Raw genomic sequence first — 103,473 nt, forward strand, 5'->3', positions numbered from 1 at the left:
AGATATTGACCATTATATTGTATACTACATATATGGTAATTTTCTTGTTTTCTTTGTTTTAGATAAGGCAAAGTTTAATCTTAAGATAGAGAAGACTGATTTAAAATTTGCGTAAATGAGAGTGAGGAATAGCTCAAGTGGTTAGAGTTTCTCTCCCGATTTCAAGAGATTTTGAGATCGATTCTTACCCCATCCTTTGTGACTCTCTAAACAAAAAAAAAAAAAAAAAAAAAAAAAAAAAAAAAAAAAAAATGCATTGAAGAACATGGACCGGGTGAACTTATTGAAGAGCTATGGTCCATGCAATTAGTGACAAAGAAGACGCAAATTTCAATTGTTACGTGCATGCATGGAGGGGATCGGAATTTCCTTTTTTATTTATGAGCCACGATTGGTCCACGATGAAGGCTATATTTGTCATTCTATTTTTCCTATTTTATCCATCTCAAAATTAGAGAGTTATATAATTCATATTACATTCAACTGTTTTTTCTTATGAGTAAACATGTTATTAATGTACCATTAAGACATAAAATATCTACATAAGAAAACATTCTTTTTAGATTGGATAAAATTGAAAGACTTTGCTTCTAAGGCTATTAGATGGATTCTCAAAGGAGACGTACATGACTAAGACTCCCTGAAAATGAATCGATCCTAAAACCATCACCAAACGCGGTTAATTTAATAGTCATAATTAATCAACTAAACTAACTGACCACAAATTTTAAACTTTGTTGACAATTATTTTGACTAGTAATGTGAAATCTATACATGTCGATGAAATACGGACTATTTTGCAATTATTAGGCGACTAAAATAACAAGTATTAATGTAAAAATCAAATTTCCAAAGATATTTTGTTAAGAACCATAGATATTGTACGGAGTAGTAAACAGTTTCAAATTATAGCTATTCTAGCTTTCATCATATGATGAAATTGTTAGCCATTCAATTTAGTTATTACTTACTTGTTTCAATTTCAAAAGTAGCAGGTACATACATGAAAAACGTAGACTAAATACGAGTAATTAAAGTTCAAAAATAAGAACTAGGGTGGTGGCTAAGCTTTGATTAATTTTAAAGAGGGTTATAATAGTAATTTTAACTAACATAGAGAAGAGTAGTGCTGGTATAGACAAGCCAATAAGAAGGCCCCACGTAGTGAGTTAAATTAGCAAATAAAAAAAAATAGAGAAACGAGTGAAAGGAGTGTCTTGTGGTTGTGTATATAAATAGTAATCCATAGTTGTTGGTAGGACTCCAAGGAGGCAGGCAGCCAAATCATTTTTGTAGGAACAAGCAAACAAATTAAATTATACACTGAAAGAAACAATAAGAAAGATAATATTATTACTAGTAATAATAAACATAATTATTACTAGTATGGGAAGATCACCTTGCTGTGATGAACTTGGTCTGAAGAAAGGTCCATGGACTCCTGAGGAAGATCAGAAGCTTGTCAATTACATCCAAAAACACGGCCATGGTAGTTGGAGAGCTCTTCCTAAACTTGCAGGTAGCTATCCCTTAATATCGTCGTGTTCGTGTTAAATAAGTTAATCCGTTAAAAATATGCTAACTTTCTTTAGCTAGGACCATAAAAGACGTAGTATACGTACTATTTTCAAAGTGTGCAGGTAACAATATCCAAAAATGTGTTCATATTGTGAAGTTTGGTTTTGTTTCAGGTTTGAACAGATGTGGAAAAAGTTGTAGGTTAAGATGGACAAATTATCTAAGGCCGGATATTAAGAGAGGCAAATTCACACCCGAGGAAGAACAAACCATACTAAATCTCCATGCTATCCTCGGTAACAAGTAAGTCTTTTAATTACTCATAATTTCAATTTTCTCTAGCTTTCTTGATTTTCTATTCAAGCAGTTTGATGATCAAACTTTCAAAGTATTTAAAATGAGAATTCTCTTATTTGAAAAAAAAAATATCTAAATTCCATTTTCATATTTTTTGTTAAATGCGTTACAGTTAATTAGTTCTTTTAAATTTAAATTTGATGATCCTTCATTTTATAATGTGGATACTATACCTTTTTTTTTTTTGGGTGAAAATCTGCGTACAACCTCCTTTTTTCTAAGAGCATAGCTCGGAAATTAAAATTACAAACTTTTTTCGGGGATAAGGATCATCAAATGATATACGACATATTAGTGGATTTTAAATAGTAAAGCTTAATTGGTTAAAATTCTAGGATGGTACACAAAATTTGGGATCAAATCTTATCTATATAATTATTGTCTTTGTGGCTCTCTTTATACCCAAAAAATGTTTAAAATTACATACTTTCCCTAATATTTAATTCTCATGTTTAGGTGGTCAGCAATTGCAAACCATCTACCAGGACGTACAGACAATGAAATCAAGAATTTCTGGAACACACACTTGAAGAAGAAGCTGATTCAAATGGGATTCGACCCGATGACCCACCGCCCTCGGACCGACATATTCTCAAGCTTGCCTCACCTGATAGCCCTAGCAAACCTTAAGGAGCTAGTAGAGAACAACTCTTGGGAAGAACAAGCTGTAAGACTACAAACTGAGGTGGCTAAACTTCAGTACTTGCAATACCTTTTTCAGCCACCTACTAATTATCCCATGCCTAACCTAGACATGGACACACTTAACCTTTTAAACTCTCTACCCTCAGCATTTTCTACCAAGGATAATAACAATAATAATTTTAACCATAACCTAAATCCGGTTTTGAATACCGCGAATTTGGATAGTCCAAACCCTTTTGATGCTATCCATGATCATTTGCCAAGTCTAAAAACCCTGGAAACACCAACTAACTTTATCAACAAAGACAATAATAATGTTATTAGTTTGGTTAATGATCAAGATCAAGTTGTTTTTCATCATCAGCCTTGTGAGTTTACAGTCTTAAGCAAAGGGGAGAATTCTCCGACTTCTCCTTGGCTTCCTTCTTCGCCTTCTCCGCCTCCGGTAACCACGACCGCCACCTCGGCCCCACTTATAGATGGTTGCAATACTACTTCTGCTACTAGTTTCTGGCCTGATCATCTCCTCCTTGAAGACTCCTTGTTTAATGATATTCCTTAGTATAGTATATTAGTATTTAAATTAATATAGTACTCCGTAATTTTTACATAGCATATTTTGGATTATTTTCATATACTGAGTCCTGTGAAAAGTTAAAGGTCTGTACTATATTTGCACCCTTAATTAGCCTATTCCTGTTACGGTGTATAATATAATCTAGTACAAATATACCCCTTTGAACTTCATTGATCATCATATTATGGTGATTATATGATATATATAGATCAGATAGCACATACTGTTGGTATGAATTATGGGTTACTTTTTTTTTGGAAAGAATGAATTATGGATCACTAATTAACTAAAGTAAACATGATTTGTGTATACAGAGATTAATCAATATATACCTCTTTTTATACTAAATCAATATAATTAATTATTAAGATTACATTCGTTTTTTATTTTAATTTTTTTTTTTACATGAATATGTAAATATGTAATTATGTATGCTAGGGTCTGGGTGTATGACCGAGTTGCTTTTAACCCACCTAGCTCGTGTATACACAGATGCCTATGAAAATACATCCATGAATCACTCCCTTTGCCCTAGAGAGATTAATTGCAACTAAAAGCACGGCTGCAATACACCATAGATTTGGGGGGGCGTTTGGTTCAAACAATGGTATGAGTTTGGAATGAGGAATGAAACCTGGGTGGTATGAGGTTGGAACTTGATACTTGATTTCATATGTTTGGTTTTTATCTAGGAATGACAATTTTCTTTTTAATTTTAAATCTAAAGATATGGCTATGAGCCATACCCACCTCCCCCCTTGGGTTTCAAAAACCCATATCTTAGGAGTTTGAGGTATGAGTTTGAAAAATGAAATTTCTAGAAACACAAGATATGGGTGTTAGTCATTCCAAACCCATACCTTATACCTAATATGCTTGAACCAAACACCCTAAAGAGGATTTTTTTTCTGAAGAACTACCTTATACAATTTAGTTTTTTGTAAAATACTACCTTATAAACACTAAATGTTGTAAGAAACTACCTAATAAAATACTTAATGTTGTAAGAAGCTATTTTTTGCCGGATTATTGCATTGAATAAGGGACGTTTAAAGACCCAATCAATCAATTTTTCTCCTTTTCCTACTCAATTTCTCCATAGCCCCCCTTGTAACCCCTAATTCCCCTTCTCTTTCATTGTAAAATCAAACACATGATAGTAACTTACCGCATTTGGTTTTTATAAGATTGTTTTTCACAAATATGATGTATATAAGGTAGTTTTTTTTTTTTTAAAAAAATAATAATAAAAAAAAATATTCTAGATTTAATTAATAAAAGGCGGAAGTGTTAACACCTCGGCCAACTATGATTCTATATACTCAGTATGTCTTAAATTACCTTAACATAGTGTCGTATACTTAATACATAATACGAATGACCAATTTTACTCATTTTAATTATTGTAAATTGCTGTTTGTCAAAATAAGAAAATTATTAATTGTTGGGATACCATTCACACTAGTAATATCTTTAGGTGCAAATTCGATCACTTAATTAGTGATTTGGTAGCAAACCACTTTTTACTTTATCTTAATAAAAGTGATTAGTCTTCCAGTCCAGCTATATGCCGAGAGTAGTCTACATCATATCACACAGATTTGAGGTGTTAATTAATTCGAGTACCACTTATAAAAATGGAAATATGTGGTAGACTAAAAAAAGTTCATTATAGGTGAGAAGACATTATGAAACTTCAAGCTTGGGCAACATGTATGAGCAAACAAATATAGCACGGCTAAATAGTATACTTCGCATTAAGCTACTTTGTATAATAATAATTTCGTATAATCAGGTTTTCCACTGCTCAACAGCTACAAAGTTCATCTAATTAAGTGGCTGAATGCATGAGGCATTAAGGCCGGATAACAAGCGTACGTATTCATATTTAAAATATATTGCATCTACTAAAAAATCATGTTTTGATACTAAATAAAATTAGCAATAATATTATATTATCATATGTTGTTAATATGGTCTAGATCATCAACAATCAACATTATAAGGAGTTCAATTTATATTCATCTTAGATCTTCTATAAGATAAGATAGAAACTAATGTAGTAGTATAACCTGTTTTTTTAATAGTCCGTAATTAAGAATTATTCTCCATTCAGGGACGTTGGGATAGATATATAGTTTAAGAAACTTTGAGTGAGATCATTTAATACATTTGTTTAATGTTAAAAGGTGATTCCTTTTGATTTTTTTATGTGGTCGAAATTGTTTTCCAAAAATCAATTGGTCATGAAAGAGTGGAGAGGAGGAAAATAGTTTTAAATTAGTGGTCAAATGTATGCAATATTTAGTAACGTGTCAATCATTTTAGGACGGACAAAAATGGGAATTGTATCACTAATTTTAAGTGAAAAATTAAGTTAGGTGTATACGTTATTGTTAGGCATATATATAACTCAATTCCTCATACATCCAATTTCATTATATATACTCAATTTGTGTGTGTGTGTGTTTTTTTTTTGAAGTAATATATATTTTGATCAAACTCGCATGTATATGTCGAGACACGTACAAATTTGACTACTAATTTATTTATCTAATTATATTGATAGATAGAGTATAAAAATGGATTCCACTCATTTACTCCGAACCTTACTTTTAAGTGGAATATTTCACGTTGGGTGGTCACACCACCGTGATACGAGTATCTTAAGTAAAGTTTTGGACTTTTGTTTATGTTATAATCATATAATGTTAATACTAGTAGGCCAGGTAGTGTTACCACGTATAGAATAAATTTCCTGAATAGCTTCCCAAATTAGTCACCAACCACCATATGTTTCTTCAGTTGCTGGTAAAACGGAAAAGGCCGCAAAGATGCATCATTTTTTCATTGATGAAGAATGATGTCTCGGATCGGTGTACTCATTTACACCTTTATTTTACATTAAATAGATGGATTTTTTTAACCCTAATCTAGAAGACCCTATTTTAACCATACAAAATTAATACGTAGATAATACAGATGATAATTTATAGAAACTTAAGCGATAAACAAGGTCAAAAGCCAACTAATCTGCTAGCTTAGTAGAACTGTAGAAGCTACTTTAAGCTCGCAATTAATTCATCAGAGTTTTCATCACCAGTGAAACACAAACCCATGTATATATTTCTAATTTTCTATGGCTTTACTCCATCTCTTCTCCCTACTAGCTACTGTCATCGTATCAAAGAGAGAAAGTTGACTCTTACGTTAAAGTCAAAAAGGTGACGTTCAAGGATCCACTAATGATATGAAACAAGGCCCAAAGTAGTTAGGAACATACAATTTGACAACATAAAATATACGGTGTGATAAATTACCTTGACTTGTGTACTATTTACATTCCTACCTAATGAAATGAGATCTTGGCTTATCTTAGTATTTTATAAAGTCTTTACTTCTCATTCTGATGATTTAAGTTTGCTATAAATTTGATGTATAAGGATATATGAAGTAGAAAAAAGAGACTTATTCCATAATAATGTAAAATCAGGCTGTTAAATTTGTCTTGATACATCTTAAAAAATGATTTATGATTCAAAATTTTTGCTGAATGTAGGGTAATAACTTTTATCTATAAACCTTAAATAACTTTTATTTATATCAGGATAACTTATATTGGGTAACTTTATTTTTTATTTATTATAGTGTAATTTTTGACCGCTTTAAGTTAACTTTGAATGTATTTCTTTACTATTAAGGTTTGCTATAAAATCTCCAAATGAGGAGAGTCAACTCTATACCAGCTAGCCAAAAATGAAGACCACAATTTGGAAGCCTATAATATGTATGATAATATTATATGATAATATTATATGATAAATTAATATCTTGTTAATATGCGTTACGTTGTAGAGGCCACTATCTATGATTTTAAAACTTTAACTCGTACGGACTAAATGATTTTAAATCAAATTTAACAGCAATAATTTGCAACAATCAACAATTTTGGATCTTTTTTGTGTTTGACTTTTGTCACCTAAGCAAAGTCAAATTAAATTAACTGCACCACCACTGAACAACTAGAATAACCATACACTTATTATGAGTATTTTGAAGTAGTTATTTACATTAAAGAAAAGCCCTATTGGATCCAAAAGCACTTTTAAATGCTCTTAAACGTGACTTTTTCTTTTCTATAGTTCTTAGGTGTCAAGTCTATTATGTGGCCTAGCAAATTTGCAAATAACTTCGTATAACAATATCGTAATAATGATACTCCCTCCGTTTCATAATGTTAGTCTCATATACTATTTTGGGCGTTTTAAAAAGATATACCCATATTGAATATGTTCTATTTTTAAATTATTTTTTTTTGAAATTAATTGGTTGTGAATTGATGACTTAACTCTAAATAAGGAAATCTCAACCTTGAATTTTGCAATTATGACTCATGTTTTCTAAAAAAAAAAAAAAAAAAAAACTTAAATAAGGTAATGTAATTATGAATTATTATGTTTTTATTTTATGTGATTGATTCCATATGGGACTAACATTATGAAACGGAGAGAGTAACATTTAAAAGCTCGGTCATTACATTCTAAAACAAGTAAAGAGTCACAAAAGACGTGGAAACGTAGACATAGTACACTAGTATTTGATTCCGTAATATATGTTGAACAGTGATAATATAACTATATTTTCGCATTATTATTCATTGCATGGTAACCTTTAATTTATGAGTGTTGTTGAATAAAAATGTGACTCATTACTTTATTTAATGGAGAAAAATAAGTCATATATGATTCTTTTCTTGTCTTTAATAAAGGCAATTAATCTGATCTCCATTATTGTTTATTTTTTGTTGTACGTCGTTACACTTAATCCCCCTCCTCAATTTTTATCAGTGTACTTGAGTTGATTTATATATATATGCAACCTCAGATGTACCAGTTGAGCATAAAATTATGTTTGTTTGGAATCTCATCCCCAAAAGTCCATTTGTTGATTTTGTGTTAAGTCAAGCTTAACACAAAAGTCCATTATGTTTCAAAAAAAAAAAAAAAAAAAAAAGAAAAAAAGAAAAAAAAACCGATGAATGGGATTAATACCTTGACCACACACACTAATCTCGTAGTTATTTATTCAACGACATGTTTAGCATACTTTTATCCTAGTTTTTAAAGTATGTACATTACTACGAAATATTCATTTAATTTTCAGTGCGTTTCCGGTGCGGCACTAGTAACCCCTCCAACCAAGTAACCCCTGACCGGACCAAGTAACCCCTCAAGTAACCCATCTAGTAACCTCTCAAGTAACCCCTTAATTAACCCCTCCGACTTAGTAACCCCTGACCGGACCAAGTAACCCCTCCGACTTTGTAACCCCTCCAGTAATCTCTCAAGTAACCTCACTTAAATAACCTCCTAAGTAACCCCCCAAGTAACCCCTAGTAATCCCACTTAAGTAACCTATTTAGTAACCCCTTAAGTAACCCCCGACCTACCTATCTAGTAACCCCCGACCTAGTAACCCTTGACCCACCACCACCCCCAAAACGCCACTAGCCCCACCCCCAATACGCCATGCCACCACCACCACCATACACCAAACCCACAAACAAACACAGATCCAACCGAACCCACAACCAAATCGTTAAAAAAAAATTAAATCGAACAAATACCTTTAAAATTAACAATGGCTTCGAATTTCACTTCATATATGGCTAAAAAGACCAAATTCGACCATGAAAACTCTAGATCTAGTGTTTTTATGCCCGAATTTGGCCTTAAAAACCTTTAAGTTGTTTTCCGACGACGGAGTACGAGGAGCTCACGGAGTACGATGACGGGTTGGTGGAGGACATGTGTTCTTCCTTTGTAATTGCAGGTGGTTTGTTTTGCAAGTATGCTGCCCTTTTTTGGAGAAAGGAGGAGAGAGAAAGAGGAGATAGCTTGGTGAAGGGGGTAATATGGGTGGCTAACTGGAGAAGAAGAAATTAAAAGAGGAGAGAGAAAGAGGAGATAGAGAATAGAGAGAAGAAGAATTAAATAATAATAATAATAATAATAATAACAATTATATTGTGGCTGGCCGTACGGTGCGGCTAGCCACATATGAAACTTTGTGTTTAATTTTATTTTGTATGTACTTTGTAACAAGAAAAATTCAAGTTACTAATCACATCTCTTTTGTCTATATGGAATCACATAATCTCTAGTTTATAATGATAGTACACCATAAACCCACAAGGCCTCAAATATAGTTGAACATAAAGTAGTTACCAACGCAATGTTGATCAAGGTACTATTAATGCAAAGAAGTCCTCTGTAATAAGCTTGGTGATGTTCCTAGCTTCTTTTGTGAGACTCATAACAGATTAAAAAGGACAGAGAGAGTAGTACATACACATGTAAATGTGGCCGTCGTGCCATCATAAATGTGTTCAAAAGTCATTATATATTTGAATTGGATGAGTGTCGAGAGGGAAGCATCAATATGTGGTTGACTAGCTATTTTAATTTCAGCAATAGGCGCAACTAGAGTTTTTTTCGTCCTTATTTATTCTGACAAGAAATTGACTCCAAATAAATTAGTTATGAAAAACCAGCAAATATGACACTACTATATATCTCATTTCCAAATTTAGTATCTTTCTCCGAAAGAGAAGTCAAAAGACTACATAATGCCGTGGCATACTTGATCAATTAATCTACGTACGAGTATAATTTATGAGTAAATAAACTGCTCTTGGAGCAAGTGATCTGATTAAGTTGTTATGAATAATTATGTACTGCATATTTGAATGTAAGTAAGCCAAGCCTGCATTTATATAAAGTTCATTTTTTGAATGGAAATTCACATTTCGTGCATGCAGGGAAATATCACCTTTGAATCTTTATTTTGACTATCCGGTCAAAAATAATTTTATACCGAGTATCCCGTACAAGTGAAATCAATATCATTAGAGCTTGATCCCTAAATATCCTATCTTACTTTTTTGGGCAAGTGAGGGTGAAGGATACCTCAAGTGTTTAGAGCTTTCTATTCGGTTCTAGGGGATTCTAGAATCAATTCTCGTCATTTGTCCTTGTTAGTTGTGACTCTCTAATTTCTACACACCAAAATAAAACCTTATTTTGGTAAGCAATAATGAATTAGGTTTGGCTCAATATCCTACTATTTAGTATATTCGTATACCCCGAGCATCTCCACTGCACACTACACAAGGTAACTAGCAGGATTCAAACTCTTAACTTCAAGATGACTAGAAAGCCTTACCACTTACGTTGTTAAATTTTGAGGCCTCTTGGTCAATTACTTCACCATCAACATAAAACTTACCACTAAATCAAATAACCAAATGTTATTATCCCAATTGCCAAAAATTCCCCTACGTAGTTTTTGAAACATTGTCCTTAATTTGGGGTTTGGAGTGTTTGACAAACTTATACATCCTTTCTACTCTATAATGTGACAGGCTTTACTACTTCTATCCATATGTGTTTGCCTCATATGACATTTTGAGTCACCTTTAAAAGTTGTCCCATTTATCCCAATCGCAAACTCATAAAAGTGAAAAAAGCAAAAATACTTTCATCCACTTAAAAAAGGTTGTTACAACGCTTACTAATAAAGTACGGAGGGAATATCCATAAAGCAACTCTTGATCTAAATAATTTTGAAGATAGGAAAAATTTAACCAAATTATACAATATGGAGTACTCTTAAAGCGGGAGTAATTATATTTGGAAGCTATATAGTTTCTTATAAATCCATAATAATGTAGAAAAATTAAATAGAAAATAACATAATATAATAATTGTCTTAAAAAAAATATACTTTGTATATATAATTTAATAATTTAAGGTAAAAAAATAAGAAGGTTTCATAAAATAAAAATAAAAATATGATATCAGCAACTGATTTAGGCAAAAAAAAATTTTACCACAACTTGACATCTGTACAATTTAAATAGGGGATGATGTCAATAGTTGTTACTTTAGTTATATTTATTATAGATGATATCGGTATGGGGTCAATAAAATAAAACATAAAGGGCGGGTCAATAAAATAAAACATAAAGGGCGAGTAACATTGTGTTCCATAGCAAAGTTGCAAGGCCCAAGGCCCTAAAAAACACAACTGAAAAAAGACGAACGAACGATAGCCAGATCGACCCTCGCTCTCATGTCTCATTGCTGCCGGCACAATCCTCACCGGTAACCACCGTCTCCGTCACTTTTCCGGTAAGTCTCTTTCATCTACTCTATCAATATATTCTTCCAATGGTGCGTTGTTGTTTTGACTCTTATGATTAATGAACAACAAACTATAGCATTAATCAACAAATTTGTGACAGCAATTCGTTAATGAAATTGGATAACCCAGAAAATTTTTATCAGCATTTTTGTATCTATTAATATTATGCCGCGCAGTTTCTATTTATCTTTTGTTCATTTTTAATCAATTGTTGTTCAAGGTAGCGTATAATTGAAGAACCCTTGAATAATTGAATGACATTAATTGATTATTGATTACTTGTTTGTTGCTTCTCATTATTATATAGTTTGGTATATATTATTATATTAATACTACCTCCAGTTACATATTATTTGCAACGATTAGACATTTTTCCTCTCTACTTTATGTCAAATCGTTGCAAATAATATGTAACGGAGGTAGCACATGATTTTGTAACGGACTAATTGTTGAATAATGAATGATTGTTGTTCAAGGTAGCATCTTATTTAGGAATTGTTCGTGTGTTTTAAGAACTATCTTTAATGGCAACTTTTAGTTAATATTACCTGTATTATTGCTATAACAGTTTATTATCGTCAATGACGGTCACACCCTCATCAATGGAGTCCTTAATCCTTCAACTCCACGACATATCTGCTGTTAAATTTGACAATTTCAGGCTGAAATCCGGCATAGCCTCTCCAGTGTACATAGACCTCCGCTTAATTGTGTCCTACCCTAAACTCCTCTCTCAAATTTCCCAAACACTCATTTCTGCCGTTGGCTCTGCCTCGCCCCCTGCATCCTTTGATGTCATCTGTGGTGTCCCTTACACTGCCCTTCCTATTGCCACTGGAGTTTCCGTAGCTAACAACATTCCTATGCTCATGCGCCGTAAAGAGGTTAAATCATATGGAACTGGCAAAGCTATTGAAGGTGTTTTTCGTCCCTCCCAAACTTGCCTCATTATTGAAGACCTTGTTACTAGTGGTGCATCTGTTCTCGAGACAGCTGCTCCATTGAGGGACTTTGGCCTCAGGGTTACTGACGCTGTTGTTTTGATTGATAGGTGAGCTCTTTTAAGAAAATTTAAACAAAATGAAATGAGAAGATTTCTTATCTTCATGTGGATATTAGTTGTCATTTACCTTTTTGGACCGTCCCAATTTAGCTGCAATATACGGACACAAAGTATCCTTTGTGTCACGGTTTTTCTAACTTGTGCCACTGATGTTTGTGACAACTAAATTGGGACGGAGGGAGTACTTTGTATATTTTCTTTAGTTGTGTTATGTAATTTGTCGGGAAAAGTAGACTATAAATTTTGTTAATGGCTAATGTACATGGATATTGGCATATTAGGGAACAGGGAGGAAGAGAGAATTTGGCAGAAAATGGGATAAGATTGCATTCCTTGTTGAAGCTGAGTGAGATGGTTGGAGTTTTGAGGAGGTTGGGTAAGGTGGAAAAAGAAACAGAGAATATGGTGTTGAAGTTTATCAAGGAAAATAAAGTTTCTGTGCCAAATTTGAGAAAAGAGAGAGTTGGGGGATCAAACATGGCCTACGGGGAGAGGGCCAAGTTAGCTAAAAATGAAACTGGTAGGAGATTGTTTGAGATAATGGCAAACAAGAAGACGAATCTGTGCTTGGCTGCTGATGTTGGTACAACTGCTGAGTTACTAGACCTGGCTGATAAGGTGACAATTTCTAGCCTTTGCATATATTTGAACTCTAAAGCTAACACCCTACATTAATACATTTTTCTTATGTAGTCTAGGGTGGATTAAACATTAAGTCATAAACAAATGCCAGTAGCTGTATTTTAATCTTAATAGTAAAGAATTCTTCATACCTAGGCTACTTAGCTATCTCTAAGGCTATGCTTATATTCATTCACTTAACCTGTTTTCTCACTGTGTCTTAGGTTGGACCCGAAATCTGCTTACTGAAAACTCATGTTGATATATTGCCTGATTTTACCCCAGACTTTGGTACAAAACTTCGATCGGTATGTTTTGATCTATCTTCATATTTATCCTAGTTTTATACATTTTATCCCCCAGATTTATTGCCACTTACCATCATCACTCAGTATCCTGTTCCCACATATCCATGCTATTGTGCCTATGTGGACCATGTTTATTTGGACTTCATGAGATACACAATACACCTCATTGAAGCTCAGGAAGAAGTCTTCCGTTAACAGGACCAGCTGCATTAGTTGTTGCCCTTTTGCTATGGAATTGACTTCAAAATGTATATTTCTGTTTTCCACATTTTGGTGCTTAAATTCTTAGCTCAGGAAGAAGTCTTCCGTTAACAGGACCAGCTGCATTAGTTGTTGCCCTTTTGCTATGGAATTGACTTCAAAATGTATATTTCTGTTTTCCACATTTTGGTGCTTAAATTCTTATCATGACTTTTTTATGCATTATGTGTGCTACTTCTTGTTTCTCATGCAACTGTTTCATCACTTTGGTAAATGAACTTGACAGATTGCAGACAAGCACAATTTTCTTATTTTTGAAGATCGCAAGTTTGCTGACATTGGAAACACTGTAACTATGCAATATGAAGGGTAATAGACCAAATTTTTTCCTGTGTTTTACAGTGAATTTTTTCAGTCTTCTTCTTTCACTTGCCTCCTCTGAGTTTATCACTTTTCTTGTTGCAGAGGTGTTTATCACATTTTGGATTGGGCTGACATTGTCAATGCTCACATTATATCTGGCCCTGGGATTGTGGATGGCCTTAAATTGAAGGCATGCTTTCTAGAATATGATTATATAGAATGCCCGACTTTCTAAACTGAGAGATATTTCCACTCTTGAATTTCAGGGCTTGCCTCGTGGCAGAGGGCTCTTGCTGTTGGCTGAAATGAGCTCTGCTGGTAATTTTGCTACAGGAGATTACACAGCAGCAGCGGCAAAGATCGCTGAGGATCACTCAGATTTTGTCATAGGATTCATCTCAGTTAATCCAGCATCTTGGAAATGTGGACCCGTCAACCCAGCCCTAATTCATGCTACACCTGGAGTTCAAATGGTGATTGGTGGTGACGCCCTTGGACAGCAGTACAACACTCCGTATTCAGTATGTTACTTTTTTCCCCTCTTACTCAATTTTGGGTACCAGATTGTTCAAATGGCAACTGATATATTAATTACGATCTGAAATGTTGAGAGAGTAATAGCTTCTACAATAGAATTAGTACTCTCAAATTCAGATGACTGAAGTGTTGCTTGTTGTGCTAAAAGGACGGCTATGTATATCCAGCTGCTTTATTTGTGAGGGCATGTGTTTGATTCAAACTGGTTAAATTGTTGCAGGTTATCCATGATAGAGGCAGCGACATAATAATTGTTGGTCGTGGGATCATTAAAGCTGCGAATCCCAGAGAGGCTGCTCGTGAATATCGGCGTCAAGGATGGAATGCATATTTGGCCAAATGCACGAGATAAATGGGTATGTTTGTAGTTTCTCAGTTTTGCATTACTTTGGGTTAACTTTTATAGTATTATTTATGGAAGATCTGAAAAGCCCTAGACACATTGGTTTGACAACAGGGTTCAAATCTGTTCTAGGCTTCTAGTTAGGCAATAGATTTGGCTGTGTGTTCCATAGCTTCTGTTTTTGTTTTCACGGGTGATAGTTGACAATTGCAGCACCAAAAAAGAGGATCTGGACATTATTCTGGTAAATGTGAGATTTTGAGCGTTGAAGTGGATGGAACTTGGAAAAGGAAGTAGTAAAAGGGAGAGGCTGGAAAGCTAGTATTGGCTGGGTAGTTGAAGAAAGGGAAGTAAACGTGAACTTCTGAAGGGTCAGAAAGAATATTTTGTATTCCTCCTTTGCAAACTGAAATAAAGGCCATCTTAAAAAGAATGAAAGTTGCTGCAGGTTTAATAAAAGAAGTGGTGGTTCAAACCAACTCGTAGGAAGCAATTAGAGCACTCAAATTAAATTACCCCCAAAAATTGATGAACCAATAATAAGCTTAGTGGCAGAGTTAGAAGACTTGCATGTTCTTCTGGTTGTTTCTACTGCTCAAAAGTAATAAGCTGTTACGGCCGATGAACCAACAAGCTTAATCTAGTGATTATGACTAGTGAACGGGAATTAGTTGTCTCGCTTTGTCATGTGTTGTCCCCGAAAGAAATAAAAGAATCCAAATGTGATAAGTTGGGTTTGCGATTATATCTCATTGTGACCGAGTCGAGCGATTACCATCATGAAGAATTCACTTACGGAAAATCAGGTAGTAATAGTATTCCATTTTATGGAAATTAGAATCATTTTGTTGCTATGTCGCAGAATTAAATGTTTGTAAGCTGCTTTTAGTGTTTAAAATTTCAATTCTTTGAATTTGAGTTGGATGTAAACATGGATCAATTTTGTATAGTTTCAAATTGTTAATCATCAGGTATGTCTTTGTCCAAATATTCGTTTCCAAATGCTAAAACTTTCCTTGTCATTATGTCAGTGATGTTATGATTCCCATTATTAATTTTTTTGTAATCTTCTATACACTGTCAAGTGGAAGCACGGACACACGGTTGTTAATAACCTAAGAAAGCTCCATAAAAGCTTCAACTCAACTTTCATCAATTTTGTTGAACTACAATGTCTTAATACGACACCATAGCTCAACTTTTTAAGATCTTTTTTTGGCAACATATGGAATAATTGTTTGTTTGATTGACATAAAAAATACGAGTAATAGTATAATGTGGAGTATAGTAATATTTTAAAAGAAGCTCCAATAACCATCAAAATATCATATACTGATATACCCCACCTTTTCAACCTCCCAAACGCTTCCAATCTCAAATTCTCAACAAACCCACAACAAATCCAGAAAATGACAGATCCCGTCAACACCCTCCACCTTCCACCACCGGAAAACACCGCCTCTGACGATCCACTAACCAACCTCTCAGCGATCCGAAACCGAGTCGACTCACTGAGTCACATCCTATCCAACTCGGTCAACGGCACCGCCCCCATCTCAATGAACCAATCAAACTCAATCTCTGCCGAGCTAACCTCCGCCATCCACGCCGTCGTCATCAACGGCGCCGCCCTCCTCACCACCTCATCCTCCCCGACCCACGTGGACGGCGACGATCTTGAGATCGTGGAGCTAGACGTGATGGAATTAACGGCTGAACACTCCCACACGTGTCAAGTTTGTGGGAAAGGATTCAAGCGAGACGCCAACCTACGGATGCATATGCGAGCTCATGGTGACAAGTACAAGACCATGGAGTCTTTATCGAAGCCAGATAAACACAAACACTCCGACATTTATGGTCGGAATACGAGATTCTCATGTCCATATGCCGGGTGTATCAGGAACAAAAGACATAAGGAGTTCAGACCGTTGAAATCAGTTATTTGTGTGAAGAATCATTTTAAGAGGAGTCATTGTCCCAAGAAGTTTCCGTGTCTTGGGTGTAAGAAGAAGCAGTTTTCGGTGTTGGCGGATTTAAAGTGTCATATGAAAAACTGTGTAGCGGCGACAGCGGTGGTGGCGGCGGATGAGGAGACTTGTAAGTGTTCGTGTGGGAGGATGTTTTCGCGAAAAGATGAGTTGTTTGAGCATATGTCATTGTTTGAAGGGCATATGCCAGTTGCTGAAGATGATAATAAGTTTGATGTTGTAGAGGAAGAACAGGATGATTTCGGATTCGGATTGATTGAGGATGATCAATGTTTGCAAGATATGGATTATTTGTGGTCTTCATTTGAGAAAGAGTTGCTCCATTTTTGATGTTTTTGTTGTATTGCTCCTATTTTCCTCTCTGTTTTGTTCTGTTTTTATGATTGTTCAAATTATAGTTATACATATTTTCCCTCCTTCCATTCTATAATCAATGGAATTGAAATTACTTTTATGTATGGACTCGATAATTGACCTTCCGTAATTTATCTTGTTTTTATTGATCTGAGCTTTTCTAATCTAATACAAGGAAGGTCGGTAAATTACCCCTTTCAATGAAATGTACGGATATTTTAATTGACACTTTGACTCGAACTAAAGAGTTTGGAGATATTTCTATTGAAAAAGAGGGCTTCATGTTATACATGAGGGTTTTTGAAACTAAGCCTACAAAGGGTCTGTTCTCATTTACTGAAATGAGCTGAACTGAACTGAAATGAAATGAATATTTTATGAGAGAAGGAAATTAGGAACTGAACTTAACTTAATTGAAAATAATCCGATGAGAACAGGGCTTAAGGCTTTTAAGCAATATTATCATCAAACTCATCAGCATGAAATCGTATCAACTGACGCCCTTGTTAATACATTTCTTCTGCTCACGGGAAAAATATTCAAGTACAGTTCCTTTCATTTGAATGACAAGTTCTAATGTTTCCCAGACAACCACCAAGGTCTACCTCACTTTTTGTTCACTTTTGATCTTCATTCATGCCAACTGGTTTTCTTGGTTATAGGTTTGAATTTATTGAATTCATAAAAATAAATATTCAACTCAACTTATGCCAAACCTTTAATTTCCTAAAACAAAACTGTAATGTTTATAATTTAGCTATTCTTTTTGTAAGACCTCCTCTGTTTCTGTTGGGAAAAAAAGTCATTGGTATTGAACTGTCCGTAACAAAATCGCTCCTGTTAATTCTGCAAGAAATATCTGGTACTCCGACACGTACACTCTACGACATAAGTATGTGTCCAAATGTCTAATGCGACCTTGTAATTTTGGCATTTAATTTTGATCAAGTTAAATTTGCATATGCTTGGTATAATACTTGTGTATCTTCTTGACCAAATGACCAGGGACTCTACTTTTTGACATTCATCCAATGTGCACGTACGCCTAGTTGAAATGCTGACTTTCATGATTTCAGGAAGGAGTGAATGAATGATATACCGTTATATCACGAGGATGTTATTGCATAAAATTTCTGAAAATCTGAATTTCAATTCAACTAATTTGATTCTTTGCATAACCCGTGAATTCGTATAGAAAATTCAACCTGTAAACATGCATATATAAACACACACGTACGAACACATGCATATACAGATATACTCATCCTTCAATTACAAACTTGATAGCAAATTTATCAATCAAATTTAACCTTAGTCCAAAACTCGAACCGAAAAAGAAAAATATGTCGACTTCCTTAGAAGCATTGGCAATGGCAGGGGAAGATTATGCTAGCTTTGGCTTAGAAACTGAAGAATGGGAGCGCGCTGACTTAGAGGAAACACCAGCCCACCTCTTGGCTGATGAAGATGAACAACAATATTGCAGTTTCATAAACTGCAATAACACTAATGATAAGAAGAAATTTGAAGTATCGAAAGGCAACTCAAAGTTAAGAGTGTTAATTATGATAATTACAGCTATTATTAGGCTGACCATGCTAATAAGAGTGGACAAAATCTTGTGAGATAAACATCTCTATAATGCGTTTCCCCATGTATTGCTACAATTACAACTCAAGCTGGCCTAAATTTTGCTGTAATACCTTGTTGATACGTAGTATAAGTTAATGTAAATTAATAAAGCATCTCTTGATTTTTACACCACCCTTTCATTCATCTTTGTTTATCCCGTTTGCCTTTTTGTATAAGTTCCATTACATTTTTTGAACATTAATCAATATCTTCAGCTAAGCAATATAAAAATTTATGGAGTATATAAAATTGATATTTTAAAACTACAAATTGTTTAACAAGATCCCAAGTGATTATGTTTTACTTATCATTAACTTTTGAACCTGAGAGACACAATCTTGATCGACTTCGGTTTTGGGATAATTGTCCAAAATTAAAATTAATCCAACATAGTGTAAAAAACTTTTAATTTTAGAGAGTTTTATACTTTTTTGGAAATGAAAATGATAGAGGACGAGATGATTCCCATGCATCTCATGAAGTCATGAGACCACAGAAGGCCACTTATTAGGTGGATAAAATCATCTGTTTTGTCTAATAAAACTATATCAATTTAGCTAGTTACAAATGTGATTCTCGTCATTAACTAAAGGCCTATCACGACAATGTGTGTGACCGTCTAGTTGTCATCTGGGCCTTTGCGCGGTGCATCCCTTACCTTTACTTGAGTTTTCAACACTAGGTCTTGAATTCTTCAAAATATTCTAATTTCTTGTATTTCACCAACTAACGGTCATATATGGTTCCAAATTATATTATATGATCACAATATACATCCTCTACAATCATGAGTTATTTTGAGAGTAGGTCCCAAAATTTCCAAAATTGGTCCAATTTCGTGTATTACATAGCCTTCAATTTTGGACAATTTGGACTTTTTCGGACACAAAAGGATCTGAAAAGTGGTTGAGGTTCTTCCCATGTACTCCACGACACTCCCTTAGGTGGGAGGCCATTTGAATGGTTGGAACCTTTAAAGTGCCAATTTAACCATTTCCATACATGCTTCCCTTTATTAATTCAAGGTCACTATAGGTCTTTATATGACCAAACAATGCTCATATATGGCTCTAATAACATCACATAACCTTGAAATAGATCCTCTATAATCCTAAGATGTTTGATATCGAATCCCGAAACCTTCAAAATTGGACTAAAACTGTATATAACCTTCAGTTTTAGACAATTTTAGACTTTTTCAAATCTAGAGAGTAAAAAGGTCAAGATGTTCACAACACATTGCGATACCATATGAATGGTTGGAAGTCTTGGATTGTCCACTTTGCCTCTTAGACAATATGGTTGTTTTTGTATACACCTCCTTTCGTTAGCTATAGGCCACCACACGTCTTTATATAACCGAGTAGTGGTTATATATGGCTCAAAAAACATTATATGACCGGATAACCTCGAAGGCGTCCATTATGACTATGAATTTTGACACCGGGTAAAAAACCTTTGAAAATGGTTCAATTTCATGCATTATAGCCTTCTCGTTTGGCTTTTAAAGAACATTTTTTCACTCGACAAGATTACATTGAGCCGATTGAGGTGCTTCCTGGGAAGACCGCCCCGGGAAGCTTACTTGGTGCCTAAACGATCTCATTCATGCCTTGATCTACCCTATATCTTCATAGCTTGTACTCGTAATACATAAGTACCTTAGGATAATACACACTACTTTAGGCACTATCTTTGCCCTACTGTGTTCTAAGCAATGCTTATAATCTGGTAGATCATAGATAAATGAAGTTTGAGGAAGATAATTCCTTGAATTATACCCTAATTAACTTAATCTTTGTCTAAATATCACATGCATAGATTTTCATTGATTCTTTTATTGGCTTTTAAAGTTGTAATTAGTTGTACATCACCTTTATAGTGATGTTAGATTGCTAGCTGCCTAGCCTAGCTCCTGCCTTCAACATTATACTTGTGATTGCCAAAAACCAGCGGCACCAACAATTTAAAACCACGGTTTTTATTTCCAAATCAATCTAGATGCACAACCAATATAATACGTAAGTATATAATTCAATTTGAAAAGTGGATGCTTTTGTTCAAAAAATGTGGCAAGATTCCTTTATTAGAGGTTGGAAGTTCGAAACTTATTTGATAATTAGTTAATTACACTCTCTTAAACCCAAATAATATTATGACCGATTATACAAACTTTGTGTAATTGATCATTTGTTATTTTCAAAACTTTGGGTTTCAATTTGGTGTCCCTTGTTTATTTATTTTCTTATTTTTGTAAAAAAATGGTTTCACTTGCAAAACCAAAATATTAAGATTTATTTACATTACTAAAACTATGAACTTCAAAATTGAAAGAATGAATTTTTTTACTCCGTATTTTCTTTCTCAACAAATCTTATAAGAAAATATAGCAAAAACATTAAATGTATAGTACAAGTGATCCTTCAAATAAATAAGGAGCCACTCCTCAAAATAGAAAAGAGCTAGGCATAGACAATTTGAAACAAAATTGAATAAAAATAATAATTGGCCTACGTAGTTAGTTAGTGAAAGACAGTGACCCAAACATAGCCAATATAGTCATACTAGACTACCAGAGTTTTTCCCCCCCAAAAAAAAAAAAAAAAAAAAAAAAAAAGGGGGGGGGGGGGGGGGGGGGGATAAACCATATACCCATCTCTCTGTCTCTCCCATTGGATAATAAATGGATAATGTATGCTTCCAAAAGTTTTAATTTTCTGCCAAAATACATGGAAAAATGGAAAGGATAAGCTGATTTTCTCAGTAATTGGACTATGGGTTGCAAAGACTGAGCGAGAACGGTAAAGAGCGATGTCGTTGTGCTGTTGCTCTACCGAAAGCGGGAGGAAGAACCCTCATCCAGCAGTAATTTGGTAAGAAATTTATGGTACACAAGATATCTTTTACAAACACATTTTAACGATTTTTTTTACCCCCTATTTGGTATTTAGAGAGCCACAAGGACAGTTGATGAGAATCAATCCCAAAATCTCTTAGAACCAGGAGGGGAATTTTAACCATTTGAGCTATCTTTACTCGATAACAATTTATTTATTATTGGTAAAAATAATAATGTGTCATTTGAGTGATACAAGAAAGTTCGTATATAAACTTACTAACCCAAGAAATTGGATTACGGAGTATAATTTTGGGACAATTTAAGATAGATATCTCTCGTTTGACAAGGTTAGTCACTCAATATAGAGATAAGTCTGTTAAACCACTTGTAATTAAGAATACAACTATGTAATAGTCAGACTCTTCATACTTATAGTAATGTTTGTATCTTGTTGCTTTGGATAACCTACATTCAACTCCCATCGACCACAGGTATCCCTTTCGATTCCGATTTCGGTTGCCAGCAACACAAGTGGACTCAATTAGTATAGCCATATAAGCTTAAAATAGCCAAGGATAACCTTCTATATATAGGAGAAGAGTAAGCTTATTTGCTCATATTAAGTCCCAAAAATGGTTTTAACGTATAATGTCTAATATCTAATGTTAGGTTCACGGGTATATGGTTAACATGAAATATCTTATACAGTAATAATAAAAACCAGAAAAGGTGTAACTACTATAAGTGCAAAAATTAAACAGCTTCCTTTTTACAAAGTGGTTTTTCAATTACCTCAAGTGCAATGAATGCATACATTCACCATTTACCCCCCCTCCCCTTATCCTTCTTCCTCCCTATAAATATATCCAACAATCTTGCATTCCAGGATATCAGTGATCATAAAATATCTTCAAAGAATACAAAGCTAAAAAAAATAAATACAGATAGAGAGAGCAAGAGCGAGAGAGGTTCCGAGGTTTAGTCATGTCGATTGATGCATTAGCCATGGCGGGTGTAGACTACAAAGAAAGTGGCATCAGCTTTAGAGAGATGGAGTTTAGAGACATGGAATCCATACCAAAATATCTTCTAGTAGAGAATGAGTTCGGTAACAAGAAAGATGAGAAGAAGCGTGTAGTGGCAACTATGCTTCAAGCAGATATAAAGCAAAACAATGTGAAAATCCAACCTTGGAGGAAGGTATCAACTACTAGAAGCTCCGGATGAAGAACCGCAAAATCTATAGCCCTTCTTAAACCCTACGACAAAGAGGGGTGGTAGAGTGGAGGTCTAACAAGATGCGGAGTACATAGTATTAGTAAACTAATAACAATAATGATCTGATTTTTCTATTTTGTTTTTCAACTCTTCCATGTAATTGTGTAACTTAATCTTGCAGAAATGTGAAAATATGATCGATTAATTCCTAGAAGACGTCCCATCCTAAGCATCCATCAATACTCAATTGTGTAAAGAAGAGTGATCAAATTTTCAAGCAGTAAAATTACCAAAAAAAAATAAAAAAAATCATCAGCAATCATCATAATACAAGAAGTCATCAGATAGCAATTTTTATTATCCCAGACCATCCAGACTCTCCATTTGCCTTGCCAATTGCCATACCCACGTAATACACGACACGTATGGGGCACCATATATGAATTATACGAAGTACTTAGGTAAAATGGAAGAAAATCTAGTAGGAAGAGAGAAGAAAAACTTATTCAAGAAGGATCCGCAAAATGATTACCACTCAAGAATTCGTGCAACTTAAAGCAATCCCATAGAGAAAAACCTAGTAGATCCCAAGATTGGATTGAAAAGGGAAAAAAAGTCATAGGTGCTATTGTCCAAAACTAACCTCCTACTCGTTCACAAAAATCCCAGAATACTGCTACATATAGAAATTATATCAAGAAATTGCCCTGGGACAGGACTAAGAAGCCCGATCCCTGGAAGTGTTATATCATCGCTCCATTTCTCATACCTTCAGAAAGGAGGCATCACTGAAGCATAAACAAAAGCTGAAACCATTCAATAATTGTATTGCCCAAGACAGCCTTCTAACAGTTGCTTTAGAATTATGAAAGCATACATCACTCAAGGTTTTCCCTGAGAATCTCACACAATACTAAGAAGAAGAGGTGCTATTTTGGCTATATACACACAGTAGAATATAAATCAGGAATGCCAATGTAACAATTCCAAAATCTGCACATAATTTCTTTCAACAAGGCAAGGAAGAAAATCTATAGCAGGCTAAACTACTTCTATTAAGGAGGTAAAGACAAAGCAAGCATTTTTAATTTTTCTAAAATAGGGACCCAGGGATACCTTCATCATTAGCCCTATCTTCCACCGGACAACTCAATAGCATCCTGATTATGAATAGAATCGTCACCCCAGTCGAATCTTCTATGCATTCTTTCATGTTCTTGCCTGCGAGTAACTTCCACAGTCTGCCATTCCTCCCATCTTGCAGCAAGCCCCTCTCCTTCAAGCATCCGCACCACCTCAGACATTGCTGGGCGTTCTTCTGGTGAAGCTTGAGTACATAACAATGCAACTTGGATCATCATCTCCACTTCTTGAATGTCATAGTTCTTATTCAGATTTTTATCAACAATTGCATCTAATCTTTTTTCTCTCTGCAACTTCTTAACCTGTATTCAAGAGCACAAGAATTAAAATTAAAGTAATCTGAATCCATAGAAAAAAAAAAAAAAAGAATAAGAAAAAAAGAAAAGGAAATCAAAAGCATATGAAAGATCAATGTGAGATCCTCATCAAAGGGTAACAAAGTACATACACTAGTATCATCATATAGACAAACCTTCTATCCCAAATAGATTTAAGATGTTTAGTAAAGATCTCAGTCAAGGGTGCCAGTGAGCTTTGCAGGATAAAATAAGTACAAATGATGGATTAATATAATTGTCATGATTATATATGCCAAAATTCATGTTGAGATTGTAAATCAACACATAGTTAATACTCATACTATTAAATGAACTACATAAAAGGACAGCACCTAAGAGATGAATGGTTTCAGTAAACTTACATGATCAAGCAATAAGACGTCATCTTCTTCTTCCAATCGTGAAAAATCTATGGCCCGTTGACCTGTCACAAGCTCTAGCAGCATAATTCCATAACCAAAGACATCTGTCCTCTCAGAGGACTTCCCAGTGGACAAGTACTCAGGTGCTATGTGACCCATTGTCCCACGCACCTGAGTGGTCACATTAGTTTTCCTAACATCTACTAGTTTTGCTAAGCCAAAATCACCCACTACTGCTTCAAAGTCTTCATCTAGCAATACATTAGCAGCCTTTACGTCACGATGGATGATCTTAGGGTTGCAGTGTTCATGCAGATACTCTAGTCCACGTGCAGTGCCCAAAGCTATTCGTTTTCGCGTAGGCCAATCTACAACAGACTCTCCAGGTTTCAACTCTGTAGAAAAATAGGCCAGATAATAGCATGTTACAGACCGTAAATATAGCAGTGCAAGGCAAGAGATAACATTTTTAGAAGGCCATTTCAGGGTAATCTTGTACGGCAATTGAAAGTAGCTCCAATATGGAAAATAAGGCCAGCAGGATTAGTCAGATAAGTTAACACTCATGACTTCTACTCCGTAACTTCTAACCCTACTGGTATTTCGATGATTTACAAATAGTATACAAAAGCTATCAATATTATTAAAAAAATGCATAGGGAGCTGCAGCTAAGAATTAAAGAATAATCTCGGGGTTGGAGGTACCTTCTGAAAATAGTTCAAAATTTATTTTTCCAAGATACTATGCACCAAAAAGGCAAATATACTTGGCACTATTATTACAATTGTCCCAGTAAAACTTGGGACAACTTTAAAACAAGTTAACAGTGGAATTACTTTAAGAAGATAAGTGAAACTTAAAATTAATCATGCCAACCAACCCTCCCCCTCCAACAACCCCAAAAAAATGAAATATAGTACGCATTAAAGAAAAAAAAAAAAAAGAATAAAGAATGAAAGAACAGAAAGAGGGGGGGGGGGGGGAATAGAGGTGAATTTGTTACTGAAGGTGTTCAAGTTTCTTTGACTCAAAGTTTAATTAAGAGTTGAGAAAGTACCACTTATATAGTTATATCACAAAGGAAGGGAATATTACCCCGCAAACGATAAGCTACACTCAGGTTTTGCATGAATGGATACACCAATAGTCTCTCTGTTGGTGTAGTGCAGAACCCTATTAAACGTAATAGATTCCTATGTACAGCAACACTTATCATCTCAACTTCACGCTGAAAAGCTGCATCTCCTCCAGGGCTCTCATAGTCAGTTAATCGTTTTACTGCAACCTTTGTGTTGTCTCCTAGCACACCTTTGTAAACCTTGCCAAAACCTCCTTGACCAAGAACATTTTTCTCACAGAAATTGTCTGTTGCTATCTGCAGCTCCCTATAAGCGAATCGTTTCAGCTGCCCAAATGCAATTGTACGATCAACTTCACCTGAATAAAATCACAAACACAAAAAATAAATTAAGTTCTCTGAGCGCATCAGTTCTACTGCTATACATATTAATAATCTGCATCGTTATGTATAATGAGGCTTCAGATGTAAAACACAGACATATTCAAACTTCATATTCAAACTTTTCATACACATGGCTCTTTAAACTTTAAAGCATAATATTCAAGCTATAGATTAAAACTCATCACACAGTCCTCAATTAAAAATAACCTTCTTAGTTCTTAGTGTAAAACTAACCAACTGTATCTAACAAAGAAGAAATTAATAACTTGGAAATCCTAACTTTTCTTTTACAAATCTAATAGTTATGATAGGTTCTCAATTCTCACTAAAGGAGTGGTTCTCATAAGATCCTTATTTCCATATCTATGTGATCGCTTATTCGCTTGGTTGATATCTATGTTCGTGGGAGGTTGAAACCTATGTATATCTATGTGGAAGATGTACGAGTATACAACAACTACCACTCAATACCAATCAAACTGATGATAAGGTTGGCAGATGTCAAATATGCATAGTAATACTTTAAAATAATTTAACTATGAGAAAAACCTATAACAGATTGACACACCTTTTATAGAAACCTTAAGAAAAAAAATTGAGCAACTAAAATGGAGATTATGAAACCTGCAACATCAACATAGACTTCACGCCTGTATCTTGTAATTCTACTCTTGCATATGAAAAACAGCACACAGCCAACCAGTATTATACCAATTAGCCCTCCAACTACTCCAACTATAACTCCAACTTTCGTTTTATTTGAAGAACCTGTCAACAAAAAAAGAATCAGTTCAAAGCAATAGCTTCATAACTATAAATCAAGAGTCAGCAACTTGTAAATACATAAATACAAACACACAATCATCAAATCACACCAAATGCACAAGAGCCATTATACCTCCACTATTAGCTTCAGCTACACAAGGATGGCGAAGATCTCTACCACAGCTCAATTGATTCCCTGAGAAACTGCAATCAGGGAAGCAAAAGATGCTAAGTATAAAAGAGCATACATCTATGCTGCTTATCCATCCATTCCTTATTGTGTATAATTAGTACTTTTGCCGCATTACTCAAACAGTGAACACGTAAAAAAAATATCCAGTCATTCAATCTAAAGGAAGAGTTAGAAATCATACTTGTATTGAGATATTAGAAAGAGCTTCTGAGGAATTGGGCCAGTGAGTTGATTTGACGAGAGCTGGCTGTAACAACATTTACGGGTTTGTCAGACACAAAAGGTAGCTACAGATAGATTCTAGCAATAACTCAAACTTATATCTTTTATTCCAAGTCCCAACAAAATTGGGAAGGGGTTGAAATGAATAATGAGAATATAAATTGGTGTTAATACTACAAATTATTAAAATATTTCCACATACAGGCTAATTAAGTTATCAAGGGAAGCCAGCGAGTCAGGGATAGTCCCAGAGAGGTTGTTATAGCTCAAAGTCCTGCATCAAGAAAGGTAATTAAAAAAAAGGATAAAGCAAATTCATCATATTCAATACAGATGTAGCCTTATCTCAAGACAAAACAGCAAAGATGGTACTACTCACAAATATTTAAGATTTTTAAGATTACCGAGGGAGGATGGTATTTCACCAGTCAAACGATTATTCTCTAAATCCAGGCTTGTTAGACTTGACAAATTTCCAAGTTCCTTAGGAATTTTGCCAGTAATAACATTCCCTTGCAGAGACCTGCATAGTCAATGTATCTAAGTTACCATGGAAAGCAAACAGGTAGCTTAAATGCTAAGAAATATAAATTGAACATTAGAAAACGATAAGGTACTATTCTAAAAACATTCTTTCAAATTTGATCTCAAATCCAGAACTTCTAAAATAAAACAAATCCTAGATATATTTTAAAAGTTCCTACCACCATTCCCTAAGTCTGAAGATGACATTTGAACTGATGATTCGCCTTCAGTCATAGCGCATAAGATACTTAAATTATTATCTTATCAGTAAAACTAAACAGGTGAACATAAGTTTGAAAATTTTTTCCCTACTAAATGAACAGACATAAGTTATACAACAAGATTACATACTTCCTCCGTTTCAATTTACTTGACCTATAGTCCTATGCACGCAATTTAAGGAGTTAATTAAAGAAGACAAACGATATTTTTAATACAAAAAATTAAAACCACCAATAAAAGGGATGAATTGGGGTTTCATGGTATTAATTTTTTTTATTTATCTTATGTTAATCTTCTTTAATCTCTTCCTTAAATTGCGTGCCAAAGGGCTATTGGTCAAGTAAATAGAAACGGAGGAAGTATTATTTTTTGAAGGGAACAAGATTCCATAATTAGTGTCGGTTTAGAAATTTTCTAACAAGAAAACCATCACAAATGTACAGATATATGAGATAAAGCTTCTATAAAACAAAAGCCTCATCAGTGGGTAGGTATGTACAGAAAGCAACATAATGAAAAGTTACACCTACAGAGTTGAAAGAGTCTTCAGAGTGCCGACTTTAGGTGACAATGATCCAGATAATCCCATGGAAGACAATGTCCTGTGACCAAATAACAAAATGAGTCTTCTATATGATCCACGTGCATGCATAGGGTAACAAAGTAGAAGATGCATCAAAAGCACTTACACAGAAATAACATTGTTACTAGGGTCACACATAACATTTGACCAAGTGCAAGGATTAACCATATTGGGGTTCCAATCACGCAGCTGATTGTCTGAAGCATGCAATGATTGCTTCACTGCATAAAGTGCCTCGCCTTAAAACAGAAAATAGCATCAGTAACAATCAACATTTGATTAATCACAAAATTAAGAATGCTACGCAACATACTGGCAGGCTGGCCGCACTAATTACAATATCAGAATCAATCTACCCCCAATGCCTCTACAATTGATAGTATCCAATTGGAGTAACAGTCAAGAGGCTAATACCTTGAAAATCGGCCAAACTGCAAGGAAGCAAACAAACGAAGGCCAGAACAGCTAAAAGGAGCTCCATCACTGATGCCGCCAGCTCCAGCTACTAATCCTCTAAAAGTCAATCACACATGTATCCAATGGAACAGCATTCCTGTGCCAATACTAATCAAATCATTACAAAGATCTAGTGCCCAAGATAATTGGTGGCTTCATTTATTAACTAAGAGCAAACAAATTTAACATATGACATACAATCCTCATCTAGTAGATTTCAGTTTCACTTTTTTTTTAGAATTTTCGCATTTTTGCCTTGATTCTCCTCAAAATAACTTCTTTCATCAATCTCTATCACTCTCTTATAAACTCGATTGCCCAAGTTTCATAGCTACCAAAAGTTTAAGATTCAAGAATTTATCCCCAGTTAATGTCAAATCACTCAACAAACAGTCTAAGTAAAGTTTTCAACTATTAAGGCTTCACCCACCATTGATTAAATTCCCGCATCTTTGACCCACCAAACTTGATTTCCAATTGACTCAAAAAATTAGCCTCCCAAAATTATACATCCGTCAAAGTTACATCTTTGTAGCACCAATCACACAATTAACTCAAACCAATTACTTTAAATTCAAGATATTTGATCCAAATCAAAACTTTGATTAATCAATTTGAATTTCCACCTCAAACATCAGAATTTAAAACCCCACTAGTAACCACTTCAAGTTTGCAACCGCTTACCACAAATCAAATTAAACACAAGTTGAGATCATATAAAGAATAAATGGAAAATTGTGTACCAAATTTATGAATTAAGCATAAGAAATTAAGTAGACATCTTCAAAAATACCCAGAAAAAAAAAAAAAAAAAAAAAAAGATAAATTAATTAGTAATTACCGGAGTACAGAGAAGATGAACTGTGTCTGTTGGACTGCAAAAGTAGATGGTTGATTTCTTTTTGACCCAAAAGAAAGAGGAATTAAAAAAGATCCGATTTTTTTGATTTGGGATGGAGGGTGGGAAGAAGAAGAGAATGTTCTGCTTCTTCTGATGTCTGACTGGCAAATGTTTTCTGCAAAACAAGATTAGGGCGTATGATATTGTCTGTAATTATATTATTAGGGTGCTGTTAAAATGGGATTAGGCCAACACTTTGTAATCATTGCGCTTTCCACTCTCACAGTCTCACTCTCGCTGTTAGTCATCGGCAAGGAGAGAGAGCGTGTGATGGGCGAGCAGTAAGGTGTGACTTTTGTGTTACGGAGTTACTTTATAAAGGTACTCAATTTTAAGAGTGGAAATTTTACTAAGGCAAGTTGTCCCTCATTCATGGTTTTTGGATGGTAAATCAGGCAGCGGATTTCAGGTTTGTCTTCTTGTCATTCTATGGAGTAATATTTTTACGTCTATATTAGAATATGCTATTGTATTGGATTTATCTCCGTCTATCTAAAATTCTCAGCTCACTTTAACATAAATATCTTAATTAATTTAGACTTATCTTTCATCTAAACTTGTGATTATGTATCAACTTATTAGCTATTCAATTAGGTAAATATAAAATCTTAACCTACAAAGCACGCTACTAACTTGTAAAGATTGTTATTTATACCTGGATACATAGTGTATCTCAAGTTTTTTTTTCTTATTCTGAGGATTAAATTAAATAAAAGATGATTATTGCTCATTTAATCATCATATTAACAAAAAAATACATTAATATATCGGTACATCTTTGACCCAATTGTATTACGTGTAGATGAAAAAAATCTTTAGCTAACTTGCCATGACAATTGACAAATGACATAAGCAAGCAAAAGTACTTGTATAATCAATGATTAATGCTCAAAATTTTTAAAAAGCAGTCAAAATTTGACAAATTGGTACTCTCTAATATTGATGAGTGTTGTGTGGCCATCATGCCTAAAGATAGGCAAGAGGCCACCATTGTCTTTAGTCCAGCCACAAATATTAGAGAGATTAGTCAATGATACAAAATGCATGGCCACCGCCTACATAATTAATTACTCTACTCCGTAACATTTTTTTAAATTAGATTGTTCATTATTTTTCATATACTAACGTGATTAATATGGAAAGCAAGTACTCCGTAGTCCGTATTGTACAATCTGTATTAGATCCTGTAATATCATCACCATCCATCATATATAAATCACAAAATTAATACATTTGTAACCACACTGTATTGGCCTCGTTTGGTTAACATGGAAAATAAATTCCCATAAAAAGTTGTATTTTATGGGAAATTATTTCTCAAATGAAATTCCTAAAAATTTCTTTAAGCTGTTTGGTTGTGCAATGGGAAGTTGGAATTCCCATGAATTTTGAATGACCAAGGGAGCTAGGTAAATTACTTCCTACATTTTGTGGAAAGTGGAAATTCCCATGAATTCCAACTTCCCCCATTTTTGTTTTTTTTTTTTTTTGTGTCAATAAAACGTCCAAACATCTATCCAAATTACAAAATCCCGTGAATTTTCACTTCTCCCATTTTATTTTGTCAACCAAAAATATATCACTAGTGCCACTTTTCACACCCCCCTTAAATGACCATTTTGTATTATTTATTTTAATGCTATGAACAAGGGTCTTAAGCCAAAATCCTTTAAGAGTCAACCACTCAACCTGACTTAGGTTAACGTGAACTAGACAATTCAGGAGAGTGGGGGAAAGGTAAGGAAATCTCCTTTCTACAAATCAAGCCTAACTTGGTAGTTTTAGTTTGATTAGTGATGAATAGTGACGTATGACACTCGTTACAATACGTATCGATTATTTACAATAAATATTTCGCTTAGACGAACAGAGATAAACACATCATTACAGAATTGTAATAGTAATAGACTTTTTTTGAGTAACAGATTGTGAATTTGCTAACCTGCTAATTGCTATTCTCCGCAACTAATCTCCCTAAAGCTAATACCATACACGATGCATAGTTTATAGAGAAAAAGACCATAAACCCAAATGCTAGTACATTTTCAATTAGTCTAAGGTGCACCCTTGTGCACCTTAGATAGGTGTAACAACGCAGCCCAAAAGCCCAATTACACACAACCCAATACAAAAAAGCCCTAAAATTAAAAAAAATATGGAAACTGCAATACACCCACCCACACCCAATAAATGTAACGTCACTTCTAAACTCAAAACTCTTCTTCTATATGATTTTCTCTCTCCTCTTTTTCACTTTCTCTCACCAAAAAAACTGCAAAAACATCAATGGACATTAGAGAAGAGATGCAAAATCAAAAGGATTCTCCCTAAAAAAAGCAATTTTATGTAAATTTCACTTAATTTTATTTGAATTTATATGATTATCACTTAATTTTATTTGAATATTGTTCGATATTCTATTGTTCGAAATTTTTTATTGGAATTGTCAAAAAAATTAGTGAAATCAAACGGATACCTTATGTTCACATTCCGAAATGCATATGTTCATATTTTTGAATCCTTTTGTAAACTTTCTAAAATGCTTATATTCACTTTCTAAATCCATATGTTTATATTTTTTTTTATGTATATGTTCACCTTCTGAAATGCTTAATTATGTTCATACGCATTCAAAAATGAACCAATGCATAAGTTCATATTTTGAATGCATATGTTCATATTTTTAATACTTATGATGCATATGTTTCATAATCATATTAATTTTCATTTCTTCAATTTTTTATGTTCATAATTAAATGCTTTATATTCATAATAATATTTTATATGTTCATAATGTAAATATTCATAGTAAATACTTGTGGTTCATAAATATTCTCATTAAGTCTGTTTATGCATATGTTCTCTTTCTTAAATGCATATGTTCATATTTTTTACGCGTATGTTCACCTTTTAAATGGTTATATTCACTTTAAGGAAACCAATTACGTTCATATTTTGAATTGTTATGTTTACTTTCTGAAATGCATATGTTCATATGTTTTATGCCTATGTTCACTTTCTGAAAAGCTAATGTTCACATTTAAGGGAACCTATGCATATGTTCATATTATGCATGATTATGTTCATTGATAAAAAAAATGCAGAAAATCAGATGAAATTTATACACAGATGAAATTGATCGAAGCTAAAAAAATTCAATTCATATGAATTCAAAAAATCAGATAAACAACCAATTCCATATTGTAAGGAACAAATTCAATCGTTAAATCGAAAAACGAGAAAAATAGAAAAAAAAAACAGAGGAAAAAGGAATTAAAGAAGGAAGGGGAAAAAACAAAGTATAATTTGTGAATTCAAAGATTCATATAAACCTTAATCAATCGAAATTAAAGCACAAAATCGAAATTCACACAAAAATTCATACTTAATAACTACTTTCATGTTGTAAGAAACAAATTCAATCAAAAAAGTGTAAAAAATGGGGAAAATTAAAAAAACAGAGGAGAGAGAAAATAAAAAACGAAGGAGAAAAATGGAGGAGAAGAAAGCTAATGTTCACTTTCTGAAAAGCTAATGTTCATATTGTGTTGTTTTCTAGGTGCATGAGTGTACACCTAAGAATGTGCAGTACATTTTAGCTGAAAGAAATGACTTTTTTGAGCAGGAACTTTTTTTTTGTCACTGGACTGAATCGTATTGCATATTGGACTTAATCAGATGGGTTGGTACGAGATCATATCATAATAAGACCATGGCCCAGTTCAACTGGACTTTTTAAAACTTTTGGGCCTCAATTACGTGAGCTTCAATTAGTTCAGTAGACCACTTACAAGTTACAACCAGTTAAAATGTTAGGTGTCCAGTGTCCTAAACTCCTTTATTAATTTTTATTTTTATTTATGTGGTAGTTGGCCCTCCCAACTGCTCACTTTAACTGGGTCCCATGCTATCAATAATAGAAGAATAAATATTCTTAAACTTTTACAAGTGTATCTATAATTCTACAAGTATATTGCTACAAATCTTGCAATAATATATATATATTTCCTTCTCTTTGCGTTAAAAAAAATATAATCCTAACAAGTCCAAGTATTAGTCAATAGTAGGTCGCTTTCATTCCATAACTTTGTTATTGTAAAAATTGGTAAAAATTTACCATTTTGGCATGTTGGCAAGCTTCAAGGCCTTTTCACTGTTTTTGTTTACCTAAATTATAGTATTTCTTTAATTTAATAGAGATATATATAGTTATATTCTAGTATCTATGAGTATCTAAAATATAACGGAGTGTTGTTTTATATGTACAACTATATGCATAATTATCTTAGATATTAAATTATTTTAAGTATCTTTTAATTCATGTACTACGTATATTTTAATGTGAATCATTGAGATTATATTCATTTAACTTGTATATATATATATATATATATATATATATATATATATATATATATATATATATATATATATATATATATATATATATATATATATATATATATATATATGTATTATATTTATTTATTTATTCAATCTCATGAATATAATTGACAATCACTTTTCATTTTCTTTCATACTCTACATAATCATATTCCAAAAATTATATTAAATTTCCCAAATTTATAAAAGGCGAAACAAAACTATTGAATCAGATACTTCATATTTCAACACATTAAAAAGTAAAAATGATAGTTGACAAGATTTGAATCCAAGCCCCCATAAAGATAAAATCCTACGGAGTACTACGTATATAGTTACCATTGCTTTGAAATTATCAACATATACTTTTGTAATAAATAGACATGAAAATTAAACATTGTAGAATCAATAATAAATTTAGGGATTATACTAACGGTTAGACAATTAAAAGGAATACAACAATTTTCATATCTCCATTTAACTAAAAGCTAATTCTAGGTAGGTTCATTAAATACACATTTACAATTTTCTTTGCATTAGTTGCCTATCTTGTTAGGCATAAGTCTTTTTCTTTAAGTTATTTTCACGAGCATATTAACAAGTATTTATTACATTAAAAATTCTCCTCGTGAGGATGACTTTTTAATGTTTAATTTTTCTTACCTTAAATATATATATATATATATATATATATATATATATATATATATATATATATATATATATATATATTAACAAGTATTTATGACATTATGGGCCTGTTTGGTAATTAGGTGGTAGTTGATTGTATTAGCTGGTTTGACTAGCTGATTGTGTAAAAATGTTTGGTAAATAGCTGTTAATTGTTAGCTATTTTAGGGCGTGTTCGGCACTAGCTTTTGGGTAGCTTTTAGGTAGCTTTTAGTGGTTTGACTTATTCAAACCACTACATAGAAAAAATTATGAGTGTTTGGGAATGTAGTGGTGGGGGTAGAGTTTAGTGGTTGAAGTAGCTTTTGTGAAAAGTTAACATTATTAACTTTTGTGAAAAGCTAGGTAGCTGTTGAATTTTCTTCTATTTTTTTTAGAATTTTACAGTTCACAGCTAGTTTACCAAACACTCATACTAAATTATTTATTTTCACAGCTAATAGCTAGTTGACAGCTAACAGTTTCATATATAGCTAACAGCCACCAGCACAGCTAACAGCTACCTCTACAGCTATATTTTGCCGAACACGCCCTTAGTGTATTTAAGAGACAAAAAGATAATTGTACAAAAAGCTAATTTTAAAAAGCTCTTATAATGAGCTTTTTCTAAAAGAGCTTTTTGAGTACAAAAAGCTATTTTAATAAGTTATTTACCAAACACTCAAATTAGCTTTTTTAATTGGTCAAATATCTAATTAGACAAAATAAGTTAAAAGCTCTTTACCAAATACTCCCTATAAGTATTAATGTACAATGATTATGATATTATGAAAATTTCTCTAACTTAAAAGACAATGAGCATTTTTAAAATGGCGTCGGCACATAGTTTATTCTAATTTTCTAAACATAAAAAAGGACATATATGTCGTCTTATAATTGGTCAATTGTAAAGCCCAAGATTTCTTGGTAATTGGTATGTTTTCCCATTTCTCTCTCCTCTAGCTCAACGCCTCTACCTTCCTCTCTCTAAACGTAATTCTCGTCACCAAGTAATAAATTTATTACATTCTTTACTTGCTCCAAACTTTCCAACTTTACCTTAGATCAAAATCATCAACCTTTCCAAAATATTCTCTAATAATCTCTTCTTTCCTTTATATAATCAATTAGTAACAATTAACCTGTTGGTTAATAAATATTTGAATCAATAATCCTGCATTCCAAAAAAAAAAAAAAAAAAAAATGGCAAAGTGTTTCAGCTTCACATCAACAAGAGACACATGCTACAAATATTCATTCGAAAACGCGGGATTAAAATCGACAACAAAAGATCTAGGAGAAGGTACAACAATGCATTGTTGGGCACCAAGAAAGCACAAACAAAACAAACCAAACCTTGTTTTGTTACATGGTTTAGGTGCTAATGCTATGTGGCAATGGGATTACTTTATATCTCCATTAATCCCAAAATTTAATGTTTATGTCCCTGATCTTGTCTTCTTTGGTGAGTCTTACACGACTCGGTCCGACCGGACCGAGTCGTTTCAAGCTCAGTGCGTGATGAAAATGATGGAGGACTTAGGAGTGAAAAAAATGAGTGTTTGTGGGGTTAGTTATGGTGGGTTTGTAGCGTATAGTATGGCTGCTCAGTTTCCTGATGCTATTGAAAAGTTGGTGCTGGTTTGTTCCGGTGTTTGTTTGGAAGCTAAAGATATGGATGAAGGGATGTTTAAGGTTAAAAGTGTTGATGATGCTGCCTCTATTTTGCTGCCTCAAACTCCTCAAAAATTGAAAGAGTTGATGAAACTTTCTTTTTACAAGCCCCAAACTCGTATTCCTAATTGCTTCTTATCTGATTTTATTCAAGTAAGTTCTTTTTTTCTTCTTTTTTCCACTTGTATTTTATTTATTGTTTGAAAATTGATCATACGGATACACACTCTTATCAATCCTATCCGACGTTCTTAATACAGTATTAATTTAGAAAATGTATTAAATGTTTATATGTTACTCTTTACTAATATCTTTATTTTCTTAAAAAGATGGATTTTTATCTACTTTATTAGAAATAGATCTTGCTTTATATAGGGTTGTTTATTGATCTCCTTTAGCTACTTTTTCATGTTTATTAGTGAGGACTAAGGAAGATTATGTTTAACTTTTGGTGAGATTACATGTGTTACATGTGGGTGGCTGCAAATGTGTCTATTAGATTATTGTGATACAGTTTCTTTCTTAGAAAGAGATGAAATGAATTAACGCTACATGACAATTGTGTCCAACACAACATGATTCCGTAGTGATTTCTTTATAGATTGGTAGCTTCACCACACAACTCTAAGAAATTTAGTTAGGGAAAACTTTGGAGAATCGGATTGCAACCTGTTGATAAATAATTTGTCGATGAATTGTCTTCCAAATATTATTGATTGGTTGTAAGATACTCCGTAGTAGACTGTGCCACGTGAGATATAGGCGCACTTGTTGTAATCGAGCATTTTTTTCATCAAACATATGGTAGAGAAAAATGGAGTAAATAAGTTTGGATTTGAGTCAAAATGAATATTGCTAAACATTAATTATACCATTATATGTTTAGGGGCAAGGCAAGTAGTTGGCTAATTTTTTTTGACAATAAGTCCCATGGTAGTATATACTACGAGTATATAGCATGACGATTTCAAGAGTTCACACTTCACACGTCCAAGCTAGGGTCCAAGTTTGGTCCCAAGGCCCTTGAAAAAACTAAAATAAAATAAAATAAAATAAAATAAAAAAATAAAATCTAATGTGGACTTTTATTATGTAATTTCCTTTATTAAAAACTTATTGTTGATGCATTGATATCTAATGTGGACTTTTATTATGTAATTTCCTTTATTAAAAACTTATTGTTGATGCATTGATATCTAATGTGGACTTTTATTATGTAATTTCCTTTATTAAAAACTTATTGTTGATGCATTGATATCTAATGTGGACTTTTATTATGTAATTTCCTTTATTAAAAACTTATTGTTGATGCATTGATATCTAATGTGGACTTTTATTATGTAATTTCCTTTATTAAAAAACTTATTGTTGATGCATTGATATCTAATGTGGACTTTTATTATGTAATGACATTTGACGAGTAATATTACATTGATATTGCGGAGTGATTAAGATAAATTAGTGGAGTGTGTGTGCTGAATTGGGTTTATTTGGGGATGTGGTTGCAGCTGGGTGCAGGAACCTCATTGCCTGGATTGGTAGCGGCGAAAGTGGGGGCAGATGTCACTTTGACTGACGATTCTAAAAGAGTGGAGGTTAAAGATTTTGTCTCTCATAGCCTAATCAAAGTTACATATATTAGTTATTTGATGCTAATATGTTATTCACAACTATATGGGTCAATTGCTGTGCTGCAGGTGCTGGAGAACATTAGGAGTGTTTGTGACTTAAATAAGCTGAGCTGTAAGGTAATGTCTGACCCCATCTTATTTTGCTTCATCATAAAATTTTGGATAAGTTCCGAAAAGTCTGAAATTTGCTGCATATCGGTTCATGTTGTGTTCAATTGTTTATATGGTTAAAGCAACAAATAGGAAGGAAATAAATCTGGCCAGAAACTTCAAGGGGTTATAATGATACAAATTATTTCTTTGTGAGTGATTAAATTTTACTTGCATTTGTCTAGATGACATTCATAAATTCATTTTTGTAAGAAGAGGAGTTTCTCTTGCAATTTATTGCTTTATGTGGAAGGGGAGGGTTCTGCTTAGTAGAATGACTAGCATAAAGATGAAATCTCTCCCCCATATACCTTTTTGTTTTTACTATTTTCATCGACTATTCAATTTCATCACTCTCTTACCCGTTCAAAATTCACATATCTTTGCCTGCTAACCTACTCTTGATGCAGGTAAAGGGACTCACATGGGGAATCTGGGATGCACAGATACTCGAATTGCATCCCCAAATATTACTTGGGGCTGATGTATTGTATGATACCAGTGGTATGAGAAACCTATGCCTTTTCTTTTATGCCTTTAATCTTTATACTAGTAAAAGCTTACACTGATACTTTACCTGTTTCATTTAAGCTAGCCTTTGATGATCTCTTCAGCACTGTTGCATTCTTGCTTCAAAATACTCCAGGATCAGTCTTTATAACATCTTATCATAATCGAAGGTTTGTATCTATTTATATTGCTGTATATCATCCACAAAATACCTATATACTTTTGTTTTGGCTCTTCTTTCTTATTCTTATGTATATGCAGTGGACATCATCTTATAGAATTCTTGATGGTTAAGTGGGGTTTAAAATGTATAAAACTCTTGGATGCCTTCTCTTTTATGCCATCTGATAAAGCATCTGGACTTAGTGGTAATATTCAACTAGCTGAAATTGTTTACGTTAGCCAACAGGGTAAGTTGTTTCTGATTGATATGTCTTGTCGTATTTGGATCTTTCATGTTTACATGAATATCTAACTTTATTAGATGGTTCTCTTTGTTACAGTGACATCTTGCTCCAAAGACGGCTGATTACCAATTGCTTTCATCTTCGATGTGGGGTTGTAGTCTTCAAAATACTTCAGATTGAATGCTGCTGTCGTTTTCTGAGACCGCAGTCCTGGGCTAAGGCTGACAATTCCAAACAAATGAACTGATATGCTCAGCCAAAAAAAAAAAAAAAAATTACTAAACAATGAATTGATATCCAGTTTAGAAAAGCATTTCACTGCAGAAAAAGTTATCATCTTCTTGGAATAGTATGCAAGACACTTTCTACAGGTGCCATACTTTAAATTTTGAGGCGTAAGTTGCTGCTTTTTTAGGAATATATGAACAATTTCTGCTGAACTTGATTTTCTGTGAATGTTGAATAATTGTCTTAAATTTTCTTACAAATGTTAGCCAGATAGAATTGTCTCACCACAGGTCTCTTTTGCCATGTTGAAGCCTGTTATAATGAGAGGCTTTATCATTTAAGTCTGAGTAGTTCATCTAGGTGGAAATTTAAACCTCTGTGAGGACTAAGAACTCTTTGAGAGATAGCCTATTGCCTATTGTATTGTCCAAAAATATTTGAGACACATTTGAACTCCTTACTTTACTTGAAATGAGCAAAATATTGTCTTTCTTTGTTGTTAATATTGGCGATCATTTTGCACTTTCTATGGGGAGGGGTTTGGGAGGTGAAATTCATTCAGAATTTAAAAAATTTAAGGTAATTTGTAGCCAATCCATCAAAATAGACAATACTGCTATCTGCTTTGTAATACTGAAGCAAGTAGGATACACTTCATGCAAATGACAATGCAGCGCACTACCACATTCAATCAAGACCTCTTTTCCCTTGTCCAGGGATCTCAACAAATAACCTTATTGTCGATTTTCCTCTGAAAGGATGTTTTTAAGATGGACCTTCTGTAGAAATTCATCCTAGTATGACTGTATGAAATAGGGGAATAAAAGGCTCACACACAGCAAACTAAGGCAATTCTTGTGCTTGATTGCCTTGACTAAACTTTTCTAATGACACATTGTAGTATTTAAATTAGATATCCCACAGGTCAATTTGCCTCAGTTGACCACTCGGCAATTCTTTCGTACTTCCTGCCCTCCTGTGATGCTGCTCATCTTGATCATAGACTTAGCAAATGCCTCATAGAAAGCTTTCTTGGAACCAGCATATTGGTAAACCAATTTTTTGGTGCTTGGAGAAGTGAGCAAGGCTTGGTCTGATGAAAACAGGATCTTTCCTTGAAGTATTAGCTTGTAATATGTGTTATCAAACATTGTTGGGGAAGGATCCATGTTGGAACCAGCATTTTTCACTTGGCTGTGTGCAGGGCACACTCTTTTTAAGCTGGCAGCAAAGGAAGGATTTATTGAGGGGTCAACGTCATGAGTTGTGTCAAAGTTGTGCAATCGGTTTTGGAATGACGAGCAGTGGGAGAAACCGAGACTGTGTCCACCTGCAGAATGAAGAAGGTTAGTTGAATTCTTTGTATTCTCACTGAATGTCTAGCATTGATGTTAGGGGTTAGGTTACTCCTTCCCCTGTTGCTTTCTTTACCTGAAAGAGCTACTAAATCTCCGAGGTTTAGGCCTCTTTGAGAGAAACTTTGTTGGAGCTGAGATAAGTTGAATGTGGGTGCTGGAAGTTGTCTTGTTTCACTGGCAAGTGATGTTCTCCCATCTTTCCTTCCTTTAGGCACATACCAAGTGGGACCACCTGCCTGTAAATATGAGAATGAAGCTAGTTTGTGAGAGAATTACAGATGCTGGAGAATCACTTTGATCGAGGATCGTTTCTGAGGTTGTTAGGTATCTTTTAAAGCTATGAAATTAATTAGAAGAGGTAGATGAAGGAAAATATATGTTAACTAAAAGAAAAAAAAAGAAAAAGAAAAGTGGGACAAGTTGGGTCATCACTGAAGACTATGTTCTTAGGACTACAGCATTTGCTTTTTTTTTTTTTTTTTTCTGTTTTCTTAATATCTATTAAAATGTGCTATAAAGCCTATGTGTACTGTTTACTTACAAGGACTACTGCATCCCTTGCAGCTAAAGCCAATATGTCAGCGCATGAGACAACTCCTGGACATGCAGCTTCTACCGCCTTCTTTGCATTGTCAATGACAAAAAACGCATGCAGTGAAAGGTTTGGAGGGCCGGATTTCTCTACTTTGCTGTTCCCAAATTTGTCTAACAGCACAGAAGCATCACATCCCTTTAAAGGAGAAAAAGAATTTTTTCCATCAGTTGAACACATACAAACATAAAACTCACACATGATGAGACAAAGTTAAAATATGCTGGCAAAGTTTGGAGGGCGAGATTTATACCCTTATGAAGCAATCATGGAAATGCAGGCGAAGCAGGGCAGCTGGGACTGTTTTATCTTCTGTGAATGCTTCCTTGACTACATTTGTGACGATATCCTCCACCGAAGGACATGTCTTATCATAGTAATTTGAGCTCAAAGCATCACCAAGGGAAAACACTGAGCAAAGGAGAAGGGAGCTGAAGACTGCAACTGCAATTGCCATGGTGAGACTCTCTGAACTGTTACTTTCTCTTAGTTTATTGTTGAAAGTGAAAAGGGTATGAATGAGTATTTATAGGTACATGAAGAGAGAGAGAGAGAGAGAGAGAGAGTGATTGAAGTTGATATAGAGATACTGGCATAGAGAGTGACAGAATAACAGAGTTGTTAATGTGACAGATTTTGGATGCTGGTTTACTAGTGAATTAGTTCAGCCTAATGGTGATGAGTAATATTTAAGCATCCTCATCAGCAGAAATTCTGATCATATCTCCACTTTTATTCCTCAACTTTTCCCCAAATTATCAAGGTTACTTTTACTTGGTCTCTCCTGAACCTTCTGCATGTGATCCTATAGTGGTTGAGGACTCGAAGTTGACCGTGTCCTCACATGAGGTAGCTAGTAATGATTCTTCAACCAGGAGATTAATTCTGTTTCGATATCACATATGTTGCATGAAGTGCTTGTATATTCCATTCTTGCAATGTGAGTGTCAATCGATTGTTCTTATCTTAACGTACAAATCGTTCTATTGTTTTTCTTGCAACATTTTCCACACAATGCAGTTTTATTCGACTGGCCTGTAATAGTTTTATCTTGATTAAGCTACGCTAATCTTAGTTATTCGAACTCTTCAAAAGTGATCTACTCGTTAGAGTTTTATCGACTAGGACGTGTTATGACTGTCGTTTCTGTCACTATCTTTCCCTTTCGCCATTAGACACGGGCATATGGGACTAAGGGATAATAATTGGAGAGTTAAAGAATGAGAAAGTGTCAACTGTATGAGATGATAGGATAATAATCCTCGTGATTTGTTTGATAGGTGTATATTTGTTTCTTTTTGTGCCAAGTCAAAAAGAAATGTTACTTTGAAGGGATGTGACTAAAAAAACACTTGGTTAGAATTGAGCTATCACGTTCGTTAATCACTGTTTCCTCTTTAATGCTTGCTGTTTAAGCTACAATTATTATTATGAAGAAATAATGCAGGGCTCAAGCTAATAACAGATACTTCAAATCAGGTTTTAGGATTACAAATTTAAGCAGCTACTAGGAGAGAAGATACAGATTAGCTGCAAAGTTGTACTTTAGTAGTTAATAATGCGTACTGTTAGGCTAACGAGTGACCACTGTATACTGAATTGACTGCGCTTCTCATTGTCGGTGTTTTGCATTATGGCTTTACCAAGTCTGTGTCGGCAACTGTTGAGTGTTGGCCCGTTAACTCTGATGTATACGCATAAAACATTTACAATTTTTTATTCGGGCATGTAAAATGTGAGAGTGTAATTTTATGTGCGAGTGTAAGATGGACATTGTTCTTTCTTTATTTGAATCTATTGAAAGATTATTTTGTACTAAGGAAATTTTATATTAAGGAAATTTTATCAACAACTATCAATTAAAGCTCGTGTTTTGAAAACAATTCCCTATTAAATTTTGTTTAAAAGAACTACCAAAAACTTGTAATTTAGTCAATTTGGATGATAATTTTATGAGGTACAGATAAAAAGTAAAACCTATATGCCGAATATTCTAGCCGGAATTGTTAGAGTGGCAGTGCTAGTTAAACTTTTTATAACTTTGTGGTACTTCTTTTAAAAAAGAAAATTTAGTAGGTAGTTGTTTTCAAAACACGTGCTTAATTGGTAATTGTTGACAAAATTTCCATGTACTAATGATTGTCTCCTAAAAATACTTGCTCCAGCGGGCTATTTTTTTGGAGATAGAAAATACAAAGTATGATGTATTTGTATGTTTAGATATGACAAATTACACTTTATTTCCCTAGTAGTAGGAGGGATATATATGTTTTCAATAGCTATGAATATATTTAGGAAAAATCTAATAATAGTATGTTATTGTGGTCATCCTTGGAATTACTGTGTTTTTGTTGCTTCTTTTATCTCTCCCAATATACCAACTTCTCTAACTCATTGCCTTGTTACTTGTATGAAATTTCCATGTGATGCATGTTGAAAACTACTAAGAACGTTAAGGAGGTTAGATTAATCGTATATCACATTCAAATGAAAGTTGCTGGTTTCCTTTTCACCTCTTGTCCTTGTGATTTGATATTACTTTTGGTCTTTTGTAACTTGTTTCCAACTTTTCAAGTACGAGTATGACTTGAACATAAACCTTTCTGTTCACTACTTTTTATTAGAAGTTGAGCGGCAGACTGAGTTGCTAATCGAGGAGTTACTCAAGATGATAAGCTCGCAATCTTGCATGATGGAGTCCCTATAGAACTAAGCACAGTAGACCTAGTAGGTTGATCATGCAATTAGGGAAAGAAGGAAGGAGCGGGAACTAGTACGTAGGTTGTGTTTTGTCTTTGTCATCACTACCACCAGACATGGTGGCCTGGTGGCATGTGATTGTGTGAGAGGGAGGGGGCCAACGAGCGTTTGCTAGTCTACCTAAAGTTGTAGAGCTAAGTACACCGCAGTGTATTGATAGAAGATAAACTCTCAAAATATTCTCAAATATTTCCTTAAATATAGTCTTTGAGATGTGAAATAATTTAACAGTAATTGATGTTCTTAATATAATTGGAATTTTCACAAAGGGCTATCATGAATATTGTTTCAAAAAATGACCTTATAATGAAATAATCAGACTGTTCTACTAGAAGCAGCATCCTCTTGTGTGGTTGGCTAATCTTCTTTACTATGAATCTTTAATACGTAGTAGCTATTAAGAATTTGCTTAGTATTTTAGCAAGATTGCCTTAATGAACAGAGGATTTCCTTCAGACACAACGTGTTCTGATTGTTTACTCAATAAGAGTTAAAAACATTTAACTTCATTTTCAATTCTATTCTGTTACAAGTCTCACAACATAGCTATCAGCTACTGTAGTATTTAATCTGGAACTGGAAGCAAATCATGCTGTTTTAACGAAATAAAGGCAATTGATTGCCTTATATTTTTTTATTTTTTTTTAAAAATGTTGCACATTTAACTTAGACACAAGCCCTTATGAATTGACCTTTCTACAATTCTTTCTAATCTCTTGTCCTCCAGTGATGCTGCTCATTTTAATCATAGACTTAATGAATGCTTCATAGAAAGCTTCCTTGGAACTAGCATATTTGTAGACCAAGTGTTTAGTACTTGGAGCTGTGAACAAAGCTTGGTCCGAAGTAAACAGGCTCTTTCCATGGAGAATTAGCTTGTAGTATGTATTGTCAAACATTGTTGGGGAAGGATCTAGGTTTGAACCAGCTTTCTTCACTTGGTTGTGTGCTGGACAGACTTTCTCTAGGCTTGCAGCAAATGAAGGATTGATGGAGGGATCAATGTCATGAGTTGCATCGAACTTGTGCAATCGGTTTTTGAATGATGAGCAGTGGGAGAACCCTAGACTGTGTCCACCTGCATTGAAGAACAATGGTCATTGTTATTGTTCGTTCTGTCTTTCTGGTTTGTCACAGTTAAATCAGGCCCTGCTTTTATCAAATTATCTTTAAGGGAAAAATATCGAACAAAACAATTTCAGGTGAAGTATAGAAAACTTCATATCAATTCAAAATTTTGGGTGGTGATAGCATGTTGTCCTGTGTTTACCTGAAAGTGCTACCAAATCTCCGAGGTTAAGGCCTCTCTGTGCAAAACTTTGTTGAAGTTGAGATAGGTTAAAGGTGGGTGCTGGAAGTTGTATTGTTTCACTAGCAAGCGATTTTCTTCCATCCTTCCTTCCTTTAGGCACATCCCAAGTAGGTCCACCAGCCTTTATGAGAAATAAAATCAATTACACTTTATACAAATATATAAAAGTGATCATAATTACAATGCTTACTTTGAGTGACAGGAAATTATATGATGAGAATGTTACATTGTCTACGACTTTGCAATATACTGATGTACTTAGATTTTCCTGGAATCTTTGATAAAAATAGGCATATACACTGCTAACGAATTATATATGATCATATGAGAACGTTCTCATATTAACATGCCATTCTTTTGTGATTGTTATAGTCAATCAATTTTCTGTTATCCTTAGTTTTTAGTTTATCATGTGATACAGTTGTTATAATTTACTTACAACAACTACTGCATCCCTTGCAGCTAAAGCCAATACGTCAGCACACGAGACAACTCTGGGGCAAGCAGCTTCTACCGCCTTCTTTGCATTGTCAATTACAAAAAATGCATGCAGTGAAAGATTAGGAGGTCCAGATTTCTCTACTTTGTTGCTTCCATCTTTGTCTAGTAGAACTGAAGCATCACATCCCTGCAAACATATTTAAACTCTTTTGAACATTTGAACATATATCTATACAAATATGAAAACTGATTTAGTAAGTACCCTAATGAAACAGTCATGAAAATGCAAGCGAAGCAGAGCAGCTGGGACTGTTTTATCTGTCTGGAATGCTTCTTTGACTGCATTGGAAATGATATACTCGACATCAGGACACGTCTTAGCGTAGTGATTTAAGCTTAATGCATCTCCTAGGGAAAATGCAGAGAAGATTAGTAGCAAACTGAAGATTGCAGCAGAAATAGCCATGTTTATGTTTATGATTATGATGAACATTATTGCTGTTTTCTCTGCTGTTTTTTGTTGATGAAGTTGAAGTGGATATTGAAGGTATATATAGGCATATCTAGTGCGACAGTAGTAAAAAGGAGATTGATAGAGAATGACAGAGTAACAGAGTTGGTTATTAAAAGGTTTAGGATGTTGTTGGTTGACAACAGTAAATTAGTTCAGCCTAATAGGTGATGTTTATTGTTGAAGCATCCTCTTTAGATACAAAAAATTTAGAGGAATTCTAATACGGGAGTACTTTTTTTGGTTTTTCCTTGTGAATGAGAAACAAGGGAAAGATAGAAAATCAAATATTATTAATTATGTTTTTTGCTTGTGTATTTTACTGTTGATTTGCAGTCTTTATTATAGAATTTACATATTCCCTTTGTGTCTTGATAAGAATAGTACTGGTATTTATTTGGCTTTGAAGTCCTCAAATTATGATCCTAAATTTGTCAAAAATTGAAATTTCAAATTACTTTTGTCATTTTTTTTAAAAATCAAATTTATCTACAATAAGGGTTTAATATGGTGCAATCATGTACACCATATTGAATCCATTTGTTGCTCACATTTGATCGGCTGTTGATATAAATGGGGAATAACTGTACCACTTTAAATTTTGAGGAGTTACCTTTCGATTATCAATTAGTTTGTCATAATGTTTTTTTTTTCTTCTTACAAACAAAGTGGAAACTAATATTGTTAATGAAACACTTACACGGTATATTATTAGGAAAATTGCCTAGCTGACCGTGAAGTTTAACGAAGTACTTAATTTGACCACATGTTTCTACGAGTTACAACTTAATTAAATTGAGAATAAAAATTATGAAGTACTCCCTCCATTTCATAATTAGAAGCCTGTTGTTCAAAATTAAAAGTCTGTTTCTACTTATAGATAATACTTTTTGATAATAATACCCTCATTTTGATGATTTGTCATCCTTTTTCTTTTAATTTTTTGTACTTTTGGCATCAATTTCCAACACTTTCTCTCTCTACCTATTCAATAATTCTCAACTACTTTTTCTTTCTCTATATCTCTCTCTCTAACCACACATGCATATTTGTACTCTCAACTAACTTTCTTAATTTCCGTAAAAAAAATGGGAAATAGACTTCTAATTATGAAACGGAGAGAGAGTATTATATATTGGAATGCTACTGTTAAAACATGTTCCACAATTCTTGTTGCCTTGTGTCATTTTTAATTCTTTATTATTGGACTTTTGTTTCTTTCTTCTTTTTTTAACACAGAACGTAGAACAATATATTACTAGCTATAAAGCCTTGGAGCAAATCTTACAACAAAAGCATTACTCCTACCAGGCCACACTAAAGAAGTCCAAAATAAGGGCCTGGAAAAGGAGTAAGGGTGAGAAGAACTATTACAAATCCGAGGAATAACAACGTAAGGAAAGGAAATATAATACAATCTAGAAACTGAATTATAAAACAAACATGTAATAACAATATATCTTTTTTTGTTTCTTTCTTCAAAGACATGTAATAACGATAAAAATAGGGGATAAGAAATTAAAAAAATATACCGGAGTAAGAATTAGAAACCAAGAAGACATGTAAGTCTTTTATTTTTAATAGCAAAATTCAACTGTGTTAACTTTTTTTTTTTTTTTTTTTTTTGAACGGTGTTAACTTTTTTTTTTTTAATCAGAATTTAACTGTGTTAACTTTATATGCAGAGGAAATTAAATTAAACTCTTTTTTTTTTTTTTTTATTTATTTTTATTTTTATTTTCTTTTTTTATAGGAAAAAACATTTTTTCCATAAGTGGGAAAAACCCATACTTTCCATTTTCCCGGTAAATGTAACGACTACCAAAATTAAATAAAATTCACGGAGTACTTCCTAAAAAAAAATACGGAGTACTCTAAAGAAAATAGCAAAGCCGTTAGCCGCTCACAACAGAACACAACACAAAACCCTTACCCCTTAATCCCTTATTCTAGGGTTTAAGCAACAGAGCAAACCCTAATTCCAAATTCCCTATCCTTCATCTTCAATTTCTACCTCACATCAAACTCCATTGCACGAATTCATCTTCTAGAATGGGATCGAAGAAGAAGAAATCGAATAAATCCGGCGCCGGAGATTCCGCCGGCGGTAGCGAAAATGGCAAGAAGAAGGAGATTCAGATGATTGAAGATCCTCGATTTTCAATGATTCATACTGATCCCAGATTCCAGAGAGTTCCGAAGAAAACGGATAAGATTTCAATCGATTCTCGGTTCAGTCAAATCTTCACTGACAAGCTTTTTGCGGGATCCTCAGCCAAGGTTGACAAGCGTGGGAAGCCTAAAAAGCAGTCGGAAAATGCTTTAAGTCGATATTATCACTTGGAGGAAGATGAGGAAGAAAAGGATGAAGTTAAGAAGAAGAAGAAGAGTGTTGTGAAGAAAGTGGAGGATGAAAGTGAAGGAAATAGCAGTGATACGTTGGCTCCGGAGTCGAGTGGCGAATCGTCGGAGTCGGAATTGGATGGGGATTCTGAGAGCGATGATGATAGTTTGACGAGTGATAGTGATGATGATGAGGCGGGTGGTGTGGATGTGTCGGAAGATGATGAGTCTGTTGAGGTGATTTTTTGTTATGAATTGTTGTTTTTGGAATAAATTTGATTTCTTTGTTGTTAAGTGTTTCGAATTTCGGCTTATTTGTTTGTGGAACAGGTGGAGAATGTTCCTGTAATTGATAGTGAAACGCATAGATTGGCTGTTGTTAATATGGATTGGAATCAAGTGAAGGTATTATTTTGAGCTTTTTTCGAGTTTTAAAGCTGGTTTTAATGGTCATTTGAAGTTATCCCTTGGTCCAATTCTAATGACTCTAAATCAAATATGGTGTATTCGTTGTTGTATTGAATTCGAACATATTTGTATTGAAATGCAAATTGAATTATTGATATACTGTGTGTATTGTTGTCCATGATTAATGATTCATGATTATCATTGTTGGAATATTGGCAATATTTAGTTTTCTTTAGATTCTTTTATAATTTGAATTGATTAACTTCCAAGAAGGATGGAACTTGCTGAATCATAGGCGGGGTTACTTAAATGTTATGCTTTTATCTTTTGGCTCTACTTCATTACTCTATCTTACCTTTGTGATTGTGATGGTATTCGGTAGGCTGTCGACATATTTATGATGTTGAGATCATTCCTGCCTAAAGAAGGGCAAATTAAGTCTGTAACAGTCTATCCTTCAGAATTTGGACTCAAGCGTATGGAAGAGGAAGCAGTTCGTGGTCCAGTTGCCTTGTTGGGGGATGAGAAGAAAAAAGACGATGAGGGTACGGAAGATGAAGACAAAGATGAAGATGAAAACGATGATGAAGACGAAGATGAAGATGCTAATGATGATGAGATAGATACTGAAAAGCTGCGTGCTTATGAAAAAAGTAGGCTAAGGTAATAATTAAACGCATTATGAAGGTTCCCTGCTGAGATTCTATATATAGATGTTTGACAGCCTCGAGAGGAATTGTTATACTTTCATGATTTGCTCTTTTTCGCATAACATTGAAACACTAAGGCATTTATGAAACTGCTGTAACAACTGTCTTTCTTGTTACTTAAGACGTGGGTAAAACTTTCGGGTCTGGATACATATTTAGGTATCTAACACTCCAAGGTTAGAAATTTCAAACACGGGGAAACTGTCTTAAAATTGTACACGGGTGCGGGGACACTATATACAATGGAAAGTATTCATGTTTTTATGATACTTTTTGCATGAATTATAACGTATACTTACATATACACACATTTTAGGTTGACTTGATTGTTAATTCTTTTTGGAATGCTAATTTGTAGCCTATGTGTGGGCACATATTCATCTCTACATTTTCTTCTACGGTTATATGGCTCATAATGATGAAGTGTCTTAAGCTTCATTGAAGTGTCTTAAGCTTCATTGAAGTGTTAGCAGTTTAGCACAGCTGCATGCTTGCAAAAAATTATGAGGTTAGGATTCCATACCCTTCTTGGAGTGTTGAGTGGTGCAGAAGACTAGATGAAGAGCAGTTGCATAGGTCATGGATATAATATGTGAGCAAGCTTAAAAAATGCAAGAGCTGTAAGTTCCAAAAAAAGATGACAAGCATAATAGAATTCATAGTAGCTGGCTATGTTGTTCCCGTCACAAGTTATAATTAGGAAGTCAGGGTGAAGAAAAGCTTATCATGGTCATATACTGCTCTTAACCCCTGTGGGAGATTGCTGGTTCTGATTTTCTTTGCTACATGTTCTTTCCCTTATTTTCTCTCTGTGTCTCACTTCAGATTTCTTGTTTGTTTGTTTGGTTTATATAGCTATGCTCAAGTGGCTTTTAATTGTTTGAGATTTATGAACTCAAAGCTTTCTCTCTCTCTCTTTCTCTCTCTCTCTCTCTCTCTCTTCCTTCTGTACTAAGTGTGTTATTTCTATATTATTCCGTGCTCTTCCAGGTACTACTTTGCCGTAGTGGAGTGTGACTCTATTGCTACTGCAGATTACATCTACAAAGCTTGTGATGGGGTTGAGTTCGAAAGATCATCTAATGTGCTGGACCTGAGATTCATACCTGACTCTATGGAATTTCCTCATCCACCGCGGGATGTTGCAAAGGAGGTAATTTGACCTAATTATTACCTGCGATGTCTGTCCACAGTCAAAGATATTATTGCTTTTATAGCAGTTTGAGGAAAGCAGTTAATTATTTTTGGCTTTGTTAAATTTTCTGATATCATGATTCATGAGTTGTTTACTTCCGAACAGATAATAGTAACATTGTGGTTGTATTGTAGGTTGATCTTTAGGTTATGTTTTGATTATATAATGGCAATTTTATCACATCATGTTTTGATTATTTGATGACAATTTTTATTAAATCTTCCCTTTTGCGTTTATTCTTGATATCAGGCGCCAGCTGATTATGAGGGTTTAGACTTTCAAACTCGGGCTTTGCAGCAAAGCAATGTAACCCTTTCTTGGGATGATGATGAACCACATCGCGTGAAGACACTGAGGCGAAAATTCAATGATAACCAGGTTAATATTACACCCTGTCATAAACATACATCCATTTTTCTTCTGCCTGATATGTATTTTTAGTAAGTTTATTTTGCAGTATTCATTCCCTTTGGCTGGGAATATCAACATTCTTCTAAATGCAGTTTTTGCTTAATTTTGAGTTAGGCTAGCTACTATTTTTCTTATATGAGGCAACATTGCATTTTGGTTATACATTTGTGTTTTGTGAGTTTTTTTTTTATTATTTTTTATTTTTTTAAATCTAATGTTTCTGATTGGGGGAATCATGGTTTATTAATATGGGTAATATGTTAGATCTGTGAGCAGACTTTTTGATTTATTGTTTCTGATTGAGAATAGGAAAATAGGCAAATATATGGGTGATGTGTGGATAGTATTTATCAGAATAATCATGCACTCACAAGGAGATTGTTTATCAAATTGTTTTTATAACATTTTACTTGAAAGTGATACCTTACCACATAGTCGAGTCACTTTATTGCAAGGATGTTTTATACTTTTATTTGATGCAGGATCAATTCTCAAGGAAAGTAGTATGTTTCCACTTTTCATGTTGACAATACTTAAAAGATGAATGTTCAATGGTTTCCTTTAAAATATCGACAGTTCAGAATTCGGCAGGGTTATTTCCCTTTCATCACTCATGGTTTTTTTGTTGTAGCTTGCTGAATTGGAATTGAAAGAATTTTTGGCTTCTGATGAGAGTGATAGTGATAGTGACGAGGATGTGGATGTGGATGAGGATGTGAGTGAGGATGTTGCAGATTTATCCGATGAAGTAAATAAAAAAGCCAGGAAAACAAAGATGAAGGCGAAGATGGCCAAAAAGGATATGTACCGTGCCTTGGTCCAGTCTGGAAATGGTTCAGAGGATGATGAAGATGAAGGCCAAGATATGGAGGTTACTTTTAACACTGGTCTAGAAGATCTTAGTAAGAAAATTCTTGAAAAGAAGGATAAAGGTTCAGAAAGTGTTTGGGAGGCATATCTGAGAAAAAAGAAAGAGAAAAAGAAAGCTAGGAAATACAGCTCAAAGAATTCATCTGATGATGACAGTGATGAGAGTGATCAAGAGCCTCTCGAACAGACAGAGGACTTTTTTGTGGAAGATCCATCAGTTGTTAAAAGCAAGAAGGTTAAACATGGTAAGAAGAATAGGGAAGAGAAGACATCGTTGGAAGATGAAGAAACTGTAGCAACTACAGCAGAGCTGGAGCTATTGCTTGCAGATGAGAAGGGAACAGATAATAATCCGAAGGGTTACAAAATTAAACTGAAAAAGGGCAAGGGAAAGAAGGGTAAAGAGGCTCCTGATGAAGACAACTTACCAGAAATTGACTATGATGACCCGCGCTTTTCAGCACTCTTCACTAATCCTGCATTCTCTTTGGATCCCACGGACCCTCAATTCAAGAGGTAATCTTTGTTCACTTTTTATAGGATATACTTGATAAAACCGAATATTTTTCTGGATCTATTGCCTAGAATATGATGATGAATCCAAGGAAATTGTTACTATATTGTTTCTGAAGTGTGTTATTGATTTCTTGCAGGAGTGCAACTTACTTTCGGCAATTAGCTCAGCGGCAACAGAATGACAGAGAAGAGGATACAGCAATAGCGCCAGTGGAACTGTCAAGACCAAGTTCAAATGGCTCGAGTAGGAAAGAAGATGATAATTCTGAAGGTGCATCCCGCAAAGAGAAGTTTGAGTTATCCTCGATGGTTAAATCTATCAAGATGAAATCTCAGCAGCTTCCTAAGCCATCTAGTGAAAAATTGAAGAAGGGTAAGACAGAACATGGATCAGCCATAAAGGAAAAGAAGCATAAGCTAGAAGGATTAGATCACAAAATGAAGAAAAAGGCCAGAGTGTAGAATAAGAATGAACTCACTTCCCCTATACAAAATTTTGATAATCTATTCATTTATTTGAATTACCGACTTATTCTGCTTGATTTTCCTTTTCAAGTATTTTTAAGAGTAGGATTTGTAGCCTGTTGACAATCCTGTTCTCGATGTTCTTATATACTGTCATTCTAATTGTAGAAACTTGATAATGCTTAGGAATGAAAACCACAGTATATCTTACATACTTGGGGCATGAAATGGAGTATTGCAATATTAACTATGTATGGGATGATCCTTTCATACCCTTCTCAGTTCATCATTCCCTTCTGAAGTGTTGTGTATCTTCAAATAAGTAGAAAGACCATAATTTTATTTTCTTAAGAAGTTGATCCAAAACATTTCTGTCTTCTCCGAAAGAAATGACAAAAAAGAAGCAGAAATACAGTAGAAGATAGTAGTATGACATAGTTGCAAAATCTTCAATCTATTTACTGCTGTATTGTATTAAAAAATCAGTATATGGTAGTGAGCCATATTTACAAGTAAAGGGTTGAATTACACAAACTGATGATCATAATATTTAGCCATAACCAAGTAGCCTGCTAACAATGTACTCTATGAAATATTGAAAAACTGTGTATATGGAAGAACTGCTTTGGGCCAAAGAATTATCTGTTAAATTGATAGAATCAGAATCAAAATTATGCAGATTAAGAAGTAGCTATGTGCTAAAGCTGATTGTGCGCCTGATCTGTTTGGTGGTGGTGTGCCTAATACGGTTGATTGAAAAAAGGGAGGTCTTGGACTGACAGGTACAACTTCACCACCTGATGCAGCATGAAGTAGTTGGTTAACCATGAGGAAACTTCATGGAGTAAGAAAGATGGAAAGTGGAGAGCTACTGAAATGAGCTACTTATAACAGATTCACAGTATTAAAAAAATAGTACTTACAGTCATGTTCCTTCCAGCCAAATACCATTCTTTCGTGATCAAAAACAATGCGATAGCCTGTCAAGAAGTTCTCTGGAAAAGCAGAACCAAATGTTAGGAGTACATACCATATACAACTTTTCATTTCCTCATATGGTATAGAAATCAATACCCACCTCCAATAATATTTATGTCATGTTCGCCACTTTCAGATTTGAAAACAGCCAAACAGTATACATACCGACCATCCTTGAAGATCAACAGCAAACAGTCAAATTTCATAATGTGAAGAGGCATGATAAACTTCATCTAATTCTGTCACAAATTTACCTCAGTGTTAAAAAGAATAGTTGGATCAATCACGGTGAATATGTCTCCACTTCCCATTGTCAGATTAATACTGGGAATGTTCAAGTCGTCGATGATTGAACTGCAACATTAAGCTAAATTTCAGTACATGAAATATTACAAGTAAATCTCAAATTCTTTTTCAGATAAACTGAATCTACCTTGTTAAATAGCAGAATTCAAAAGGATTCTCTGGATCAACTGCCAACCTTCGATCATTAATCTGTGAATCGAACTGCACACAGATTGTAACCATTATACTCCGTCCTCATTTCAAAAATCAATAAGAATATAAGATAACTCAAATAACTTGCCTTTTCAGAGATAATACTATAAGCTGGATCAGTCAAGTGAGTAAATGAAGTGCCTGTATCTATGATCACAGTTAAGTTTGTAGCAGAGACGTTTTTTCCCATACTAATTTGAGTAATGCTGACATTATATAAACTGTTGAAAAAAGACAGTATTATCTGAGTAAAATTTCCCAACACCTTTTAAGCAAGAAATCATACTGAAAGACAATGAATGACTTACTTCAATGGATCATCAGTACTGAGTGGTGTTTCGCCTTGTTCATTGCTGTCTCTATCTCCGAATATTATTTTACCAATGCCATCTCCAGTGAAACACATGGAATAAGAATTTGATGTAAGGTTTTGACTTGCTAAGACACTTGGTAGTGATATGGGATCCATAGTAAGTCCAAGCAGGCCGTTTGGAGCTCCATTACTCAAGAAAGAACCAGTCTGACGGACACCACAACTGCAAGCCACAAACACACTTTGATCATGATCAGCTAATTGGGTACTAAAACAGTTCATTTTTTTGGGATGAAAGCAAAATAATGCAATTTCCATTTTTCCAATGTGGTAGTTAAACGCTGAAACATCAGTAAAGAGTTTTTTTTTGCAACCAATGCACAGTTTGATTGTTGGAAAGCTCCCAACAGCTAGTTTGTCCAAGCACATTTCTCACAGATTCTGCCTTTCAAATACCATTTTATCTCTGAGCTAGCATTGCAGTTGGTTTTCCCAACTTAATGTAAAAATTCTTTGCTGTCAAGAGGGCTAAAAGAAGTGAAGGGTTACCCGAAAGGAATCTTAGCATTGATGCGCGCTGAAGAATTAGAGTTCATTGAAAGATGCAATATATCCTCTACCATGTAACCAGAAGATGAAGTGTTTGCTTGTAGATAATGAACTCCGTAGGGGCACCGGCCTTCTGATGAAACGCAGCTTAGGCTGTTCTGACAGAGAGGACTACTACATGGAAGTTGGGTTCCTGTCGATGAAGTACGTAAGCTGTATATGTTGAAGTCTAAAACCTGAATTCCAAAATAAGGAAGGAAAAAATAAAGCAGGGCAATTGATAGAGTAGAATACACAGAAAAGACTTAATAGGCACTGCATTTACGAATCTGTCAAATACAAATTTAGGCACCCAGTTAAAGTATGTTACTTCTCTTGTTGTGAAAATTAACATTAACTAAAGATTGGCACAAGATCATAGACGAAAAAAGGACTCATCATCTACTTGTTTTAGAATTGCTTTCAGAAATGATACACATTTACATGCCAGAACACACAAAAATCAGAATTTGACTGCAGAAAGAAGGGAATTAGTCAATTAGCACAGACTTACCACATCAGAACTGAATGGCAATTGCGTTACACAATTAGGCACGCAGTCACACGGTAGCCAGAAAATATGACTGCCTGTATCAAGAGCCACTAGAAACCATGATTCTGGTGTCCCTACAGACACGTTCGCATAATATAAACTGAAAAAGGACAGGAACAAAAAAAAATGATGTAAGGCAGAAAGAAAACAGATGAAATAACATTCAAACTCATCAGAAGCCTATGACAGAAACTCAAGATTACTGCTAATTCAGCACCATAAAGTCCTTTGAAGCTTTGACTTTATAAAAAATTTCTCAGAAAATAAATTTAATGCAGAAAAAATATGAGAGAGCATACAATCCAAGTTCAGTGATATGGTAAGTGGTGTTCCCAGAAGCAAAGGTGAGGGTGCTGTCATTAGCCTTTTCTCCTGCTAATCTGCGGCCATGGAAAACACGATCACGATGAGCCATTGCAGCGTAGTAATCAACCGTTCCCTTCTCTGGAAACCCGTAATCATTGTTGAAAATTGCCTTAACAGGATCAGAAAATCTATGGAGTATATTAAATCCGAATGCCTCGGATCCATGACAGCTTTGACTTGTCAAACTTAACAACAAAAACAGCAACAGTAATCCATAAGTTGACTTGCACCCCATCTTACAATTCATGAATAATATCATAACTTTTTATAATAAACTTAGCTTGAATTTTACGAGATGACCAAAATTGTATGAAATTCAGACATTTTGGTGGAAGTTTTGCACTCCATTTAATATTGAGCCACCAATTGGTGATCAAGCAATTTAAAAAATTGTTGGTGAATAATAATGACAAAGAATTCTTTGTAAGCAAGCTGTAGAATAATTCAAAGTCAATGTTTGAGAATCTTCAAAATGTTACTTTTGGCATCTTCTTCTCTTTCTTTCCATGAAACTATTTCTCTTGTTACGGCTTAATTTTCATCATCACTCGAAGTTATTTTAGTACTCCCTCTGTCCCTTTATTAAGAATCCTATTTTTAATATTTATTACTCACATAATAAAGAGAAATAGACTTTTAATTTAGGAATGGAAGAAGTAGTAAAATAAAATTTATAGCGCTTAATATTAAAACTTAAAAGAATTGACCTACAAATTTTGTAATAAAAGATGCTAAGTGTATGTTAATGAGTTTTTAGTTGGACGGAGTTAATTACACTTTCAAAAACTAATAACTTATTTCATATTTTATATATAAAAATCCAAGAACTTAATATGTAACGAACATTTGGGGTGGTTAGCATGAATTTCACACGTTATACTCCGTATATAAAGAAAAGACAACCGCCAACCATGTACTCTTCAAACATGTACGGACAACCTGTAAAACCAGAAAAGTCAAATACGAGTAGAAAAGTCAAATATGAGTAGAAAAGTCAGAGGAGAGAGAATACGTAGTTCAAAGTTTCTAACAAGAATATAAAAGACAAATGACAACGATGGTCCAACTACTGAAGATTGAGACTGTGTGTCCAACATTTAAAGATATTCCCTTTGACAAATTTAGTAAATCATAGTCCGAATAAATGTCGCAAATTCTTTTTTTTTTTTTGTTCATCATTCTTTTAAATCCCTTTATTACAAACTTCAAGTGATTAATTTTGAGTTTTTTTTGATAAAAAGTTTCTTTCATCATTTTCTCCAAAAAGCATCATTTGTTGATTTTATTCATCTAGTAAAAAGAAAGGATTCACGGAATAGGTAGTCACATACTCACATAAACTATTCTCGGTAAAAGTTGTCATATAAACAACGTGACAACTAATGTGACGTGGAAACTCTATCAGTAAGACAGTAACCATATGTAACTGGTAATAACTAATAACACACGAAGAGACTGAGTGGCAAAATCTGATACTCTAGGTGTGTAAATAGCACATTATATGATGATATACAATGCAATTTCTGTAGCTAAATTATATATACATTATACAATATCAGGCTCAAAAAATGGCCTTGAGGAAAAATAATTCAGGGCCTAAACAAAACTGGAACTACAGCTAGAAATGGGCGATGGGCTGGCTCAAATATGTCATGATCTATGCCTTCCAAATGTAATGCATAAACCAATCAATAATAATCTAAGACTATCAGGCACTCCCGTGGGAAACGAATTTACCAACGAATTGATAACACTAGAAGCAAGGACAGTATGAGTGTGTTAGTCCAGAAGTTAAAATGAGATAAATTATGTCTCAAAGTTGATGATGCTGCGGAAATATGAGAACCATTTTGCTGTACGGCTTGAGGTTCAATGGAAGATATTGGAGGAACGGGATGGGGACTCTCGGGACTTATAGGCAGCATGCTTGACTCCAGTGCTTCGTTACCTAGAATTCAAACCTCGTCAATCACAGAGAAACCAAGATGCAAGAGCAAGTATAATTAAGAGTTTGCTACTTTATGAGAGTTACTTACAGTTTGCTGCCTTCCATCCCAACACCATATTTTCACGATCAAATACTACACGATAGCCAGTCATGAAGTTTTCTGGAAGCAAGGGAGAAAATTTGAGATGAGTGAATTCAGGAACAATATCCAATAGCCATGCTGACAAACTATATACTAGCAGAGCAATTTACAGAAACTATATACTCACGGCCAATGATATTTACGTCTTCACTTTTGACAATTCCCAAGCAATATATGTCTCCAGTCTGAAGATTAAGACGACATATTTCAGTACAGCAGCAAAAGGTGAAAGTTTTAACATATTTGCGAAAAAGATTACCATAACAAAAACTATTTGAGAAGAAAATTACCATCACAGAAACTGTAACTGTAGGATCAGTAACATAAAATTGGTCTCCACCATCCATTGTCAAATTGATAGAAGGTATTTTTGGGCCGCTTTGGCTTGAACTGCAAAATTGAGTTTGGTCATTGCTTCAATATAAACTGTCAAAGTAATAAACAAGTCACTAATACTTACCTCAAGTCGTAGCAGTACTCGAAAGGAATGTCTTCAGATTGAGAAGTGTCCCTCCTATCTTTTACGTGAGCATCAAACTGCACAGAAAGACTTCTGAATACTTGCATTTAACAAGGAACATCACTTGCTACCACCACTAAGAAGGTTTTTAAGAACTTACTTGCTTAGCAATTAGTGAGTAAACTGGTTCATTTAGGTAGGTGAATGAAGTGCCAGTATCAAAAATTGCATAAAGACCATCGACGTGAGAGACTTTTGCTCCCACGCTAATCTGCGATATGCTAACATTGTAATGCGGACTGGTAAGAGGTTAACAAAGGAAGGTCAGAAGGTAATATAAGAGGATACTTATTCATCAAACCAAAGATTGTCAAGCTAAAAAATCCATAGATAGGTAACTACTTACTTTATCTTTCTAAGGTTGAAAGGCGTTTTACTTTGATCTGAGCTGCCCATATCACCAAATGTGATTCTCCCCAACCCATTATCTCCAAAACACATGGAGAAAGAATTTGCAGCAACTTTCTGACTTGATAACATACTGGGCACCGATATACTATCCAGACCAAGCCCAAGTAAACCATTGGGAGCTCCGCCACTCAAAAATGAACCAGTCTCAAACTTGCCGCAACTGCAAATCAGTTCATACTCTTGTTAAAACATAACTCCTTAAACAGAAACTAAATTTTGTTAAGCTTTAAGCCCCTTACAAATGGGAAGCCAGCTATTAAGTCCTTTAAGGTACTTGAATTTTATTTTATTTTTTTCTTACAAGCTTAATTTTGAACTCCATACTACATCAAGGTTTCATAAAAACTTAATTGAATTTTTAAAATGGATAACATACTTCTCATTTGCAGAAATTTAGAGCACCCTTAAGCTTAACCGAAAGTACACAAGTCTATTGATTATAGAAATTCTATATGTGAATAATATTTTACTTGCTGCAGATATTTTTACTCTAACTTATAGATTGGTGATGCATCCTGAAGATTATATATGCAACTTATTACCTACATTACTCCAAAGCATACAACTACTAAGGCCTTTTACTGTAAATATCACAATTTTAAAGAAGCAATTAATAGGTAGACGAACAGCTCAAAATTGACTTACCCAAAAGGAATTTTTGCATCAACAGGCTTAGAAGGATTATCATCTGCGGTTAGATGCAAAACATCCTCTACTAAGTATCCAGAAGAAGATGTGTTAGAAGAGAGATACATGACTTTGTAGGGACACGTGCTGGGTGAAACTGGACAGGTGGTTTTATGTGCACACAGAGGACTGCTGCAAGGAACTTTTGACCCCGAAGACGATGTATTGAGGCTGTAAATGCTGAAGTCTAGCTGGTACACCAAAAAATTATATGTCAATATCGATAAGGTTATCTCCAAGAGTCACAATTGCAAGAGAAAGCGGCATCCCCTTGTCAATCCATTAACAATGAAACAACTTATTTTTTTTAAAAAAAAAAAAAAAAAAAAAAAAAAAAAAAAAAACTTGTGAATGTAAAAGAAATAGAGGTATGTGGTTCCATTTACTTTAGAAATGTAAAACAAGCATGAAACACTTTCAGGGGCTTAAGTGACGTAATTGAAAAACTATGATTTTAAACTTATCTTACAAACATAAATTCCATCCTTGAGAATCCAGATATGATTTGGCACCTGGTCTATGGTCACTGTATATTAGATAAGGTTAGGGGAACTAATCGGAAATAGCCAAATCCAACTCTTATATCAAAGCGCACTTTAGCTCATAGCCTCTAAGGCTCTAACCTAGAGTTTTATACAAAGATAAGAAACTGATTCACTGTCCAAGACTTCACTGTATCTAAAAATTTCCTATTTTTGATTGCAAGCTTCCAAATGCTAGTTGTTACAACCAAATAATATTCAAACGCAGCTCACTTATAATCTAAGACGAAAATACCACAAGCTCTTACAAGCAACATAAACAAATGAATGTCATTAATGGTCCCCTGACATAGTGACTAACATCCAATGGGACCTTAAATTTTGAATTAACAAGCCGGCTTCCTAGTTAGGACTACATTGTTATTTTTTTTTCCCCGCACTATCATTTTGTTTTAAAAAAAGAATGATATAAGAAATACCTCAACAAACAAAGATGGCTTAAGATAGACTTGTTGAACTACCGAAAGGGATACCTCAACCACTAATGACTAAGCTAGTAAACCATGCATAATATAGAATATTCTTCCCTTTTTTTCTCTTCCATATAAGAACTATATTAATGTTTACTTTATATGGAAACTCCGCGTGTCTAGTGCTATACATGTTGATATTGATGTGCCATATAATTAAAGGACTATAAAGCACCTAGCTTTCAATTATTCATAGTATATATTTTAATAAAAGTTACACAAATAATAAAACTAAACCAACATTCTCTTAGTCTTCTTTATAAGAAAAATAAGATACTAATTTGATTCAATCATACATTAAAGAAGTCCAAGCAAACATTACAATATGATAAATGGTATATTATAAAATTTTAAAACATAACATTATAGGACAACAAATTTAATAATACCTCATCAGAGTTAACTTTGACTCCCTTGACACACATACTACAGTCACAAGGTAGCCAAAACAGGTCACTTCCGGTGTCTAACGCCACCAGAAACGACAATCCCGGTGACCCCACCGTTACATTTGCATAATGTAAGCTGCAAAAAACACATTTAGACTATTAATAGAATTTTTTTTTTAATTAAGTCAAAATCCTTCCACTCCCCAAAAGAAAGAAAAAAAAAACATCTATACCCCTTAGTTGTTAAAAAGATGAAAACTTTTTTTTTTTGTTAATGAGTATAATTATAAGCATCCTATGCTAAAAATAAGCATTTATTAGTACATAAAGTTCACTATAATAATCCACCTTTTTTTCCATCAATAAATTAAATCTATATTTTTTTTTATCCGGTTATCATTCTACAAATTTCCCGCAATTTCGCACCAAAAAAGTCCAGGAATATGAAAAACAAAATAATTAATTAACCTCCCTTTGATATAAAATACAACGTTCATAAACCCATGCATGTCAGTACGTGTCAACTAGTTTAGATGGTTAATGTCCAAACCCGAAATCAAATCATGTCCATAGTAAATTATAGACATGAATATACCATACCTGCATACCATTTACCCTTGCTCTTTTACACACAATTTTTTTAAACATATACTCTGTTTATTCATTGAAGTACATAATAACCGCTTAACGGAAAAGTACTACTAAAGGCACTTTGGGCCGTTTGGTAACATAAACTGGGCCGGGTTGACTTGTCCGGGTTTTATTTTGGTAAAGACATTCTCTTTGCAAAATTAAAAAGTTGATAAAAGGAAATTACAACTTAATTATGAAAAATAAATTAAGATTTAAAAAGTAGTATCAAACTTTACATTAAAAATTGAAAATTCAATAATCGTGATGAACTTTACTTCACTAGAACTAGAACTAAATAAAAATACAAATTTGGGTATTAAAATCATTAAATAGTAAATTTAATTCGTATTCAAAATTTAATTCAATTCATTTGGCTATTATACTAGAATAATAATTGAGGAGAGAGAAAGAGAGCATACAATCCGAACAAGCTGATGCGATAAGTAGTGTTACCGGAGGAGAAGGTAAGAGGAGTATGAGAGTCACCGGAAGTAGACGACAACCGGCGGCCATGAACGGCGAGATCACGGTGAGCTAAGGCGGCGAAGTAACCGGTTGAGCCCTTTACCGGTAACTTATCACCGGCGTCGAGAATCCGATTAACTGGATCCGAGAATCTATGGTGGAGTTGAAACCCGAATGTGCGATAAGCTTGGGTGGGCCAACAAGCCCAGCCCAAGAAAAGAACAAATAGAAGAAGTACATGTGTGTAAGTTAGGATATTTTTGGGATTATTAATATTATTATTCATATTTATTTTGTAAGTTTAGGGTAATTTGAAGAGAGAAAATTAAGAATAAAAAAGAAAGACAAGAAAATTGAGAAGAAAGAAGGGGGTACAAAGGTTTGGTGGTTAATTATAGTGTAAAGACTAAGGGTGGTGGGACATGTACCCAAAAAAGAAGCCACCTTCCACCTCCCTTTGAATATGGAGGATTAACTATTGCAAATTTTTATTATGATTTAGGGTGTGTTATGATTTACTAAGTTAAACTGAATTGAACTGATTGAAGCTGAATTAGACTGAAATGAATTGTTTATAAGATAAGGCAATTAGAAAATGACTGAACTAAAATTAAGTTAAAGAGAACATACCCTTAGTCATGCTTTAAATTTTGTTACAAGTATTATATTACGGGTTTATCATACGGAATACTCCCTTTGTTTCTTTAAGACGTGTCGGAGTACAATACGGATGTTTTGTAAGATTTATGTTACAAGTATTAGTTTCTTAGTGAACTAATGCAATCAACATTGTATGGGTTTTGCCCATCCTTCTTCCTTGTAAAGAGAGGAGTCCGGAGGTACATCTCCAAGTAACGGGATTTGAATTGGACTTTTAATTTGCTAATTGGTTCTTACAAATCTTACACTAGACCAAACTAATATTGTAAATTGAATGAACGAGTTATACACAGCATGTACTCTGTATTAAAGTCTTTTTATTTGAAAATACTAGTAAATGTAAAATTGAAGTTTATCAATTTGAAAGAGAATAAAGATCTGTTCACTTCAGCTTAATTTTAGTTCAGTTCAGCTCTAACCACTTCAGTTCAGTTCAGCTCTAACCACTTCAGTTTAGTTCTGCTCCTAATTTCCTTCTCTCATAAAATATTCATTTTATTTCAGTTCAACTCCAATCAATTTAGTTTAGTTTAGTTCAGCTCAATTTAATAAATGTGAACAGGCTCTAAGTTCACCTACTAACCTCAATAGGGAAATAAAAAATCAACATTGATAAAAATTTAATTTTGAGACTTTTGACAAAGGAATTATGTTTTATGATGCCAAAATGACGTAATTAAGTAAATAATTTTTTTGAAAAAAACTTTCTCATTAAGCTGAAGTAAGTGAGTTGTGGCATTAAGTTAAGCAAGCAATAAGCATGGATTAAAAGTTTGAAAAGCCTGATGTCAAGCTAAGGACACTTGGATTGATCTAATATCTAAACACGGAGTACAGCACTTACGTGCAAGCTAGGTAGATGATAAACATACCAAATACTTCGTATAAAGTTTTTAGAGGTGGAGAATATTATTCGGATTATAATATCATTTGGCTCAATCAAAAAAAAAAATATGTTGGATATTATTGATCCTGTTTTTTATAAATCAATCAATTAGTTCGACCGCTTAATTTATTAATTATTTACTAACACCGATTAGGGTGACCATGAACAAAGCGGCTTGTGAACAATATGGAATCAATTGTAGGTGTTATATGTTCCATATTATAATAAATTTGAAATTCATAGTCGCTTCATTTTATTGCTGACAAAAATAGGAAAATTTAATCACACATATATGTATGGAGTAAATGACTAAATGGCATCAATCCGATAATAAAAGGACATGATGATAGATAATGACTACGGTAATTTTTATTTATACAAAATTCCTACCTAATAGCCATTATTTGTTGTCAATTATTACGAGTACTTTGTTAATGTGATGAAAGTTTATATGGTACTCAAATATAATTAGTGTAAGTACAAATCTACTCTCTTCGATCTATAATAATTAACACGGTTAAACTTGACATTTATAACTTAAAATCACTATAATGGAATATAATAATTTTATAGTATTCTATGTTATTAAATACAAGTGTAATTTCATGTTAAGCACGGAGTAGAAGCAATGGAGGAATGAATATAGGTGAGATTTCATTATTTCAAAATATATAAAGTAGGAGAAACAAACTTAAATATTATTTCAAAATATACATAATACGAGTATTTCACAGTTTCACACTTGAAACACGAATAAGGAAGAGACGTTGACGTGATTATGTAATTGTTGAAAATGTTCTTCGAAGGATGTTGGAATGTTGATAAAACACGGAACAATTAATCAATTATTGAAATAAACCGAAATTTGAAATATCTTGAAAATTTGAAGCTAAATAAAAGGAGTAATCACCACCTAATCCTTGATTAAACTAAAATTTACGAGTTGAATTTTGTGTTATCAAATAAATGGACTGGTAGTATACTATGATAGTATCATATTTGAACACGGAAAACCATTTGACAAATCTCTGCCGTGATGCATGTATGGGTTTGCATCATAACATATAATTGTTAATTAGTTTTTGTGTTCCATGTTATATGTCGTTATTTTAAGCATTATTATTAATTAATATTGCCTCTATTACAAATTATTGGACACTTTATTTAAATTACATCTATTTATGCATAAATTTAACCATAACTATGGGCCTATTCACTTCAGCTTAATTTCAGTTCAGTTCAGTTCAGCTCCAATTACTTCAGTCCAGTTCAGCTCTTAATTTCCTTCTCTCATAAAATATTCATTTCAGCTCTATTCAGTTCAACTCCAATCTGTTCAGTTCAGTTCATCTCCAATCAGTTCAGTTCAGTTCATGTGAACATGCCCTATCTCTAATTACAATAATTAAAAGTTATAAAAAAGTTAATATTTTAGAAAAAAAAAATTAAGAGCAATCTAACAAGATCTCATATAATTATGTGTTTTTGTTATAGACCACAAAAATTAGTTCAAATTAATAATACTCCGTACTATGAAATTAAAATTAGAATAATAATAATAATACTATCTATTAACTTATAATAAGTGTTTCAATTTTACAAGTTAGAAGAAATAGAGAAAGCATATGATTATCCGATTAAGTTTTCAGCAGGCTGCTATCTTCAGTACACACCAACATCGGTCAATTAAAAAAAAAAAAAAGTGTTTGACACTTCAATTAGGATCAAGTCTAAGTCAGCCAATTAATATAGTATGAAATTTTAAATATGGGTTGAAAAACTTATTGTCTTCTCCCAATTCAAATTTGATTGCACCTCTATCAACTTGTATAGTAATTGTATCAATTGAGTCATTTGTGGGGCAAAGTCAGCCAGGTCTTTTAAGCAGATGTCCTTCAAAAATTAGTAGTGTTAACAAAGAAAAAAATTGCACATAACGTGCCTTGGATAGTAGGACTTGACTAGTAATCCATATGTGACTATGTGAGGTCTAAGAAAGAATATAATGAGAGAATATTGGTCTCCGAGTCTAATCCTAACTAAAATACTCGAGTGAGATAATTACAAGATCATCTAGATGCACTTAAAATACATCACATAATACGATCATGGTCAAAATTCTAACTATTAATAGTTTTAGGGCCTGTTCTGTTCAGCTTAATTTTAGTTCAGTTCAGTTCCTAATTTTCTTCTCTCATAAACAATTCATTTCAGCTCAACTCAGTTCAGTTCAGCCCCAATCAATTCAGTTAAGTTGTTTTCAGTAAATCGGAACAGGCCCTCGGTTAGAATATGCTCTTCTTTATTTCATGTTACCACGTACATAAAAGGCTCTAGTAAGTCAAAGTTTTGGAAAAATAAATTACAGTATCAAGTTGGGACAATTGATATTAAGAGAAGGCTCCCTTCAAGATATAAGGCTCAAAATCAGGATCTATGAGCATAGCGGTGGAGTGCACACTACTTCTAACATTTTTACGCATAATAACATCACACAATTGATATGGACATGCCTGTCTGGTTGTCTAACATGCTTTACGAGATCAGAAAATAGAGTATGAATTACGTCTGATAATAGGCAGTTTAGATTAGACCTTGTAGAAGTTGAAGGGAGAAGGGCCTGTGTTAAGTGGCTGTGAGACAGGTGACCTGTACAATTTCTTGTTCAGTGTCTGATTTGGGTAGGTTCGTAGGTAACATTTAGGTGGCAGTATGTTTAAATTTCGTTATGCCAGGACAAGGTGAGAAAAATGAACCTGTAGGTTGATGTGTATGGATAGGTCAACATCCAACAATATTTGTGCTTGCCACGGTGCCAGTAGAGCAGGCTAGTATATGCCAATAAAAAAGACGGGAAATGCAATTACAAATTGACTTTGATTTTCACCAAGTTAGCAAACTTTGTGGCTTTGAATGCTCGCTAACAAGCAAACAAAACCTCAAAATCAGTAGATTATGCCAGAATAATAGCAGAAGAGAATTCGAATATCAGCTATTTGAAGAATTTCATAAAAGGGACTGTAAATATTCCTCTTAAACATTCATACGCCAAAGGCAAGGAGATTACAATTTAAGAAGAATCCTAAACCAGCATCTATATGCCAAGTACAAAACAGAATCCTAAAATAAACAAAGGAGATAGGAAACATATGTAAGCCAAAGCATAACGTAAGCCAAAGCATAACACAAGCCTACAGCATAAACTATAGATAAAACGCTACTCATCACTCCAACAGGTGTTCAAGCTATGGCTACAACAAACTATGCATTTACCAGTAACACAAGTATCGTTCCAAAAATGTTGCCTCCTTGGTAACACAAGTATGTTTCCTAGCTCTGAAAGTAACTTCATAGGAATTCACTTCTTAGCCATCCTTTTAGCAGTTTACTCACGAGAGAGCTGCGCATATACATTAATAAGTCAGACAATAAGCACATTGCATAAGCAAGAAAGAAGATTTATGCTGCTTGTATGTAGGAACTTTACCTATATGATTTAGAAAGACTAATCATCAAACCTAATCTTCTTTGATGCAGGCAGGTTAGCACCCTCCTGTAAAATAGGAAAAGATCAAAAGAATAAGATCTCAGTAAGATGGCCAAAAAAGCTGTTACATAAACATACAATCATAGTTATCATACACCAATCAAGGGATAGTGGCTTTATACTCCATGGAACATTTAATGCATCCAAATACGAAACATCACCCAAGCAATCTCAACAATAATAGAAATACAGAGGAAGAACAAGAATTAAGAGCCAAAACTAATGATTTGTAGATGAATAGATAATATAGAGAAACTGTAATACACAAGAACCAAATAATTTGACTAACAGCATACCACTTATAGCTACCCTTCCTCAAATCTGTCGGTAAAATAAAGACATTACAATGACTCCATAAGAGGGAGAGAAATGATCTGGGTACCAAATACTGAGCTCTTATATGACTAGGATCCATAACCCAGTGTTTCTAATCCTTTCAGCCAGTCATCTTCATTCTCATCCAGAAAATGAAAACTTGAAAAGAACCCCGAGGCATTGACTCAGAGGTAACAAGATTAGCTTTCAGCTCCTTAATGGCCATCCCATTTCCTCCAATACCCTTTTAATTCAAACAAATCTCCACTACCTACATATACTTTGTCATGATCAATTTACTCATAGAACATAGTAACAGGAAATGGATTGCCCTCAACAGGAGGGCATCCTTGGAATAGTAACAAGTAATGCTGAACTGAAAGGACAGCTTATCACCAGTTATTTTAACTGAAAAGAGAAAAATCTCAACACCCCCCCCCCCCCCCTCTCTCTTTTTTTTCTTTTTCATCCACAAAATTTGACAATTGTAGAAAGGAGAAATACAAAATATTTCCTGTTAAAGGATAATGTGACACACACACGCACCAACCAACCAAAGCATATACATGACATAGCTAACCCCACAATTTAATATGGGAGTAAAAGTTAGGACAACTTACCACTTCGGGACATTCATAGTCGATTCCAGCAGCCTCTATTTTACTTCTTCGTTTTCTGTCCTTCTTCAGAATTGTTTTCAGCAATTTCTTGTGCTCCTCAAGTGTCCTATCCTGCATAATCACAAGTTACTAAGATATTCACAGGCCTTCCCTTAAATAAAATAAGGCTCTTTCTATCAGTAAATACCTTATTATGCTTTAACCTCTCTATTTCAACAAAGTCAACTGGCGTCTTCTGTCTGCGGTTTACGCCTTTCCATCTACATTTGTAAGATGGACATAAAATATCAGAAACACAGCATACTTAAGTGAAAAAATCTAACATAAGATTGACAGGTGACAGCATTTCATGAATTTGAAATGTAGGAAGGGTAGATGTTTTTCATCCTAAGAAAAAAGCATAAAAGTATGTTCACCCAACTTGCAGGCAATATAGCATAATTGCATAAAGATATGGACCTAATAATTGTAATAGTAGACAATGAGCATGAAATTTGATAAAAAGCTGCAAGTATTACAATTATAATATAATAAGTCCATGAATACCATAGTTGCCATTCAAGCCAAAATCAATACCTCTAGCCAGGATCAATGATCATATCTACGCAGACAACACCAACATATATTATTTAAAAGTACTAAAATAAATTACTACCTTCATTCCATTTTACTAACCCCATTTTCTTTTCAGGGGTGTCCCGATTTATTTTTGCCCCATCTCTTTGTTAGAAAAGATTCTCTCTAATTTTAATCTTGAGTTAGGTCTCACACTCACCCAACCACACATTTTGTTCTTTCCCTACTTTTTCACTTTGCATAAATTCCTTAGCAAATGCCTATGGGGCAAGTAATATTAGACATCGATAGTATAAGATTTATGCAAATATTAGAGTAATTAGACATTAAGATTTATTTTAAGTTAACAAAAATATTAGCCTTTATTATACTACATAGAAATAAATATTTAGGGCACTAACATCAGCAAGTGATGCATAAGTACAAAATAAGGGCCCAATTGATAGGAGAGAGAGTGAATAATATTAAAATTTGAATATCAGGCTATTGAGATATATGAGAATAGGTGGAATGGAAGATATGTCTTTTGATCTCTTTTTTATGTTTAGTACTTTCATTGCAAAATAAAATTCTTCAGGTTGTGTTCTCTGTAGAGGTGTTAATCTATTCTTGTTTATTCCAAAAGTAATATAAAATAAGATGCAATAATGGCACATCCAATACTAGAAAATAGGGCATTCAGATCAAAATCAATCTAGGCAGATTCGGATTGAATAATATTTGAGAGATGATCGAATTTTCGGTTCAGTTTGTAATCATAACCAAGTCAATCCATATTTGAATCCACTTCTACATCCAATTATTTAATAACACCACCATCTATGGCCTAAGCCCCTTACACTCTCACAAGAGAGCACAACACTAACAGTCTAACACTACCTCCCATCTCCACCAATTAACTTTCTACCAATAACTCTAATCACAACCGCTAATCACGACCAAAACAACTTCCACTGCTGATTAAAGACAATCACAAGAACATCCAAAGTACACCCCGCACCTCTACATATATCTCAACTTCTCCCAACCATCACCACCTCTAAGGTCAACTAGGCCAACTACGACCATCCTCTACATTTCCTAAACACACCATCCACTTAGCCATCTGTCTTCCAAGCCTCCACAAACCCCACAACCATGCTTCCACCAAATACCATATTTATGAAACTAACCCTTGTTACTTTTGGTAGAAAAAATAATTCACATTTTCCAATTACAACAATGATCTGACTAGTGACTACCTTTCATCTAAACAAGGTAACAAGTCGAAGAATTATACAAAGAGACACAAAAGTACAAGCCACAGCAGTTAATTTCACATATAGACACTTGGACTAGACAATTTTTTAAATAAATACTCTTAATATTTAGATAAAATAAGAAACATTATGGTCCTATCGACCTATCAAATTCCTAATTTCACACAATTGCGGATTGCCTCAGTATTATCAAGAAACTCCACAAAACAAAAAAGTTTTAAGTCATTTCACACGACCAAAATAAAATTCATTCCCAATAGTATACAGCTCGAACAAGAAAGGCTTACAGTTTAGGATGTACTTGCTCTGGAGCAATCAGTTTTACTTGCAACATGTGCTCAAACAGTAGGTAATTATGCATACATTCTGAGACAATTTTGGCAACCTGTAACAACGATCACCAAGATTAGAAAAAAAAGTTATAAACTCTAAACATCGATTTAAGCCAGTAAAATTAAACAACCTCTGGGTACTCAAACTCGATGAAACCGTGATGCTTAGATTTTCCGGTCTGTAAAACATTCAAATACAAAAAAAAAAAAACATTAGAAAAACAGGACAAGCATCATCAAGATCAGTATCCCCTCATACAAATCACTTAGTAAACCTTTCGAGCTGGTCTCTTACAAATTAGTTCCAAAGGCGATCATTCCAGCTATCAAAATTCACAATGTACGCTTTAATATTACTTCTTATCATCATTAAAGCTCATAAAATGAAGAAAAATTAAAAACAAGTAGCACACAAGCATTTACAAGCAAGATAGACCTCAGCAGGAACATCTAACCGCCTTGTTCTGACAAATTATAAACAATTAAATTTCAACATGTAATTAAGAAAACAAAAAATCAAACCTTCCTGCTTCGAGAAATCTTCAATCTCTTAATAGACCCAAATTGTTGAAAAAACCCTACAAAAATATGAAAAACAGCAAAATTCATCAAAATCAATCACACAGCAACCAACAAATACCCTAAAAATTAATTTAAAAAAAAAAAAAAAAAAAGGCAAACCTTCCATTTGATCCTCGTAAAATCCATGAGGAATTCTGCCAACATAAAGAACAGTAGCTTTGTTATCTAAATCTTCTCCACCTTTGGGTAGCTTACGAGCCGGACCACCTTCTAGCGGCTGTAAATTCGAAAAATTAAATTATCATTAACAAACATTATGTTAAAATTTAAGATATAGTTTTTATAGATACAGGCGATGAATTGCAGAAAAATAAGATGAAGAAATATACATACCAAGAAATCTGAATTTGAAGCAGTAGGGTTTTGCTTGCCCTTGTTCGTCATTTGCTCTGATTTCTATGAATTGAGAAAATTGAACGAAGAAGATAATTGATGGTCCGGACAACAGGAAGAGGGGTTCTTTGTTGTTGTGACTGCTATTTTGTAACCTGGGTTTTTGGCAAGGATGTGCGATTCTAGGGTTTTGGGTTTTTTATTTTTCTTAATTTAATTTATTACGGAGTATTATTGTTTCGGAAAAATATCCGTTAATGAGTATCGAGTATTTAGGGTTTGTTCTATTCACCTTAATTTCAATTTAATTTTTAATTTTTCTTCTCTTATAAATCGTTTAGTTCAAATCAATTTAGTTGTTTTCAATAAATCACAATAGGCCCTTAGTTATTCATTACTGGTAGTACTAATGACACGCACAAATAAAATCAGAAACCAAGTTTTTGAGTTGGTGGGAAACTCATCTTGTGACTATATGGTCACAAGTTCGAACCCCACTAAATACAAAATGCTTGGGAATAGGGGGATTCCTTTACCCTTCCCCCTTCCCCCTTTTACTCTCAAGTGATGGCATACGGAACTGATATGTACATATATAACATTTTTAATATGTGCAATGGGTTGCACCTTGAATAAAATTTTATTGCAACAAAAAATTTTGTCACTTTGGTATAATGTGGGTGGGTTTTGTGGCAGTTCAATGATTTCTTTGCTAGTAACCATGGGTGGGGCAGGTTTATCGAACGATATAGTTAAACCTGTCAATTGGGGCCAATAGGTTAAGTTCGAGTCACATTTTGGGTTGTATGGGTCGCTTGGTTAAAGTGGTTTGGATTGTTGGATCATTACAAGTTATGATAAATGGGTCAACTCGGGTCTATTACCGGTTATTTGGGTCGGGTCGGGTCGGGTTTAGATTCTCTCTCAATAAATGAGGTTTGTAATCAGGTCAATTCTAGAATTGACAGGTCTAGATATAGTTGATGTTGGTTCTAGCAGTTAGGTGGGGTGGTATGGTAATGTGGTGTTAAGAACTCGAGAATCAAGATAGCCATGTAGTAGAAGAGGAAAAGTGTAGAAGAAACTTCAGCGAGGAGGGAGGAGAATAGAAACACTTTTTTTAGAAAAAAAGCTTTGTGACGGAGAGTAAGGGAAAGCAAAAATATTTAGGAGCCATTTGGGAAAGGGAATGAACATGTCTTATTCTCTTTCTTGCTGTTTGTTTGTCAATTTTTTCATTCCCTTTACCCATTTTTATTTTTTAGTTTACCAAAAATCAATCTTCATCAATTCCCCCCCCCCCTAGACTTTTCCAGCCCCTTTCCTAAGCCATCACTACACCACCATACCCACACCAGCAACTAGTTACCCCCACCGCCCAGCCACCTCGCCGGAACTCGCAGCACCTTCCCCACCCCTCGCTGGAATTCGCCGCACCTTCCCCACTCCTCGCCGGAACTCGTCGCATCTCCATCTCTCCTCACCGAAATCCACTTTTCACCATCGGGTAAACGGCACTTTCCGCTTCTACCCATTTTCTCTCCCCCCCCCTTAATTCTCACGACAATATTCTTCGACTAAACCCAGAAAGTTGAACTCAAGATCTGTATGATAAGATCAGTGGCTAGGGGAAGGGACAGCCAATGATTTTAAAGGGAGGAGATCGCTTTCTAAGGTTTTGCGTGGGCGGCGAAAGGTTTTGCTTGGCGGCAAGGGGTGGGGGAGGTTTGACGACGAGCGGCAAGGGATGGAAGAGGTCATGGTTGGGCGGTGGAGTGACTAAAGAAGTGGGAAAGATGGGTTGTGGGGTGGTGGTGGTGGTGATTCCCTTTGTTTTTGTAAGCCAAACAACAAACTATATGGAGAGGATTTCATTCCATTCTCTTTCATGAGTAACTTTTGTATACATCCGATGTACAGTACTTTACTGTATATCAGGGGTCACTTTTATCAAATTTAGGGGACTTTTACAATTTTTTGGGCAGTAAAGTATAAATATTTCATAACTTTTATTTTTGTCAGAGTAACTTATATTTATATTAGGGTAAATTTTGCTCATTTTAGGGTCACTTTATAACGGATTTACAATATTTATTATACAACCAATTTATATAGAAGTTTGTCCTCTTTCATTCTCTTTGTTCATCCCATTTCGTTTACCCTGTGCAAACTAAACGACCCCTTGTAAATTTGACCTTACAAACCCCCATCAAAAAAATTAGGCGTGTTGATTCTACAACACTTTTTTAACAACCCCAAAACTAGCAACCTGTTAGTCTACATAAAGAAAAAAATTGTATGACTAACACTTTACGGAGTACTAGCCAAGCAATTGTTAATGTTTATACATGAGGATCAACCAACACCTTTATCTTACAGTGTGTTATTGTGTGAACTTCTTTACACATCAAACAAAAAATCTCACTCTCCCACAGTCCAAGTGCCTTTAGAAATAATCCTCAAAGAAAGGGTGAGAAAAATCTCAAACAATTGACCTTTATATTACTCTCGTACTAATAAAAGCATTATTCAAAATTTCACAGCATAAAGGCAAGGGGGAGATTCAATCCAGGTGAAAACTCTAACCAATTGAGCTACCTCTTGAGAATTTACTTTTGGCAAGCTGGCAGATATTAAAACAAATTTTTTACGAATTTTATAAATTGTTTATACTCTATAACTACAATTCTATAAAACAATAATACACTACTAAGATAATGGCCTAGCCTGTTTCTCTTGGTAGTTGGTAATACAGTGCTAAAAAATTACACTTTACAAATCTCATCTTCTAACAGTAGAGACCTTAAAGAATAACAAGAGAACATAGCATAGAAAAAAAATCATGTGGTACTTCTTAAGTGCTAGTGAAACAAGAAAGTCATAAAAAATAGGGTAATCAAAGAAGTAAGTACTTCACAAAAATGCCAGAGGCAAGTGGGTGATGTTGCTGAACTATGATATGTGCTCCCTGTAGCACCTTGAGTTATATTATCCGGTTGTGCAGCAACTGCAGGAGGGACGCGGGTGTCATTAGTCTCTTTACCTCCTACAGAAGGTTTAAAGTCCTCAATGTCATAACCTGCACAAAAATGCCAATGGTTCAGTATTGTGGCCAGCTAGTGTATACCATACAACTAAATTTAGACTTACAATCAGATTTCTCCCAGCCCAAGCTTAATTTTTCTCTGTCAAATACTATGCGATAGCCAGTCATGAAGTTTTCTGCATAAATACCGACAGAATAAGAATAAAATAACTTATACATCAAAACTGCAGTTATAGGGTGTGAACATAATCTGTTCTAATAGCCAGCACTAAGATCTTACTAAAATAGTTAAGCAAAGCCCAGACCAAGATTATCGGGATCAAAATCTACTTATCAACTTCACTTAAATATTGAATTTAAATGACTTACGTCCAATAATACTGAGCTCTTTACTCTTGACAACAGCAAGACAATATACAAGTTCAATCTGCATTCAAAAGCATGAAATATGCACTTAGTAGCAGCAGATTAGACAAAGGATGAGTTTATACTTCGTACAATTTAAAGCATGCTTATAAATGGATGTTAGCTGCCCACCTGGGTTGAAATGACAATGATGGGATCATAAATCCTATATTGGCCACCCCCTTCCATAGAAAAACTTACAGTGGGTACCAAGCTTGTATTTGCATCTGGTCTGCCGATTGTGTAGGAAATAATAGAATTTCAGAATCTGAGATATGTTAGGGAAGTTTAAAATAACCTGAAGGTCCTAGAATCTAACCTCATATCATAACAATACTCAAAAGGGAGTCTGGAATCAGCAGGACGCCTCTTATCTTTAATTTGTAAATCAAACTGCTCCATCAGGGGAGGAAAGAAAACAACATAATTAGATAGGATAACATGGCAGTGTGACGTATATATTAATCACATTAATCCTTACATTTCTAGCCAGGTTTGTATAAAAGGGATCGACAAGATATGTAAAAGATGTCCCAGAATCAAAAAGAGCAGTGAATTCCACGTCATTGAGGGCTGTTCCTACTTGAATTTGAGTTAGAGTTATGTTGTAGCTAGGGCTGCACCAAAGAAGAAGAAAATTTTCAGATGACATACAGGTAAGGAGTTTCAATCAATGTGACTTAAGGAATCATTCACAGGTAAAAATTGACAGACAAAAAAACAGCTTCAAGTATATGGAAAATTACCACTTACTGTAAGGGATTTACATTAAATGGGGTTTCCTTCTGGTCAGGGCTACCTTTGTCACCAAAGCTTATTCTTCCAACTCCATCACGACCAAAACACATGGAGAAAGAATTTGCAATAAAACCTTTCCTGGACAGTATGCTGGGCACTGATATGTTCTCCATACCCAGTCCAAATAAACCATTGGGAGCTGCTACATCAAGAAATGAACCAGTCTGAACTTGTCCACAGCTGCAAAAATCCTATATTAGTTTTAAGCATCCAGAAAGAAAAAAATTTCAGACACTGTCATAGCATTGAAGAGTTCCATCAAGTTGCTACTCATTAAGGCCTGCACAAGCTCGATTTTGAAGCTTAACAAATTGAACTCAAGAATTTCAGTTGACAACAAAATTAACAATTTATTAGTATGCCAATTCACTTCCATATTAAATTTAGACACATTTACAAAGTGCAGGCAACAATCTGGGAATTGTCACTACAAGTGCCAAATGAGCATGTCTACTACCAGTAAAGGAGGATTTTTAATTAAGCTACAGATGTAATTAGTCTAGCTTTCACATACATGCACTGATACAAGAGTAAATATTCAATTAATTGGAACTCACCCAAATGTGATGTAAGCCTCAACCGATTCCGGATGGTGTTCTTCTGTTGTCAGGTGCATAACATCCTCCACTAATATTCCAGAGGTCGATGTCTCAGCAGAGACATAGGAGATTACGTAAGGGCAATGACTGAATGATCCCAAGCAGTTGTTATGGTGTAGACACAAGGTATCATTGCATGAGACTTTCGTGCTAGTGGATGACGCTTTAGGGTTGTATATGCTAAGCTCAAAATCCTGTGTTCCCACAAATAAAGAAAAATAAGGAATAATCACATATTTGGACAGTACAGAATGGAAGAGCAACATAGAACTTGCAAATACTGTTGAAACTAGACACTTCATTATAATTGATGAACCAGTTATTGTTTAAGTTCAACGCAATCTGCCTTACATCAAAACCTATGCAGATAAACCCTATCATGGCATAAAAGAGATTTAAATGAAGTAACAGAAGGGTTAAATTCTATTAATAGATTCAGAAATAATCACGCCCTAGAAGAAAACCCAACATAATGCTTGGAAGTATCGAAAGAAGAAGGCACTAATGTGAATTCTTAAGCTTTATAGATGGCTAATTACTTCCTTGCGTAAACCGCATAGAATTTGAATAAAAGTATATGAAATGGGTGACCTCCTGGGAAGTCCTCATGTTGGTTCATGTAACCGACCCCACTTATGGGATTAAGGCGTTCAAGTAGAAGAAGAATAAGAAGAAGATATCAAAACTTTCAGAATAGGATAACAAAGCACAAGAACTGAGGCTTACAGGTTCAAGTTCACAAGTCTACCGCATGTCAAACTGTTTAAAATGGTTGTTGCATTCAAAAAACTTCCTACAGACCCAAATATATACTTCATGATTCTATGACAATTCTTTTGTTTCAAGTTCTACTTAAACCTAACATTTTGAAGTGATGCAAAGAGTACTGGTTGTTAATATTTACAATAAAACAAACTAGATATGTCTCCATTAATGAATCAAATTTTTTTTCCAGATTTTATAATTTATTCAAGTTATCAAAAACAATTCATTAATTACCATGTGGTTAAAAAACAATCCAGCAGAAGCAACCCATTGTAAATAAGCAAAAACTAGCACTCCAACATGAATCTGCTTATTGGTCTTAAGGCCGCTCAAGATTTTATCAAAATTGCAAGCAAGTCCTTAAATGCATCTGTCGAAAGTTTTTCTTCCACTAACACAACTCGATTCACTTTGCCTTTCCACCTACCCCTTTCTAACCTCATAAGCCAAATATTCAAATTTCAACCTTCATTTATATACCAACATCCAAGGGGACATCAAAAAACACCCCAACGAAAACTAATTGGAGATACTAAGAGTAATGAAGTAACATAAGCTTACAGGATCATAAGCATAACTTGCACCCTCAAGTGGAGCACATCTTGAACAATCACAAGGCACCCAAAACAGATCACTCCCTGTATCCAACGCCACCAAAAACTTCACTCCCGGTGTCCCCAACGTCACCGTTGTATAGTGCAAACTGCCAAACATTACCAACTAATCACCATCACAACAATAGCTCATTTCACTTAAGAGTAATAATTTTACTTGGTAAACAATTAAACAAGCAGAACTTATTAGCAAGCATATAACAAATGAATGAATGATTTAACTGTCACTACGAAGCAAAGTTTGTTTAATCATCAAACCTTATTCTACTTCTATATTAACGGCAGAATTTGTTAGCAAGTACATAACCAACAAGTAAATGAAATATACCAAAATAATCATCATCAAAACCCTAATTTACACCAAAACATCTCAGCAATCGATCAATCAGTAACTAAGTAGACAAAGAACTCTCCCAAAATCACAATCAATCATCATAAACCCTAAATTTAATTCTATTTTCGGATATACTAAAAACAGTAACAATTTCAGCAGTAAACAACACCAAATTAAGCAAAACAAAAAAATAAAAAAATAAAATTAAGAAGATAAACTTACAATCCCAAAGAACTAATTCGAAAAGTAGAATTTCCATCAGAAAAAGTAACAGGTTCATCAAGTTGAGACATCTTGCGACCCCGAAGAAAGCGATCACGCTGCGCTAAATCAGAATAATACTCAAAGGAGCCTTTCTTAGGCCAATGATGATGAAGATGATGATAATAATGAGGACTATGATGATAATGAGGATGATTGTAGTTCTTCTGCGACCAAATCTTTACTTGTTCTGAGTATCTATGATGCATTTCAAAGGTGAAAACTCGAGCATTGCAAAACTGGAAAAAAATTGCAGAAAAATTGAGAAAGATTAAGGAAATTGAAGAGAGAGAAAGCATCGTAATAGATTGATTGAATGGTGGAGAATCATAAACAAAACCCTAGAAATTGAGATTGGGATTGAAATTGAAGCAAAAACAGTAGCATTTGAAGAAGATGAGTGAGTGAGTAGGTTGGATTGAAAGGGAAGAAGAGAGAGAAATGAGATGAGTGTTTGTTATTTACAGTGGGACTGAAAAAGACGGTGTCAACTGGGGTCCACTTTTATGTATTTTTTATTTTGCGCGGTCAGTTTAAATTAAAAGGGTTTTTTTGGCAACTGATGTACGTAGTACACTAGTACTCCGTATATTGCCTGTTTTTGTTTTGGTGTTTTCTTGGATGGATATTTTTAACAAAACTAGCCTTCTGACCCGTACAATGCACGGGTTATTCATAAAAAATTGCATTGAAAGATGAATTAGGAAATATCAATAAGCCACTATGGCTATAATGTGTGATAAAAAATATGATTAAAGAAATTTAATTTTTAAAAGTGTAATTGAAATGGGGATTAAATAAGGGAGGGGTTAAAATTAAAGAGAGAAAAGGCTAGAGGGGTTAAAATTAAAGAGAGAAAAACAAAAGGTTGAATCGAAGAGGGGAGATGAAGATGAAATGTACATGGAAGATGAAGCATATAAGTTTAATGAAAGAATTAAAGAAATGTAATGTAATAAAAAATTAAATAATAATGTAAGAAGACATGTGACATTTGGATTAAAGAAAAATATATTAAAGTGTAATAGGATGGAGACATGTGTTTTCCTTGGTTATAGTTTTTAAATACTAAGTATATATGGCAAGATTATATTAATTACTTGTAATTAAATAGACTCGATTTTCTTTTAAAAAAAAAAAATAGACTCGATTTTGCCCGACATGAAAAACAAAAATTCTCTAGATTATTTTTGGGAAGATCATCTAGGAACATAGAGGCGGTATTTTGTACTCTCTCCGTCCGTTTTTTACATTCCTGCTTTTCTTTTTGGGTATTTCAAAATTACATTTCTACTTTCCTTTTTTTATTAAGTAAATTTTTATAAAAGATCCCAAATTATCCCTAATTTTCTGTTTTGTAATTGAAGCTTTCTCTATTTTCTCACTCTTATTTTCAGAATCCATATGCATCAATTTAGATGAACATGATTGGTCCTTTTTTTTCCACCAAAAAATATTATTAGTCGTTTTTCTTTTCAAAGGATTGATGACATGTGCAACATTAAATATTATTCTATCTTTGTTTTTTACTCAAAGGCATCAATTAATGTCTTGTAATTTCCATTGTACTTTGTTTTATTGTTCTTTGTTTAATTCCAAGTTCCTTAATTCCCGTGTAATTTTACAAATAGGAATGTAAAAAAGAGATGGAGGGAGTACAACTTGATGAAAACTACTTTACTCCATCACAAACTTTCATATGTGGCTGGTCATACGGTGTGGCTAGCTACAATTTTTTATTTTATTTTTTAAATTTTCTCTCTCTCCTCTCTTCTCCTCTCATTTTCTCTTTTTTGAACTTTCTCTTTCTAACTGTCAATGGTTAGAGCACCGACTTACGTCGTCGTCTTCTTCTCCGTCATCTTCGTTGTGTTAGCCAATCAAACAAACTTAGATCTCTGCCTCTAAATTTCGAAGCTCCAAACCCTAAAATCCCCTCCAAATTTCAACAGATTTGGTGATATGAATGTTACTTCTGCCTTTGATGTTTCTAATAGCAAAGATTTATCTTCAGGAAATGATGTTAAAGGCCGCTAAGGAAGCTATTGTTAAATTAGAGCTTTAAAAAAGGTTGTCAAATTTTGTTTGTATTTTTCAATTGATTTTTTTTAGTCAACTTTATTTTGCTAATTGATAAATTGTGGTGGAATTGGAATTGATTTTTTTTTTTTTGGTGCGAAAGAGGGGCAAGGCCCCGGGGAATTAAAAAACTAAACAGAAATTAAACGTGGCAAAGCCACCCCTACACTATCCTCATGCAAAATACGTCCTAAATTGATAGGAGGGAATTGAACCAACTCAATAATGTTGTTCTGAGCGACCCCATGGTTTGTTAGCCAATCCGCCGCCCTATTTGCTTCTCGATACACATGAAAGATTTGCACTTGCCAAGACTCATCTTCAATTAGCTGCTTACATCTTTGAATGATATGATACCCTTGACCTCGGTTGATGACTTGGTTATTGAGTGCAGCAATTACACACTGGCTATCTATCTGGAGTTATAGCTTTCCTACTCTCATGCGTTATGCCAACTCCAACCCATATTCTATAGCTTTAAGTTCAGCCATAAAAGCATCACAGACCCCTATTTTGATGGAGAACGCATGTAACATTTTGCCAGAAGCATCCCTAATTAAACCTCCTCCACCTGCTGGTCCAGGTGACCCCTTGGCTGCCCCATCCCCTTGGCTGCCCCATCAGTATTCAGGGCAAGCCAGCCAGTAGCAGGTGTCATCCATTTGATGTATGTTTCATGCCTAGCTCTCAAGGAACTATGCGTGCTACTTTGTGCCTCCCCTAGAACCCTCCAGACTTCCTCAAATTTTGCAAGCAGAATTTGGCTCATCAATTGGATTTTCATTTGCTTTGTCAAAAACAACATTATTACGCCATCTCCATATCCACCAAATTGTAATAGTGAAGTATGTAGGCCAGATTTCAGGTGAAAGATCATTTCTTGTTTGGACCTTAATATTCCTAGCTATCCACTGTTGCAAAGTACCTGTAACGAAATGAGGAGCTGTAGCAGGACCACCTACTTGTCTCTAGATATCTCTTGCTATTCTACAGTCACGAAGGGCGTGCAATGATGTCTCCTCATGATTATTGCAGTTCACACACCACGGACTGTTAGAAAGGCTCCGCTTCACTCTATTGGCATTAGTCATGATCCTATCATGCATTACTAGCCATAAGAATACTTTTGCTCGTTGCTGAACTTTAAGCTTCCAGATCAAATTCCATGTGCTGTCATTACCTATCTCATCCTCCTTTCGAATAATGTGCATAGCAGATTTGATAGTGAATTTGCCTTGCGCAGAGCCACCCCAATACATTAAGTCCCCTGTAGTTGGGTCCTTTCTCAAGGCATGAGCTTCAATGAGACGAAGAACATCCCCTGGCAGCAGCTGGGCAAATAGCTTCCACTTCCAACCTGTTTCAGTGTCCTATAACTCTTCAACTGTTGCACCACCTAGCTGTTCCGGGATCTCAATAAGAGCCATAGCTCTCAATGGTTTATTAAGTGCCCAATTATGATCCCAAAATAATGTTGTAGCTCCATTACTCACAGCCAATCTCGAGCCTTCCCTAATGAATTTTGCATTCTCCGAAATACCCATCCAAACATTTGACATATTTGTCTTAGGCTCAAACATGTCTATGTCACAGCGGCCGTTACAATATTTGGCCCTTAAAACACGGGACCATAAAGCATTAGGTTCTGTAAGCACCCGCCAACCCAATTTTCTTAAGAATGCAGCGTTGGTTTGTCAGTTTGTCTAGCAGACCGGATGGCCAATCCTCCTTTCTCCTTAGGCTGTTGAAGACAGTCCCAAGATAGCAAGTGAATTCGTCTCTTCTCTTCATCTCCTCCCCATATAAAGCGTCTTGTGCGCTTATCAATATCATCACAAATTGAGCAAGGTATTTTTGCTGTTTGCATAGCATACAAACTCATTGTAGTGAGAGTTGTTTTTGCTAAAGTGATCCTACCCGCCAATGAAATATATTTTGATTTCCATCCTACAAGGCGACGGTCGATTTTCTCACAAAGGTAGGCAAAGGTGTCTCGAGTTACTCTGCTTGTGAGAGTGGGCATTCCAAGATATGACCCTAAATCATCAGTTTCATCGATGCCAAGAGCATGACAAATACTAGCAGTGTCTTCAGTATGCATGTTAATCGAGAAATAAACACGTGATTTCGGGTAGCTGACCTTTTGGCCTGAATTCGTGCAAAATCGAGCCAAACATTCTTGGATGACCATAGCCTGATCAACAGTGGCCTCGGCGAACAGAATAATATCGTCGGCAAAGCATAGATTAGAAAGCTTAGGACCATTCCTACTTGCATAAATGGGTTTCCAAAGGTTTTGAATTATAGATTCTTCAATGAGTTGATTCAATTTCTCCATACACAGAACAAAAATATATGGGGATAAATGATCACCTTATCGAATTCCACACTCGGGTTTGAAGGATTGAGTTGGCTCACCGTTCTAGAGCACTTGCATTGAAGAGGTTGTAATACATTCCATAATTAATTCCGCGATGAGAGGGGGAAATCGAATGTCATATAAAGTGTCCCGAATAAAATCCCACTTCAAGCGGTCGTACGCCTTTTCGAAGTCAATTTTTATTGCCATGAGACCTTTTCCTCCTTGTTTATTTCTCATAGTATGAATCACCTCTTGTACTATGACAATATTATCGGTAATTTGTCTCCCTGGAACAAAACTCGTTTGAGTGCAAGAGGTCAAGTGGGGCATCAAAGGTTTGATCCGATTCACAATAGTCTTTGTAATTATTTTGTAAGCCACATTACAGAGACTAATAGGCCGAAAGTGAGTTGCTAACTCCGGATTGTCCACTTTTGGTATAAGTACGATGAAAGTATCATTTAAATTTTCCGGGAGCCCCTTTCCATTTAAAGCATCAAGAGCCACCTTATACACGTTTTCAGCAACAAGATCCCAATGTTTTTGATAAAATAGAGCTTGGAAACCATCCGGACCTGGGGCTTTCATAGCACCCATCTCGAACACAACTTTCTCAACTTCACATCTAGCAAACGGCCTAGAACTTGGAATTGGTATTGATAAATTGCGGTAATTGATAAAGCTGTCGTTATTTTGTTATTTTGATTGTCAACTTTTTCTTCCATCCCCGAGAACCTCAGTCGACGATTGTTGTTGTTGTTGTTGTACGTTGGAATTGGTGGTGTAGTGGTTGCTTTAGTGGTGGAATTTGTGGTTCGGTCAGGGGTTACTAGTTCGATCAGGGGTTACTAGTTCGGAGGGGTTACTTAATGGGTTACTAGTTCGGTCAGGGGTTACTTGGTCGAATGGGTTACTTAAGAGGTTAATAATTCGGTAAGGGGTTACTGAAGGGGATACTATTTCGGTCAGGGGTTACTAGGTCGGAGGGGTAACTTGGTCAAGGGTTACTTAAGGGGTTACTAGGTCGTAGGGGTTACTTATTAAGGGGTTACTAGGTCGGAGGGGTTACTTGGTTAGGGGTTACTAGTTCGGTCAGGGGTTACTAGTTCGGGTCAGAGGTGAGGGGTTACTTAAGGGGTACAAGGTCTAAGGGGTTACTTGAGGGGTTGCTTGATCAGGGGTTATTTGTGTGTTAGCTGGCCACATACAAAACCTGTTGTTACTCCATATGTGATCCTGATATTTTTCTGATTTTTTTTTTTGAAGGGAAGATTAATTCATTAGTAAAAAGTCATACTACATCAACAAAAGAGATAATAAACGATAAATACAATGAAAATTAAATCATGTAACAATTCTAATTATGTAAAACTATGATCGCAAGTAAGAATTGACATTGATGAATACCCTTGTCTCTTGAATTGCTGTCCTCTGCAGCTTTCTTTTACAAGGGGGCCTTGCGATTTTTGATAGTTATTGAATTGAACAAAACCTGATTCAATTAATTGTAATCGTTGATCTGACAACTTATTTAACGTCGCATGAACCACCACCAAAAAATTAGAACTTCCAACGACAAAAGGGAAATTATCTACACTGATTAAGACCATGGATGAGATTTATTATTATAAGCGATTAAGAAGGGGATATTTTTCAGGTTTGTTTTAGTCCTTTTTCTAAGTTATTCACTACTTTAAGATTTAAGGGATTAACTTGTTCAATCGCTTGTATTGTTTTGCTTCTCTACAATATATGAAAATATCATGAACAATCATTTTTAAATAGTTAGTCAACAATGTTACAAGCACTTATATTAGAGATTTTTTTTCTCCGTTTCAAGAATAAAACATTAGAACCCTATTGACGCATTGGATACTCACTATTTAATTTTCAGTATTAATCGACGAAGGTGATTTGACAACCTTATTCCATGCTTATTTTAAATTAGATATTACCGTTCTTTTATTGTTAATCATCTAGGTAATTATGTTGCTAGTAAAATTTAAAATCTTGGAAACTGTTCCCCCCTTTTTGGCACAAGCTATAACACTTTGCAATGGCTTTCTCCAAACTAAGCAGCGTGACATTACATATAGTCATATATTTTAATTAAAGGTGATAATCCCGTTGTTATTAATATCTTGTAAGGTTACTACAATATCCCTTGGAAGCTTTTTATCTCATTATAAATGATGTAAAGACGATTCTATAATCTTTTGCAACATATAAGTGTCAACATATCTACAAATAAAAAAATAAGACATCACTATCTTTTATTAATGAAATCCTTTTTTTCTTGTTAAAAAAAAAAATAAAATAAAATAAGACAGAAGATTATCTAGTTTCCTTGGGCTATTCAGTGCCAACTTTTAAAATATATAGAACTTTGTTAGATATTAAAATATCTTATTTTCTTCTTTTTGATAAATTAGGTTATAATCTTGAGAGAAGAGGAACCTAATTCACATTGTATATATATTTCCTAATATTAAAAATAATTAATTATGATATTTTATTTTTTTTGGGTCTTAGTCAACTTAAACTAAAATTAAATTTTTACTTGTAATTTTGGGATAGCCCAAAACAATCCGAAAGAGGCTCGCTAGTTTTGGCTCACAATAGAGGGCCGTACCAAGGCTTGACTCATGAGCCATGAATAACAATATTTTTCAACTTGTGTGTTTCACCTAATTAGGCTTAATCAACTCAAATTGTCCATGATTAACCCTGAAACTTCGTAATTTTTAAGGTAAATAGAACATACCTCAAATGTGTATTATTAGTTTACTACTCTGTACTATGTTATATTGTTATTGGTGTACTCGTTACTTTGCGACCTATACTAAGGATACCAAAAAAAAACATAGGAATATCGAATAAGGAGATATGGTCCAAGGATAGGAGAAAAAAGAAAAAAGGAAAAATTTTGTATCACTATCAAGTATCAATCAAACCTATCAAAATCTCAAAATTTCATTTTAAAGAAGGAATTGGCTACAACTAACTCATTCATTGATTGACAAATTACTCATCAAAAGCTGGACAAATAATGGAGGAGTACACATGGAAAGGCTGGACCAATTGCCTAATGGGTCCCAGACAATATAATGCAGACCCAGTAGCCCAAACAATTGCCTATCAATCAAAATCTAGGCCCAATATCTAACTTTAAAGGGTTAAAGCTACTATGGAATCCAATTTTGAAAACCAAGCCCAAATTTTTCTTCTTACTAAATTCTATTATTTGCTTCTGTTTTGGAGATTTATTTATTTATTTATTTTTTTTTTTTTTTTTTTTTTTTTGACAGCTCTGTTTTGGAGATTTTATCTATATTTGAGAGAAAAATAACTCATTCATACTGTTTGACATAATGATTAACCAAGGATTTATGATAATAAACCTCTTAGGACTAACTTTTGCAGTATACACTATGCAACATGAGCTGATATGTTGTAAGAATGGTTTTTACTCTTCAAATTCTACCACCACACTAATTCATTACTCATTAGTAATGTGAAAGTGTGTTCTCCCTACGACTCAACCTCAGAAAAAATTATTAAGGATCTGTTCACTTTAGCTTAATTTCAGTTCAATTCAGCTCCTAAGTTCCTTCTCTCATAAAATATTTATTTCACCTCTATTCAGCTCCAATCAGTTCAGCTAGGCCCTGAGTCTACTTAGGTCCAATCAGATTACCAATCAGGTGTAAATATAAAGTGAGAATTAGATTAATTAAGTCTAGTTTAATAGGTTAAAACTAGGTTAGAACTCGTACGATGCACGGTTTATGACTTTATGTAAAACCTATTTTAAAGTTGTACATTTTAAAAATAAATCGCTATTATACATGAATATAAATAAGAATTACGTACATTTTGTAATTTAAATCTTTTATTTTCATCAAAATTATATATAGTATTTGTTCAACGTCGTCTAATTCATAGTTTAATATTGATAGGTTTTAGTTGTAAGGTAATATTTAAATTTCAAAAATGTTAAATATGATAGCTCTAACAAAAAAAAAAATTAAAAAAAAAATAAATAAATAAATGACATCATCATTGCATTTAGGGGGAAAATTTCTATTAAGAAAGCAACACGTGGGCAATAGTGACATCATCATCTTCTGTTTTAGTAATAGTTAATAGATGTTAAATAGATAGACTAAAAAGAAAATTGGGACAAACCTTGTAAGACGGGAAAAAAATGATACTATTTATTCTTTTATATAACAACGTTTGTCCAATATAAATCAATTTAGTGAAAATTATGGAAACGCATTATGGGAATGCTTTCGGTACTTCGGTGGATTGAAGTCTTTTAATTATTGTACTAGTAAGTAGCCCGGGCGTTGTCCTGGAATATTACTTCTGTAGTTGTGCAAATGCTAATTTTAATTTTAAGAGCATTTAATAGTGTGTATGCAGTATGTATATTCAATACTTTTTTAGTATAATATTATTTAGTGTGAAATATTAAAGCATAATCAACAATTCGCCTAGATGGTTACTAAACAATATCATTTCTTCAAAGAGGTCAAGGGTTCGAACCTTTTAATATATTAGTATAGATATTAATATGTATGTATAATATGACAAAATAAAGAAAATAACGAGTATTAGGATTTAGGAATAAAATAAGAGAAGGTTTTGTGTGAGTCCGTTACACGTGACTCCGGTTTATAATGCATACTCCCATCCCCTACCCACTATCAGTTCTGTCACTCTACCCAGCCCTTGTCGGCCGCCGGCGACCTTCTCCCTCCCAACCCCCGGTGCCGGCGACCTTCGCAACACTCAAATCTCCTAGCTTAATCGTGCCTGAATTTCCAACACCAAAGATGTTTTTGCACTTGAGATCATTGTGAATAATCGGTTCATTTTGACTGTGAAGAAAATCAAGCCCAATAATGATAATCATGTTTCTGGGTGTAACCCTTCGAGTTCCCAAAATAAAGCTTAGTAATCATGTTAAACTCAGCTTTGATTTATGCGTCAACCCAATAATGGTAAATGGTCAAATATTAGAGGTCAGGTTTTAATTTCGTTGCTTTTCTCAATTTTTTAGGTTGAATTCTTCTCATCTTATATATATAACCTAATATCTGATATGTATAACCTAATTTCTGACAATTATAATATAATTTTTGATATTTATAATTTAATATCTGACTATTATAATCTAATTTATGACAATTTAGACCTAATATTTGACAATTATAATCTAATACCTAATAAGTATAATCTAATATCTGATCCTTATTATCTAATTTCTGACACTTATAATCTAATATCTGACTATTATTATTTAATTTCTGACAATTGATTTTTTTTTTCCTCAATTTTTTTCCTTTTTTTTCCATTCTATACAAAACTTTATTATAAAGTAAAAGGAAAATTGCTATGACAAAAAAAAAAAAAAAAAAGAAGAAGAGATTTGTAGGGTATAGTATGTTCATTATTTAGTCATCAAATATTCATAGGACAGTTTTGCAATGGTTACAATAAAAGTGTAGCCATTATATAAACGAAATCTAAACCGTTGATTAATATTATGTGAAGAAGGGCCATTGATTTAAGTTGACCAAGAAAAATACCCAAATTTTTTTTCTATTTTTCTTTATTCCTCTAAAAACTAAAATACAATGGCAGTTTCTAATCTTCCATTGATGATAATCTGTTTTCTATGAAAGATTAAATTTGATCCTATCTAATTATCCATAAATCAACCAAAAGGAAGATATCAATTGAATAGCTTTATTCCTATGCAAAAGATTCCGACGATTTTGCATTTATCGTGGAAACTTGCTTAATTCATGACTCAATAAAAAAGATACCAAATTCATGAGATTTATGAGGAGAATTATTTGATAGAAGAGCAGGGTGTTGAGAGGAGATAGAATCACTTAAAAAGAAATCCATCCATTAGTGCAAGAGGAAATTTGATCCTATCCAATTATATATTAATGAACTTCGTATTAAACTATCCACTGAATAAAATTATATTCCTTTTTGAAAGATTAGTTGGCAGTTTTCCATTGATTGTTTGTTATAAAATCCAATCCATGTTAATTGTTTCTCATATCGTTATTCTATGGAGATTAGGATGATGGTTGAATACTTAGAAGTTCATCAATGGTGGAAACGTTTTTTTTTTTTTTTTTTTTTTTTTTTTAAGATAAAGTAGTTTTTGAAATATTTATTATTTAGAAGTCAAGTATTGAACGGATAAGATTAATTATTAATATTTAAACGGTTAAGATTAAAATTAGTTACAATGGCTACATTTTTTATGTAGCCATTGAATAGTCTTCCTCTTTAGCTTTCAACTAGTTCCCGGAAACCCATTCCAGCTTAAAGTATCTGTAATTCCTGAAACACTAAACTTCTTTTTATTCTTTATTATTTATTGTCATGAGAAGACAAATCTAAATACTCGTCACTTCATCGGTCATCATAAAATTTATTTCATTAATGATTCCCTGAACAATTATACAAAGTACATAAGTTCGTTGAGTAGTGATATAATGGGTATCGCTTTCCACCTCATATTAAAAAAAAAAAAAAAAAAATGTTGGACTCAATCGATACTGGTTTAACTGGTACTCTGTAGTTTATGATACAAAATTATCTCTTGATTTACATAGAAAAAGTAAAAAATTTAAGTAATCCGTCAAAATTTTTACTACCTTTGTTTCATATTTTTTACAACTTTAGGGTATTATTAGTGAGATACTCCATATAAAATATTCTAAAGTTACAAAAAATATGAAATGGAGGTAGTAATATTCATATATTTTTCGATATTGTCAGATCTCTAACACAATTTCCCTTGTGAGAAGGGGTTTCTAACGCTCCCCCCCCCCCCCCCCCCCCCCTCTTTTTTTTTTTTACCTTAAAAAAAAAAATAGTTCAAAGTCCATTAAACTTAGAGGCCTGGACTTGGCCAAGCCATTGAACCCGTCTAAGCATGATGCATAACTATATTTTATGAAGTATAATATTTATATAACCAAACTTACCCAATAAAAAAATAATTTTATGAAAATTATGAACGCACTGCGACCTGCTTTCGGCAGCTTCGTAGGTTGTAGACTTTTGATATTTGTACATGTACAATACTACAATATGACAAAATGAAGAAAACTAAGCAACAAATATTGGGTAGAGAAATGCTATAACAACGTATGACTTACGAAGTACAGTCGTATTTTAGTCTATTATTCAGTACCTAACGTCCTTAAATTTTGTTGTAAAAAAAAAAAAAAAAAAAAAAAAAGTCCTTAAATTTCAATTTGTTCCCCCAAAAAAGGCTCACTATTGCTTAAAAATATCTGTAAATCGTGAAATGCCAAACCTTTTCATTTCTTTTCCAATTTTTTTTTCTTCCTAAGAAGACAAACCTACATACTATCACTTCATCATTAGTCATCATAACCAATTACTTATATATTTCACTAATGATTAACGATACAATATTATATACAAGGTACATAGAACATAGACTTCCAAGTTTATTCAGGTGGTTAATAGTGGTATGACCGTATGATTGATATCACTCCTAACGTCATATTCCCTTGAAAAAAAAAGTTGAAGCATATTACATTGATAATGTTCTAGCTAGTAGTTGATAATTCAATTGTCTATTGACTTACATTGTATAAGAAAAGTAAATATACGTTTTAGGGTCTGTTTATTTCAGCTTAATTTCAGTTCAGTTCAGCTCAATCAGTTCAGTTTAGTACTTTTAGCTCCAATCAGTTCAGCTCAGTTCAGTAAATGTGAACAAATCCTTAATTTTTAAACTACAAAAACTGTTACTACACAGCCCTATACCATGAATGTGCCTAAAAATCAAGTTTATTAATATACGGTATAAAAAAACACGAATGTTTAACGTGATAGTGGCAATGTGACATTGTGGAAGTTAGGCTGTTAATTTATTACACAGTACTTGAAGCACTCGTGTCATTCTATCAATAAAATAATTTTCAATTGGTGTATGAGTTTATGGTTAATAGAGCTTTGATCATTGAATACGTCACTAGTGCTCCTCACTTTAAGGGTAAGTTCACAATTGGGAAGTGTTCCTATATATATTATATTACTCAACCACTTCACTTACTCATCTATTCTCTATTTATACATACAATTGTTGGAAGTTTACATATTAAACTACTGAATTGAGAAAAATCATGGCAGGAGCACCTGAAGATGTTCACCCTCAAAAGGCTTTCGGATGGGCTGCAAGAGACTCTTCCGGAGTTCTCTCCCCTTTCAACTTCTCTAGGAGGTACCATTTATATATGTACATAGCATGTTTTATTGGTTTACTGATTTTATTGTACGTACTAGCATGTTTTCGTTTGAGTTTGCCATATTCTTGTCTGTTTAGCCCCAATGGTAGAGTGATCATGAATTTTTCACAAATTCTGAGGGTTTTAACTTTTTGATGTGCAGGGCAACAGGAGAGCAGGATGTAACTTTCAAAGTGTTATATGTTGGAATTTGTCACTCTGATCTTCACTATATTAAGAATGAATGGGGGAGTAGTGACTTCATTAGTGCCAATTACCCTGCAGTCCCTGGGTAATTTTCTTAATCATTGCAATTGATATTTCAGACCAACAAAAGAATTAATTAATTTTTTAATTAAGAATTGTGACGTACTACTTAATGTGATTATATGGTATTTTCAGGCATGAGATTGTAGGGGTGGTCACTGAAGTTGGGACGAAGGTGCAAAAATTCAAAGTCGGGTACAAAGTTGGGGTGGGATGTATGGTTGGATCATGCCGTTCATGTGATAACTGTGGCAAGAATCTTGAGAATTACTGTCCCAACATGTTGCTAACTTATGGATCTACTTACTATGATGGCACCCCTACATATGGAGGTTACTCCGATATTATGGTGGTAGACGAGCATTTTGCAGTACATATTCCCGAGAACATGGCACTAGATGCCACTGCCCCGCTTTTATGTGCAGGCATCACCGTCTATAGTCCTTTGAGATACTATGGTCTCGACAAACCAGGACTACATGTTGGTGTTGTTGGCCTTGGCGGTCTAGGACACATGGCTGTGAAATTTGCTAAGGCTCTCGGGGTTAAGGTCACTGTTATTAGTACCTCAGCTAATAAGAAGGATGAAGCTGTCAAACGTCTTGGTGCTGATTTCTTTTTGGTCAGTCGCGATCCTGAACAAATGCAGGTAGCTTACTAACCCCATCTTGTTCTACCTCTAGCTGAATTTTGTTTTTGTAAAAGGCTTATTGTTATTTTAGAGTAGTGAATTGAACATTTGTACATGATGTTTTTTTATGTAATTTTGTTGGTTGCATTATATTTGTATAGGCAGCTACTGGGACACTAGATGGAATAATCGATACAGTCTCAGCACCTCATCCTCTACTACCATTGATCAGTCTGCTGAAAACAGAGGGAAAATTGATCACAGTTGGTGCTCCAGACAAACCACTTGAGTTGCCAGTCTTCCCTTTGATAATGGGTAAGCCTCCAAATAGGCAATTAATTTAGCTTAGCGAACTTGTTTTTTTGTACATGTTATTGAATAAACTGGATTTTTAACACTATCATTGTAACAGGGAGAAAGATGGTTGGCGGAAGTGGGATTGGAGGCATGAAGGAGACACAAGAGATGATTGATTTCGCGGCTAAGCATGATATAAAAGCGGATATTGAGGTTATTCCAATGGATTATGTAAACACGGCCATGGAGCGTTTACACAAGGCAGATGTTAGGTATCGTTTTGTCATTGACATTGGCAACACACTAAAAGCTACATGAGTTCGAGTTTCATCATTTCATGGTTATAACGACAATCGTTGGAGTCATCATTCCGATCCTTGGCTAAGTGCTAGAGGAGTGGAATCCATCTTTTATGATTTTACACCTTGGTACTCATGATGGTTCGATCCATCATTAAATGATGCTTGTCCTATTTGCTGAAATGTAAGTTTGCCTTTGGTATTATATCGGTTTGTCATGTAATCCGTTCAGTAATACTGTAATGGTCTACTTTTATCCAAATAAATAATATTTTGGTATGTTAAAATTTGATTCCGTCAATCCTTTAACTCTTAGCCAAATTTATGAAGGGTAGCTTAAATTTTTACTTTCCCGTTCACTTTTTCGTTGTTCTTCTTTGGATTTGATTTTCCTTACAAGACTTTTTTTACTTTCTTCTTATTACGTACCCCAATTCCCACACCTAATTTATGATCCCACTTACCCCTACCAACTTTAACGTTCAACTTGAATCATTTCTAATTAATGAATAAACAAGCCATTTTAAGAAAACTAACACAAACAAAACAAAAGAGAAAATATGTTTGTTGCTCCCTTTGTTTCAAATTAATATACGATTACATTTCCATACTTTTTTTTTTTTTTTTTTTTTTTTTTTTTTTTTTTATTTATCTAACTTTTAATCTTTTAAAGTAACTCACACTCATCAATAATTCATTTTGCTCTATATTTATATCAAAATAGTATGTTTGTGATAATTAATTTGAGATGGAAGTAAACAATAACATTTCAAATATTTAGCATGGCACGTGGTAGTATACTAGATTGAATACATACATGTAACAGGAGAGATAATTAAGGTGGCTAAAAATCTAAAATAGACTTGACTAGTCGACTATACTATCACTCTTAGAGAAGCTTAGGTCATGGACTATGTCACTTAACTCAGAATTTACTTTACATAACTATATAAGCCTACTATTGGGGGAGCTGATACACATAGACTTAGTCTATGTGTAGCCCCACATAGACATCCAATGAAATTGCGACACGTCAAAGTTCTTAAAAAAGAAAGAAAGAGAGTTGAGCGGGAGTGTTAAGCAGTAAAAAGGTGTGAGATTCCCGCCTAAGAAGAGAGCAGCGGTAAAGGATGAAATTATGGCGCCATTTTGTTAAAAAATATTACTTCCTCAACCAAGGTATGTAATGTACTTTTAGAAACAATTTCTATGGTAATGGCCAATGAAGTTCTAGTCATTCGTTGAATCGAAGCTGAAGTAAGAAGTTCAAAACATTATTGGGCGACATTGACGGTAAGTTTTTTTTATCAATTGATCAGGTTTAAAATGTATAATTGAAAGCTTTTCTCTTGATTTGACATAGTTGTAGCGAGTAAATTAGAAAATGTGTTATATTTGATGAAAATGGTTTTTACAAGGAAATATAATTGGTTTGAAGTTATAAGGGTTGAAGAAGATATGCTTTTAGTTTTGTAATGGAATTCGAATCCATGGATTTATTTTTGATAAAATTTGGAATTTTGTGTTTTCTAGTTAATAATGTATAATGTACCTTTCTCATGAGTTTTTAAAATTATTTTTAAGCAATTTCAGTGAGATATTAATTTTTTTAGTATGAATATAATTATAGTGGTATAATTATGTATTATTAGATGTACATAATAGAATTATAGTGGGGAATAATTTATGAGTTTAATTGTGCTATGCAGGGTTGGGTTGTAGTGTAATGGCAAATGTGGAGGGCAATTTGGAAAGAATCATTGATCTAAATGAGGTGTTTGAGGACTGTGAAGAAGAGGATCGGGGAATAGCAAATGATCCAGAAGTTGGAATGACCTTTGTATCCGGAGAAGAGTATGCCCAATTTTGCCACAACTATGTTTTCAAAAAGGGTTTTATGTTCTTCATTGAAACTAGCAAACTAATGGATGAGTACAAGAACGATGGTGTTACTTGAACAGGGGTAGGGAAGTATGAGACAATGTACCATATGATGCAATGAATAAGATTTAAATGTAAAATTGGGGGGGGGGTGTAAACAGAGCAAAGGGTCAAACGTTAAAGGATGCAAAGTGTTTATTAATGCTCGTTTAGTAGATGCGAAGATGTAGGTACGTGGTTGTAAATTGGATCACAATCACCTAATTGATCCATCAATCCATTATGTAGCTGACCACCATACCAAATCGCTTTGCCTTTCTAAAAACCCTCGGTGAGAAGTGCAAATTCAAAGTGAAAGAGGTGAGAGAAGGAAGTAGCTGATGAAACCAGAGAGTAGTCTTGTCAATCATGCTTATAAATCTTTACAAAATCTAAGAAAATAAATATGAAATAGGAAAATAAAAATTACTTACTCCTACTCCATAATAAATAAAAATTGTAAAATAAGTAAATAAAAATCGTAAACTAAGCACTTATTTCCTAATATTCTACGACTACAATTAATGTTGTGAATTTGGGTTGCAATTATAAAATATCTATGTTGGCAGATATTGCTAAAAATTAACCATATTTTATTAATTTATGGTTAGTAGCATAGATTTATTTTTTTTCAAAACCATATTATATGACATCATTAGTGAAATTAAAACATTTTAACATTGTTAAATTCCATAACATTATGCTTAGTAAATCAGTAAAATTTATATAAATAGAGTAACTTGAAAAATAATAGAAATTGTAACACTCAAAAAATCGGACAAAAACAAAAATGGACCAATTATTTAAAAATAAAATAATAAATGGTGTATGTATTCAATTTTTTTAAAAAATATATGCCTCGACTAACCCCTGACCGAGAAACTCAAGTAAGCCCGAAAACTCTAGTAACCCTTGTCCAAGAAACTCAAGTAACTCCGGAAAACTCAAGTAACCCCTGACCGATAAACTCAAGTAACCCCAAAAAATCAAGTAATCCATGACCCAAAAATTCAAGTAACCCCTATCGCACGGTACAACAGGTCGCGTATAAAAATTTGTGTTACAAAAAAAAAACTATTGGGTTAAAGCGGTGACCATGAAAGAGAAAGAGTTAATATTAAATTGTAGTTTTTGGCAAAAAATGAAAGTATACCACCTATTAAAACACGGCCGCATTTGATAAGTATAATACTTATTTAAAATGCAGAGAGAGTAGGTAACTCTTACTTTTTACAAAAATATAAAATACTATATTCATAATTTCATATATGTCTTCACCTTATACACCTTATACAAATCTTATTTCAAGCTAGTTGCCTTCACATTATACAAATTAGAATTTTGTTCCTTATAAAAATAAGTAAAATTACAATAAGGTTATTTAGGTCTAATAAATTGCAATAACTTTAATAAGCTCTAATTAGTATAAATAAAGTCTTATAACTTCAAAAAACTACAATACGTTATGATAACATAAATAAGATCTAATAAGTTCTAATAAGTTCAATAACGTCTCATAAGTTCATAAAGGTCTTTAATAAGGTCTAATGAATATAAATAAGGTCTAATAACTTCCAATAAGTTTAATAAAGTATAGTAAAATAGTTGAGTAACTAGATATCAGAAGATATTTTTCCTAAACTAATAAATTTAACATATCTACACTTAACTGAGCTTAAGATTTTTTTTATCACCTTCTTTTCAAGTCTTTCTAGTGTAACAAGCTTAGATAAGTTCAATAAAGGGTATGTTCAGTATACCTTATTTTCACTTATTCCACCTGTAAGAAGTTCACATTTGTTGGTACAAGTTTAATAAGTTTATAAAAGAGTTACCCAAGTACAAATTACAACTAAAATAAGTTTGAATAAGGTCTAATAAGTTCAGAAAAGTCAAAATTAGGTGAATAGAACACACCCTTAGTTCAAATAAGTTCAATTCAGGTTTAATAAGTTCTGATAAGAGAACCCGAGATTAAATTACAACTAAAATAAGATTTAGTAAAGTGTAACTAGTGCAGATAATTTCTTATAAGCGGAAAAGAAGTGAATATATAGAACACCCCCTTAAACATTAATACACCTTATATAACTTAGAATAAGGTGAACAATTTGGACCTTAACTTTCAATAGGTAAAATAAGGTCTAGTAAGTTACAATAAATTCTAATTAGGTAAAATAAGTTCCAATGGTTTTATATATTACACTAAGGGCATGTTCTCATTGATTGAAATCAGCTGAACTGAATTGAACTGGACTTATTAGAGCTGCACTGACCTAAACTGAACTGAACTGAACTCGAATGAATATTTTATAAGAGAAGTAGGAGCTGAACTAAGTATTATTTTTAAGAATTGTATTGGACAAAATATTATTTTTATAATTGCATTTTTAATTTATATTATCGTATTAGTCTATTTATTAAAGAAGATAAATTAACGTATTTTAATTCGGATTTTCAGATCGGATCCAAATAACCGAATTTTAATTCGGATTGGATTGAAAAAATAATTCTGATCGGGTTGGATTGAATGAAAAACCTAATTACATTTCGGATCGGATTGGATTTGGCCTTAATCCAAACCGAAAACCGAACGAGACACCCCTAATACCCACTGTTTCTTCTCAAATGTTTTCAATTACTATAGTTAAAGAGAATTCATCTGTTGAAAGTTCTACAACAATTAATTTTTCTAAATTCACCAATTGTTATCTACATTCACAAACTCTTTTCATTTTCAAGTTGAAAATCACATATTATACAACCACATCTAAGAATTACATTAACAAAATTGACCAACATACATCATAACATTTTTTGTCATATATTATACTACAACTAAGACTTTGGTATTAATTTTGAAAATAAAACATTCCATTTTTTTTTTCATACTAATATAATACATATACTCCTAAAACAATAAATTTGATACTAAAATAATACAAATGATGAATTACAAAATTTTTCAAAACAATTTCAATACTACAACAATACACTTGGTCACCGTCGTCTCTTTCGCTCGCTCGTCGGCACCTTTTATTTCACCCTCCATTATTCTAGACCATCTTATGGACCACATCACCTATGATTTCGCCGACCCTCATTTCATACTCTAAACCACATCAATTTCTCAATACATCGACCATCGACCCTTCATTTCCTCTCAACCACCTTACTCACCTTATAGCCACCGTCGTCCACCCTCACCTTAAAGCCACTGTCGTCCAACCTCGCTTTAAAGCCACCGTCGTCCATCCTTGCCTTAAAGCCACCTTACTCAACTTAAAGCCACCGTCGTTGACCATCGCCTTAAAGCCACCGTCCGTCGACCATCGCCTTAAAGCCACCGCCGTCGCCCCTCCTAAGTCTCTTTTCGCAAATATTCACCGCCAAAAGTACAATTATTTTTAAATTTTGAATTCGAAATTCAAAATTTTCATTTGTAAAATTTTCAGATCGACATTTTCAAAAATATTGGGGTGGGACTAAGTGGGCCAACTGCATTAGCCAATAAAAACATTTGTCTATGTAGGGTACACATAGACTATGTCTATGTAGGGTACACATAGACTATGTCTATGTGTACCCTTTTCGCTACTATTGGGCCATCTTCCTATATCTAACTACATCGATCTGCTCAATTTGTTTGTAGAAGTTGTACTTAAAATTAAAAAAATAAAGAAGAATAAGAGAAATAGAGAAAATTTACATTAGTTCCTCTTACCCTGCTGTCCCCGGGTAATTTCTTTTGATTATTCTTATTATTCTATGAATTGTTTATCCATTAAAATTTACGAGTACTCCATAGAATATGTTAAAACTCATTGTAATCTCACTTGTGAGTGACCTGAGGGAGTGTCGTACTTAAATAATTGGTACTGTATTAACTAAATGACATGTTATTATCAGGCATGAGATTGTAGGGGTGGTCACAGAAGTAGGGAAAAAGGTGCAAAACTTCAACTTAGGTGACAAAGTTAGGGTGGGATGCATGGTTGGATCTTGCCGTTCATGTGATAATTGCGGTAAAAATCTTGAGAATTATTGTCCTAAGGCATTGCTAACTTATGGATCCACATACTATGATGGCACCCCTACATATGGAGGCTACTCTAATATTATGGTTATCGACGAGCATTTTGCTGTTCGTATTCCTGAGAGCATGGCACTCGATGCCACTGCCCCGCTTCTATGTGCTGGTATCACGGTCTATAGCCCTCTAAGATACTTTGGGCTCGACAAACCTGGACTACATATTGGTTTAGTTGGCCTTGGTGGTCTAGGACACATGGCTGTAAAATTCGCCAAGGCTTTTGGGGCTAAGGTCACAGTTATTAGTACATCACCTAACAAAATGGATGAAGCTATCAATTGCCTTGGGGCTGATTCATTTTTGATCAGTCGCGATGCTGAACAAATTCAGGTAGTTTTTAATATAAGCCGCTTATGTCTTACCTTAAATTAGATTGGTTTTGCTTTAATGTTGTAAAGGGTGAAGATTTTCCTAAGGTAATATTTGTGTATGGAAATGTCAAATGTACAATGTTTCCTTGAGTAAAATTATCTAGGTAATTTTGGTAACGTTACTTGTATATGTGCAGGCTGCTAAAGGGACAATGGATGGCATAATAGACACAGTCTCGGCTGTTCATCCTTTATTACCATTGATCGGTCTGCTTAAAACCGAGGGAAAGCTAATCATGGTTGGTGCCCCTGACAAACCTCTAGAGTTGCCAGTCTTACCTCTGCTTTTGGGTAAGCCCCTCCACCCTTCCTCTACACCCTCCATTCAAGAGGAACTTTTTTCGTGTACATGTGATTAATCGAATGTATGTGATATGTGACAGGAAGAAAAATGGTCGCTGGAAGTGGTATTGGAGGCATGAAAGAGACACAAGAGATGATTAATTTCGCGGCTAAGCATAATATTAAAGCGGATATTGAGGTTATTCCGATGGATTATGTGAACACGGCCATGGACCGTCTACTTTGGTATCGTTTTGTCATTGACATCGGCAACACATTGAAAGCTACATGAGATTGGGGAAACGCATATATTTCATACGTATATGATTTTGTACCTTGTACTGATCAAGATATGTAGCCATTAATTATGTGGTTCACATGCTCATTGATATAAATGATGTTTGAATAATTGAATTTCAATGTGACACACGAGTTTACAAACAGACACAAATTGTAATGGAAATTGAAATTGAAGTCTTTTTTATCTGTCCATTCTCTATCAACTTATCAAGTTTGCTTTCGTTTGGATTTATGTATAGGATGGTCCATATCATGTCGCTCCTTTCGCATAAGGCTTAAACTACTTTTAATAAGTTTAAAGTCCCGTTAACTTTACCTTATATTTACTGAACTGAATTTTTTTTTTTACTGAACTGAAATAATTTTTGCTGAACTTAAATTACTTTTTACTGATTTTCTATTATAATTGTTCTTTAAATTTATTGAATTTTAATGAACTGAAATTATTTTTACTGAACTAAATTATTTTTTGCTGAATTAAAATTATTTTTACTAAATACTATTTTTTTAAAGTGAAGTGAAAGGGCCTACATAACTACATTGACTATTTCGTTCTCAGTTTCTTTCCACAAAATCTAAATTTTACCTAAAAAATTTGACATAAGCTAAATATATATTATTCCTACCGTCCATAAATAGACGTCTTAAAATAGAAAAACGGTCCAGTAAAAAAAAAAAAAAAACAGTGGGGTTTGCCGGTTTGGTTGTCTAAATACAGAGTGATATGATCAAGAAGATATCATAGGATATCAATTCTATTAACTAATACTAAAACAGAAAATGCTTACATCATTTTTGACACATGTCAAACTATCATTAAAAAATTTCCCGCCAAAACAATGTCATCGTTATTTTTTTTTTATTTTTTTTTTGGTTTTTGTTATTTTACTTAGCGTATTTTTTAAAAGGTACATTGTATAGTTATTTTTGGAAAAAACATGCATCATTAATGTAATATAAACTAATATATATAAATAAAGTAGGCATTTTTGGAGATCATTCGGCGCGCCACATAGGTATATTTTCGACCAATTAAAAATTAGATTTCTATTTTATTTTAAAATTATAAAATTCACTCGCCACCTAAGAAAGAGTGAATAATGATTAAAAATTATATTGCCACCTAGGTAAAAGTAACGACTTATATTTGATATCTAAAATTTCAATTCCACGTAGATTAAAAACCACAAAAAAAATTACAAAAAAAAAAAAAAAAAAAAAAATTAAAGATAAGTGCACAAAATAAGATAAAATTTGATAATAGCGTTTATGATATGATTAAATTAGAAACAAAATCAAAATTTAATTAAATTAAAAAATAATAAATTTAATATTATGACACCTATTATTATAAATAGACGCATCATACAACACCAACAAAAATTTCGTATCAATACAAATCCTCATCAAGTGAAATTTGTGTTAGTAATTTTGTGTCAGTTTTAGATCATAATTTTTAGCTTAATTTTTAAAATTCATGTTTAAATTTATTTGTAATTATTACTTACATTGTGTTATTAGGGATACGCGACGTAATGATTGTATGTTTATGTTTTGTTTACTAATTTTGTTTTCACATGCAAATCTAAATATCTAATTCAATTCAAGAATTAGATTCGACCAAAAATGATTTGAAAATCAATGTACGAGTTTCTAGCCTGTTTGATGTACTACACTTCTGCAAGCAAGATAACTTAATAAATTGGAATATGGTCCTATTAAACAAGGAGGTATTTATTTTACATTGCATACATAAATTAATTTTTTAATAAACATGTTTAGTTTTTTTTATTAAATTTTTTATGAAGAAAAACAAAATTGGTGATTTAGATGACTTAATCAAGTTATTAATTTAATTTCTTATTTTTAATTATAGGGTGTTTACGTTCATGCCTCAATTAAAGCCAACTTTGTTCAACACTTTCGTGCAAAATTGATTGAAGGTAAAGTTTACTCTGTTAGTTACTTTTCAATTGTTCCAAATAAGAAGCAATATCATGTTGTTAATGACAACAAAATAATAATTTAGTTTTTCTAGAATATTGTTGTTCTATCAATTAGGATGAAGTTGGTGATTCTACTTTTTTTTTGAAACATGATGATTCTACTTAAATAAAAGATAAAAGGTATATATGTTTTTTTTAATTTTTAAATTATAATACTTCTTATATATATATATATATATATATATATATATATATATATATATATATATATATATATATATATATATATATATATATATATATATATATATATATTGACAAGACTTCTTATATATATATATATTTATATGTATCTAATAATTTTTGTTACATGTGTTTGTGTATATTTTATAATATGTTCTTATCAAAATATTTATTAGAAGAAACATAGTCCCTTTGGATTGGAACAATGTTTTGACGGATGAGATACCAATCATACCATATTTATATATGATTTATTTATTAATTATAAATGCAATTTTCATAAAACTAAAACTAATGAATAATAAAAACCATCTTTTTCTAGCAAGAAAATTAATCATAATATTATATGGTTTAATTAATAATATTATATTTTTGTGAGATTTAACATTTAAGTACTAGGATTTAAATTATTTTTACAAAAATAAAAAATTACCTTTTTTTTAAAAAAATATTGGATAGAAAATAATTTTTTTATTTTTAAAAAAAATTGTCTTTTGATATTAATTGTAATACCCCGAAATTTTGAAAAATATATTAATAATTTATTCAATTATTTGAATAAGGATCCAAAATTAATTTTTGACGTCAAAAATAAGTATCTAATTATTTGAACAATTAATTATTTTAGTACTTTAAATCAATAATAATAATTAATTATTTTGGTCAGTTCATATTTAATGATGTACAACTATCTTAGTTTGATATTATCTATTATATTTGCTTACTTGATTTAATTATCAAATCATTATTTTTAACTATGATTTTCATAAAAAAAAAATAATAAAATAATAAAATAATAAAAAATTATTATGTTGGCCGTGAGTTAGTTTCTTGAAGGTGGCTTACTTATGGCTTTATCTTATTAAACCTCTTTATTTGTCTTACCTTAACTTCTATCTTCCTTAACAAAATTAGCATCTATCTTACTTCCATCTCTAATCTTTTTCCATTGAATTTTTCCATATGAACCAAGACTAAATTTCACTCATATTCATTTAACAAACTTAAATTTATCATGTTCCTATGCTAATATCATTCCTCCTTTAACTCTATCTTGCTACCCCTTAAACACTATAAATAGACCCTCAATCCTTCACAAATTCCTCACACCAAAAATCAGAACTCTTTGCTCTACTCTCAACCTCACGCCCTCCTCTATTCC

At 33.7% G+C, this 103,473-nt stretch overlaps 14 protein-coding genes and 1 long non-coding RNA gene across 20 annotated transcripts; 8 read left to right on the forward strand and 7 right to left on the reverse strand.

Moving 5' to 3' along the window:
- Nucleotides 1-1,292: 1,292 nt before the first annotated feature.
- Nucleotides 1,293-3,311, forward strand: LOC145563204 (transcription factor MYB92-like). The gene is made up of 3 exons (XM_081623643.1): nucleotides 1,293-1,519; nucleotides 1,692-1,821; nucleotides 2,332-3,311. Exons 1-3 carry the CDS (start codon nucleotides 1,387-1,389, stop codon nucleotides 3,080-3,082), a joined length of 1,014 nt encoding a protein of 337 aa, XP_081479769.1. The 5' UTR covers nucleotides 1,293-1,386; the 3' UTR covers nucleotides 3,083-3,311.
- Nucleotides 3,312-11,127: 7,816 nt separating this feature from the next.
- Nucleotides 11,128-15,741, forward strand: LOC145563205 (uridine 5'-monophosphate synthase-like). Its single transcript, XM_081623644.1, has 9 exons — nucleotides 11,128-11,289; nucleotides 11,871-12,353; nucleotides 12,647-12,983; nucleotides 13,211-13,294; nucleotides 13,782-13,864; nucleotides 13,961-14,048; nucleotides 14,125-14,379; nucleotides 14,616-14,751; nucleotides 14,952-15,741. Exons 2-8 carry the CDS (start codon nucleotides 11,884-11,886, stop codon nucleotides 14,745-14,747), a joined length of 1,449 nt encoding a protein of 482 aa, XP_081479770.1. The 5' UTR covers nucleotides 11,128-11,289; nucleotides 11,871-11,883; the 3' UTR covers nucleotides 14,748-14,751; nucleotides 14,952-15,741.
- Nucleotides 15,742-16,032: 291 nt separating this feature from the next.
- On the forward strand, nucleotides 16,033-17,183 carry LOC145563206 (zinc finger protein STOP1 homolog). The gene has a single exon (XM_081623646.1). It carries the CDS (start codon nucleotides 16,148-16,150, stop codon nucleotides 17,057-17,059), a length of 912 nt encoding a protein of 303 aa, XP_081479772.1. The 5' UTR covers nucleotides 16,033-16,147; the 3' UTR covers nucleotides 17,060-17,183.
- A 6,187-nt stretch (nucleotides 17,184-23,370) lies between these two features.
- LOC145561989 (putative LRR receptor-like serine/threonine-protein kinase At5g10290) lies at nucleotides 23,371-30,218 on the reverse strand. 2 transcript variants are annotated; one of them, XM_081622135.1, is made up of 12 exons: nucleotides 29,886-30,218; nucleotides 29,003-29,141; nucleotides 28,695-28,827; nucleotides 28,536-28,607; nucleotides 27,638-27,781; nucleotides 27,461-27,532; nucleotides 27,218-27,283; nucleotides 26,977-27,047; nucleotides 26,703-26,846; nucleotides 25,712-26,053; nucleotides 24,616-25,010; nucleotides 23,371-24,217 (listed from the first exon to the last, which is right to left on the reverse strand). In XM_081622135.1, exons 2-12 carry the CDS (start codon nucleotides 29,067-29,069, stop codon nucleotides 23,903-23,905), a joined length of 1,821 nt encoding a protein of 606 aa, XP_081478261.1. In that variant the 5' UTR covers nucleotides 29,070-29,141; nucleotides 29,886-30,218; the 3' UTR covers nucleotides 23,371-23,902. The 2 variants fall into 2 exon arrangements, with proteins under 2 accessions (XP_081478261.1, XP_081478262.1); XM_081622136.1 differs by having other exon boundaries at nucleotides 29,003-29,152.
- A 5,609-nt stretch (nucleotides 30,219-35,827) lies between these two features.
- Nucleotides 35,828-40,657, forward strand: LOC145561990 (uncharacterized). Of its 3 annotated transcripts, none has more exons than XR_014094256.1 (8): nucleotides 35,828-36,824; nucleotides 38,180-38,266; nucleotides 38,369-38,419; nucleotides 38,863-38,956; nucleotides 39,048-39,132; nucleotides 39,224-39,372; nucleotides 39,466-39,740; nucleotides 40,522-40,657. XR_014094256.1 is itself a non-coding variant. In XM_081622137.1 (7 exons), exons 1-7 carry the CDS (start codon nucleotides 36,201-36,203, stop codon nucleotides 39,489-39,491), a joined length of 1,116 nt encoding a protein of 371 aa, XP_081478263.1. In that variant the 5' UTR covers nucleotides 35,828-36,200; the 3' UTR covers nucleotides 39,492-39,857. The 3 variants fall into 3 exon arrangements, 1 of the variants encoding a protein (XP_081478263.1); XR_014094255.1 differs by having other exon boundaries at nucleotides 39,466-39,764; nucleotides 40,522-40,614; XM_081622137.1 differs by lacking the exon at nucleotides 40,522-40,657 and having other exon boundaries at nucleotides 39,466-39,857.
- LOC145561993 (peroxidase 64-like) lies at nucleotides 40,533-42,159 on the reverse strand. The gene is made up of 4 exons (XM_081622139.1): nucleotides 41,801-42,159; nucleotides 41,497-41,685; nucleotides 41,029-41,191; nucleotides 40,533-40,927 (listed from the first exon to the last, which is right to left on the reverse strand). Exons 1-4 carry the CDS (start codon nucleotides 42,002-42,004, stop codon nucleotides 40,533-40,535), a joined length of 951 nt encoding a protein of 316 aa, XP_081478265.1. The 5' UTR covers nucleotides 42,005-42,159.
- LOC145561994 (uncharacterized) lies at nucleotides 40,805-46,938 on the forward strand. Of its 3 annotated transcripts, XR_014094258.1 has the most exons (6): nucleotides 40,807-40,943; nucleotides 41,167-41,271; nucleotides 41,520-41,616; nucleotides 41,828-42,005; nucleotides 46,082-46,186; nucleotides 46,336-46,938. It is a non-coding gene; the product is annotated as an uncharacterized LOC145561994 (long non-coding RNA). The 3 variants fall into 3 exon arrangements; XR_014094257.1 differs by lacking the exons at nucleotides 41,167-41,271; nucleotides 46,336-46,938 and having other exon boundaries at nucleotides 40,805-40,943; nucleotides 46,082-46,235; XR_014094259.1 differs by lacking the exons at nucleotides 41,167-41,271; nucleotides 46,082-46,186; nucleotides 46,336-46,938 and adding an exon at nucleotides 42,181-42,821 and having other exon boundaries at nucleotides 40,805-40,943.
- LOC145561992 (peroxidase 64-like) lies at nucleotides 44,798-46,553 on the reverse strand. The gene is made up of 4 exons (XM_081622138.1): nucleotides 46,323-46,553; nucleotides 46,059-46,247; nucleotides 45,578-45,740; nucleotides 44,798-45,385 (listed from the first exon to the last, which is right to left on the reverse strand). The coding sequence occupies exons 1-4, from the start codon at nucleotides 46,551-46,553 to the stop codon at nucleotides 44,988-44,990; spliced, it is 981 nt and encodes a 326-aa protein (XP_081478264.1). The 3' UTR covers nucleotides 44,798-44,987.
- Nucleotides 46,939-48,474: 1,536 nt separating the features above from the next.
- Nucleotides 48,475-53,699, forward strand: LOC145561995 (pre-rRNA-processing protein esf1-like). The gene is made up of 7 exons (XM_081622141.1): nucleotides 48,475-49,151; nucleotides 49,245-49,319; nucleotides 49,705-49,985; nucleotides 51,023-51,185; nucleotides 51,477-51,605; nucleotides 52,270-53,024; nucleotides 53,162-53,699. The coding sequence occupies exons 1-7, from the start codon at nucleotides 48,624-48,626 to the stop codon at nucleotides 53,484-53,486; spliced, it is 2,256 nt and encodes a 751-aa protein (XP_081478267.1). The 5' UTR covers nucleotides 48,475-48,623; the 3' UTR covers nucleotides 53,487-53,699.
- A 228-nt stretch (nucleotides 53,700-53,927) lies between these two features.
- On the reverse strand, nucleotides 53,928-57,108 carry LOC145563207 (aspartyl protease family protein 1-like). Its single transcript, XM_081623647.1, has 10 exons — nucleotides 56,719-57,108; nucleotides 56,381-56,519; nucleotides 55,828-56,063; nucleotides 55,274-55,501; nucleotides 55,054-55,186; nucleotides 54,901-54,974; nucleotides 54,722-54,821; nucleotides 54,568-54,640; nucleotides 54,413-54,484; nucleotides 53,928-54,286 (listed from the first exon to the last, which is right to left on the reverse strand). The coding sequence occupies exons 1-10, from the start codon at nucleotides 57,042-57,044 to the stop codon at nucleotides 54,135-54,137; spliced, it is 1,533 nt and encodes a 510-aa protein (XP_081479773.1). The 5' UTR covers nucleotides 57,045-57,108; the 3' UTR covers nucleotides 53,928-54,134.
- Nucleotides 57,109-58,241: 1,133 nt separating this feature from the next.
- On the reverse strand, nucleotides 58,242-63,326 carry LOC145563208 (aspartyl protease family protein 1-like). Its single transcript, XM_081623648.1, has 10 exons — nucleotides 62,947-63,326; nucleotides 61,895-62,030; nucleotides 60,452-60,684; nucleotides 59,742-59,966; nucleotides 59,496-59,634; nucleotides 59,336-59,412; nucleotides 59,166-59,265; nucleotides 59,003-59,060; nucleotides 58,822-58,893; nucleotides 58,242-58,733 (listed from the first exon to the last, which is right to left on the reverse strand). Exons 1-10 carry the CDS (start codon nucleotides 63,276-63,278, stop codon nucleotides 58,519-58,521), a joined length of 1,587 nt encoding a protein of 528 aa, XP_081479774.1. The 5' UTR covers nucleotides 63,279-63,326; the 3' UTR covers nucleotides 58,242-58,518.
- A 4,189-nt stretch (nucleotides 63,327-67,515) lies between these two features.
- LOC145563209 (putative RNA-binding protein C1827.05c) lies at nucleotides 67,516-72,307 on the reverse strand. Its single transcript, XM_081623649.1, has 9 exons — nucleotides 72,103-72,307; nucleotides 71,869-71,986; nucleotides 71,710-71,765; nucleotides 71,319-71,366; nucleotides 71,143-71,240; nucleotides 69,208-69,280; nucleotides 69,021-69,131; nucleotides 68,026-68,091; nucleotides 67,516-67,938 (listed from the first exon to the last, which is right to left on the reverse strand). The coding sequence occupies exons 1-8, from the start codon at nucleotides 72,151-72,153 to the stop codon at nucleotides 68,044-68,046; spliced, it is 603 nt and encodes a 200-aa protein (XP_081479775.1). The 5' UTR covers nucleotides 72,154-72,307; the 3' UTR covers nucleotides 67,516-67,938; nucleotides 68,026-68,043.
- A 2,437-nt stretch (nucleotides 72,308-74,744) lies between these two features.
- LOC145563210 (aspartyl protease family protein 1-like) lies at nucleotides 74,745-79,334 on the reverse strand. Its single transcript, XM_081623650.1, has 10 exons — nucleotides 78,886-79,334; nucleotides 78,277-78,418; nucleotides 76,909-77,144; nucleotides 76,307-76,531; nucleotides 76,035-76,170; nucleotides 75,873-75,946; nucleotides 75,686-75,785; nucleotides 75,518-75,575; nucleotides 75,253-75,324; nucleotides 74,745-75,181 (listed from the first exon to the last, which is right to left on the reverse strand). The coding sequence occupies exons 1-10, from the start codon at nucleotides 79,221-79,223 to the stop codon at nucleotides 74,964-74,966; spliced, it is 1,599 nt and encodes a 532-aa protein (XP_081479776.1). The 5' UTR covers nucleotides 79,224-79,334; the 3' UTR covers nucleotides 74,745-74,963.
- Nucleotides 79,335-91,512: 12,178 nt separating this feature from the next.
- Nucleotides 91,513-93,363, forward strand: LOC145563211 (putative mannitol dehydrogenase). Its single transcript, XM_081623651.1, has 5 exons — nucleotides 91,513-91,658; nucleotides 91,826-91,954; nucleotides 92,065-92,578; nucleotides 92,722-92,875; nucleotides 92,973-93,363. Exons 1-5 carry the CDS (start codon nucleotides 91,561-91,563, stop codon nucleotides 93,173-93,175), a joined length of 1,098 nt encoding a protein of 365 aa, XP_081479777.1. The 5' UTR covers nucleotides 91,513-91,560; the 3' UTR covers nucleotides 93,176-93,363.
- A 4,797-nt stretch (nucleotides 93,364-98,160) lies between these two features.
- Nucleotides 98,161-100,114, forward strand: LOC145562973 (putative mannitol dehydrogenase). The gene is made up of 5 exons (XM_081623386.1): nucleotides 98,161-98,471; nucleotides 98,758-98,814; nucleotides 98,986-99,499; nucleotides 99,678-99,831; nucleotides 99,924-100,114. The coding sequence occupies exons 1-5, from the start codon at nucleotides 98,161-98,163 to the stop codon at nucleotides 100,112-100,114; spliced, it is 1,227 nt and encodes a 408-aa protein (XP_081479512.1).
- Nucleotides 100,115-103,473: the final 3,359 nt, after the last annotated feature.

Source organism: Chenopodium album, chromosome 10 (genome assembly GCF_948465745.1).
Source record: "Chenopodium album chromosome 10, dcCheAlbu1.1, whole genome shotgun sequence".
NCBI classification, from domain to species: Eukaryota; Viridiplantae; Streptophyta; class Magnoliopsida; order Caryophyllales; family Amaranthaceae; genus Chenopodium; species Chenopodium album.

What these genes read in the sequence shown, in the direction of transcription:
- LOC145561992 (XM_081622138.1), bottom strand. Translation starts at nt 46,553, where the DNA reads ATGTTCATCATAATCATAAACATAAACATGGCTATTTCTGCTGCAATC. An exon ending in TTCATGACTGTTTCATTAGG is followed by an intron (nt 46,248 to 46,322) that starts GTACTTACTAAA and finishes ATATGTTTGCAG; the next exon opens with GGATGTGATGCTTCAGTTCT. An exon ending in AGATTTGGTAGCACTTTCAG is followed by an intron (nt 45,386 to 45,577) that starts GTAAACACAGGA and finishes TCTTCAATGCAG; the next exon opens with GTGGACACAGTCTAGGGTTC.
- LOC145561995 (XM_081622141.1), top strand. Translation starts at nt 48,624, where the DNA reads ATGGGATCGAAGAAGAAGAAATCGAATAAATCCGGCGCCGGAGATTCC. An exon ending in CGCGGGATGTTGCAAAGGAG is followed by an intron (nt 51,186 to 51,476) that starts GTAATTTGACCT and finishes TCTTGATATCAG; the next exon opens with GCGCCAGCTGATTATGAGGG. An exon ending in GAAAATTCAATGATAACCAG is followed by an intron (nt 51,606 to 52,269) that starts GTTAATATTACA and finishes TTTTTGTTGTAG; the next exon opens with CTTGCTGAATTGGAATTGAA.
- LOC145562973 (XM_081623386.1), top strand. Translation starts at nt 98,161, where the DNA reads ATGATTTCGCCGACCCTCATTTCATACTCTAAACCACATCAATTTCTC. An exon ending in GCAAATATTCACCGCCAAAA is followed by an intron (nt 98,472 to 98,757) that starts GTACAATTATTT and finishes AAAAAAATAAAG; the next exon opens with AAGAATAAGAGAAATAGAGA. An exon ending in GCGATGCTGAACAAATTCAG is followed by an intron (nt 99,500 to 99,677) that starts GTAGTTTTTAAT and finishes GTATATGTGCAG; the next exon opens with GCTGCTAAAGGGACAATGGA.
- LOC145561990 (XM_081622137.1), top strand. Translation starts at nt 36,201, where the DNA reads ATGGCAAAGTGTTTCAGCTTCACATCAACAAGAGACACATGCTACAAA. An exon ending in TCTTATCTGATTTTATTCAA is followed by an intron (nt 36,825 to 38,179) that starts GTAAGTTCTTTT and finishes ATGTGGTTGCAG; the next exon opens with CTGGGTGCAGGAACCTCATT. An exon ending in ACATCTTATCATAATCGAAG is followed by an intron (nt 39,133 to 39,223) that starts GTTTGTATCTAT and finishes ATGTATATGCAG; the next exon opens with TGGACATCATCTTATAGAAT.
- LOC145563205 (XM_081623644.1), top strand. Translation starts at nt 11,884, where the DNA reads ATGACGGTCACACCCTCATCAATGGAGTCCTTAATCCTTCAACTCCAC. An exon ending in TACTAGACCTGGCTGATAAG is followed by an intron (nt 12,984 to 13,210) that starts GTGACAATTTCT and finishes ACTGTGTCTTAG; the next exon opens with GTTGGACCCGAAATCTGCTT. An exon ending in AGTACAACACTCCGTATTCA is followed by an intron (nt 14,380 to 14,615) that starts GTATGTTACTTT and finishes AAATTGTTGCAG; the next exon opens with GTTATCCATGATAGAGGCAG.
- LOC145563207 (XM_081623647.1), bottom strand. Translation starts at nt 57,044, where the DNA reads ATGATATTATTCATGAATTGTAAGATGGGGTGCAAGTCAACTTATGGA. An exon ending in TGCCATTCAGTTCTGATGTG is followed by an intron (nt 56,064 to 56,380) that starts GTAAGTCTGTGC and finishes TTTGGAATTCAG; the next exon opens with GTTTTAGACTTCAACATATA. An exon ending in TGACATAAATATTATTGGAG is followed by an intron (nt 54,485 to 54,567) that starts GTGGGTATTGAT and finishes CTGCTTTTCCAG; the next exon opens with AGAACTTCTTGACAGGCTAT.
- LOC145563210 (XM_081623650.1), bottom strand. Translation starts at nt 79,223, where the DNA reads ATGCTTTCTCTCTCTTCAATTTCCTTAATCTTTCTCAATTTTTCTGCA. An exon ending in CAAGTTATGCTTATGATCCT is followed by an intron (nt 77,145 to 78,276) that starts GTAAGCTTATGT and finishes GTGGGAACACAG; the next exon opens with GATTTTGAGCTTAGCATATA. An exon ending in TCATTGTCATTTCAACCCAG is followed by an intron (nt 75,576 to 75,685) that starts GTGGGCAGCTAA and finishes TTTTGAATGCAG; the next exon opens with ATTGAACTTGTATATTGTCT.
- LOC145563206 (XM_081623646.1), top strand. Translation starts at nt 16,148, where the DNA reads ATGACAGATCCCGTCAACACCCTCCACCTTCCACCACCGGAAAACACC.
- LOC145561993 (XM_081622139.1), bottom strand. Translation starts at nt 42,004, where the DNA reads ATGGCAATTGCAGTTGCAGTCTTCAGCTCCCTTCTCCTTTGCTCAGTG. An exon ending in CAAGGGATGCAGTAGTCCTT is followed by an intron (nt 41,192 to 41,496) that starts GTAAGTAAACAG and finishes TCATATTTACAG; the next exon opens with GCAGGTGGTCCCACTTGGTA. An exon ending in AGATTTAGTAGCTCTTTCAG is followed by an intron (nt 40,928 to 41,028) that starts GTAAAGAAAGCA and finishes TTCATTCTGCAG; the next exon opens with GTGGACACAGTCTCGGTTTC.
- LOC145563208 (XM_081623648.1), bottom strand. Translation starts at nt 63,278, where the DNA reads ATGAATAATAATATTAATAATCCCAAAAATATCCTAACTTACACACAT. An exon ending in CGCATCAGCTTGTTCGGATT is followed by an intron (nt 62,031 to 62,946) that starts GTATGCTCTCTT and finishes TGTTTTTTGCAG; the next exon opens with CTTACATTATGCAAATGTAA. An exon ending in CAGTTACAGTTTCTGTGATG is followed by an intron (nt 59,061 to 59,165) that starts GTAATTTTCTTC and finishes CTTAATCTTCAG; the next exon opens with ACTGGAGACATATATTGCTT.
- LOC145561989 (XM_081622135.1), bottom strand. Translation starts at nt 29,069, where the DNA reads ATGGAGCTCCTTTTAGCTGTTCTGGCCTTCGTTTGTTTGCTTCCTTGC. An exon ending in CTTAAAAATCTTAAATATTT is followed by an intron (nt 27,533 to 27,637) that starts GTGAGTAGTACC and finishes TTCTTGATGCAG; the next exon opens with GACTTTGAGCTATAACAACC. An exon ending in AGCTGAAGCTAATAGTGGAG is followed by an intron (nt 26,847 to 26,976) that starts GTATAATGGCTC and finishes TTTTGTTGACAG; the next exon opens with GTTCTTCAAATAAAACGAAA.
- LOC145563209 (XM_081623649.1), bottom strand. Translation starts at nt 72,153, where the DNA reads ATGACGAACAAGGGCAAGCAAAACCCTACTGCTTCAAATTCAGATTTC. An exon ending in CTTCAAATTCAGATTTCTTG is followed by an intron (nt 71,987 to 72,102) that starts GTATGTATATTT and finishes TCGAATTTACAG; the next exon opens with CCGCTAGAAGGTGGTCCGGC. An exon ending in GAGCAAGTACATCCTAAACT is followed by an intron (nt 69,281 to 71,142) that starts GTAAGCCTTTCT and finishes TTACAAATGTAG; the next exon opens with ATGGAAAGGCGTAAACCGCA.
- LOC145563204 (XM_081623643.1), top strand. Translation starts at nt 1,387, where the DNA reads ATGGGAAGATCACCTTGCTGTGATGAACTTGGTCTGAAGAAAGGTCCA. An exon ending in AGCTCTTCCTAAACTTGCAG is followed by an intron (nt 1,520 to 1,691) that starts GTAGCTATCCCT and finishes GTTTTGTTTCAG; the next exon opens with GTTTGAACAGATGTGGAAAA. An exon ending in CATGCTATCCTCGGTAACAA is followed by an intron (nt 1,822 to 2,331) that starts GTAAGTCTTTTA and finishes TCTCATGTTTAG; the next exon opens with GTGGTCAGCAATTGCAAACC.
- LOC145563211 (XM_081623651.1), top strand. Translation starts at nt 91,561, where the DNA reads ATGGCAGGAGCACCTGAAGATGTTCACCCTCAAAAGGCTTTCGGATGG. An exon ending in CCTTTCAACTTCTCTAGGAG is followed by an intron (nt 91,659 to 91,825) that starts GTACCATTTATA and finishes TTTGATGTGCAG; the next exon opens with GGCAACAGGAGAGCAGGATG. An exon ending in GCGATCCTGAACAAATGCAG is followed by an intron (nt 92,579 to 92,721) that starts GTAGCTTACTAA and finishes ATATTTGTATAG; the next exon opens with GCAGCTACTGGGACACTAGA.